At 40.6% G+C, this 112,917-nt stretch overlaps 6 protein-coding genes and 1 long non-coding RNA gene across 13 annotated transcripts in view; 3 read left to right on the top strand and 4 right to left on the bottom strand.

The window, feature by feature from the left end:
- Positions 1-11,687: 11,687 nt before the first annotated feature.
- LOC148981352 (uncharacterized) lies at positions 11,688-13,874 on the bottom strand. Its single transcript, XM_089130894.1, has 2 exons — positions 12,733-13,874; positions 11,688-12,637 (listed from the first exon to the last, which is right to left on the bottom strand). Exons 1-2 carry the CDS (start codon positions 13,835-13,837, stop codon positions 12,390-12,392), a joined length of 1,353 nt encoding a protein of 450 aa, XP_088987020.1. The 5' UTR covers positions 13,838-13,874; the 3' UTR covers positions 11,688-12,389.
- A 156-nt stretch (positions 13,875-14,030) lies between these two features.
- Positions 14,031-16,878, bottom strand: LOC148981351 (uncharacterized). The gene is made up of 3 exons (XM_089130898.1): positions 16,513-16,878; positions 15,686-15,820; positions 14,031-14,985 (listed from the first exon to the last, which is right to left on the bottom strand). Exons 1-3 carry the CDS (start codon positions 16,690-16,692, stop codon positions 14,815-14,817), a joined length of 486 nt encoding a protein of 161 aa, XP_088987024.1. The 5' UTR covers positions 16,693-16,878; the 3' UTR covers positions 14,031-14,814.
- Positions 16,879-18,190: 1,312 nt separating this feature from the next.
- Positions 18,191-19,920, top strand: LOC120459870 (uncharacterized). Its single transcript, XR_016168466.1, has 3 exons — positions 18,191-18,279; positions 19,187-19,254; positions 19,571-19,920. It is a non-coding gene; the product is annotated as an uncharacterized LOC120459870 (long non-coding RNA).
- Positions 19,921-29,137: 9,217 nt separating this feature from the next.
- On the top strand, positions 29,138-52,043 carry LOC120463448 (uncharacterized). 3 transcript variants are annotated; one of them, XM_039652574.2, is made up of 6 exons: positions 29,138-29,239; positions 31,601-31,636; positions 36,626-36,726; positions 44,423-46,113; positions 46,226-46,253; positions 46,576-52,043. In XM_039652574.2, exons 3-6 carry the CDS (start codon positions 36,627-36,629, stop codon positions 48,075-48,077), a joined length of 3,321 nt encoding a protein of 1,106 aa, XP_039508508.2. In that variant the 5' UTR covers positions 29,138-29,239; positions 31,601-31,636; position 36,626; the 3' UTR covers positions 48,078-52,043. The 3 variants fall into 3 exon arrangements, with proteins under 3 accessions (XP_039508508.2, XP_039508498.2, XP_088987014.1); XM_039652564.2 differs by having other exon boundaries at positions 46,573-52,043; XM_089130888.1 differs by lacking the exon at positions 31,601-31,636 and having other exon boundaries at positions 29,168-29,239; positions 46,573-52,043.
- Positions 52,044-56,427: 4,384 nt separating this feature from the next.
- On the bottom strand, positions 56,428-69,123 carry LOC148981350 (uncharacterized). Its single transcript, XM_089130897.1, has 6 exons — positions 68,744-69,123; positions 63,181-63,354; positions 60,855-61,028; positions 60,276-60,449; positions 59,934-60,095; positions 56,428-59,132 (listed from the first exon to the last, which is right to left on the bottom strand). The coding sequence occupies exons 1-6, from the start codon at positions 68,782-68,784 to the stop codon at positions 59,117-59,119; spliced, it is 741 nt and encodes a 246-aa protein (XP_088987023.1). The 5' UTR covers positions 68,785-69,123; the 3' UTR covers positions 56,428-59,116.
- A 534-nt stretch (positions 69,124-69,657) lies between these two features.
- LOC120461545 (NLR family CARD domain-containing protein 3) lies at positions 69,658-94,496 on the bottom strand. Of its 5 annotated transcripts, none has more exons than XM_089130889.1 (9): positions 94,207-94,495; positions 93,309-93,392; positions 92,625-92,729; positions 92,237-92,344; positions 91,858-91,965; positions 91,600-91,684; positions 91,141-91,333; positions 89,216-91,046; positions 70,522-70,696 (listed from the first exon to the last, which is right to left on the bottom strand). In XM_089130889.1, the coding sequence occupies exons 1-9, from the start codon at positions 94,362-94,364 to the stop codon at positions 70,522-70,524; spliced, it is 2,847 nt and encodes a 948-aa protein (XP_088987015.1). In that variant the 5' UTR covers positions 94,365-94,495. The 5 variants fall into 5 exon arrangements, with proteins under 5 accessions (XP_088987019.1, XP_088987015.1, XP_088987016.1 ...); XM_089130890.1 differs by lacking the exon at positions 70,522-70,696 and adding an exon at positions 88,483-88,651 and having other exon boundaries at positions 94,207-94,496; XM_089130891.1 differs by lacking the exon at positions 70,522-70,696 and having other exon boundaries at positions 89,212-91,046.
- An 18,371-nt stretch (positions 94,497-112,867) lies between these two features.
- The window catches only part of rpe65a (retinoid isomerohydrolase RPE65 a), an 8,800-nt gene continuing 8,750 nt past the window's right edge, over positions 112,868-112,917 (top strand). The window contains exon 1 of the mRNA XM_039649779.2: positions 112,868-112,917. This exon is cut by the window's right edge and continues 126 nt beyond it. The gene's annotated coding sequence lies outside the window, so the exon portion shown is untranslated.

Genomic DNA, 112,917 nt, shown 5'->3' with positions numbered 1-112,917 from the left:
TCTGCACACTTGTGTATTTACACATTTATTTACAGTGGCGCCTCCAGAAATTTTTCATGGGGGTGGCCAGATGGGGCCACTTAAAATCTTGGGGTGGCACACCAAAACTATAAACCATAATTTCAGAATTTGATTCTACTGTTGTAGTAAATCGGCTTGTAGAAAACTATCAGAAAGACTTAAGGAAACTCCTACCAATATACTTTGGTTTACAGTGTTATATTTAATGTTACTAATGATATATATATATGTATATGTGTGCATATAATAATTAAAGTACACAGTTAAAGGGCACCTATTATGGAAAATTCACTTTTACATGGTGTTTGAACATAAATGTGTGTTGGCAGTGTGTGAGCAAAACCACCCTGGAATGATAAAAATCCACCCAGTGATTTTTTTACAATCTCAATAAATCGAGCTGTTCTAAGATTCAGCGCTTTGTGACGTAGAATTGAGCAAGGGGTTTGATTGACAGTGTGGTTGTGGCATAGACCCCGCCCTCGATGATCTGTACACCATCCTCCATTGTTTCAACGACAGCCAGTAATGTCTCATGGAAACATAAGTCAGTGTTGCCAGATGTACGATAATTATCGTATTTGTACAATAATTTTGACCTCTGTACGATGTACGATCAATAATGAAAAAAATCCCATAATGTACGATAATTTCAGATTTTTGTGATCGGAGGTCATTATAATATAGCACCTCTATACTCATTGATCTAGCTGTTGATCTACATCATGATTGTGAGGAGAAAATGAAGGTAGAGGGAGACCTTGCATGTGTGCATCTCCCCCACCTCCGTCAACAATCCAGTCAACTAACCCCCCAATAACCCCCCCCCCCCAAATTCTCAACTGTGGATCGTCATCTACTGTTTGTGTCACGGGATATAAACGAATGACAGGAAGCAAGAGCAAGTTGACTGTTTATTAAAGTCTCACAGAGTCGGCAGTGCAAACAGGTGGAGACAGTGACGCAGGGACAAGATGGTCAGTATCCGTGGTGAGGTGAAGTGAAGACACGGTGAAGAGACGAACGATGAACTGGAATCCAGACGACAACACGGGAACACAAGGCAGGAACTCGACACCGGTACACCAACACGAACCACATGAAACAACGATCTGACAAGGATGAAAGAACAGCGGTGAGTATAAATAGAGTGGTGATGATCAACTGCAGCTGGTGATGTGATGATGAACAGCTGGAGCGGATCAGGTGATGTCATACAGACACACCTCTCACACACGTGCATTCATACAACAACAAAAACACAAGACTAGGAGGAAACAGAGAAAACGTCTACCGTGACAGTTTGAGATCCAACGTCACCTCAAATAGTCTTTTCAGTCGTTGTCAGCCAATTCAACGACAAATGCATCTAAAGTTGTTGTTGTCGTCGTCGTAGGATGCCTAATATGTATATAATTTAAACCTAGTTTGTATAAGAAAAGCGGCTGGGTGAGGATGGCATGAAGAAGACCACATTCGTGAGATGGACATATGTGCAGCTATTCGTTCTGTGTTTTCTTTCTAAACAGTTAGGCTATGTCTAGGTGGTATTTTTCATGTTTTCCTCACGCAATCATGTTTTTGATGCGGTGGTGACGCGTTCATGTAGTAAGGGTGGCGGTGGCACTGCCGATAATAAAGACACCTAAAAGCTGTCACAAAGAACCGGCAAAAGCAATGATTATGAATGTCAAATACGCCTATAGCAAGGAGACATTTGAATTGTTTATTAATAAAGATTAAAAAAGTTGACGATGCTGACTCTTCGCAGTAGGCTAGTGAATGCGCCAGAGAGAAATGCACATTTCATTTCATTAGCAGAGAGCAGTCTGTTTTCTTTCGTTTTGAATTGCTCTGTTTACAAGTAGACATTTCAGTATAGATATATTTTTCAGGTCTGTGGAGTAGGCTATACTTATACGCTGAGTTTCCATATAGCCTATAGGCTATTTATGAGAGGCGCTCCAGCACGCCCCGGCGCCTTATCTATTGTCTGCTTTTACTTCTTAAAGGCAATTGGTTGATGAAAAATTGATTAAAATTAAGATACAATTAATACTAAATGAAATTCACTTTAAAGAAAGGCTTGTGTCTTCTGTTTGAGGTCTATGTGAAAGTTTTAAAGCAGTCTTTTAGTGCAGAACGCACTAAAAATAAAATAAAATGAATATTTTATGGAGACTGGAGAGCCAACCCTTCCTCATCCGATTTGCGCAGTGTAATTCACAGAATTACAAAAAATATATTTTGCCTCCTATTTTTTTGTCACACATGAATGCGTGTCTATTTCCCTAATATTAAAAATAAAACGTAGACTGATACTTGTCTAATGTCTGGATTCCTTTAAGGGAGTGGCCTATATGGAATCGCGATTTCGGTTTCATATCGCATATCGTTACAGCCCCAATGTTAAGTTCTACTTCTGTATAGTTATTTTGGTGAAAGTAACTCAAAAGTAATACATGTGTAATGTAACATATTACAATTCTGAGACAGTAATATTGTAAGGTAATGAATTACTTTTAAATAACAGTAACAAGTAATACCTAATGTATTACAGTTTGTAAGTAACTTGCACAACACTGATAAAGAGTGACGTCACTTGCTAGGTGATTTGATATGATTTGATCGTCACTTGCTTGTTTCTCCATTTTTTTATTATTTGATCTGCATGTGCTATCAGTCTTAAGTGCAAAAATTAGAACAATATTTTTCTAAAATAAATTATTTTTAATAAAACCAGTCACCTCCGCCTGACCAACAGTTTGACAGGTAAATGTTGTACTTTTATTTGTCTTACCTGTGTTATTTTTTCACTTTCCAGCAATTTTTCATTCTTCACGTTTTCCTTGGCTGCATTTATCATTTGAAGTCGATGTATTCTTTTAGAGCTCCTGGGATTCAACCTCTTTGTGCATGTGGAATAGCCTTTTATAAATTGTAGCTCATATTCAATTGAATCACTTATCATGTTTTTGATGTTGATGAAAACAGACTCGTGGTTTTATTATATATCTTTAATTAGTGACAGAATTTATGAAGTAACATGAAAGTTGTTAACTTACCATTAAAACACTAATTTTATACTCAATGCAAATATTTGCATTTTTATTTTACTTTAATTATTTTTATTTTAGTTTAATTTTTTATTTTAGTTTAATTATTAATTATTTTTATTTTAATTGTATTATTTAATTATTATTTAGTTGCAAAGTGTCAGTTGATGATAGCAAACACATGGGCGACTGGATTTTGCAAGTGTTGTCATGGAAATGCCAGGTGAGGGATGAAATAGGGACGTTTGCAAACTGGCCCAGACAAATGGCCTCAGAACGTCCGTCAGTGAACATTACAAAGCGGAACAAATGCGAACGTCTTCGGAAGGTCCATCAGTGACCGTTATCTGGATCATTACAATCAAACACTCTAACTGTAAAAACAATGCACATGATCAAATACCTTAATTGTAAAAAAAAAAAAAAACATACTAAAAAACAGTCAATGGCTATCAGCATATACAATTTTATATGGCTGCCATATAAAAAAACATAAAATTAATGTAAAATTGTCATGGTGCAATAATCACAGGGAGCAGATGCGAGTGAACAGGGATTATTTGAAACTCAGTCCAATGCAGTAAGCCAGAAACAAGGTGACGCAGGGACTTCGACGGTCAACCAGATGATGTGAAGACAGACGGTGAAATCCACAGGACACGGTGAACAATACTCAATACACGATCGACACTTCACGGAGGACGAGACGATCAGGAATACAGGGACCAGGAACAGAGACACACCAAACACCAAACAACGATCTGACAAAGATGAGAGAACAGTGGTGAGTATATATGCAAGGTGGTGATCGACTGCAGCTGGTGATGATTGATGATGAGCAGCTGGAGTGGATCAGGTAATGCCACACAGACACGCCCCTCACACACGTGCATTCATACAACAACATAAACACGAGACTAGAAGGAAACAGAGGAACTGTCCACCGTGACAGTACCCCTCTCCCTAAGAACGCCTCCTGGCGTTCTCAGACTCCCTTACCTGTCGATTGTAATCATCGATAAGAGAGTGATCCAGAATGTCTCTAGCAGGAACCCAACTTCTCTCCTCCGGACCGTAACCTTCCCAGTCCACCAAGTACTGGAATCCGCGTCCCCTCCGTCTAGAATCCAGAATGCGATTGACCGAATAGGATGGTTCCCCATCTACGAGTCGCGGCGGTGGAGGAACCGGGACTGGCGGATTAATGCGAGCATAAAACACGGGCTTGACTTTGGATACATGGAACACGGGATGAATTCTCTTGTACGCAAGAGGAAGTTGAAGGCGGACTGCCACCGGACTAACGATCTTGGTGACAGCAAATGGGCCAATAAATTTGGGAGCAAGTTTATTCGAGGCGGATCGGAGAGGAATGTTCTTGGTAGAAAGCCACACTTTGGAACCGACGACGTATACGGGAGGCTTCCGCCGGTGGCGATCGGCTTTGGCCTTGGTGCGCGCTCCCACTTGGAGTAGAGTCTCACGGGCTCTAGTCCAAGTGCGATGACACCTCTGGATGAAGGCGTGGGCGGAGGGGACCGCGACTTCGGATTCCAGACTGGGAAAGATTGGTGGCTGGTAACCTACACTACACTCAAACGGAGATAGGCCCGTAGATGACACTGGTAACGTATTGTGGGCGTACTCCACCATTGACAGTTGCTGACTCCAAGAGGAAGGGTTCTTGGAAACCATGCACCGCAACGTTCTTTCCACATCTTGGTTGGCTCTCTCAGTTTGACCATTGCTCTGGGGGTGAAACCCAGAGGACAGACTAACAGTCGCCCCCAGTAATTTACAAAATTCTCGCCAAAATTTGGACTAAAATTGGGGACCCCTGTCGGAAACCACGTCCATCGGGAGGCCATGTAACCGAAAGACGTGATCTACGATCGTAACCGCTGTTTCCTTAGCTGAAGGTAATTTGGGTAAGGGGATGAAATGTGCTGCCTTCGAGAATCGGTCCACCACAGTTAAAATCACTGTGTTACCCTGAGAGGGTGGGAGGGCGGTAATGAAATCTAGAGCGATATGGGACCAGGGTCTCGAAGGCACCGGCAGCGGTTGAAGTAACCCATCTGGAGGTTGATTGGAAGACTTACCAATAGCACAAACTGAACAAGCCAAAACAAAATCGTGAACGTCGCGAGCCATACGTGGCCACCAAAACCGTTGCTTGACTGAAAAACCAGTGCGAGTAACTCCTGGATGACAGGCTACGTTGGAACTGTGACCCCACTGAATAACGTCAGACCGTAATCCCTCCGGCACAAACAGACGATTCGGTGGGCAACCGGGCGGAGGCGTTACCCCTTCTAAGGCTCTCTTGACCTTCGCTTCGATCTCCCATGTGAGTGTTGAAACGAATATGGTTTCGGGTAAAATACACTCGGGAGTAGACGGGCGATCGGAAAAATCAAATATGCGAGATAAAGCGTCCGGTTTGATGTTCTTGGAACCCGGACGGTAGGAGAGAGTGAAATCAAAACGACCGAAAAAAAGTGCCCACCGAGCCTGCCTGGAGTTCAATCTTTTGGCAGTTCTAATGTATTCAAGGTTCTTGTGATCGGTCCAGACGATAAAAGGTACCCCCGACCCTTCTAACCAGTGGCGCCACTCTTCCAACGCCAACTTGACTGCCAACAACTCTCTGTTACCAATGTCATAATTGCGTTCGGCTGGAGATAAACGATGTGAAAAAAACGCGCAAGGATGCATCTTGTCGTCCACAGGTGAACGCTGGGATAACACCGCTCCTACTCCCACCTCTGATGCGTCGACCTCCACCACGAACTGACGTGATGAATCAGGGGTTATTAAGATTGGAGCTGAAACAAAGCGGCTTTTCAGTTTAGCGAACACAGCCTCGGCTGAGTCGGACCACCTGAACGCAGTTCGGGGGGAGGTCAAGGCAGTCAGAGGCGCGACTAGCTGGCTGAAATTGCGAATGAAACGCCGGTAAAAATTGGCGAACCCCAGAAACCTCAACAGGGCCTTGCGTGAATCTGGGCTTGGCCAATCCACCACAGCCTTGATCTTCTCAGGGTCCATCCGCATCCCCTCGGACGACACGATGTATCCTAGAAAGGGAACAGACTGTGCATGAAAATCGCATTTCTCCGCCTTGACAAAAAGCCCATTCTCTAGCAGCCTCAGAAGCACTCGACGGACGTGCTGCACATGTTCCTGGAGAGACGAAGAAAAAATCAATATGTCGTCCAGGTAGACATAAATGAATTGGTCGATCATGTCTCGCAGCACGTCATTGACCAATGCCTGGAAAACTGCTGGGGAGTTGGACAATCCGAACGGCATGACCAAATATTCAAAGTGCCCCCTAGGGGTGTTAAAAGCAGTTTTCCATTCATCACCCTCCCTGATGCGAACCAAATGATATGCATTACGTAAGTCCAATTTCGTGAAAATGGATGCTCCCTGCAACCTCTCGAAGGCTGAAGACATCAACGGCAAAGGATAAGTATTCTTTACCGTGATGTTATTCAACCCTCGGTAATCAATGCAAGGTCGCAGCGATCCATCCTTCTTCCCCACAAAAAAGAACCCCGCCCCCGCTGGAGAAGAGGAAGGGCGAATGAACTTGGCTGCTAGAGAATCAGAAATATATTTCTCCATAGCCTCTCTTTCAGGAATCGAAAGTGAAAATAACTTGCCTTTAGGCGGAGACTTACCTGGCAGTAAATCTATCGCACAGTCATAGGGACGATGCGGAGGGAGAGAAGCAGCACGAGACTTACTGAACACTTCCTTCAGGTCTAGATACTCCGCGGGCACGTTAGACAAATCCCCCGCCTCCTCCTGTAACACAGAAACAGGTACAGACGAACAAGCAGACACAAGACAAGACTTATGACATTCCTTATTCCACTCCAGCACAGCTTTATGAATCCAGTCCACACGGGGGTTGTGTTTGATGAGCCAAGGATGTCCAAGAACAACGGGTGCCAGGGGTGAGTCCAAAATCAGAAAAGAAATAGTCTCGGTGTGGTTGCCAGAGGTGATGAGAGTGATATCTTCGGTTCTGTGTGAGATGGTGGGGAGTTCTTGGCCATTTAATGCGTGCACAGAAATCCGGTGATCGAGGGAACGGAGGGGAATTTGAAAAGTGCGTGCAAAATTAAAATCCATAAAGTTACCTTCCGCCCCGGAGTCCAGTAGTGCAAGACAGTCGTGTTGATTAGTTGACCATCTCAGTCTTACCGAGAGGAGAGTGGAAGTAGATGTTGCTGATGAGGTCTTCCTGGCGGAGATCCCACCCGACAGTAGCCTCACGTTTACTGTCGGGCTTGGCCTTTTACCGGGCAGCTGTAAGCATAATGACCAGTCCCTCCGCAATACAGGCAAAGGCCCTGGGACCTCCGCCTCTCCCTCTCCTCCCGGGAAAGCCGAGCTCGACCCACCTGCATAGGCTCGTGATCGTTGACGGGACTGACTACGTCCCTGCCGCTGGATCGCTGGACGTCCATCTCTCCGAACGTACGGGTGGAAGTTGTTCTGCGCTCGACTCTGGACAGTCGAGCGTCCACCCGTAAGGCGAGGTCAATCAGGCCGTTGAGAGTCGTGGGGAGATCCAGGGCGTAGATCTCCTTCTGGACGTGGTCAGCCAGCCCATGCAGGAACATGTCCCACTGCGCCTCCTCGTTCCAGCCACACTCCGCCGCCAGGGTCCTGAACTCGATTGAGAACTCCGATACTGAACGTCTTCCTTGGCGAAGTTCCGCCAACGTTCTGGCCGCCTCTCTTCCTGATACTGACCTGTCGAACACCTTCTTCATCTCGTTCGACAGGTCCTGGAACGAGGCACAGCATGGGTTCTGGTTCTCCCACACCGCCGTTCCCCAGAGTGCCGCTCTCCCAGTCAATAAAGTCAGTACAAATGCAACCTTGGTCTGTTCGTTGGAAAAAGTGCGTGGCTGCAAGGCAAAATGCATAGAACACCGGTTTAGAAATGCTCTGCAAAATGAAGGCTCACCCGAATATGCTTCTGGTACCGGCAAACGGGGTTCCGACTGGGAGGGGCTTCCCGATGGTGCGAGAGGAACGGCAGGTGTGGGGGGCGCAGCGGGAACGCGTAGGCGCTGGATCTGCTGGGTGAGCTCGGACACCTGCGTCACCAAAGCTTGAACTGCGCGACCCGTGTCGCCGATCTCCTTCTCCTGAGAGTTCATTCTCTGAATGCTGTGATGTACGAACTCCTCGATGGATGTGGCTGCCGCACTCGCTGCTCCCATTTGACGGTCAGATCGTTCTGTCATGGTGCAATAATCACAGGGAGCAGATGCGAGTGAACAGGGATTATTTGAAACTCAGTCCAATGCAGTAAGCCAGAAACAAGGTGACGCAGGGACTTCGACGGTCAACCAGATGATGTGAAGACAGACGGTGAAATCCACAGGACACGGTGAACAATACTCAATACACGATCGACACTTCACGGAGGACGAGACGATCAGGAATACAGGGACCAGGAACAGAGACACACCAAACAACGATCTGACAAAGATGAGAGAACAGTGGTGAGTATATATGCAAGGTGGTGATCGACTGCAGCTGGTGATGATTGATGATGAGCAGCTGGAGTGGATCAGGTAATGCCACACAGACACGCCCCTCACACACGTGCATTCATACAACAACATAAACACGAGACTAGAAGGAAACAGAGGAACTGTCCACCGTGACAAAAATAGCCTAATTTAAATAAGTGCAAATGTAGAAAGCTTCATTAAGCTTTTTAACAGAAACACAGTTATTTCACACATTTCCAAAAATTTTTATTAAGAAACGTGTTGGTGATGCATGATTTACTGTGAAATACAAACTAAAAGAAGAATGTAATATTATTATAATGTATTTTCTGCTTGTTGCTTGTTCTGCTTGTTGAAACCAAAAGTAGCATTTGAAACTTTTGAAAAACCCAAAACAAAGAGTGTGGGAAAACGTTGCACGAAGACGGACAACATATAGGTGTTATTGTGCTGAAGTGTTACATCCTGTTATTTCTCTGCATCATTTACTGGAAACCATGTCCTTTCTGGCTTAGCTAGTTAACCTCCTGTTGATTTCTGTGATTTTGATTTCGACATGTTCAGAGTTCAGTCTTGGCATCATACAGAAACAAACCGCAAACAAATATACAAAATATTTGTTATATTCAGGCTTTGTTTTATAACCATTAAAACCAACTGCAATTAAATGTCACAGATGCTTAATGAAGTCCATGTCCAACTCTAAATTGTAAGGAATTTATATATTTGATTTCATAGTACACTTCACAAGTTTAGGAAGAGCAAGTCAACCTCTGATATGTTGTGTCAACATTTGTCCACAGCCCTCTCATACAACGACACAACGTTTCGTCGGGCCATCCCACATAGCAACATTGTTCCCACCGAGCAAAACGATGTCCAAAAGACAAAAGTTGGATGTTGAAAAGACGTCCACTGAAGGGCCAGAATGAAAGTTTTGATGACGTCTTTTTTTGACGTGTTCTGGACATCTGAAAAAGACGTTAATTTATCCTTCGTACAAGGTTAAAAACTAGTTAAAATGTGGCCATTTTCAGCATTATTTGAGGGCTTGAGACGAAGAACCATATAAGTCCATTTTTTCACATTTTGAATAATAACGTTTTTTTTTAATTTGGACTCTGAATATTATATTATTATTATTTTTTAACTTGAAGATAGACAACAAAAGCTTCACAATTCTAATGAGATAAGATTTTTTAGTATCAATCATAAAAATAAAAAGTTAGAGTAGTTTACATTTCTGAAATGTGGAAGAACAGTATATGTCCAGTTAATGTGGAAGAACAGTATAAGTCCAATTTATCATATCACTTTAAACCACTGGAGATTTGATTCCTTTAACTTAGATTTAACCCATTTGTGCCCAAATTTTTCTGAATGGTTTCATGCATATAGTCGTGTTAATAATGTCCTATGTGAACATGTTCTGCATTTATTTCCTCAGGTTTTTTTTTTTCTTCTTGAAAATCGTATTTTAATGTGCGGCAACTATAGTTGCCGGTGGGCAAATATGTTGTATGAACCCCATCAATGTTAAATATGAATAGGAGGAGAACATTTGGCATCTATCTCAAAATAACTGCTTTCAACAGATCAATCTTTATTCATAAACAAATTTATTGTGTATAAAAGTCGAAGAATGTTTGATGCGAACCCAAAAAGCGGAATCTATAGCTTATAATGTCTTGAATATAAAAACACAACAAACAACAAATCCGTTTGTCTTAAACCTTGTGTGCTGTTTGGGGTCTTTTTGACCCACATTTCTAACTTTCATTTATGGGGATAACATGGACAATTTGACATGGTTTAGTGTAAGATTTTTGCCAATCTTTTGGAAAATGCCGTTTTAAAAGTAACAAATTATCACTTTAACCAGTAGATGGCTGCAGAGCTCCACTATTTGCGATTTGCTATATTTGACTAAATGAAAGACATATTTTCACAAGTTTTTCCAGTTGTTTTCATATCTAGATATTATGAAATCACAATTATAACAATAAAAGTAACTTTTTGTCGAAGTTTAGGCATTTTTTGTACTGGAAAAAATCTGTTTTTCAATAATGTTATCGAATCAAATGATTTTTGTCAATGGACAAAATTCATCCTCAAAATCAGAAAGAACACAGAAATTTGGTGGCACACTTCACACAATTTTTTGAATTATATGAAAAAAAGATGTTTGAAATAAATTATAAACTCTAAAGACTGCAACTTTTCTCTTTGTAACATCCTGATCAGGTTTGGTTCTAATCATAATGTAACATTATTGAAAAACTGATATTTTTTTTTCAGTACAAAAACTGCTAAACTTTGACAAAAAGTAACTTATATTGTTATAATTATGATTTCATAATATGTAGATATGCATATATCAAAAATGTAATTTGTTGCAAAGTGTATATATATGTATATGCATATTGCATAATGTGTATATATGTATAATGTATGTATATATATATATATATATATATAAACAAATGGCAAAATGGCAAAAAACTAAAATAACAGTGCATAAAAGGGTAAACTTATTAAACAAGTCCAATAACCTTGAATTATTAACCTATTAACACAGTATACCCCATTTCCCCATGATATATGTACTTACAAGGCATTTGCCCACCGGCAACTATAGTTGCCGCTTGCACTTTTGACTAAGTATACAAAAAACTATAGATCTATTGTAAGATTTGTTTTGTTTAGAGGATTCTAGAGACCTTCATGATTATATTGATATATATATGTCAACAAAAAATACTTATTAGTAATATGAAAATTTGCTTTCTTTGGGAGGGTTTGTCTTCGCCATGCTTCCTGGAAGTAGGGGTAGGAAGTTGACAGCCTCATGTGACAGGAAGGAAGTGAATACCTTTTTTTTTTCTTGAAATCCTTTATTTGGTTGTTTCCTTGCATGACATTGCGACATTCAACATGGATAACATCTAGAAAAATACTTACACAAGGAAAATGACAACTATACAAAGCGGCAACTATAGTTGCCGGTGGGCTTAAATGGGTTAATACAGTAACAGAACCTTAAAGAAAATATTAAGCATTTCTTTCTTTCAATTTCTTTTATTTTTTGTCAACGTAAATCACAGAACAAAAATACGGACAATACAGTACAAACAATGAACCAATACATAGGCCTACTCATAGCACATAAAATAAACGTCAGTACAAACAATAAACCATACATACAATCAACAATACATACAAACAATAAACAACAGTAATAATGGTAAACAATACATATTTACAATACATTATCAATATTCCATGCTATGTTACAGTATATGCAAGTTTACTATATACATCTTGCTTTTTTGTTCCTTTTAACTTTTATAATACATTTCAGAAATAATCAGCCCATTAATTCATTTAATAAATAAATAAATACCTATATATTCCTATTATACAACATAAGATAAGACATACAAGATAAGCTACTATTATGATTACTTTTACACAATATACACAATATACCCCACTGTGGCGAATAGAATGAGGCAGAGGGCCGTGAGAGAACGGTGCAAGGCCGGTGGTGCGAATGTTAATGAGTGACATCTGTGAGATGCACTGGTCTCGCATCTCTCACGGAGGAGCGGAAGCATAAAGGAGGAGTGACAACGTTGAGAGATGCGAGACCGGTGCGTCTCACAGGTGACGTTCATTAACACTCACACCACTGGCCTTGCATCGTTCTCTCACATCTCTCGTCCTGTTCGCCACACCCACCTTACCCTGCACAACACATCCCAGACTACTCTTCACATTCTAATGCCTCATAAAATGCTTGGGCCCCCACTGGCATGTAGGCAAGCATTTTCATTAGGTCACGGTGCTTCTCCTTCTTGATGGGCAGAGGGTCCTCGTAAGCACGAGCATACGTGGTGGAGAACAAGGGAGCTGGAGGTGGATGATTCTTCCTCTGTTTGGTGATCAGCCAGGTCTTCCATCCCTCGTAGATGCTGTGGCTCTCTTTTGTCTGGACACACCATGGATCAGCAGCTGAAATCATGATTCAACAAGAAATTCACTAAAGATTCTTCTTTCATGCACATATCCCCAACACTGTTAATCTCAGAAAAACTTTAGTTTTTTACCTGTCACTTTCAACCACATCATGGATGTAATTAGGAAGCCAGGTGGACGCTTTAATGTTGCATCAGGGAGCTGCCTGAAGTCTGCACATTTCATTTCAATGACTTTAAATGGATGCTGCTGCCTGGCTCCACGGATCATCTCGGCTACATCGCTGGGGGTGTGGAGTGTGGATACCTTGCGCCTCTTGTCCAACGTGGCAAAGGAACGGTCACAGGGAAGGAAGGAGTGACCAGACACCATGAACTTCTGCTCTATCTGACTGAAGTAGCCTCTAGATACGAGCAGGGCCATCAGGTTTAGCACTCGCCAGTTATTGTTTTGCCCACAGCATCGGTCACTATAGACGATGAGCTTCCGTTCCTTTGCCTGGACTAGGGGGGTGAAAGAGGTTTCTGCCCACTTTAAAAGGCAGCTTGCCACCTCGATGGAACCTCTGTGAGCGATGCCCTCATGCCAAAGGCACATTGTAGGAGGATCGTCAGTGCCCATCTCCTGGATACAGAGGTTGTAGTTGGCCAGCTGTCGTTGATAGTACACGTTGGAGTGTGTCAGGTTTGGTGTGAACACTACCCCCTGCATGTCGATACAAATGACATGGCAGTCATCATTGGCTTTGGCCCACTCTGTTTCAGCCTGCAACTGAGTGTACGCTTTTTCAGCTTTCCGGTGGTGAAGCTCACTCTCGGCTGCGATCTTCAACCTTTCTCCATCTGATGTAGCAGCTGTTAATTTTGAGAACAGGGCATCACATTTAGCACAAGTGTCACTTCTTGGCTGCCCAAAACTGAGGTTCTGCTGCTTGAAGATGTCCCTATAGAGCCAGAACTTTGCAGTGGATGTTGGATTCTTTTCCTTGTACAGGCGGAACATGCGGAGCAGGTTTAAATCAGGGCTCAGGTATTCCCTCTCCACATCTCCCTTCATTCGTGAGTAGTGGTTCGGTTGACGTGGGAAGCTCAAAATATGCTCTCTTATCCCCTCTCTCACTGCAGGATGAATGCTATGAGGCCTAAAAAATAAACACAACTCATGAACAAGGGAAATATAATAAACTATGCTGGTCTGTTTTGCACAATTACATTGTTTCTGTGACAATAAATGCATAATTCTTAACTTTCCTCTAAACTACAGGATATTGTTTTTCACATACAGTCATTAAAGCGATATTTCAGGATTTAGCATTAAGCTTTGGATCATTAAATAACCGAATTATTTTTAGTATTTTGAATTACCATGCTTTCCTCCCTCATATACCCCTGAGATGAGAGATTTATGTATTTTTTTGTCTGGAAAAAATCCTCTGATGAAGCAAAAATCGTCATTGTTTACATGCACACCTTTTGTTTCAATCAAACTGAATTTATTACGATTTGTGAATCTGAATGTAGAGTTTGTGTGATTGCTAAATATGTGATCGATTGATGTATGTTTTAGCATTACAATTTGGGAGTTGTTGTCTTTCATCCCCATAAATCAAAAATAGAAAGCTCCAAATTCAAACATAATTTCACATTTCTACTACATAAATGACCCATTTTAAATACACATTAATCTTTCCAGATCTAAAGTATCCCTAAAAAATCCACATGCTGTAAAGATACAAAAATTAATCATACATTACATTTGCATAGCACTTTGCCTCTGATATCAATCTCAAAGTGCAAAAATTTGTTTCCTGACTGGGCAACAACAGTGAGCTGAATCCTAACCACTACGGTACGTGCACGCTGGCGTTATAAGGTGGCAAGGCACCCGACACCCTATAATGCCAGTGTACCATTAGACCAGGGAATGTTGTAAGGCAACAGATGCTGACAATGGTGCAGCTTTAAAAAAAATATGAGGACGAGAGCATGAGGTCCTTCATGATTTTTTTTTTACTCACCTGTTCTTATGTTTTCCTCTGAAGTCCTCTAATGGAGACCTGACTTTAGCTACCTGCTCTGTTCCCTCTGACTCTGACTGACTGCCTAACTTTTCTTGAATAACCTTTTCAAAGATAAGTAACTTTAAATAAATATGTTATGGACAATGTATCTAATTAATGCATAATAAAAAATTAACAAAAGTAAAACACTAAGCTATATAAAACTTGCCTGTAGGCGACTGTTGGTCAGTTGAAAGACTGACATAAATGTGAGCTTACAAACAGCAAGTCTTTGGCCTCCTTGTTGCACATGGTACTTGAAGGTGTACTTCCTCTTAGTAATCTCAGTGTCAGGCCCACGTGGTCGTCTGCGACTCACCTTGTGCTAGAAGTAAAAAGACATGAAGTAAAAATACATTTACCATAGCGTAGCAGGCTAGCCGTCATGTAGAGCTGTCAAATTAAGGTCATTAAAGGGATACTCCACCGGTTTTTCATATTAAACTGTTATTCCCTTAACTATATTAACGTGGTCCAAACACCTCCACCAGCACTTTGACTCGGCGTAGTAATATCATCACTCATGAAAAGTCCTCTCCAGAGTGATGATATTATCCCTGGGGGATATATATGCGTCGAGTCGAATTTCTCCCAAGCACTGGTATTCCGCCATACAATATAGTTATGCACTTTACACACTTAGAAAAGCGCAATATTTTATTGTGTGTCACCGTCCTAGGTCGTGTTACACTACTCATGTAAGTGTATTTAAATAGGGAAAACGTGGAGGTATCCCTTTAAGTATGTGAGTAGGCTTTGGTAAGGATAATGAATAAGCCATGTGTATGCCTTTTAGGGCACCAAAGTGCTGTGGTCTGCAATGCACTTGGTGGCCTACTTGATGCCGATCATCATTCATCCATCCTCACAAAATGTAACATTTACAGTGATCAGGCACATGTGCAGTCTTAGTGAATTTAAGGTATACAGTAATATTTAATTCACTGGTTATTTCATGGGCCAACATTATAATGCATTGCATACAGTTGACATGATATGGTTATGAATTGCTTAAGTTAGCCTACCTGCTCCAAACCAGAGAGAATGATAGCCTGCTGCCTCTCATAAGAGACAGCATAAAACTCTGTGAAGAGCTGCATTTTTCTTTGTTCTGTTAGGCTTGAACACTGCCTGGGACACGTCTCCTTGCACATCTTGCCCTTAACAGAAACAAAATCATATTACTGTTTTTTAGCTTTAGAACACTAGAGCTCTTAGCAGCTGTTAAGGTTTACTAACTAGAACAGCTTACATGTGTAATGTGTAAATGCATTATTTTATTATTACATTTTTTATTATTTAATAACAAGTAACAAACAAAGCATAGCATACAATATTACAAAACAGAGTGTTACATTAATGGTAACAGGGGATTCAAAAATGATATCAAAATATTTTAAACATGTCAGTTACTATTTTTTTTTTACCGATTTCAGTGAAAACATAAAGCAATCAAATTCTAATTTTCTCAGCTTTCATTTCGATTTCATTTCATTTTAAGTCACCCATTCATGACTTGATTCGCTAAACAGTCTGAGATGTATGAACATTAGTAACGTTAGACGCCCAGTTACACCTTGCTGTGACCAGCTAAAGTTACGTTACAAAGTAACTGGCTAGCCAGCTAACAATATCTGGCTATCTAACATTAGGGACATCAAACGCAGCTAAAACGTTGCGATTAATTTATCCCTGGTTATGAGTAGCCTACAGCATTCATTTCGACCCATTCATGACTTGATCAGTTAAACAGAGTGAGCTAAATGAACTGTAGATGACGCCCAGTAGCCTACACGCCCCTCTGTCACCGCTAAAGTTAGGTAGATACTTTGTATACGGTTCTTTCACTCACCTCTTTCGGTGGATCTTTTCCTCGTTTTTGCTCTCCTCTCCGGTTCACGTATGGTTTCCCAGCGTCCCTCAAAGACTTCCTCGCTCTGTCCTTCCATTCATTCATGTTCGTTCTCCTTTTTTTGCCGAGGTTTTGCCTTTTAATGTCCGCAGCGGACATGAAAACAACCGGCGTCTCCATTTTTCGTTAGTGGACATAAACGGTTCTTCCGCGTGAGACTATTTTAAAATTTAAAATACAGAGTTTTGGTCGCGCGAACACCCCCCCAAAGTGATTCTGTATACAAAGTGACGCACACACATTCAAATCACATGGTTATCTCAATTTTTGTTTTTTTGGACTTATACGGTTGTTCGTCGCATGAACACATTTATGGTCTCATTTAGACAATTTATACTGTTTCTGGATCAAATAAACACTCTCAGGATGCATTCAATTAAAACTCTTGTTTATTTCAATGTAATTTCTTGTTTATTTCAATTGTAATATTTGTTTCATTTTAAGTCATCATTGTGGTGATCAGTGTTTGCTCTAGTTGGGTTCTTGGTCCCATTTTTTCGTTCTTTAGCTTTTCTTTGGCTGTTGTAACTGTGTGTTTGAATAACACCATTGTTGTGACAGAGAAAGCCAAGAAAATGTAAAATTGTCTCTCATCAGCTCGTTGTTGTTGTTGATGATGATGATGTTGATGATGATGATGATGAAATCAACATAAAGTGAGCATTTAATGTTGTGTTCAGACTTTTGTGATTATATCTGGAATTCATAACCACCAACCTTGTGGAACTGCATTATTTGGGTTAGTAGCATGGAAGGTGGACAAAAAGCAAGTTTACACAATGTTTTGAGAAAATGTACCATATAGTCACACACAGACATCAAGATTTTGCATATGATTCACAACAATGGTGACAATAAATAAAAAATGCTTCACGCTGCAATCCATGATAAAGAAGAAGAAGAAGAAGAAGAAGAAGTTTTATTTATATAGCGCCTTTCCAAAGCTCAAGGTCGCTTTACATGGTACATGAACAATACATTTAAACACTGACACACAGCTAACAGTCACAGAGGATACAAAATAGTCACATTTAAACGAAGTACATGTTGAATAGATATGTTTTTAGCTGTGTCTTGAAAGCAGTCATTGATGAAATATTTCGAAGTGAAAGGGGCAGTGAATTCCATAATGTTGGCACATTTACACTAAATGACCTTCCACCTACTGTAGATAATCGATAGCGGGGGATGGACAATAAACCAAGTACAGTTGATCTGAGAGAGCGTGCAGGACGGTAGGTGAACAGTAGATCAGACAAATATGGGGGTGCAAGACCGTTTAATGCCTTATATGTTAAAAGCAATACCTTAAAGTGGATACGAGATGCAACGGGTAACCAGTGAAGGTCATGAAGCACCGGAGTAATGTGAGCAGAACGCCTGGTGGAGGTGAGAACTCTTGCTGCTGAGTTTTGGACGTGCTATAGTCTACACTCTAAAAAATGCTGGGTTATTTAATCAACCCAACCGCTGGGTTATGAAATGTTTGACCCATTATGGGTTATTTATATGGATTTGGACTCAACACATGAGTTGGAAAAAATAACCCATCTACCCAACATACACCGTTGACCCAGCACGTGGGTTGTTTGTGCTTCGAACGTCATCACATCATCACAAGAATAGTCCACCATACCGGATCCACCACACACCGAGCGATCTTCAAAGAGAACTTCACTTTTCATCGAGCGAGGGAAATAAACTAAGGTAGAGTACTCTACATGTCATTTCTAATATATAAGACATATATTTTAACAACTAAGTTATAAGCTGGGTTGGTCGGAAGAGGGTGAGGCAAAGATGACACGTATTGATGCAATGGCCGTGAAGTGTTTATTTATAGAAATTGCGGTAAACGGTCTAACTTAGTGTCCGGAATACAGTGAGTCTACTTTAACGTTACCTTTCTAAAGTAATATCTTTATATTGTCGAGGCTAGTTGGTTGGTTTGTCTGGCTTGTTTGGCTAGCTTTAGCCATTATCATTGAAGCACTGGCTATTTTGAGCGCGCTAATTTTTCCCTGGAGCATTTAATGTGAACACAGTGTTAGACTGATTAAAGTATGTATAAACAGTGAGATAACCTGATATGCCAGACTAAATGCATGTATGTGCATTTATTTAAGTAATATGGTAACCCGCGATAGATAAGAAAACATTTCTTATATAAAATGGCGGCCTGGCTAGCAGGCTAACTTACATTATTTTAAGTTAACCGGATATAAATGAGCGCGCTTTTTGCCCTCAAATCTTTTAATGTGAAATGCGAAGGTATAACACAGTGTAGACTTATTAAAGTATGTAAAAACAGTGAGATAACCTGATATGCCAGACTAAATGCATGCATGTGCATTTATTTAAGTAATATGGTGACCCGCGATAGATAACACAGTGTTAGACTTATTAAAGTATGTAAAAACATTGAAGTAACATAAAATGTCTGAATGTAAAATACATGTAATTTGAATTGTAGGCTATAGGGAGAGAGGGTCTCTCTATTTTGGCTGTTATCTTCACATTGGATTACATTCTGCTGCTAGTCTGCATTGCATTTGCATGGTGACATTTGAATAGTTAATACAATAGTAATTATTAGTAATTGTGTTTGTTTCAGATCAATGGTCAGCTTTGTCATTGACACAACAGAGTGGCAGCTGACAGACCTTGTTGAAAGATTTCAAGGTAAGAAATATTTGTTTTCACATCCACAGCATATCAAGTCTGCATTGCTACTCAAGCCCTTTTCAGACATTAATTCTTATGAAATATAATTTTCTCTTTTTTTTTTCAATAGCTTCCATGTAATGTGTCAAAGTGACTCCAATAGATGAATAGGGCACATGTCTTTTGTAGACTTTCAGTGATTTATTCTATTTTGTAATAACAAATGATGGAATATGCATGTTTATCTTCCATTTAATTACCTATATATTTTAGTTTTGTACTCCTCAGTTGTAAAAACAGATTTCTTTGTGTTTTGTATTTTTTTGTCTTTTAGAGGAGGGGACTGATGAGGAGAGTTTTCTTCTTTTAGAAGAGGCAACCATCAACAGTTGATCCCAAGAGCTGGCCCTGGGCTGAAGTTCTTCAAAAAATTAGAGGACTTGTAAGATCAACATTAGAGGCACACACAGTTATTATTTCTAAATATTAAAAGGAATAGTTTACTTTGAAATTAATTTTCGATATGTTTTAGCTTACCTCAAGGGCATGTAGATGTAGGTGTCTTTGTTTCCACAGTATTTTCAATTTTGTTTTGTTTTTTCGGTTAAACCGTTGTTGTCTATCAGTCATACACTGGAGGTTTAGGGGGTCCTCCCTCGGTTCACCTCAAAGAGCATGCACAGAGAAGTCCAAATTAAACATGATTTAATGACTCGTAAATGTAAGTACACATCGATGGCCTAAGACAATAAACGAGCGGTTTGTGTGAAAAAACGAACAGTATTTATATAGTTTTTTACCTCGTGTAACTCAGCCATTGGCAACTGATCTGACGGCAGAGGCGTTTCAGTCTGTGTATGCGCCGGAAGTGATCACTTGCGTCTGTACGTCACTCATTGTTTACACAGAGTTTTGGAAGTTTTACCTTTCACTGTGAAGATCTAAACATATTTATATATACAGGAAATCGCAATGGAAGAAGATTTCGATATATCTAAATGTTTAGTGAAAGGTTAAACTCCCGAAATCTCTCTGTAAACAATGAGTGACGTATACGCGCAAGCGATCACTTCTGGCGCATGCACAGACTGAAGCGCCCCTGCCGTCAGATCAGTTGCCAATGGCTGAGTTACACGAGGTAAAAACGATATAAATACTGTTCGTTTTCTCACACAAACCGCTCGTTTCGTGCCTTAGGCCATCACTGTGTACTTACATTTACGAGTCATTCAATCATGTTTAATTTGGACTTCTCTGTGCATGCTCTTTGACATTAACCGGGGGAGGACCCCCTAAACCTCCATTATATGACTGATTGACAACAATGGTTTGACCGAAAGATATCAAAATTGAAAATACTGTGGAAACAAAGACACCTACATCTTGGATGCCCTTGAGGTAAGATAAAACATATCAAAAATTAAATTCAAAGTGAACTATCCCTTTAATAGTTTCTTTGGGAAGATACCAGAATACTTGCTTGCAAGTAGAGCTAAAGGCTCCCGTTGACTGTTGGCCTGTTAAATGTTCAGCCAGTTCATTCATAATTGAATGTTTTCCTACTTCAGTGATATTAACTGCAGTTCCACTAATATTGTTGATATTAAAGTAATAAAATAATTTTTCAAAGATTCCATTGTTGTTTTGTTTTTGTATTGTTTAAGTGTTTATTGCATAATCTATGCATACATCTAGCATGTATTCTGTTCTAGGTTTGTAGTGTAACAGTTTTATAGTTATGAGTAGTCTATTGCCTTTTTTTTTCTTTAATTGTACTGTAATGTGCTAGAATTAGTCTGGCATATGGGTTAATTTGACCCAGCATTTGGGTACACTATATAACAAATATGTAGTTGAATCAACCCAGAATTGTAATTAATTTGACCCAGCATTTGGGTACGCTATATAACAAATTTGTAGTAAATCAACCCAGAATTTTATTTAATTTGACCCAGCATTTGAGTAGAAATGAACAACTCATCTGTTGGGTTAAAAATGACCGACCCATCTTGCTGGGTCAAATTAACTACTGCTGGGCTGGTGCAATATTGATCCAGCAGTTGGGTTATACAACAAACCAAGTTGGGTTATTTTTAACCCATCATTTTTTAGAGTGTAGCAATAAGTTTTTTGGGAAGCCCAATAAATAAAGCATTGCAATAGTCCAGACGTGATGTGATTAGTGCATGAATTAAGAGTTCGGCGTCAGGCGAAGTGAGAGATGGTCTTAGACGAGCAATATTTCGAAGATGAAAGAAAGAGTTTTTCACAATGGAAGAAATATGAGAGCCAAAAGATAGAGTTGAGTCAAATAAGACACCAAGGTTACGAGTCAGTGATGAGGGCTTAATATGGACACCATCAATATAGAAGGACTGGTCCATCCGTTTGACTGAGGCTGGAGAGCCAATCACTAATATCTCAGTTTTATTATGATTTAATTTGAGGAAGTTAAGGGACATCCAATGCTTGATGTCCCTGATGCATGCAGTGAGTGAGTCAGGCAGGGATGGTCTATCGGAGCTGGTGGTGAGGTAAATTTGAATGTCATCAGCATAGCAATGGAATTGAAGTCCATGCCTGCGTATGATGTTACCAAGTGGGTGTATATAGATTATGAACAAAAGTGGACCAAGAACCGAACCTTGAGGAACGCCCCGTGTAAGTAAATTGGTTGCAGAATTATGACCTTGTATGGTGATATAATACTTTCTGTCAGTGATGTAGGAAATAAGCCAGGAAAGAGCGGAACCAGTGACACCAATATCAGAAAGCCGAGAAATAAGCAGTTCATGGCATACCGTGTCGATGGGTAGCTTTGTTTGGCTATTGTACTTCTGTTATAACAACCAAATGAACAAAGAGAAAAGGTGATTTGATGGTACTCGCTGTTTAACATTGTCTTTTTTTCACGATCATTTGACCTGAGTAGTAGCCTGGATGGCAGCCTGAACTCCGGCAACAAGGTTTTTTTGGGCGGGAAGTTCGGTCTGGACTCGATCCATTGAGGAGTAATTATGATCAAAAGTTCGGGCCAATCAGATTGCTAGGGCGGGCTTTAAACGATAATGGACAGGTGATCTGCAAGGACCTAATCATCACGTTATCAAAGAGCACTTAACTGGTTTCCCTCAGAGATGACTGCAGCTGGAGAATTGAGATGTATAGATTCCGCTGTCGCCTCAATTGTAAAATAAATCGACAGCGCATTCATTTTAATAAAGATATTTTTGCCATCTTCAAAAAGATTAACTCTGAACATAAGCTCATTAGTTATTCATACAGCAATGCATGATGGAAGCCATATGATTGGCGGTCATCAGCTCATCATTGTTGATGATGATAAAATCAATGTGTTTGACTTTTGTCATCATTCCTGCCATTTATAAAGCACCAATCTTGTGGAACTGCATTATTTGGGCCATTAGCAGTAAAATGATCACTTATTTGAAGGTGAATAAAAGCATGTTTACAGTAGGGCTGCATGATATATCATACGATATTGTTATGCGCATCTCGTCAGTAAAGCCGGTTCCTTGATCAGTATAAATCACCTTCAACTGCTTTCAGATGGAAGACATGATCAAGATATGAGTGTTAAATTAACACTGAAGAGTGTTAAAGTTAATGAGATAATTAAGTGATTAATTTAGTGATGATTGAGCATTATTGAAGACATCTGATGTTAACAAGCAGAATCACTGAAGGAGAAAATCACAAATTGTAAGCATTATGCCGATCTGTGTTTGCTTTAGTTGGGCTCTTGACCCTTATACTTTCACTTTAAATTTTGTTTGTCTGCTGTTATTGATTTATAACAGTCAAATGAGCAAAGACAAGCGTGATCTGATAGTGTTGGTTAAGTTTTGACATATTCATACTGTGATCTGAAAAATGAAACTTATTTAGATGATTTGGTTTAATTTGTTAGCAACAGCTTAGTGGTTCTACAGCATATGATTATCAATATTTTCTTATAGTCCAAAATATTTAATAAATATTGTTCTGATAAAATTACTTTCAAATGCATTTATTTAGAAACACAGACATCAATAATCTCCACCGTGGTGACAATAATAATCCTTGTTGCCACCAATCACAACTCATTAATGGCTCCCATCATGCATTGCGGTATAAATAAATTATGATCTGAATTGTCTATGTAATTTACTTTTTTAATATTCTGCTCTTCACCATTGTTGAGATGCATTGACTGAATCTTGATATCTGTGTGTGCCTAAAAGAAAGATTTTTTTTTTTACAACTTCTAAGAAATCCATTATATTACATCTCAAATTCTGGGTATTTATGCAGAATCACAGTTATGCTGTAACCAACAGCATAAATCACATAGAGTAAGTTAAAATGACTATTGTCATAATATAACCAAATCTATTAGTTTGTATTTTTTTTCTTTGTTCATCTGGCTGTTATAACTTATAAACAAAAGCCAAACAAAATCTTGAGAAATAAAATAAGGATCAAGAGCCCAACTAAAGCAAACACTCATCTCCATAATGGTGACCTGAAATTCCGGTTTTCTCCTTCAGTGATTCTGCTTTAGGTGTCTTCAATAATGCTTAATCATCACTCAATTAATCACTTAAATATCTCATTAACTTTGACACTCTTGAGTGTGGACTCATATACACTCCACGGAGTGTAAATTTATCACTGGAGTTGAGCCATAAATTTAACACTGACAAGCTGAGCCATATCCAGGGCCGGAGTGGGACTCATTTTCAGCCCTGGAGTTTCATGCCTTAAGGCCTGTTCACACCGGGACGAATTTCGCACGCGTTTAACGCCTCGTGACTAAAAAATGGTCGCCAATGTGAGTGTTCACACCGACCCGAAAAACACCACGCGTAAAAGCGCTATTTAAAAAAAAAACTCCTCTGGTTCGTTTTTTTGGTTTGACGCTCTGCGTCAAAACCTATCCGACCAACGAGATTGGCGGGTTTGCTCACGTGTCTGGTACTTCTGAAGTTACAGTAAAACACAACTTGGGGGCGCTCAAACACAAAACGGTCTTGCCGAGCAGAGCACACATATGGCGAAGAAGAGATAAGATACCTATGGGCAAGATTAATGTTGAGCTGCTGGTCTCGGAGCATAAAGAGCTATATGATAATATTTATTTTAGTATTTCTGTAATAATAGTATAGTATAGGGTGACCAACAGTCCTGTTTTCCCGGGACATGTGTAAAACGGTCAGAACTGCGCATAGTGTGCGTAATGTCAGTTAGATTTTGACAAGTGAGGAGAGGAGATAAATAACCGTTCTGCCGACTCTTTGTATCCTTTCTTTTATTTTATTTTTCTATTGTGACCAGATGTTTGTTTGTGTTTTTTTTTTCCTCGCTCGATCCCCATGTGTGAGGACGAGTGTAACGTTTGAGTGGTTTTATTAAACGCTGGGAAATACGACAACTCTCGTCTCTCGTGTATCTGTTCATCCGACAACTGCTATGTTTTTATATCTGGGCAACATTTCAACTTTGCGTTACACATGTCCTGCTTCCACGTCCTGTCCTGGCTGTTTTTAAGTGATGAAAATGTCCTGGTTTTCAAAAAAAAAACTGCTGGGAAAGATCAGTTCTACAGCAAAATATAGATGGGCAAACAAGGTGGATGAGGAAGAAAAACAAGATAAAGAGGATGAAAACTAAAGATTTTGTTAGTTCGCTTTTGTAAGTTTGTGAGAGCTATTTTTTGTTACACTTGGAGGCATTTCTTTTAGTTATTTATTATTTATATATTTTTCTAATACAGAAGACAATATTTCTATCATTATTTCATTCGTTTTTTTTTTTTTATCTGTCATAATAAAATATTGAGACATGAATATGATCACCCTAGTATAGTATTCTATTATTATTTCTGTTTTACATTAAGCGCCATCTAATGTCAGGGAATGAATTTGCATGTTCACTCGGCTCATCGTCAGCCAAAAAACACTTGGGTTTGAACACAAAAAACGCATTTAAAAATGCTGACGAATAACGTGCGCTGATATTCGTCTCGGTGTGTACGGGCCTTTAGACCGGCCCACTTTAGTTCCCGACTGACTATATTAAAATAATGTAATTAAAACCTCAGTATATAAGCAATAGTGCACTGTTCTGTACAGCATTGTAATTCATTGTGTTTTTCAAAAATATTATTTTCTTTTCAGTGCAATAGCCGGGTAGCCTGGTTCAACCAGACTCTAGTTCATTTCATTTCCACATAGAGTCTGGAACCGCTCCATTGACAAACGTTTCCTTCCTTGTAGGTGGGTTTACTATTAAAGTTCAAATCTATTGGATCTGCCCAAAGTCACTCACGATCTGCCATAGCCAATCGCTAACGGGGTGTCAAGAGTGACGTATGTCACGCGCCGAAATGGCTGGAAACAACAAGTCCGAATGATCAGAGGATTATGTTTACAATAGGATTTCAGTCAACGAGCGCCGCAGGTTTTGTTAATCTAGGAACAATTATTAATTCGAAATGTATATTTGACACGAAGGACAGTGATATATTCATTCAATGGTGGAAGCTGTGTCTAATCATTACAAATATGTGGTCCGCTGTGGTCGTTTCTGATCTGCCGCAAATGCTGTAGCAGCTACAGTGAATGATCAGTCTGTCTCTATCTGCAGATGTGATAATAAACAAAACATTTTCATATTACGTCTTATTGTTTCTTAATTACCTTAATTATGGTCTTCAAAGTATGTGTTTGTACATTTTTATGTGGCATTTAGTTTTTTTTTTAGTAAAACAAATCAACCATTGCCGTCTAAAACTGAAAATCAAATATCTTCAAAGTATGGTTTTTCACATTTTTATTTATGACAATTATTTTTAAAAAATCACAACCAATTTGTATGATTTAGGCCTACAACATGTAAAACTGACACACCAACCTCCTGCACGAGTGCACAAAGGGGCTCAAAATGTTCTATTCATCACAAGAATCAGTAAATTTACAGTTGGGAATACGAGCGACTGACATGACTCCTGAGCGGATCTTCAACAATAGTTTAGCAGCCAGGACTCGGGGCTTCCGAACACCGCGAACACCAGGCTAAACCGTCCGTCCAAAACGTCACGGTCATTGTGCACGAGCTGCCCAGCACAAACTTCCAAACTTTCTGCCTCCTTCACTTGGTCCTCAGTTGTGCAACAAGAGGTGAGACGATAACAATCCGGCTTTAAATTCTGTATATTCGGCAGTTTCTTTTCCAACAACGGACCGAATAGCTTTTCTCACGTCTTTCTCCGCTGCCATTACTGAACTCAAACTGACGCGCTTACATCAACGTCAACGTTCTCAGCCACTCCCTCTATTCGCTGATTGGTCCTACAAAAAATTGATTTCTGGAAACCTAAGGATATGGAGCGATCCCAGACGCAGTACTGAAGTAAAATGAAATTGAGCGGAAGTGCGTAGGAGGGCGCAGCCAGGCTAATAGCCGGGTATGCTACCCCGGGATTTTTTTTTTTTTTTTTTTGAAAAATAAACCATTAAATGCACTTTCTGGAGAGTTTTGTGCAAAGAAATATAGAATAAAAGTAGGTCTAGCAAAGTCTTATATTTCTGTAAGTCACACAGAATAAACACAAATATGGCTGAATAGATTGCTGAGAAACACTGCTTTAATTATTGTATTTATGATTACTTTGTGAAATGTTAACTAAACAGCATGAGCCTCTTCAGCTGGCCAGTAAGGTTATTTGGCAAATTTCATTCTGTAACATACAGATCTGTATAATGCTATTGTTTTTGATAGTGTTATAGCCTACATTTCTTACAGAAAATCAAGATGATCATTGCGTTTGTCTTACCGAATGTGATAGCTTTATGCAATTACAGTTTGTCTATAAGCCTTTTTTTATTTTTTATTAACGCTGACAGTAAAGTGTTGCCAGATATTGCTGTGAAAAAGTGTGACGTTAAATCAGAAAAACAGGTCCAGGAGATTACTGCACCTTTCCATTACGTGGATCTGGCAACACGGATGCTGCACTCGCGCTCTCATTCACAACGCGCTGTTCACTGCGCTAGCTTCTCACAGCAACATGAATTGGAAACACTCATGTGAGGTGGTTTAAACATGCCTAATTAATCATTCAAAGAGCATGAAATTTTATTTTTGAATGTAAAAAAATGACAGAGGTCCAAACCTTGGTGACCTCACATCTGTGTTAAATAGGAATCCATTGTAATAAAGTTATTCTCATCCTGGGCACAGTAATAGGCAATTGCTCTTCCTGTTTCTCCTTCTCTCTTCTTCTCTCAGTCTCTTTATCTTTACCTGTAAATCCCCCCTTCCCGAAGCTGAGCTTTGATTGATAGTCTTTGCAATCTGATTCTTTATGTCGGTCGTTTAAAACTTCTATCGTAAAACAGCTGTTTAGTTTAGCCAATTGCATCTTATTATCTTGGGAAGCGTCGCGTTGGGATTCGTGGTGCGTGGCTCGTGCTTCTGTGAAAATAAATCCTGCTTTGATCGGTTATCTCAAACATTTTGCCATTGCCGACGAGCGGCGTTTGAGTGCTGATAATGAGGTTGGTTCTCGTTGCGTTATGGTGGTGGGTACGGCCCTGACTCGTAAGCGCTACTATTGTCCATGTTTCGTATCTCTTATTTTTTTTGTACGCACATCTCTAGCAACTGACTTTTTTTGTGGGGCTGTGAGAAAATAATAATAAAATAGTGGGGCTTCGCTGTGACTAGAGCCTATTTAACACATTCACCCAGTGCAGTGACAACGCCGGCCCTCCTAGCCAATAAAACAGACCGGCCCACCAGGAATTCTCACGGTGCTCCCGATTAGCCATTCCGGGCCTGGCCATATCGCATTAATTATCGCTGGCGATACGTCCTCGATATTAATGCGATACAGCTCAGCTTGTTCTTTGCTCTTTGTAAATGCCGCCGTTTAATACTCACAGATTTTGTGGTTCAGATAAGATGCAGTTCTGGTTTATTTCTTTGCTCTTGGCTGACATGTGGCATTGCTATGGCCTGCTTGTGGCCCAGATCTGGCAAACAGGAGCGGTCCGGCCACGTGCGGTCATTCCACATGTGCCAGATTTGGGCTGGATCTGGGCCGAAACAATGTTGCTATCTGGGAAGTTCGAGTTTTAAATCCTTAAAATTCAATGAATCTAAACTTCTAAATTTAATCAATTTAATTGCAGTTGGTTTTAATGGTTATAAAATAAAGCCTAAATATAACAATTTTTTTTTTTTTATATTTGTTTGCGGTTTGTTTCTGTATGATGCCAAGACTGAACTGTGAACATGATGAAATCAAAACTAAAGAAATCAACAAGAGGGTAACTGGCTAAGCCAGAAAGGACATGGTTTCCAGTAAATGATGCAGAGAAATAACAGGATGTAACACTTCAGCACAATAACACCTTCGATGATGGGTACAGCTGTTGGTTATCAGTAACATTTTCCCACACTCTAGTTTCAAATGCTACTTTTGGTTTAAAAAATGAAGCTAGCAAATCTGCTTCACGTCGGGCTCGTAGTCAGCCTGTCGGGGTGGTATTCGCTATAACAACCGCCTCGCTATACATTATCCCTTAATGCATTAGTTAACATGAAATAACTAATAATAATGAAGTATGACATTTTTTTGTTGCATTTACCTAAAGGAAAAAAAAGAAGAAGAAAAATAAATCTTAATTTTTCAAAGATGAAAAGTTCTTCGTTGTTCAACAAGTGTATTAACTAATGTGACCAGATTCTAGTAAAAACTGCAGCAATGATGTTTAAATCAAAATACAAAAAGGAATAAAGGAAGTTATTAAGTCAATTAAACTCATTATTTATGATGGGAGCCATGAATGAGTTTTGATTGGTGGTACCCAGAATGCACTGCAACAAGCTTTATAACATTGTCACCACTGTTGAGATTCACAGTCTGATTCTTGATGTCTGTGTGTCTAGCAGAGTTAAACCAACACTGATCGAGGACCTTGAGAAAAATTAATCAGTGAGTACTTTTAAAAAAAAATTTCATCCAATAGAAATTTTCAATGTAATATATATAATTTTAAAGTAAAAATATTTATTTTTTACCTAGAGATATAATATACTAAATATAAGTAGTCAAAACACTTCTAAAAGAACGTAAGTTATTATAAAATTATTTAATTAAATAAATGTGAATCTGCATCTTTATAACAGAATACAATCCAACTATATTCAAGATACAGTATCTTCATATGATGCAACCTTGTGCATGTTTAACGGATTGTCACCATAAAAAAGAGAAAAAATCGTAGAACGAGCAATGCTATATATAAATATATGGATAGCATCATAATTGAAAACTTTAATTTATTATTTTATTAATTCATTAAATAATTATGCTAACTCAACTAATTTACTGTAAGAGCTGGATACTAATTAAATAATGTAAACTATAGTACATTTATTGATTAGAGTTGCATAGACTAAATATTTAGACTAATTGTGCATTTTTATTAATCTCTGCTTAAATATGGGTGCATGGAGGAATATAGCCTATTCCGCGCTCAAGCGCATGCATAAATCTTACCGCAAAGCACCAGTAAATGTAGGCTATTGATAATAAATGTGTCTGAAAAAATTAACGAGGCATTTTAATTGTTTATTAATAAGCTAGTGTTTTGTAAATCAGTATCGGCTGCAAACATATCTCCACTGTAAAGTGGATGCACCTTTAGAGGTAAATACACCTTTCATACAGATTAAGGTTGTGCGATATATCGCATGACCTTGTTATGCGCATCTCATCAGTAAAGCCGGTTCCTTGATTAGTAGTAAATCACCTTCACCTGCTTTCAGATGGAGCGGCATTTACTACAAAGAGCCGTAGTTCACTGACAAGCTCAGCCATATCGCATCAATATTGCGGACGTATCGCCAGCGATAATTAATGCGATATGGCTCAGCTTGTCAGTTAACTACTGCTCTTCGTACACAGCAAAAACTCCAGTGTTATATTAACAAACCTCAAGAGTGTTAAAGTTAATGAGATAATTAAGTCATTATTTGAGTGATGATTGACCATTATTGAAAACACCTAAAGCAGAATCACTGAAGGAGAAAATCTAAAATTGTAAGTCACCGTTATGGCAATCAGTGTTTGCTTTAGTTGGGCTCTTGATCCTTATATTTTTAACTTTAGAGTTTGTTTGGCTGTTGTATCTGAGTTATAACTGCTAGATGAACAAAGAAAATAAATTATCTAATGATGTTGGTTATATTATGACAATTATCATTTGAACTTTATGTTTGTGATTTATGCTGTTAGTTACAGTAAAACTGTGATTCTGCACAAATATCCAGAATTTTATGCATAATAAAAAAATATTTCTTTAAAGTTGTTCAAAAAAAATTATTCAGTTAGGCACACACAAACGTCAAGATTCAGTCAATGCATCTTAACAATGGTGTCGAGCAGAATATTCAATTAGGAAAAGTAAATTACATAGACAATTCAGATAATAATTTATTCATACCGCAATGCATGATGGGAGCCATTAATGAGTTGTGATTGGTGGCAGCCACTTTTTTTTCAAGGGGGGGGGGTATTTTATTCACATACACATACATATACATATGTAAAATGTATATGTATGTGTATTTACCACTGCAAAATGCATTATTATTGTCACCATTGTTGAGATTCACAGACTGGTTATTGATGTCTGTTATACTGATACTGATAATCATATGCTTTAGAATCATAAAGATGTTGCTAACAAGTTAAACCTAATCATCTCAATAATTTGTATTGTTTCAGATCACAGCATGATTATGCCATAACATAACCCACACTATCAGATCACGCTTTTCTTTGTTCATTTGACTATTACAAATAAATAACAGCAGACAAACAAAATTTAAAGTGAAATAAGGGTCAAGAGCCCTACTAAAGCAAACACTGATCGCCATAACAGTGGCTTCCAATTTGTGATTTTCTCCTTCAGTGATTCTGCTTGTTAACATCAGGTGTCTTCAATAATGCTCAATCATCACTAAATTAATCACTTAATTATCGCATTAACTTTAACACTCTTGGGTGTTCATTTAACACTCATATCTGCATAAGATCTTCCATCTGAAAGCAGGTGAAGGTGATTTACTACCAATCAAGGAACCGGCTTTACTTACAAGATGCGCATAACAATATCGTGGGGTATATTGTGCAGCCATAATGTAAACCTATTAGGCTCTAACTGAGTTAAGCAATGCAGGTCTGATAATGATTGTCAAAAATAATAAATTTCAAAGTAAAGATAAATATCTAAACAATTTCTTACTTTTATTCATTGGTCTAAATGCATTTTTAACTCATCTTTAACAGGATAAACTAAAGGAAGAGCTTTGGAGAACAGAGAAGGTGAGTGAAGAATCATGTTAAAATACGTGCTGGACAAGCTGTGACTAGTTTCTCTTATCTTTTTAAATAACATTTTAATGTTTTTACCTGGTCTGCAAGTCTGAGGAAAGTCACAGAGATAAAACCTTTAAACATCCCAAGAATTTATGTAAAATTAAAACTAATAGAACTAATAGTAATTGTTAACATGATGCACAGCAAAATCCTGAGTGTTAAATTAACACTGTGTGTGAAGTGAGAATTTTATAAACTCAGAGTGCAGAGTGTTACATGAACACTGAAGCAGTGTTAAAGTTAATGAAATAATTAAGTGAATAATTGAGTGATGATTGAGAATTACTGAAGACACCTGATGTTAACAAGCAGAATCTCTGAAGGAGAAAACAGTAATTTTTAAGTCACCATTATGGTGATCAGTGTTTGGTTTAGTTTGGCACTTGACCCTTAATTAATTAACTTTAGATTTAGTTTGGCTGCTGTATGTGTGTTATAACAACCATAATAACAAATAGAAAGGTGATCTGATGGTGTTGGTTGTGTTTTAACATAATCATTAATTGACCTGAATCGCTGAACTCATCAAGTGCATAAATTCTAGGTTAAATTTACCTTATGGCTTTTAGCAGAGATGGGAGTAGGTCACAGGTGTTCAAGTGTCAAGTCCCTACCATTAAGCAGAGGTGGAAAATCCAGGATTCAGAAAGTAAAGGTCCTGCCATATTTTTATTCCACCCATGAACTCACACAGCAAAAACTCCAGTGTTAAATTAACTTTCCTAGGAGTTAATTTGGCTCCAGACTCAAGAGTGTTAAAGTGTTACAAACACTCAATAGTGTTAAAGTTAATGAGCTAATTAAGTGATTGATTGAGTTATGATTGACCATTATTGAAGACACCTGATGTTAAAAAGCAGAATTAACATAGGAGAAAAATCACATTTTAGTCACCATTATGGTGAATGGTATTTGCTTTAGTTGGGCTCTTGATCCTTTAACTATTAATGTTAGATTCAGTTTGGCTGCTATATTTGAATTATAATTGCCAGATGAACAAAGGGACATGTTTATCAGGTATTGTTGGTTATGTTTTGACATAATCATCATTTGACCTGAATCAATGAACTCATTTAGAGCCTTTAATCTCTGACCTAATTGTATATTGGTCATTACAGAATCAAAGAGATTTTACAGCATAAGATCCATATTATTCAATACAATCCATATTATATATATAATTTCTTAAAAGTTGTTCTAATAAAAAAAAAAAAATCTTTGTTTAAGGCACACACAGACATCAATATTCAGTGTATGTAATATATTCATACTGCAATGCATGATGAGAGCATGAATGAGTTTTGAATTGGTGGTACCCAGAATGCAACATGGTTCATTATTGTCACCATTGTTGAGAACCACAGGCTGATTCTTGATGTCTGTGTGTCCAAATAAAATATGAAAATACTGAAAATTAGGGGTGTAACGATTCACTCGTTTTCTCGATGCATCGATTATAAATCCTGACGATGCATATGCATCGATCCTGAAACATGTATTTTGAATCGTGAATCGTTTATTTACGTGAATAATCGATTTAAAAGGCTAAGAATCGAATTAATCACGATTTTATAGCGATTCAGTGGTTTAAAATATATAAACACAACCTTAAAGTGTTCCTGGTACAAGCTGCCTCACGCATTGGCCGTCGTAAGACATCCGCATTTGATTGGTTTCACGCGCTCACTCACACACCCCTGATTTCTCACGCTGAAGCCTGGTCGGTCAAATGCCTAAAAGATGAGTTTATCTTTCTACCTGTTGAGCTACTTGTGTCGTGATCAGCTTGTATTACCGCAAATTAGTTCAATCTCCCGGAATCTAGAGCGAGCATGCATACGAGACAGGTTGTGCTCCAAACCGCGTATCGCGCGTGCACACACGGCTGCACGCACTCGGCAGAGAGAGAAATCGAGCGAGAGACCACCTTGCGTGTACGGAGAGTCTTTCCATGTAATAAATGAATGAAAGCGTTTTATTTCATAGTGCCCACGCAATGGCATGGCAGCTTTATCAATGGCTTGAGCGGTTTGCCTCAAAACTATTGCTTTCTCGACAGAGAGCTGGAGAGCTCAAACATGGACTGCTCAAAAATCTGTAGTTACATAAGAGCTATGGGACTGAGCGCGAGCAAAATCTAGTGAAAAGATGTTAACGAGTGCACTGAGAGGACGCAAAATGAAACTAATGAAAACGTCTCCATTAATTTGTGCATGTAGTCATTTAATGCAATACTTTAAAAGCCTTTTTTTTTAAATATTGGCTACTTAGGTAGGTTTCTTAAAATGCTAATTTGTAGGCCATTGAATTTTTTTTTTTATAAATGTGCCACTGTTTTATAAATGTGCCACTGTTCTTCCGACTATGACTGTACTTCATTTTATTTTTATTCTAAATTGTTTAATTATTTACTGTATTTTATTTTTATTATTATGATTTTTTATTCTAAACTGTTTTAATTATTCTGATTTCTTTTGATTATTTAAATTTCTTCCATGTAAAGCACTTTGAATTGCCACTGTGTATGAAATGTGCTATATAAATAAACTTGCCTTGCCTTGCCTTATAATAATATATTAATTAAAATTAAAAACAAACATGAACTAACATTAACAATGGACAAAATCCCCACTATCTGATCCCTGAACGCCACTGTGTAGGCTAATTCAAACCCAGACAAAGACCCATTGGGTGAAGCATTGAAATAATACTATAATGCATATAAAAAATCAAGAATCGAATCGAATTAATCGAATCGCATCGAATTTGGATGTGAATCGCATCGAATTGAATCGTTCTAAATTTGCACAAATCGTTCTTGAATCGAATCGAAAACCTATGAATCGTGAATCGAATCGATTCGCTGTCTACCCAAAGATTCACAGCCCTACTGAAAATATTATACTGTAGAATCACAGGCTGCTGTAATTATCAAGGTAAACCTGGCTCTCTAAACAGGTTCATTGATTCAGGTCAAATGATGATTGTCAAAACATAACCAAAACCACCCGATCAGCTTTTCCTGTTGTTTATCTGGCAATTATAACTCAATTATAGCAGTCAAATTAAATCTAACGTTAATAGTTTAAGGGTCAAGAGCTCAACTAAAGCAAATACTGCTAAAATTAGATTTTTCTCCTTTGTTGATTGATTCTGCTTGTTAACATCAGGTGTCTTCAATAATGGTCAAACATTACTCAATCAATCACTTAATTAGCCCATTAACTTTAACACTATCGAGTGTTAATTTTAACACTAACACTCTTGAGGCTGGAGCTAAATTAACTCTTAGGAAAGTTATTTTAAAACTGGAGTTTTTGCTGTGTGAGTTCATGGGGTGAGTTCATTTGGCTTTTGTTTATGAGTTATAGCTACCAGATGAACAAAGAAAAAAAATAAGATCTAATGGTTTTTGTTATATCATGACAATCATCATTTCAATCTAGTGTTTGTGATTTATGCTGTTGGTTACAGCATAACTGTGATTCTGCATAATTTTAACAATCTGAAACGCAAATGTCAAAGCGCAAAGCGCCAGTAACTTTTTTGGTGGATCCCGGTGCTGTTGCTATTTTCCCGGCGGGATAAATGCCTCTTGCACCTGGCGCAAATCTACAAGGGATTGGTCTGAAGTAGCTTCATTATTCATAGGTGTGGTTTGGGCGTAACGTGAAATAAACCAATCAGAGCGTCATCTCACATTCCCTTTAAGATCGTGATGAATGAGGTGCGCTTTTTCCATGGCGCAATATTATTATAACGGCGCATTTACCAGACACGCTTCACAATCGGTTCACAGCCGAGGAGATCGATGTTCTCGTCAGGGCCGTAAAAGAAAGAGAAGTGAGATTGGGGACGGGACAAACACACCCAAATTAGCTTCGGTTAAACATGCATATAATAATTTGGGTAAACGTGTAAGCTTCTATTTTTCCCATCGTCATGAACACAACAATAATTTCTCACATATTTTAATAGTTTTCCTTATAATAATGTATCATTTGCAAAAAGAATGCATCTGTAGATGATCGAATCATCCCACCCAGGGAGCGCAAGTTCATTCCCTACTTTACCAAAGGAAAAAAACGCTTTGCACTGGTGCAAAATAGGAATGATAAATGCGTTTGTGTATAAAGTCATTTGTGCCGGGTGCAAGATAGGGCCCATAATATAAAGGATTTCTTAAAAGTTGTAAAAAAAAAAAAAGAAAGAAAATCTGTATTTTATCCACACATAGATATCAAGATTCAGTCAATGCATCTCAACAATGGTGAAGAGCAAAATATTCAATTAGGAAAAGTAAATTACATAGACAATTCAGATCATAATTTATTCATACCGCAATGCATGATGCGAGCCATTAATGAGTTGTGATTGGTGGCAACAAGGATTATTATTGTCACCATGGTTGAGATTCACAGGCTGATTATTGATGTCTATGTTTCTGAATACAGATGAAATTGATTTGATCAGAACAATTTTATTAAATGTTTTGGATTATAAGAAAAATACAGATTTTCTTATGCTGTAGAACCATTAAACTGTTGCTAACAAGTTAAACCAAATCATCTGAATAAGTTCTCTTGAGTGTTAATTTAACACTCATATCTGCATCATGTCTTCCATCTGAAAGCAGGTAAAGGTGATTTACTACTAATCAAGGAACCGGATTTACTGATTAGATGTGCATAAAAATATTGTGAGATATATCGTGCAGCCCTACTTGAGACTTGAACATCTGTCACTTACTCCCATCTCTGGCATTCAGCAGCTTTATTTCTTAAAATGTGTACCTAAGACACTTAATTATAAACAAATCTATCTTTTTCTTTTTATTGTTATTCCTTACACATGACAACAGCTTGAAATGTGTTGTAGCCTAGTTCACATAACTGCAACCTCACTAAACTGTTTATCTCATCTGATTGTCTTTAGTATGGATTCCGTGGGAGTGTCTGTGATAAAAAAAGCAGCATTGGGGAGATCCTTCCAGTTGGGCATGCTGTATGACTGCAGAAGAGATGCATTAATACCAGGTACTAACACACACACACACACACACACACACACACATATATGTATGTATATATATATATATATATATATATATATATGCATATGCCATTTAATGAAAACAAGCTCATTTGTATGGCGAAATACCATGGCAAAATGGAGCCATTAATATGACAAAATGATTTGAGTTTGAATTTGTAAATTTGAATTATTTGCAAGTGTAATCTAACAAAGTTGAATTTTAGGTGGTAGTTTAAATAGTTCTGAATTTGATTTTTTTGTAACGAATATTGAACATTTGAAATTCATCAAACTGAAAGGTTTTTATGGCTGACTTTTAGACATGTATTTTCAAACAGCTATTTTTTTTGTTCTGAATTCAAATACTGCAAATATTCCGTTTAAAAAGTTTTCAAGATGAAGAAATTCGGAACTTCAAATTCAGTTTTCTAAAATTTAATCTCAAAAATTCAATCTCATAAATTCAGATCTTACAGAAAGTAGGTCACAAGTCATCCTCAGGGAAGAGTAGATTATCTCAGAAAAGTCGAACAGAGCATTTTGGCCAATCAGGGACTGCAGAAGTTTTCCAGTTGAACATGGTGGTGGTTCAAGAGGCTGCCACTCTCTGACTCTGATCATGAATCGCCCGGAGTGATTAAACATGCATAATTTTGAGTTTATATGTTAGGTAGCGTTCTCAGCATATGAGACATTTGTCTAAGAGGTTTCTGGTGTCAGTTTATTTTGAGTAAAATTGAAATTGAGAATGCCACCGTGTCTACTACACAGACAGGACGCGAGTGACACGACGCAACACAGTGCTTGAAGCGACTGTTGCAAAGAGCTGGGACTAGGTCAGAAATAGGATGGGGAATCCGTGTGCTGTTGGGGATTTCACGGGTCGCGTCACTCTCGCTGGCGATACGTCCGCGATATTAATGCGATATGGCTCAGCTTGTCAATGAATTACGGCTCTTTGTAGTAAATGCCGCTCCATCTGAAAGCAGGTGAAGGTGATTTACTACTAATCAAGGAACCGGCTTTACTGACTAGATGCACATAACAATGTCATGCGATATATATCGCCCAGCCATAGAGCCCTGCACAGGCCTCAAATCTAGACCCTAGCCCGGCCCTGGCCCGAGACGCTCAGGCTCTAGCCCGGCCCGTGTCAGACAGCTCAGAATGATCAGCCCGAGTCCGAGCCGAGCCGAACCACTCAGGGGTGTTCAAGTAATCAGATAATTAAGTGATTAATTTAGTAATGATTGAGCATTAATGAAGACACCTGATGATAACAAGCAGAATCACTGAAGGAGAAAATCACAAATTGCAGTTTGTGTTTGCTTTAGTTGGGCTCTTGACCCTTATACTTTCACTTTTATTTGTCTATTGTTATAGATTTATAACAGTCAAATGAGCAAAGAAAAGTGTGATCTGATAGTGTTGGCTATGTTTTGGCATAATCATGCTTTGATCTGAAAAATGAAAAAAAAAAAACTGAAACTTATTAAAATACTTTGGATTAACTTGTTAGCAACAGCTTTCTCATTCTACAGCATATGATTATCAGTATTGTTCCTACAATTCAAAATATTTAATTTACATTGTTCTGATCAAAACACTTTCAAATTAGTTAATTTAGAAACACAGACATCAATAATCAGCCTGTGAATCTCAACAATGGTGACAATAATAATGCATGTTGCAGTGGCTGACACCAATCACAACTCATTAATGGCTCCCATCATGCATTGCAGTATGAATAAATTATCTGATTATCTGAATTGTCTATGTAATTTACTTTTCCTAATTGAATATTCTGATCGTCACCATTGTTGAGATGTATTGACTGAATCTTGAGGTCTGTGTGTGCCTAAAATAAAGATTTTCCTTTTAAACAACTTTAAAGAAATCCTTTATATTGTATATAAAATTCTGAATATTTATGCAGAATTACAGTTATGCTGTAACCAAAAGCATAAATCACAAACATAAAGTTTAAATGATGAGTTTCATAATATAACCAACACCATTACATCACTTTTTATTTTTATTCATCTGGCAGTTAAAACTCAGTTACAACAGCCAAACAAAATCTAAAGTTAATAATATAACGGTCAAGATCCCAACTAAAGCAAACACTGATCGCCATATTGGTGGCTTACAATTTTAGATTCCCATTTCATTGGCTAGGCACCAACCAATAAAACGGCTCCTTTGAAGTTCCAAAAGTTAGTTTTGCATCTCATATATCACGAAAAGAGTAGCAAAAGTCAAGGCACGAAATTTGAACTTGCAGTGATAGATTTGAGAAGTTGCAAGTGCCAATTTGAGGTTGTACTGCGAATTTGTATTGCAAGTTTGTGTCTATCGTTGTATCTTAGTGACTGGCATTTTACACATTTGTGACAACTTGTCTGCAGCTTCAAATTCAGAATACAGGTTTGTGACTATTGTCTGTGAATGCAAATCTCAGCGTTCAAGTTCAGATTTTTATTTTCCAGGTTTTCACATCGGAGCTGTGAGTGTAAATGTTTGCGTACACATACAAATATTTATTGTACAAGTTCTCAAATTCACATCTACATGCTCTCGAGTATTGCTACTCTTTTACCTTCATACAAACAGGCCCGAGGCCTGGCCCGCGTGTGAACGTGATAATTGTCCTGAAGCCTGGCCCTAGGAGTGTAAATAAGTCGAGGGTTGTAGGCAGGGCTTAAAGTACTCCGGCGTGCGGCCGTGAGGGGGGAAAAAATTTGTGAACTTGCATGCGGTTTAATATTTTCGAGTCAATTGATATCACCTACCAATCTTATGAGAGGATCGCAGCTCTAACACGTTACAAGCCTATCAGAAGCAGAGCAGGGCGGGTCCACAGTGCATTAGCGTCGTTGGTGAAAGCATGGAGCGCTTCATAGTTCATAAAGTCCGGGGATGATGTTTTACCCACGGGTGTAATTTCCTATGCGGACATGTCCCCCCACTTTCAAATTCGTTTGTTTGTGACTTTTAACCGCACGCAGTCATCGCCACGGCACGGACGATCAGGACTGAGCCTGTGTGAAATAGCTCACTGAAAGCTCTACTTGCGACCATCGACTATAAAAATAGATTGCGAGTGCGACCCAGTCAGTGATGAAACGCCAGAAACAGCTTGACTAATGTCATCATGGATGAAAAGAAAGAAAGGAGATGTGAGTTGATTGATTCAGGAAATTAGCTAAATATTAAATGAAGAACATTCTGTGTAGCTTACTAAAAAACATTCTGTGTAGGCCTAACGAGTCAAACCGCAATTCAAACCGCAATATTTTCTGTCAGCAATGTATGACAAGTGCTGTCAAGGCATACGACTCATTTTTGTCCAGCTTTAACGTTTTAAAGTATTTAAAGGCAATCCATCAGTTCTTTCTTTCTGTCATCATTTAGCTAGGATTATGATCACGCTCTTATTCACGCAAATGCTTTAAAGTTTTTCCATTCCTTCGCGACAAGACAAAAGAGAAAGCGCTTTCAGTTAATGGCCTCCTGACACACACACACACACATAACGTACAGAAAGACGCGAACCAGTGTCGAGTTCTCTCGCACGCATGAACGAACAATAACACATATGTATGCCAGAATGTCCATTTTTTCGAGTATTCTCACAAGAACAGTCTTAAATGAGTAAAGTAAAATCTTAAATGAAAGTAAATAGTAGTGAGAGAATGAGATGCGTGAGATCCTGTCAGCAGCGGCAGATTTTAAAGTGACAGGACATGCAGGAGCCATTCTGTCTGATTAAAGTAAAGAACAGAGAAAATTACTAACTGCACTTGACTAAAGAACGCTTGTAGCTTTGAGAAGGATTAATCTATATTTCTTTTATAATTTATGCAGTGTGGACTGTTAAATAACCTTATTAACCAAAATTATGTTTGGTACAGATAAATATGACATTTATTATGGGTTTAATGAGGATTGTCTTAAGTTGATTGTCTCTATTTTTTTAAGCCTAACGTTAAACATTTTTGGGAATCCACTGAGTGTGGACTCATATAAACACTGAAGCAGTGTTGAAGTTATTGAGATAATTAAGTGAATAATTGAGTGATGATTGATAGGGGTGCATGATATATCGAATCAATATCGTTATCGCGATATCACGTAGCTCGATATACGTATCACAAGTCTCGTGATATTTATGTGATATTTTGTTTATGATACGTCCGGTCCGACATGCACCGTTGCATTTCCCCCGACTCATTTCCTGATTCTCCTTCTCCATAAAAAACATGAAATCAAGGTGAGGTTTAACTTCTCATGCAACAGATTTCCCACAGTGGGAACACTTTGATTTTCTCAATATAGAGTCGCTAGCTACTCGCTCCAAAGCTAATCGCCATCACTCTCTCACTTCTCCCTTGCTCCACACACACTTGCCGGCTCGATGCGCACACCAGCGCACAAGTATAAACATCAGGCCACCTGGCAACTTCATGCGTTTTCACTGATTGGATTGCTATCTGATTTATCAAAATCCGATCTTCAATTCCCGCGCTATATGCAGATTTAAAGGAGTGCATGTCACCGAAAAGCAACAGTTATGAGTTGCATTTTACAATCATCATTAGCTTAAATAAGAACAGTTTGTTTAATTTTAATGAAGACAGATAACTGTGTGAAAAGCGTCTGTGCCTTACTTTCACTTTGATTTCCAATAGTTTGCATGTTGGCTTGATGAAGAAATAACTTACTCAGCTGCTCATCTGCGGTGATGCATGTTGCAGTTGTGTGCGTCGACATATCTGGCCATAACGTGACATGCCTGTAATATGTTCTCATATTTAGCATTTTTGGGAGGAGTACATTTTACATATGTGGTTTCAACAATGAGATGCATTTACACTTGTCCAGTTTCGCCTGGAATGTGGCCCAGACCTCCCCCTGAAGTGGTTTGAGCGATCGGATTCAAATCCATCTCGAATGCGTTCATTTACACCTGGTCTTTTCACGATCAGATAGCTATCCGGTCAAAGAAAACACATGAAGTGGCTAGGTGTGTTCTGTAGACTTGCTCTTTATTTATTGTTTTTTACACTGTAGTGTACATACAACCAGTAAAACATGTCCTGTTCTGCAGACATTGTTATTATTTATTTATTCATGTTGTACCAGTCCAACTGTCAGTTGAAATAAACCTTATATTGTAAGAAAACTTGTTTTATTTATTAATCTTTTTTGATGCGTTTTCCCATAACTTTTGTAGTTTTACATCCGTTTAAAAATATCGAAATTAAAATCGCTATCGCAATATTCATTATCGATATCACAATATCACCTTCTTGTCAATATCGTGCACCCCTAATGATTGAGCATTATTAAAGACACCTGATGTTAGCAAGCGCAATCACTGAAGGAGAAAACCGTAATTTAAAGTCACCATTATGGAGATCAGTGTTTGCTTTAGTTGGGATCTTGACCCTTAAATTGTTAACTTTAGAAGTTGTTTGGCTGCTGTATGAGACTCATAACAGCTAGATGAATATATAGAAAAGGTGATCTGATGGTGTTGGTTGTGTTTTAACATTATCATTATTTCACAAATATTTGGCCTGAATTACTGAGCTAATGTATAGGCCAGTTTCTGAGTTAGATTTGCTTTATTAGTATTTGCAGCACTGATCTTCTATGGCATTATATTTTTAGCCTTTTCAATGAAATCAAATGATCACTTCTGAACATAAGCTCATTATTTATTTTTATTCATGCAGCAATGCATGTTTGGAGCCATGAATTAGTTTGTATTGGTGGCACCCAGAATGCCCTTCAACATGCTTTATAATTGTCACCATTGTTGAGATTCACAGACTGATTCTTGACGTCTTTGTGTCTAAAAACTGTATCAAATAAATCAATCAATCAATAAATAAATGTTTTTTATATGAGATGTGTATAAAAACTTCTTTGGATTACTTTGTAAAAGTTTAAAACACTATGCGGTGTAAGAATAGTGCTGCTATAATTAATGAAGTAAACCTAATTTGAGCTCTATATGAGTTCACTAATTCAGGTCAAATGATTTTTAAAAAATGATCATTTAAACACAACACCATAAGATCACCTTTTCTATTTGTTCATCTGGCTGTTATAACTCATGTACAGCAGCCAAACAAAATATAAAGATAGCAAATTAAAGAGCAAGTGCCCAACTAAAGTAAACACTGATCACCATAATGGTGACTTAAAATTACGGTTTTCTCCTTCAGTGATTCTGCTTGTTATCAGGTGTCTTCAATAATGCTCAATCATCACTCAATTATTCACTTAATTATCTCATTAACTTTAGCACTGCTCCAGTGTTTATATGAGTCCACACTAAGGTCATGTCCACATGGACACAGGTATTTTTATAACCGTGACTTTTTTTACGCGGTTCGGCCGTTCGTCCACACGGAAACGCAGTATCAGGACACTGAAACTGAACATTTTTGAAAACCCCTGCCAGGGTGCCCTTGACAGTGCTTGATAACGTGCTTTTGTGTTTTCATGTGGACAGAGTTTTTTTTTTTTAAATGCAGGAGGAAAACTCTGGTTATAAAAATACCTGTGTGCGTGTGGACAAGGCGTCAGAGTTTTCATTTAACACTGGGGATTTTGCTGTGAGGTGTAAATTCCAGATTCAGAAAGTAAAAGTCCTCCTCAGTATTTTGTTCCAATCACCTGGATTTGCTAATTCAGACCGGAGAGAGAACTAAATAGTGAAATCAGCTGACTGAGTTTATAGGTGGAATAAACATATGGCAGGACTTTTACTCTCTGACCCCTGGATTACCCACCTCTGAGGAGGATTAAACAACTCCACAAACAGCATTACCAGCATCACTTATTACTAACCAGACTGACTTTATTTTTCTATTTCAGACTTTAAACTCAAGTAAACTTGAGTTTTAATTTTGTGCATTGAATTTTTACAGTAACATGCTGTAAATTACAGTAAAGAACTGTACAGTTAATTAGTAAATTGCCAGTATTTTACTGTAAAAAAAACTGGGAAGGTCTAACAATGTAGTGGATCCTACCTCTCGCGACTTCCTTTTTTGCATTCTCTCATAAAGTAACCTTTTTATCATAGTAAAATATACATAGCCTATCATTCCCAACAAAAGTATTGTTTAGAGCAAAATATGTTGAAGATTAGTGGACAGGCAGTCGATTCATTAAATAAACTAATTAAATAGGGAGACTCTGGTCTCCTTTACTTTTTTTGGCTGAAGGTTGCAGGCTTGTCTTCTACTGGCTTTTATGCATCCAACTTTATCCATACACTCTCATCTAATCACTTTTCCCACAATTGTAGTATTTGGAGCGCACGATAGTTTTCTCGTGAACACACAGAGTTTCTCATGAGCATACGAAAGTCAGTATTTTTTTTTCAAAGCTCCCCTCAGGGGCTCCCGTAGATATCAGCTGAAAACAAGAGAAAAAATGAAGTTCTAAACAGAGTTTCTAGACTTAGTTCAGAAGGAGCCTAAACATTCAGTCCTGTCAGTCATTATTACTGGTTCGACCCCTATGAGGACAGCAAGTTTGTTTATCATTAACTATTAAGACTGAATGGGCAGGAGACCATGTGAAACAAGACATAACATAGTTTTTTTTTTTTAGACATAAAATGTGATTCTAATAAACATTAATTTTTGAAAGCTAATACACATTTTCCTTCTTCAGGGATCAGGCCTTGGAAAAAAGAGGAGATAGAGAAGAATAAGTCCTCTCGTCCCCAAATTAATACACAATTCAATGTCACTGCTTCAGACTCCATTCAAGACAAATCGAAATTACTGGATATTGACGGTGGGATGAGCCTGAGTATTTTAGGTGGACTCATCGAGGTTAGTGGAGCAGCAAAGTATCTCAATGACAACAAGAAATCTTTCATACAGCAGAGACTGACGCTACATTATAAGTCAACCTGTGAATTTAAAGAACTGATCATTAACCATTTGCCTAGCATTCAAAATATGCCAGACAATTATAATGATACAGCTACACATGTAGTGACAGGTCTGCTGTACGGAGCAAATGCCTACTTCATTTTTGACAGAAAAGTTTCAATAGATGAGGACACGACCACTGTGAATGGAGAATTAAAAGTGGCCATTGAGAAACTGAAGGGTCTTTCAGTGAGTGGAGAGGTTGGTGTGAAGATGAATGACAATCAGAAAAACGAGGTCAAAAATTTCACATGTACATTTTATGGCGACTTCCAGCTACCGTCTAACCCGACCTGTTTTGAAGATGCATGGAATGTTTTTGCTGATCTTCCAAAACTTCTGAAAGGAAACCAAGAGCTGGCAGTTCCTCTGAAGGTTTGGCTTTATCCTCTGGACAAACTTCACTCAAGAGCTTCAAATATTCATAAAGAAATCAACATGAATCTAATCACACAGATCGAATCAGTGATTGAGAGTTTAAATACAACTGAGATGAAATGCAGTGACCTAATGGAAGACTCTCCCGCTCAGACATTTGCTGCATTTCATGATCAAATTCAGCAAATGAAAAACAACTGCTACACGTACAAGTTGAGACTCATGAAGACACTCGGCTCTCTGCTGCCAAACATCCGTGGAGACGTGATGAAGGAAACTGCACTGAATGATCTTCTACAAGACCATGATAAATCTCCATTTAGAGAAAGTAATCTTGCAGAATGGCTGAAAGAGAGAGAAAGAGAGTCTGAAGTCATTAAATCAATCCTCCGACGGCTGAAGGATGCTGGTGCAAAGGTAGAGCTCAATGCAGATGCTATCTGGATGGGCCTGGAAGACGGAAATCTGGTGAGTTACACATTCACATCATTGGACTGCTCAGACGTGCTTCTTTCTGAACAAACTGCCTATCTGAGTTCTTCAAAACAAGGAGAAACTGCTAAGAAGAGCCCTGGTTCAAAGCAAAAGTCTTGGCTCACTTCAGTAAATAAAAAGATCATGAAGAGAAACTTGAAGATATTTGAGAATTTGATCAATTCAAAGGAAAGGTGTAAAGAAGACAGATTCATTGTGTCCTCAAAGGAAATGGAGAATCATCCTGGATCCTGCATTATTCTGTACAAAAGTGAGTGCGATGAAGCTGTTTGCTTTACTCCTCCATCCACACCAGCCTGTCCAATCACTGAAGAGGTCAAAGGTCAGAGTGTGGTTCTGAAGGTTCCTCCACCATGTCCTGCTACAGAGGAGCTCAGATTACTGTATAAACCGAAGCAGGACACAGTCTGGGCATCTGAACCTGTGCTGAGGGATCAAGACACAGTTACTCTGACTGATCTGAGACCAGGAACTGAGTATGACATCAAGTGTGCAGCGGTGGGGAAACTCAACTATACCGTAGACAGTGACGTAATCAACGTTACCACAGAGGTATGAAGAACTAGATTTAAATCATTGATTAGAAATATGTGCAGCAATGCTACTGTGTTTTTATAATTAACTTATGGCGGTTTTACAAATCAGTATCAAATGTGTTTTTCAGAAAAGTTCAAGGAACAGAGCAGTTACAGGTGAGACATTTACTTTTTTTTTATATTCTACCTGGCAGTTTTACACATATGTTGTGAAAATAAATGCTGTAGTCATGTACATTATTTAGGCAATGGCTTTCAAAAAAAAAAAGATTTGATTGTCTCAGCAGTCTATGAAAGGCAAAAATTCAGGTGGTCATTCATACTTTATTGTTTTAATTATTATGATGTAAGGCCGAATGCAGTTTCTCCCACAGATTTGGATACAATCGGCACTGTGTTACATTTTAAGCAGATGAAATGATGTTTGATCTGTGTATTTTTAGAGAATTTCACTGTAGTACCTGTCTTCTGTTAGCAGGTGTAGCAAACAGTGATGTGAGGATTGTTTTGCTGGGAAAGACAGGTGTTGGGAAAAGTGCAACGGGAAACACCATCTTGAGACGAGAAGCTTTTAAATCAATCCTGACTTCACGCTCTGTGAAAGAAACAACCGATTTTAACGGGAGACATATCTCTGTGATCGACACTCCAGGCCTGTATGATACTGGAGCTGATAATGTTGAGATCAGGAAGGAGATTGTGATGTGCGTCTCAATGGCGGCACCCGGTCCACATGTGTTTCTGCTGGTGATTCAACTGGGACGATTCACTCAAGAGGAGAAAGACACAGTTAAGATGATCCAGGAGTCTTTTGGTGATGAATCCAGAATGTACACCATGGTGCTGTTCACCAGAGGAGATGACCTTAGAGGAAGAAGAATGGAAGATTTCATTGAAGATGATGATAGTTTAAAGAGCCTCATCCAGCAGTGTGGTCACAGATACCATGTGTTCAATAACAACAAGACTAAAGATCAGACACAGGTTTCTGAGCTGCTGGATAAGATTGATTGTATGGTGGCAGGAAATGGAGGGAGTTTCTACACCAATGAGATGTTCCAGCTGGTGGAGAAGAACATCAGAGAGAGACAAAAGATAATAATAAAGAAAAAAGAAGAAGTGATCAAGAGAATAGAAGAAGTGCTGAGAGCCAAATATGAAACAGAAATAGAAGGGAAGAAGAAAGATGAAGAGAGAGAAAGACAAGAGATTCAGAATGAACTGAGAAAAAGAAAAGAGGAGTTTAAAAACAAAGAAGAAAAGATCAAGAAACAAACAGATGAGGCGATACAAAAAGAGATGAAGAGAAAACTGGAGATGAAACAGAGACAACTTGAAGAGGAGATTAAACAAAAAGAAAAATCTCTAGGAGAACAACAACAGGCCTTTATGAAATGCATGGAAGAGAAACATGAGGAAGAAAATCAAAACCTGCAGGAACGAATTCAAAGAGAAACAAGAGAACAAGCAGAGCATGAATATAATGAAAATCTTGATAGACGAGTGGCTAAAGCTTTAAAAGAAGCTGAGGAAAAACATGAAACCGAAAAGGCTCACGCTTTAAAAGAAGCCGAAGAAAAACATGAATCCGAAAAGGCTCATGCTTTAAAAAGAGCTGAAGAAAGACACAAGAAAAAAGTGGATGAAGTTTTACAAGATGCAGAAAAAAAACACAAGAAATTACTTTGTGAAGTCTATAAAGTTGCTGAAGAAAAATCCAGGGCTAAAGCTTTAAAAGAAGCTGAAGAAAAATTCATGACAGAAAAGGCTAAAGCTTTAAAACAAGCTGAAGAATATTTCAAGATGGAAAAATCTAATGCTTTAAAAGAAGCTGATAGAAAATACAAGAAAGAAAAGGCTGAGGCTGAAGCAAACGAATCATACAGATCAAAACGAGCTGGTTCCTGGGGTCACTATGTTCCTTTTTTTGGAGCAGCTGCTGGAAGTTTAGTTGGTACTTTTGAAGATATAGTGTATTAATAACAAATAAGCTCTCAATGTCAAGCTCAAAATCTGAGGAGTGAATTCAGGCATATTGGGACTAAATTTTATTCAATGCAATATTATAACTAATATAATACTATGAGTTATGATGTTTTGGTTTTAGTTGGACAAAATTTCTGGAAAAACGACAATATACAAGAAGGAATTTAGCTAATTCAGGCATAGAAATTGTTAGAGAAGACTAGATGGACACATATTAGCTAATGTTTTGAATCAGACCAGAGAAATGCTGTAGTAACCTTGTAACTTTGTCTTTTAGTGACTTGGGAGCCAACCTCTTGATGAAGATATGGGTATGATGATTAGCTTAGTTGACAGCCAAATGGTCTCTATTGTATTTGTTTAGGCTCTGATTATAATCGAGTTAAAATAATTCCAACAAAGTTTAAACAGATTGTTTTTCAAAAAGACCAGACTCTGTTTTCCGTTCTGTTGTTTTTGTGTTTTCGCAAATCGATGTCTGTGATCTTTAAGAAATTTGCTGAGAGGTTGCATTATTAAACCTACTCTGTTTCGGCAAACAGGCCAAGAAACGGAACTGCTATCTTCAACTTCAAGATGGTTGTTATGCAAGAACGTTTTAGACATTTTAAGAACAGTATATTCTGAACTACAAAAGATATATTAGAAACAATCTATATTATTGAATTTTACTTTTTTAAGAGACTGAAAAGAAACTAAGTTAGACAGACACCAACTATTTTCCATTTTTGTTTTTGTTTTTAATAATCATGCAGTGGTGTTTTTAATTTGCATAATTGTTCTACACAATTTAAATCAGGCCCAACAGTAGAAGATTTTTAATCATCATGCATGCACCTTAAAGTCAATTTGAAATCAAGACATAGTCAAGATTTTGACCACCATGTATGACATGCATGAATATGCATATTTCCATTTTGTAATTTTGTAATTATTTGTGGTTGTAAAGAGGCCCAGCAAAGGGTTTTTTCTGTCCCCTACATCTTAGGTCAATATCATTGACATCAAATTGACATTGATATTTTGACATCAATATGACTTTCATTTTTGACCTATTTTGTGACATCATTTTGACATCATTTGACATTTTGTTTGATGTCATATTAATGTTAAATTCACAAATTCACACATCAAATCCCCACTGGGAGACCAATTTGTCTAAGACTATTGTGACGCCAATCTTTGACTTTACCCGTATTTTAGAAGTTGCAGTTTCAGGACTGTTTATCATCTTTTGTACATTAGTTTACAGCTTTGTCAGATCTTAACAGCTGTAAAACAACAGTTTGAGACACATTCCCCTGAACAAACGCCGGTATGCGGTATGACAGAAGATACCTGTTCTTTCCTTTAAAAGGACATGTAGAAAGTATGTTTCCATACTTTCAAAGTTTGATAAGGATTATGAAAGTTTGCTTGCGTCCAGTAAATTTCTGTTTGCATATATGATTAAAAGGGGGTAATGAAGGAGCTAATAATTATTTCTGGCAACCTGTGTGTGTGTAGCTTCAAGAGAGTGACCATTTATGTTGTGGTACATCTTTTTATTCATTTATAATCATTTATCATTTAATTATACCATTCAATCATATAATCATTTTCAATAACCATTTAACCATTTATGTACTCATTTATCTGATTCATTTATCGTTCACTGTTAAAAAAAAGTTAAATTTAAGGTAAAATACCTGTGGTTGTCAGGATTTTACTGTAAAAAAAATATGGTGGGACCTTTTATGTTTTACGGGACATAAATTTACGGGCAAAAAAAAATATATAAAAAAACACAATGAAAAGAAAGCTTCTAGAGAGCGACCATTTATGTTGTGGTACATCTTTGTATTCATTTATAATCATTTATCATTTAATTATACCATTCAATCATATAATCTTTTTCAATAACCATTTAACCATTTATGTACTCATTTAACTGATTCATTTATCGTTCACTGTTAAAAAAAAGTTACATTTAAGGTAAAATACCTGTGGTCGCCAGTATTTTACTGTAAAAAAATATGGTGGGAACCTTTTATGTTTTACGGGACATAATTTACGGGCAAAAAAAAAAAAACACAATGAAAAGAATGCTTCTAGAGCGACCATTTATGTTGTGGTACATCTTTTTATTCATTTATAATCATTTATCATTTAATTATACCATTCAATCATATAATCATTTTCAATAACCGTTTAACCATTTGTGTACTCATTTATCTGATTCATTTATCGTTCACTGTTAAAAAAAAGTAAAATTTAAGGTAAAATACCTGTGGTTGCCAGTATTTTACTGTAAAAAAATATGGTGGGAACCTTTTATGTTTTACAGGACATAAATTTACGGGCAAAAAAAAAAAACACAATGAAAAGAAAGCTTCTAGAGAGCGACCATTTATGTTGTGGTACATCTTTTTATTAATTTATAATAATTTATCATTTAATTATACCATTTAATCATATAATCTTTTTCAATAACCATTTAACCATTTATGTACTCATTTAACTGATTCATTTATCGTTCACTGTTAAAAAATGTTAAATTTAAGGTAAAATACCTGTGGTTGCCAGTATTTTACTGTAAAAAAAAAAATATGGTGGGAACCTTTTATGTTTTACGGGGCATAAATTTACGTGCAAAAAAAAAAAAAAAAACACAAAGTAAAGAAAGCTTCTAGAGAGCGACCATTTATGTTGTGGTACATCTTTTTATTCATTTATAATCATTTATCATTTAATTATACGATTCAATCATATAATCATTTTCAATAACCATTTATGTACTCATTTAACTGATTCATTTATCGTTCACTGTTAAAAAAAAGTTAAATTTAAGGTAAAATACCTGCCAGTATACTGGTTGCCAGTTTTTTACTGTAAAAAATATGGTGGGAACCTTTTATGTTTTACTGGACATAAATTCACGGGTGAAAAAAAAACACAATGTAAAGAAAACCTGTGAAATTTACGGTAACAAAACATCAGTTTGACTGCCGGTGTTCTGTTGATTTTTGCTGCCTTGTCGAAAAATGCTACCGTAGCGCGAATTGATCCCAGAATATCAATTAAAGTCATATGAAATACAATTATAATACAATTCTAAGTGATGAGTTGCTACTGTATACTGTAGACTACTGTTTTTATTTTTAAAACGGTGTGAAAAGTAAAAATTATCATAAAATATTGATCTTTGACTTGTCAAAGTACACCTTTCCTCAAACTTTCATTTATTCTTTTTCAGCTGGCTGACCGTACAAATATTCATATGGTAGTAAGCATTTTTTTAAAGGGAAATTATACAATATAACAGGAAAATGTACCTTTTGTTAAAAAAAAAAAAAAAACTGTGAGTCTGCACATGCGCATAACCGGTAAGTAGCAAATCTCGATGGGTAGCACGAATCGCCAGAACACCGGTAAAAGACTGTCAACCACAGCTAGCCGTTTTTTTACCGTAAATTTAAGTTCAATGATCAAAAACATAAAAATTTCTACCGTATGTTTTACAGTAAGTTATGATAAATGCAAGGGTAAGGGTTTTTTACAATGTACTTTCAAAATCCATACATTTAACAGTATTTTACTGTAAAACTACCTGAAATGTCTTATGAGAGCAATTACAGTTTTTCACGGTATATAAGGGTACAGACTGTTAAGCAATTCAGTCTTTTCCATTGCTTTTTTACAGTATTTTACTGTTCAAATTATGATTTTTTTACAGGGTTCATTTCACTGATACAGTTATTGTTCAGTCATTTTATATTATTTGTCCATAACTGTTTAATCTTATGTTAGGTTCTGTTGTCTTCAAAAGCAAGTAAGAGATCAGAGAGTGTCTCCATTTAAAGGTTTTTAACGTAAAACGCTTGTGATATAATAACACAAGAATTTGTGAGGATCAGATTCAGTTTTACTGTAATAGACAAAACTAAGATTACTCAATAAACTGTTCTTATTTTACCTTCAGTTTGTCTCCTGCGTTCTTCTTCTGTTACTGGACAAAATGCATACAAAATAAATAAATAAAAAACACTTTTGGGGGAACAAGACTTGCTGTGAAAGCATTGTGGGTGCACAGCAAAGACCCCAGTGTTGAATTACAGTGAGGTGAGGATTGACTAAATGAATGGGGAAGACCTATGAGGGAATCTTCTCCCAAGGGGTGACCCCCGAAGCATAACTTCTGTCTGATAACTTCTCTGATGGTGCAGAGGCACAAATTTGTAATGGTTCGGTTCTTTGAATAGAGTGAAAACTCCCCGAATCGTTGCTTACAAGTATGAAAAGATTCAGTCTGGAACTCAGTCAGAAAAGTTATTTTTGTTGAGATCTTGTTCAGTCCGCTTTGAGATCTTGTTCTGCTTGAAGTTTTCAAGATTCAGTTGAGATTCTCTGTTGAAATCTTTTTTTAGCTTGAAGTTTCAATTCTGGATTCAGGTAAGATTCTCTATCCGGGTGTTGTGGTGGCAATTTCAGTAGATTTACTCACTAGCATTGTTGTGGAAACGCAATAAGAATGGAAACTATATAAAGTCTTATAAACAGTTTCCACTTAAAAGCTGTATATAAAAGACTATCTATAAAGTCTTATAAGCAGTTTACATGTAACAAAAAAGTATAATAATAAAAGACTACCTATAAAGTAATTGGAAATAACTGAACAAATTGCCTGTTTCATACAACAACATGGACAAACCGAGCCATTGGGTTACATTTTTAATTACATTTTTTTTTTTACAAAACCCAAATTTGGGTTAAAACAACCCTGCATGTTTTAGAGTGCATATTAGGCACCTCCAGTCCAGACCAAGCTCACCTAGTCTAGTTGTGACCTGACAGGACTTGTGAAGTTTGGTTGGCCCTTTGTCTTTGTTTAGTTTTTTGGTAATCTGGGGCTTAGACCCTGGTGTGCACTGGTTAGCTACTTAGCCAGAGACACCACATCCAGCCCAGATATCCGTCCACCATATTTATTTTGCATGACAGAAGGGATTGTGGGGATGGGCTGTAAAAAAGGAGGGGCCAGTCGACAGCACCTAGAACAGTTGCCTGACCCAGGTCATTTGTAGGCCAGTGGCCAATACCTTGAACTTTAACTCTTTAAATTCTGTGCATCATTAGCCGCATTTCCACTGCCGGGCTAGGGCTGGGCCAGAGCTAACAGCGAGCCGAGCCGAGCTAGTGGCCTCGGGCCTCAAGCACCGGGCTTGCATTTCCACTGCCGGGCCAGTAGCCCCGCAGCGCTGCCCTAACCCTCGCCCCTAACACGCCTTTCTGGTTCAAACGTCATACAACCCAACGCATTTCAGCGGGTATTGAAATAATTTGAAATAGTTATGCATGCTTTCATAATATCTCGACTGGACTACTGTAATTCTGTGTATGTCGGCGCCCCTCAGGCTTGTGTTTCACATCTACAATTAGTTCAGAATGCAGCGGCTCGGCTTCTCTACGGGAAACGTAAATATGGTTCTGTCACACCAGTATTGATCTCGCTACATTGGCTGCCGCTCAAATATAGAATTGATTTCAAAATTCTATTGTTTGTTTTTAAATCCATTCGTAATGAGACACCACAGTATTTAACAGATTTGCTACACCCCAACGTTCTGTCAAGGTCACTTAGATCCGCAAACTCCGGAATATTGCAAGTCCCCAGGATAAGATTAAAAAAAAGAGGTGATCATGCCTTCTCTGTCATCAGCCCTAAATTATGAAACACTCTCCCGGTTCATATTAGAACTGCCACAACTTTATCTACTTTAAAGTCCTCCCTCAAGACGCAATTATTTTCTTTGGCGTTTTAATTATACCTTGATTTTGTTTCAGGATTTTATTTTTATGTGCTACATCTATTTTACAGCGTGTGTTTGTTTTATCTTCTTTTGTACAGCACTTTGGTCAACCTCGGTTGTTTTTAAATGTGCTTTATAAATAAACTATTTTCTATTCTATTCTATTCTATCAATTTATTTTTTAAGTTAGGAAGATAGCATGTATATTAACTCACCGGTCGTGGATGCAATAGTGTACCGATTGTCTTGCGAGTCGCCACTAACAGAGGGACGGTGACCCAGCACACCGTCCATCAAGTCGAACCATGGAAAAATCTGAACTCCGCTTTGTCCATTGTGCACTTTAATTGTACAATACTGTGCCCGCAACTTTTTTTTATTTTTGTCCAGAATTTGAAGCGTTGCTCGCTAGGGATGGGTATCGTTAAGGTTTTATCGGTATTACTACTCTTACCGATACCGCTTATCGATCCGGTACTTTAACGGTATTCTTATCGGTTCTTTTTGGTGTTTTTTATTATTTATTTATTTATTTATTTTAAGAATTAAGAACATAATTAAACTTTATATTTTGAAATGTAAAATAGAAAAAGCAAAACAAAGAAAAATATCTTTTTGTTATGCAGCAGTGTGCAGGCTTTTTTTGTTTATACAAAAAGGACACATAAGAAAAAAACAAGTACAAACACAAGAATACAATTAATCAAAGATACAAATTATATACAAAGTGCTTTAATTTCAGGAAGGTCTACTAACATATCTTTTCAGGTAATTGTTTCTGTCTGAAAAGAAACCTAATCAAATATAAAATAGCACTGTATAGTTTATCATAGATAGAATAATGCTTATTAAATCTAAAGTTACTCATTCAAAAGCTGTGAGTGATTTTCTCTGCCTTTTGTTGTTTGATTTGCATTAATGGCTGAATCGTCTGCAGGTTTAGGCTATTAGACCGCTGCCCCTTTAAGACCGAGTGCAGATAATGGGTACTGATGCACCATCATTTTCTCCCTATTATTTACGTCCATTTAAGACATAATTGTGTTTAAGTGAATAAACTGTGTTTAAGTGAATCTCAGAGCTGGTCATTTTGACATTTTTATGTATATTTGATAGTTAAGGACGCACGAAGCCCAAGTATAGGCTAATTTTCTGTTGCAGTCCGTTTCGGAGCGCGCACCGCGTCTCTTGCGCAGGTTTTTGTGTTTTTAATAGCCATCTTTTGATCTTGCACGAGTAGAAGACAGCATTTTGCAACAATCGCCGATCGTGCTGATTCTGACGGTTACGTTTGGGTTTAGGAAGAACTGACAGCGCTCCGCAGTGCTGTGAAGTGAAGGAAGTTAAGCTGGACAGATCGTCTCATTTTTTAACGGTTTTATCTCAAATATCTTCTTTTTATAATCTTTGGAAGCCGAAATACAAAATGTATTAGAATAATATCCCAGATCTAAAGTGTAACCACGTTGAATGTTTAGTTCTGTCCATTGTCAGTCACTCATTAAGCAGGGCTGTCGTGTTGCGCGTGCTGTGGATTTGCGTGAGAGATCGCTCTCTCTGTTCTCTCTCTCTTCTGAACTGCGAATTGCAAATTTGCATCACAGACAAATGGTTTAATTAAAATATAGTTTATATATAGAAATGGCTGGCGATATATACATGTTCAAGATAACGTCTTTATTGGAATAATAAATAGTAGCCCAACTTTCGTGTATTTAACGTTACTTAATTTCTCCAGTACCGACAGCAGAACCGATAACGTCCGAGCTTATCGATACAGCGGTCTTTCAAAATTCAGTACCGGGGCCCGTTTAATACCGGGTTTCGGTACCCATCCCTATTGCTCGCTGAATGTTTAGCTTAGAAAGTTCGGCATTGATGTATTTTGTAACGTCCTCGTTTCTTCACACGCCGTCAAATTGACGTTGTGCCCTTTCTTCTGCCCAAATGCTCAGAAGAGCTTTGGTATCTTCGACAGACCAGTACAGGCGATTCACCATTTCGAGCAGCGATTTTTTTGCATGGTATAAAAAAGTGAAATGTGCGTCTTGCTTCAGATCATAACGTTCCATAACACAGATAAACTCCGCCTTTTACCTTGAGCACGCCTCTAACCTGAGCTGGCCCCCTCTGGCCCAAGGTATTTGTAAGGAAGGACTTTCCTAAGACTGAATTTAGGAATTCGAAACTGCAGTAAAACAATAAAAACTCACTAATCTGAAAAAAAGAGATCAAAGGGACAGAGGGCACCACAAAACTGGCCCAACCTGATATCACCCCCCATTTTGTGGTTCTTGACTCACAAACCTCACAAATCTCACAAACCTCCTGCCTCCAGCTGTGTTATGCAAGGGCAAAATAAATACTTCTGGCGCGAGTGGTAAAATTGTTTAATTCCTACAGCAGCAGAACAGGCAGAACAAGAAAACAACGCCTGTTCTTCTGTTGTGGGAGATGCCCCAATAAAGATTGTGGATAACCATTGGCTTAATCCCCCAAGCTCAGGCACAACCACTTTGGTCACGAGAAAGGGTAAAACAAAGGCTGAATAAAGATTTGGGTGATAGGTGTTTATTGTTCTTTTGTTTGTGAATCTAAGGTTCACAAACTAATCTAAGGTTCTAATTTTATTACAATCATTGGAAATAGGAGAAAGATTGAGAACTTAGGAGAATCCTGTTCTTCTCCATGGGTGATGTCTTTTCAAAATATCTCCCCTCTCCCCCGAGACCAGGTGTTACCCCTTGGGGTATAGGAATTGACCCAAAACAAACTCTGAAAGCTATTGGTACAACCCTTTTGTTCTGGTCTGGGTATTTAAGGCTAGGTAACAGAGCAGTCTTGGGGGAACCTCTAACCAGGAAAACCCCCATACAGTACTGTGTCAGTGTTTTCCCGGTGGAAAGCACTCACACACTACTGTGTGTCTCTGTCAGGAATGCATTGCTTACTTTTAGAATCATCTTTGAGTAATTAATGTCATGTATTTACTATTTCTGAATTGGCTGTCAATTGCTTGGGTAATTGGCATGATACATTTTATCCTGACAAATAAATGTTACATCTTGATTTACTCTGGAGTATTCTGACATCATTATTTTAGTAAATTTTAGGCTGGTGCTACCGCAAATCTTGCAGGATAGGTCAAACTAAAGGCACAGATGTGAATGGAGCAGTAGGCACGTCCTCTGAAGACCTTTTGATTTCTGTCTATCACTGATTTAGCAAGTTGTATGGAAGTGGCTAAAATAAACTACATTCTTTGTACGTGTGAGCAGTAGGCAACCGACTTAAGAAGTATTAGTTAACCCTGCACCCTCTGACTAAATACAGAACTGACAAGGTTTGTGTCCATCGGGTCCATAATGAACGAATAATTGAAAGTGTAAGAAACACATCAAATCAAAGACAAATCAAAGATCTAAATTAAATTATAATCAATAGTTATGGTTATTTTCTAATAAGAAACACAATCTAAACTTGATCATCAGTAAAAATTGGAGTCAGATTAAGCGTGGAGCTAAAGCAATATTGAAACTAAATTCTAATAAATTAAATTAACTTCACTGGAGCGCTGAAAAGACATACACGCATTATCCCTTCGCCCAGCCATTGGATTCCGTCTTTGGGCCAATGGGTGGACCTTACATATTCGACGGGCTAGAAATCCTGGGCGTTGGCCCCGACTAAGCACCGATCAAGCCCCGGAAGTGACAGTGAAAACGCGACTGGCCCTGGCAAGCACTAGCACAGCTCGGCTCTGGCCCGGCAGTGGAAACGCGACTATTGACTGTTTGACTCTGCAGATGACGCATGGAAATCATTTAAAATGTTGTGTGCCCCGGTCCTGCTCCTTGGTCCTAGCTAGATCTTGGGTTTCGTTCCCAGATTTTTGTGTCCTGTTCTGTGAGCACCAACTAGGCTGAAGCGCAAGTGATCCCTTTTTATTTATAAAAAGTAGTTTCATTAATCGCTAAAGAACAATTCTCTTTACGAGAGAAAAACAACCTAAGCAATAACAACTTCTGCCTCTTGAAAGTGAATTCTGAACATTTTAAAGTAATTACAAAGTGTTTGTGTTATTCATGGATGAATGACTGAGTTAATAATATACAATTATTAATTATTATGAATATATAATAAAACCGTGATGAGGATGGCGTTCTTCACCAATGAGCAGATATAGCCAACATAGGTATTCGCACCGTCACCTGAACAGATCTTCTTCCCCTCTAAAGCAGTAACAGAAAGAGAAGCACAAGATCAGAGTTTACATCAAAGTAGGAAAGTGAGGAAAGTGTGGTTTTGTGCATTTTTTTTCCAGACGTCATCCCTCGCTGTGCAATCACGGAGCGAGGATCTGTGTTTCCGGCTTGTCTCATTATTTATCATATGGGCCACTTTAGGCTCACATTCAGATTACACATGAGTGCCACATCTTTGCATTAAAAGACCCACATGTGATTTAAAATATTTGGGCCATATTTGCCATTTTACATGTGGGCCACTTCAGGATCACACACATTTTGTCGGGGCCATAAGAAGGGCTGCAGTGCCGCATCATCGCCTGAAGTGGCCCACATCCGTCTGCTATCTGAGGAGCGAGTGAAACACACACAAATGCTGTTAACTGGGCAAAATGTTTAGTTGGTCTGTAGAGGAGAAGAGACTTCATCCACAGAACAAACACAATATACTGTACATCTGTGCATCAGCAACACACACACACACACACACACACACACACAAACTTAACTAACTTCATATACAATAAAACAATAAATATATTCTGTTTATAAAATGTTAGAGATTATGCAAATGTTTAAAAGTTTCATGTAAACTTTACTTGACAATCACATTGATGATTAGAAATATTTGAATAATTATGAGTTTAGTGTAAACATTATTATATTTGCAGGCCTGATAGTGAAGATTTCTGCTGACACTCATCTGAGCTTCTTCCTCTGTTCCACCTTTAATTACAACTAAACCATCATTTGGCTGAATAATAAACCAACATTAATCATTCAATATCACATGTTTCTAATACGCATGCTAACACACACGCTGCTTTATTTAATAGTGAAGTCTGAGTCTCTTCCACCTGTATGAAACACATTTACACATGTATTTCTCCTCATAGACAGCAGTGAGACTCTTCTGTGGATCGCCTGATGGTTTCTGCTCCTCTCATCTCCGTTTCACAGATTTGAACCTGGATGTAAATCCACTGACGTTTTATGATCAATCTTCATCTACACTGTAAAGTGGAAAAGAAGAGAAAACAATCAGTGTTCAGAGGAACAAAGTGCAAATTATTATATTTCAATTATTGTTTTTTGAGTAAAAAAGGTTAAATTGAATTCCTGTAATCAGATTAATTACTGACTTCACAAGATATTGGATAGAGATATTTGTGTTTTTAAATATAATAGATGTAAAGCCTGAATCATGTTCATGTGTGTCTGTGTGTGTCGGTGTGACTCCTATTGAGTCTCTGTAAAGGAGAAACTAATGAGTGTACGGCGTATGGAATAAACCACAGCGAGCAAATCCTAATGCTATATTGAGTTAAACACAAACCTTTAGTTAAAGCCGTTTGTCCTCTAGTTTAAACATGTTTGTAGGCTCTTAGTAAATAACTGAGAGTAAAGTAAGTGTAGAGTAGTGTGATGTGTTGCTTGTCACAGTAAAAACACACTAGAGACAGAGACATTGCTCATGTGAGCTGGACGCTGTGAGCTGAAGCTGAAACTGCACTGATTTTAGCAGGAGTGCAGCGTTTCCTACAATCTGACCAAGTCTGTTTCACACTCAAATGATTCACTTCTACTGACACAGTTCATAAAGCAGGTGTTGATGTATAAAGCTGTGACAGTGAGCTTTTCTTCTCTTTCCTCCTTTTTGTTCAACATTTCAATAACTTCACATTATGTTCTCACACAAACCCTTTGTTGCAACAAATCTTAATGATAATTTCCTTTCACGAATGTTTTAAAGTATTGTTCACATATCAGAGGTAAATGAAGATGTCTTTAATATCTCAGTGATGTTTCCTCACCTCAGGACACAGTTTGAGTCTCGTAGCTCGTCTCTGAGCCGCTGCTTTGAGTCTCCGATCTTACTGCCTCTCAGATCAAGCTCTTTTAAAAACTGCAGTGCTTTTGAGTTTGTCAAAGACTGAGTTAAAGAAGAAACATCTGTAATGCCACAGTACCGTAGACTAGAGAGACACAAACAGAGGAAGAGAGATTATCTTACAAACAAATCTTGAATGTGAAGAATTTTACACAGATATAATGTAAACTCAGACTCACTGTCAGATATTGAGTATAATGTGTTTTAGTTTAAACAGTTGAAGTGATTTTAAGCGTTTTGATTCTTGTATGTGAATGTGACTGACCTCAATCTCTCCAGTTTACAGTGTGAATCCTTCAGTACGGCACATAAGTGCTTCACTCCTGAGTTTCCTAGTTTATTCACGCTCAGGTCCAGCTCTCTCAGGTGTGACGGGTTTGATTTCAGAGCTGAAGTCAGGATGAGACTCTGTTTCTCTGTAATACTGCATCTATACAGACTGAAGACAGAGAAATAACAATAGTTCATATCTATGATGATCATCTTATTGAAGAGCTACAGCAGCATTTAGTTTCCAATAGTCTGTTTTAAAACCCAGTCACACTAGTTCTGTGCGTTGGAAGACACTGTTTCTTCTCTTTCATTTTTAAAAAGACGTCTCTCTTCTTTATTCTCTGTTGAAAAGGCAGATTTCTGTGTGTACACAATCAGTACATTGTATCATATGTTGGGAATTAAACAATTACTATCTACACTCTACAAACTAGATAAAAAACATAAAAATGTGAGCAACAGGGAAACCCAGAAAGTGCACTGCTATAACCAATGAAACATAAGCCCTGCTGTCTTCAAATAAATAAACTTCAGTCACACTGTAATTGATGTACAGTATAATGACACTAACTGTAGTTTCTCCAGCTTGAATTGTGGGTTCATCAGTAGATCACTGAGGTTTTTCACTCCAGAGTCTCCTAGTTTATTCACACTCAGGTTCAGCTCTCTCAGGTGTGACGGGTTTGATTTCAGAGCTGAAGTCACATCAGAACAACCTTCATCTGTCATATCACACCAGCTTAACCTACATTAACAGAGAGAGAGAGAGAGAGAGAGAGAATGAAGAAAATAAGAGACTCTTTATTCTGTAGTCACATCATCTTCATCAGCAAATAAAACAGACAGAGGAAGAGAGATCTTCATCTTTATTTCACCAGATCACAAAACACTAAGGTGAAAATGTTTGTACAAATATAATTGTGGCGAGCAGGACGAGGCAGAGGGACGTGAGAGATACGAGACCGGTGAGTCACGCAGGTGTCACTCATTATCAATCACGCCACCGGCCTTGTGCCGCTCTCTCACGACCCTCAGTCTCGTCCTGCTCGCCCAAATAACGTGAATGTGTTCTAGTTTAACCCTCATATGGTCTTAGTTTCCTGTTTACACTTAGTGCATTTGGGGTCTATAAGACCCCAAAGATGCATAGAGCTATTGTACAAAAAATATTAATTTTAATAATACAAATTATATATCATTTTCTTCAGTTACTTCTCATCTATATTTTTATGCTGTGTTTTGGGGGATATGAAGTACTTTTGTACCTATTTACTGCAGAATTCCTCAACTACAGCATTAGCATAAATATGAAATATTACATTTTTATGAAAAAAACACATTAATGATGATCAAATTTAAATATGAGTTGTTTCTGGATATTGATCTAGGTGTCTGATGCATATTTCTACCATCTGCTGGTTAGATGTTTTTTTGTAGATAATATAGTTTTAGCCAGAAAATGTAATTACCATATACTTCCAGCAGAGGCCCCATTAAGATCCATTCATTTCTCTAAATGTGACTTACTGCTCTTATAACAGCTTTTGTTATGAAAATATATATTTAAAAATTTAAATACATTAAATCAGTATTTTGTCAAAGTTTAGAATTATTTTTGTTGTTGTTCGAGGTATTTTTAAGTATCTTGTTATTGCAATAATGTTTTATAAATTTGCAGTAATCCCAAATAAATTTGCAATAATGCCACATAAGTTGCCAATAAAAGAAAATACTTAATTGCAATTACATATTATTTCAATAATAAAAATGCATCAAATGATTAACTTTAGAATAAGAAATTAATTTTTAAAAGGTAAATAAAAACAAAAAAACAAACAGCTATAGGTGGATAGGAATAGTAAAGAGTAAACACACCTGTGTGTCTGTGTGTGTTTGTGTGCGCACACATGCATGTGTGTGTGTAATCATGCTCATTCCACATTGTTTTTTTGCTCCAATGCCAGGCCTTCATTTTTATGTGAACATTTCTAGATTCATGCTGAAATTATTATTATTTCTTTTTTTGCCAATTTCAATAAAAAAGGGTCTCTTTTGCAGTCACACCTGTTTGTTTGTGTGTGTCTCTCTGTGTGTGTGATATGTGTGTAGTCATGTTCTTTTCACTTCATTTTCATTGCATTTGTGCTCTCATACCATACCTTCATTTGTGTGTGAAATTTTTTTAGATTTATGCAGAAATTATTGATTTTATTTCCCAATTTCTATAAAAATGCTCCCTATTGCAGTCAAACCTCTATCTCTGTGTGTATTTGTGTCTGTGCACATGAGTGTGTGATAATGTTCATTCCACATTGTATTAGTGGTCTAGTACCAGACCTTCATTTATGTGTGAGAATTTTCAGATTTATGCAGGAATTATTGATTTTATTTGCCAATTTCTATAAAACTGCTTTCTATTGTAGTCGCACTGGTGTGTGTGTGTTTATGTGCGTGTACACGTGTGTGTGTGTGCATGTTATCATATTTGTTCCACATTGAATTTGTGCTCTAGTACCAGGACTTCATTGCGGTATAGAAATTTTCTGATTCATTCTGGATTAAGTGATTTTTTTTTACAAATGAAAAATAAAAAACACATTTTTTTCGATTTTCTCATTCATTTCAATGTGGGGTCATATTGACCCCAAAGGTACTAAGTGTGATTTTTTTTTTTTTTACATACCTTTAGAATAACCGAATCAAGCCCAGTTTTTTTGTGTGTATAGATAGATAATGTAGAAAAAGTCACAAAATTTTATGCATCTGAGATTAAGGGAACCATGTTTATTTACTTCGGAAAAGTCGATTGGGGTCACATTGACCCCAAGGATAAAATGAGGTTTAAACAGTTAAAGTGATTTTAAGTATTTTGATTCTTGTATGTGAATGTGACTGACCTCAATCTCTCCAGTTTACAGTGTGAATCATTCAGTACGAAACATAAGTGCTTCACTCCTGTGTTTCCTAGATTATTCCCGCTCAGGTCCAGCTCTCTCAGGTGTGACGGGTTTGATTTCAGAGCTGAAGTCACATCAGAACAACCTTCATCTGTCATATCACAGCCGCTTAACCTACATTAGCAGAGAGAGAGAGAATTGAATTTGAATTTTAACCACCTTTTATTACAAATAACCTAATACTAATACATTCAATTCCTACCTACAAGAGTACAAAGAAACATCCACATTCAATATATCAAATATAAAACTCATTCCAAAATATGTGCAAACTGTAAACTCTCATTAATTATTTCACACAGAGCCCCCTTGTAACACCAAATCAATTCAAAAGACATAAGATCCCCCATAGCCTTATAAAACCGAAAATCAATTAAAATTCTGGATTTTACTTGGTTAAGAAACACACTCTGCAAATTAACACTTGAATTGCGTTCAATTCTTATTTTTCTAGTGTCATATTTTGCCTTCTTTGCTTGACCCAGTAAAAAATCCAATAATTGACAACGAAATCGACATCTCCGAATATATTTAAACCCACAAATGACCGTTTCCAAAGAAAAAGTTTCATCAAAACAACCAAATAAACTCTTTAAAACCTGAAACAATGGTAAAAGCCTGTTACAATGCATAAAAGCATGAAATATGTTCTCCTTCTGAAAACAAAAAGGACATTCATCGCTAGTTTCATGGTTTATGACTGAAACAAGTGCATTCACTGCAATCGCTCCATGAAGAATCCTCCACTGTAAGTCACCCACTTTCTTTTGCAAAGGTGACTTGTATAACGCTCGCCATTGCGGCTTGACATCCTCCCCTAGATGAAGGACAGAACGCCAAGGCGTATCAACTCTTTTATGCAAACATTTCTTATTCAGAGTTTTGACAGAGTTTTTGTACAAAAATTTTCCAGACACTGGATTAGGACCCATTAACATCAACAAGTTAGGTTGTAAAAAACACCTTCACAATCTTCAAAATCAGTCAACAGACACAAATCAGGAAAAGGGTCATTGCAATCTGGAGTAATTAACCCTTCAGTAAAATCTCCCAGCAATTTCACTTCTTCCGTTGTAAGTGCTGACTTCCATTCTCCAAGTAATTTGGCTGTAATGCGTTTCGATTTCAACCCCAACTATCTGACGACCACATCGACATTCTCAAAGTCCAGTCCAGACAGTTTAAATAACTGTCCAAGTGTCAAAACTCCGGCATTAAGAAGAATATCACAAATTGCAGGGAGTGTCTTTCCATTTGACAAGTCCAAGCGCGATCCATGAACCAGCGGTTCTTGTAGCAGCCAATGCAGAGAGGTCATAGAACTGGGTCTCTGCACCTTGAACAATTACCAAACTTTGAATAGATTCCGATAAAAAATGGGCAACTTAGACAAGTCCATCTTTTGTAGATTCAACCAAAACAAAGATCTCTCAAAGTCCAGACCTCTGAAATTTCGCAAAATGACACAAGCAGCATGTTTCCAGTTTGAGTCCACCGGCCCAGTCAACAGCCTTTGGGCAAACTGAAGCCTAAAGGCTGCTATTCTGCTCTGTATATGCATTAAACCATGTCCTCCTTCCTCTTTGGGTAAATACAGAACGGCTTTTAGCACCCAATGCATCTTGTCCCCAAAAAAAATCAACTAAAATAGATTGTAATCTTAGCAATAAATCTCGTGGAGGATCTACACAATAAAATCGATGCCATAGAGCAGATGCAATTAAATTATTTATAATCAACATTCGACCTTTATATGACATTTTACGGAGCAAAAATTTCCATTTGTTGAGACGACCTTTAAACTTCTCCACAATCCCTTCAAAGTTCTTTTTCATAAACATTTCATACCCTAAAAACACTCCCAAATATTGTAAGCCTTCTTTGGTCCAGGATAATCCTTCTGGAAGTGTTGGTTCCATATTGTCCCAACTTCCAACCAAAAATGCTTCGCTCTTGGACCAATTTACTTTTGTGGCAGAAATTTTTTGAAAATCTTTCAAGATCTCCAACAACACATTTACATCTCTCTGACCATTAATTAGAATGACAATGTCATCAGCATATGCCGATAACTTGAAAACATTTGTACAGCATGGAACACGTACTCCAGACACTTGTGCTCTTAATTTATTTAAAAGAGGCTCTATAGCCAAGGTATACAGCATTCCAGACAATGCACAGCCTTGCCTGATACCTCTAAACACTTTGAAAGGGGCACACAAATTTCCATTAATTTTTAAAATGCTTTCGACATCATTGTACAACACTTTAATCAAGGAAATAAAACCATTGCTAAAACCAAAGGCTGTTAAAACATTCCATAAATACAAGTGCTCTATTCTGTCAAAGGCCTTTTCTTGGTCAATTGACACAAGGCCAAAGTCCAGTTTTAAGTTTTTACCTATCTCTAAAATATCTCTAATAAAAGAAATATTGTGAAAAATTTGTCTCCCTGGAACATAATATGTCTGATCGGGATGAATAATTTGACTTAAAACTTCGCTTAATCTACTAGCCAGAACTTTAGAAAGTAATTTGTAATCTGTACACAGCAAGCTCACGGGTCTTTTATCTCATTTAAATCACCTTTCTTTGGCAATAATGTAAGAACACTTCTTCTACAACTCAAAGGTAGTTGTCCATTAATCAAACTTTCATTTATTACCTGCAATAAATCTGGGATCACCTCTGTCCAAAACGTCCTATAAAATTCAACTGGTAGCCCATCTATTCCAGGTACTTTACCTTCTTCCATACTTTGAAGTGCCTTTTCTAATTCCTCTAAAGTGACAGCTTTACTAAGATCAGCATTAACTTCTTCAGATACTTGAGGCAGATTTTCAAAAAAACTCTCATCCTGCATTTCATCAGGTGTTAATTCACTCTCATATAATTTTCCATAAAAACTAACTGCCCTGTTTCTGATTTCAAACGCATCTGACAAACTTCTCCAGTCTCAGAACGCAAAGTGTGTATAAACCTTTTTTGCCCATTTTTCTTCTCTAAATTAAAGAATAATTTAGAAGGTACTCTATATTCTGAAATCTTGACCTGACGAGAGCTCCTTGTGCAGTTACATCTAACAGGTCATTTAAAAAATTCTTTTTCTCCTTAAAACTCTTAATAATAGTTGACTCTCCAGTGACTTCAGCAAGTTCTTGCAATTCTTTTTCTAACATTTCAATTGCACCTTTTCTTTCTCTTGTGGCATTAAGGGTATAATATTGACATAACTGTCTCACTTGTGTTTTCGCAAAATCCCACCACTGCTGTACAGATTGAAAGGAAGACTTTTTTGATCTAAAATCAATCCAAAAATCTTTAAAAATACCTCTAAAAAAAGATCACATAACAGATTATTATTCAAGTGCCAATAAGCACTTTTTGGCTTAATAGACCCCACTGTCACATCACATTTTACTAGACTATGGTCAGAAAAACCAACTGGGATGATAGAACACCCCCTAAAAAAATTAAGTTGGTGTTTATATCCATAGAATCTATCCAACCTCGCTAGAGATATCAAATTATCTTGAACATGCGTCCAAGTATACTGCCTTTGCCCAAAATGAAAATTTTTCCACACATCAGCAATCTCATTGGACTTCATCAATTCAATAAGTCTCTTTCGTGATGGCATATGGGGCTCTACATGATTCCTGTCTGTTAGGTCCTCCGTACAATTAAAATCCCCCACTAAAATTAAAACATCCTCTGTGTTACAATTTGCTAATACATGACTCAACGTATCTAAAAAGCACATTCTTTCGATTGCTCTGGTAGGAACATACACAGAAATAAATACAAAAAAAACTATTCTCAAACTGGGCCCTGACTTTTAGCAGTCTACCCTTTAAAATCTCTTCAACTTGATATGAACAAGGAACAAAACTCTTGGAAAATAAAATAGCAACACCTCCACTGGTGGAACTCAAATGACTTAAAATAGACAATCCATCAAACTCTCTTGCCCAGTCACTCTCATTTATCTCATCACTATGAGTCTCTTGAGCAAATAAGACATTCACTTTTTTCTGTCTAATTGTTTCAAAAAGACCAAACCGCTTTTTACCTTCTCTTGCCCCATTCACATTCAGAGAAGCAATACATATCTCTGCCATAAATGAGGAAAGAAAAAGTGTTTTTCATTTTTCATTACAACTATTGGACTCAGGTTGGGCATTAAGCTTAGCAAGTATTTTCTTCAGACGATATATTTCTTGATTATTAAAACACCCTTCACTCCTATATATTCTTACTTTATCAATGAACTGCAGTACATCAGGAAAAAAAACTCTTCGATACGAACTTTTCTCACATTCTTAGTTGCCTTCAAAAAAGATTTAATGTCATCCGATTCCGAACTATAACTCCTATTCGAAAAACCACTTAGCGGCAAACTACACTCCACACTGCACTCCGAGAAATCACTTTCACTTTCTGTGTCCGTTTGGCTTAAATCGCAAGCCAATCCTTTTTTTGCTTTCTGATCTGAAGGATGTGTTCTAGCCTTCGCTTCAGTGGCGTTTTAAAAGCACACTTGTCCGACTCGGGCTCCATCTCACTTTCAAGATTAACAGAAGGTTTGCTTACCGTGTCTACCACACAGTCTCTATTCTCCACCTCCTTATCTTCACCCACAGTAACCACCATTTCTTCATCCTCCTCAGAACGATCCGCCCGCTGTGCATCCACTGTCGCTGTGACAGTTGCCGGCGCCGCTATTATCACTGAACTCGGTCCAGGCACCTCATCATCTGCGACTATCGCAGCGACATTCTGATCCACATTTACTATGTTTCCATCTTCCAAAACCTGTGAAGGTCTCTCATTACTCTTATCCTGTCTACCTGGACAAATCATATGCCCCATTTCACCACAATTAAAACACTTCATGATGTTTGTGGTGGCAAAAAATACGTAATAAAAATCCTTGTGATGAAAATTAAAGGACAAATCCAGTTCCTCAATGTTATCTTGTAGGATCATTTAAACATAACGCCTAAAAGACACTACATGTTTTAAGAGAGGAGACTTAGTGCCAATCGGAATCATCTTTATAGGTAAGACTGTTTTTCCACAACGGGCAAGCAATCCGATCAACACTTCATTTGGGATAAATGGTGGCACATTCGATAAAGTAACCTTTTTTACTTTACCGCTTTGTACTAGCTTATTTGCTAAATCTACTATTTTCACAAATACAACAACAGCGCTGACGCTGATACAATATTCTCATGTCCGACCGCTTCTCCCACCGCTAAACTGCATCCCTCCACACCAGCACCTGAATCTATTTTTACACCATGTTGCCTTGTCAAAGAAATGAAACTTTCACCGCTGCCTGGGGTAGCCATGCTCCCAACACGTGGGAGCCGACACCCCTTCTGACACAACACTCACTTCCCTACTTCACAACTTAAATCTACAAAAAACAAAACCCAACAACTAACCAAAAAAAAAGAATAAATAAATAAGATAGAGAAGTATAGACCACTCGTACCTCACAGCAGCCAAACGCTCGCTCACACTCGCTCTGCCCATTCACTCGCACATGCTCACAGAGAGAGAGAGAGAGAATGAATGAAGAAAATAAGAGACTCTTTATTCTGTAAAGTCACATCATCTTCATCAGCAAATAAAACAGACAGAGGAAGAGAGATCATCTTTATTTCACCACATCACACGTTTGTACAAATATAATTGTGGCGAGCAGGACGAGGCAGAGGGATGTGAGAGATCCGAGACCGGTGAGTTGTGCAGGTGTCTCTCTTTATCAATCACGACCCCTCGCCCTCGTCCTGCTCGCCACAATAATGTGAATGTGTTCTAGTTTAAACAGTTGAAGTGATTTTAAGTATTTTGATTCTTGTATGTGAACGTGACTGACCTCAATCTCTCCAGTTTACAGTGTGAATCCTTCAGTACGGCACATAAGTGCTTCACTCCTGTGTTTCCTAGTTTATTCTCGCTCAGGTCCAGCTCTCTCAGGTGTGACGGGTTTGATTTCAGAGCTGAAGTCAGGATGAGACTCTGTTCCTCTGTAATACTGCAATCACTCAGACTGAAGACAGAGAAATAACAATAGTTCACATCTATGATGATCATCTTATTGAAGAGCTACAGCAGAATTTAGTTTCCAATAGTCTGTTTTAAAACCCAGTCACACTAGTTCTGTGCGCTGGAAGACACGTTTCTTCCCTTTCATTTTTAAAAAGACGTCTCTCTTCTTTATTCTCTGTTGAAAAGGCAGATTTCTGTGTGTACACAATCAGTACATTGTATCATATGTTGGGAATTAAACAAATACTATCTACACTCTACTAACTAGATAAAAACACATAAAAATGTGAGCAACAGGGAAACCCAGAAAGTGCACTGCTATAACCAATGAAACATAAGCCCTGCTGTCTTCAAATAAATAAACTTCAGTCACACTGTAATTGCTGTACAGTATAATGACACTAACTGTAGTTTCTCCAGCTTGAATTGTGGGTTCATCAGTAGATCACTGAGGTTTTTCACTCCAGAGTCTCCTAGTTTATTCCCGCTCAGGTCCAGCTCTCTCAGGTGTGACGGGTTTGATTTCAGAGCTGAAGTCACATCGGAACAACCTTCATCTGTCATATAACACCAGCTTAACCTACATTAGCAGAGAGAGAGAGAGAGAGAGAGAGAGAGAGAGAGAGAGAGAGAGAGAGAGAATGAAGAAAATAAGAGACTCTTTATTCTGTAAAGTCACATCATCTTCATCAGCAAATAAAACAGAGGAAGAGAGATCTTCATCTTTATTTCACCAGATCACAAAATACTAAGGTGAAAATGTTTGTACAAATATAATTGTGGCGAGCAGGACGAGGCAGAGGGACGTGAGAGATACGAGACCGGTGAGTCGTGCAGGTGTCGCTCATAATCTTATATCATATAAGACATATCTTATCTTATATCTTTTTAATGATGTATAGTTTGTCAAGAAAATAACATCAAATATGACAGTAACTTTTAACTATTTGGAAAAAAAACGCTTCAGTGCGCCGGCACTCTGGCAATGGTTAAGAGGTTAATATGCTGGACATGTTGCTTGCAAATAAATACACAGGTATTGTTGTTAAATAAAGTTTAATAAGTAATGCTACATGATAAATAGAAGTCTTCAAATAAACCCTGTAATCGGTGATCGGTATCCGGTGATCCAGCTTCAAGGAATCGGTGATCGGCCCCAAAATCCTGATCGGAGCACCCCTACACCTCACTCTAGTCATGTGACTCCTGTGGCTCAACTTACCTCAGTATCTCCAATTTACACTTTATATTCTTCAGTCCAGTGCAGAGCAGCTTCACTCCTGAATCCTGCAGATTATTATTGTTCATGTTCAGCTCTTTCAGATTGGTGTCTGATCCAAGAACTGCAGCCAGAGCTGAACAGCTTTTGTCTGTTAAGTTACAATCATTTAACCTAGAATAAAGTCACAACACAGAATTAGATGGAACACATACAATACATTTTCTATATACAAATATTACTTACATTTTCCGTTTTTTTATTTTTTACATCAACAGCATGTACAGCAAAGAGGCCGAGTTAAACTAACATTTATCTTCAAAAACTACTATTTCCTCTACAATAGTGTTTTTATTCAGTGACAAATTTCTTCATTTTGTGTCACCTGACAGAGTTTAGGTACTTGCCAGTGTTGTCTTTCTTAACCCTCTGGGGTCCAATGTGTTTTTGGGGTCCTTGAGATGTTTTGAGATGCCCTAACATTTGTGTTTTTTTTTCAGTTGCTTATTAACATATTAATGGCACAGGTGAAAATACACTATATTTAGCACAAACAGGGCAACAATAATATGTGAGCAACATGTATGTACATGTTTGTAATTTTGAGAGAATAATGTTTATGCGTGGTTATTGAAAAAAATTAAAAATGAAAGTTTCTGAAATAAGGCCACAAAACACATACGAAATATGCGCCCACGTTACTTTTGACTAATGGATGTTGTTGCCCAGAATTTTTTTCTTCACAATGATCTGAAAATCCTCCTCCTCATCGTTCACATAAAACTGTGAATTGGGTTATATTGTAAAAAACATTTTTTGTTTGCCAAGGCAATATGCGAATGGGCGTGAACAGACCAGCCCTGAGTATTATCATGTATAATTAGGTGATTCTCACCTGAGAGAGACAAATACACGCATAATAATGAGCCTTTCATTCAGGTGAGTCAGACAAGAAATAAATGTATCCTTGAGAAATCACTCTAATATTATTATTATCAATGTTGAAAACAGTTTTTTAGATTTTTATTTTAGGATTCTTTAGGATTCTGAATAGAACGTTCAAAAGAACAGCATTTTTATGAAATTGAAAGCTTTTGTTACATTAAATACTACCCTTTAAAAAGTTTGGGGTCAGTAAGAATTTTTATTTTATTTTTTGGGGGAAAAATAAGAAATCAATACTTCTATTCATCAAGGATGAGTTACATTGATCAAAAAGTTAAAGTAAAGACATTTATAATGTTAGAAAATATTATATTTTAAATAAATGCTGATCTTTGAACTTTATATTCATCAAAGAATTTTGAAAAAAAATGTGCACAACTGTTTTCAACATTGAAGGTAATAATGAACGTTTTTGAATGATTTCAGCAGGATCATGTGACAAAGAAGACTGGAGTAATGATGATGAAAATTCAGCTTTGATCACCGGAATAAATTACATTTTAAATATATTCAAATAGAAAAGAGTCATTTTAAATTGTCATAATATTTCACAATATTTGACCGGTAGTGTATATATACATAAAAAAAATGTATGTATAAAATCAAAATATAAACGAAATTCAAAAACCCATTTTTAGTCATACCTGGAAACAAATCCTGGTCATATACAGTCGTGCTCAGAATTAATGGGACCCCTGGTAAATATGATGAAAACTGGCTGTAAAAAACAATTCTGCATTGTTTATCCTTTTGATCTTCCATTCAAAAAATTGGCAAAATTCTAACCTTTCATTGAAGCAAAAGAATTGAAAGTGGGGGTAAATCACACTATGAAATAAATGTTTTTCTCCAAAACACTCTGGCAATAACTGTTGGCACCCTGTTATTAAAAACTTTTTGCAACCTCAGATCTGTAAACTTTTGCCAAGATAACGGATGGCAGAAGCTTCATTTTGTGCTCCGTAACTAATTTTTTTGTTGATTTTTGTTTTGGATCGTTGTCCTGATGGAAGATCCAACCGCGGCCCATTATAAGATTTCTAGCAGAAGGCGTCAGGTTTTTATTTTTTATCTCTTTGTATTTGATAGAATCCATAATACCATGTATCTGAACAAGATGTCCAGGACCTCCAGCAAATAAATAGGCCCACAACATACAAGATCCAGCAGTATATTTAACCGTAGGCATGGGTACTCTTCATCCCTGTTTGCACCAAACACATCTGCTGGGTTTGCTGCCAAAAAGCCCCTTTTTTAGTTTCATCGGACCACAGAACCCTGTGCCGTTTGAAGATCCAGTCGTGTCTGACACCTGAATATGCTGGAGTTTGTTTTTGGAGGAGCATTTTTCTTGAAACCCTCTAAAACAACATGTGGGGATGTAGGGGTTGTCTGATTTTTTTTTTTTAGGTTTTCTGACCCCAAGACTCAACTAATCTCTGCAATTCTCCATCTGTGATCCTTGAAGAGTCTTTGGACACTCAAACTTTCATCCTCACCGTCCATTAAGGCACAATAGACACACGTCCTCTTCCTGGCAGAATCATAACATCTTTAGTTGATAATAACTTCTTAATTATTGTCCTGATGGTCAAAATGGGGATTTTCAATTCTTTAGCTATTTTCTTACATCCACTTTCTATTTTGTGAAGCTCAACAATCTTTTGATGCACATCAGAACCATGTTCTTTGGTTTTATTCATTGTGATGGATGATTCAGGGAATTTGACCTTTGTGCTTCCTCATATTTAAACTCCTTGAAACAAGAAGTCATAGCTGGACAATTTCATGTTCCTAGTCACCCTGATGTGCTTAAAAAATTAAATATTAATGGGAATGTACTTCAGATATATTTTTCTCATGAAAAATTCTAGGGGTGCCAACAATTATGGCCAGAGTGTTTTGGAGAAAAACATTTATTTCATAGTGTGATTTACCCCCACTTTCAATTATTTTGCTTCAATGAAAGGTTAGAATTTTGCCAATTTTTTGAATGGAAGATCAAAAGGATAAACAATGCAGAATTGTTTTTTACAGCCAGTTTTCATCATATTTACCAGGGTTCCCATTCATTCTGAGCACGACTGTAGGTTATATGGGTCATTGTATAGAATTGGTTTAAAGTTAGAGTTGGAAACATCTTGAAAAGAAAATTCTTTTTCCATATAAATATTTTCCATATTATTTTTAAAGTAGGCCAATACATTATTATACATATTTAAAAGTTAAGGATTCATTATTTTGAATTATTATTATTTATTATTATATGTGCATTGCATTAGCTTGCATTGGATAACAGTTGATTAGTTTATTTTTGACAAAACACACTATATATTTAACATATGAGCAGAAACTGTCTAACTAAAGGCCATTGCACACTGAGTCCGAAATTCGCATCCGAAATTTTCGCACGTAAAAAAAAAAGAAAAAAAAAATCGACCTCATGTTATGTCAATCACGCTTGCACACCGCGTCCGAAACTTTCGTCCGTCAAAAAAAAAAATTCGGGGCGGGTTCGATTTTCTGCGTTTTTCGCATTCACAGCCAGCATTTTGAGAAATTTTTTGACAATTCAGGGCCGGGGGGAGCTCGTTTACTGTCTATGGAGTTTGTTCCGCACATCATTGCACATATGCACAGTGCTTTCAGTTTCGGTTTTCAATTCGATCAAGTATGTTCTCTTCTCTCGATTGGATTATGAAAGGAATAAACCTCCCCTTTCAATCAGATTGAAATTTCGGATCGATTAAGGTGTGATTGAGCAGCCAATGCGATAATGTATTATTTGGGCACAATATATAATAGCCTATACAGCTGTTCTGTCTGCCCAGCGCTTCCACCGGGCTGCGCGTGTGTGTGTCGTGTCCATACTTTAGACACACTGCCAGTCTCTGTTCAGGATCGGTTGGTTCACAGAAATTGGTGGTCTTGTTTTTAAAATGTGGCTCCAGAATCGCAAGCAAAGCATCAAACTGCTCCACTGACATTCTGAGGTAAATTTTAAATCACTCGGGATAAATTCGCAACTCATTGATAAGGAGGTGCTTCCTCTCGCCGCAATTTCAGGATTGGATGGACGTAATATTTTCTCTTCTCTTTTCAATAAGAGAGAGGACAACAAAATCATCCTCACTGCTTGACAAATCCATTTTGTATTTATGCGTTTTTTCCCACAAAGGTTTAATAAATACGCATCGGACTCAGTGTGCAAGGTTTCTGTGTGTGACAAATTTTTAGGCTGACGGACACGAAAAAACGCGTACGAAAATTTCGTACTCAGTGTTCAATGGCCTTAAAGCTTATTTGATGTCTATTTTATAGTAAAAACTTTATAATTTATTTCGCCTGTAACAGTAGGCTATGCATCTGTGCGTTTGTTCGTTCACACACCCACATTCCCGATTCATATTTAAAGAGTCTTTTTGGTTTTACAGATCTGTATAGAACAAATCTCAGTAGTCTATAGGCCTATAGGTCTTACTAATGTAGGAGCGAAAGTGAATGAACACAGTGCGCGAGCGTCTGTCTGTGCATGCATTTAATATTTAAATAGTCTTTGTGCAGTTTACAGACACTATTCATAACGCGATTAGAACAAAGCACTTAAGAATAAATGACTTACATCAGCTGAATCCGTGCTCCTCGAAATGAAACAGGTAAAGGTAACTTTTCCAGGATTATTATGACAGTTTTATTCCTCACAGCGCAGCAAGACGAGGTAAGGTTAGATTTGTGATAAACTGGATGTTTTATCTCCAGCTGATGTGGGCGTTTTCATGGCTTGCCTCAACATTAGAGTTTGAATAGTGCGCTCTCTCAGTGGGCGGGGTCACATTAACACTAGAAGTGCCAGAATTCCAAAACTACTAGAACGGCCACAAACGGTCATTTTGACCGTTAGATTCAAAACAGTGTTGATGAATAATTTTCGTAATTATTTTTGTCAACCACATTTTTTCAAAGACGAAAACGAGACGATAACTAAATAAAAACTAGGTTTGAATGACAAAGACTATGACGAAAATGTTAGATAGTGACGATTTGCGACGCGGTCAATAGGCTAAATAATAATAATAGGACCGATGTTTTATTAGACCAAAGGTTCATTGTTCGCCAGACAGTTCATTGTACCACACAGACCTCCAAAAACCCGCGACACTCCAGTAGCCTAGCAAGTGCGCACGACCCATCATACATATAAATACATTGCATACACACATGCAACGAGCGCCAGAACATCATAACCGGTTTTATAGTAACAGACTTTGTTGGATTGTCATGTACTATCTAACAAAGTCTGTTTACGATAATAATAATACAGATTTTGAGGTCAGTTACTCTGTATTGAGACAGTTGAGAAATCGTCTCGGTTACGTATGTAACCCTCGTTCCCTGAGTAGGGAACGGAGACGTTACGTCAGAAGTGACGGAGATTGGGGGATTTCGCATAGAAAGCCAATCCTCTTCGAGTATTAAAACACGAGCCAATGGCATGCAATGCCTTGGGGCTGCGGAAATTTGCATAGCGTACTCCGCCCTACTCCGTGAGTATAAAAGGAGGAAGTAAACGCAACCGCAGTATGTCTTCGCTGAGGAGCCAAGACTGAACTCGGCCTCTACCCAGCGATACAGCAGAAGTGGCAGGGAGACGTAACGTCTCCGTTCCCTACTCAGGGAACGAGGGTTACATACGTAACCGAGACATTCCCTTTCGTAGTCACTTCGAGTTACGTCAGAAGTGACGGAGATTGTGGGTCTGTGCCATCACGCCATCTTCAAGCTGTCTTCCAGTGCCCTGCGAAAGACTGAACCCCCGAGCTTTATCTCTTTTTTTTTTTTTTTTTGGGGATCCGACTTTGACACAGGATTACCAAGGTACACTGGGAAACATATCCCGAAGGGGACATGCTACCAGTTGCCTACCGAAGGGAGGACTTAAGAACACATATGGCCACATAGGAACGCATATGGAACACTGGAGTACCAACCGCAGGTGGCTATTACTTTAAACTCCAGGGGTGGCAGATGGCTTGCCAAGGGAAGACACATGCTCAGAGAGGCTTACAGTGGATAATACACATGAGACGGTTACCAAGGGGAACCGTGCGCATGGAGGCACCTAGCTAGCATCCAGAGCAACAGCAGTGGTGCCCGCATCGTCGGTGCTGGAGGACTCAAGACTTCAATGGAAGAACTGAGGAAATATCGCACTTATCCAGTCCGGGGAGTGGAGTGGCGAGCAAGCGAAGACACCTGAGCGGGTCCAGTACCGGCCGGAACGAGTACGAGAGAGGACACTGGCTCAATTCGCAGATTATAGAATCTGGCGAAGGTGTTGGGTGTCGCCCAGCCTGCAGCTCTGCAGATGTCTGTTAGCGAGGCGCCGTGCGCTAAAGCCCAAGAGGAGGCTACACTCCGAGTGGAATGGGCCGTCACACCAAGGGGGCACGGAAGGCCTTGCTGCTGGTAAGACAAAGCAATGGCATCCACTATCCAGTGGGACAGCCGTTGCTTTGAGAGAGCCCTTCCCTTCTGGCTCCCTCCATAACAGACAAAGAGCTGGTCTGAGGTCCTGAAACACTGCGTCCTGTCGACATAGGTGCGGAGAGCACGTACCGGACAGAGCAGTGCCAAGGCTGGGTCTGCCTCCTCCGGGGGCAGCGCTTGCAGGTTCACCACCTGGTCCCGGAAGGGAGTGGTGGGAACCTTGGGCACATATCCAGGCCGGGGTCTCAGGATCACGTGAGAGTAAGCCGGCCCGAACTCCAGGCACGCTTCGTCAACGGAGAATGCGTGCAGGTCCCCCACCCTCTTGATGGAGGCCAATGCAACCAGGAGTGCTGTCTTCATGGACAGAAACTTTAACTCTACTGATTGCAAAGGCTCAAAGGGATGCCTCTGCAGAGCACTTAAAACTACTGAGAGGTCCCAAGAGGGTACGAGGGGAGGACGAGGCGGATGCAGCCTCCTCGCTCCCCTCAGGAACCTGATGACCAGGTCGTGCTTCCCTAAGGACTTACCTTCCACTGCTTCATGAGAAGCGGCAATGGCCGCGACATAGACCTTAAGGGTGGAGGGCGACAGCCTGCGCTCCAACCCTTCTTGCAGGAAGGAAAGCACGACACTGATCGGACATCTCCGGGGGTCTTCTCCGCGAGAAGAGCACCAATTGACGAAGAGGTTCCACTTCAACGCATAAAGGTGTCTCGTGGACGACGCTCTTGCGGAAGTGATGGTTGCCGCCACCGCAGGTGGCAGCGAACTCAAACCTGCCTCGTCCCGTCCAGGAGCCACACGTGCAGCCTCCAAAGATCGGGACGAGGGTGCCACAGAGTGCCCCGTCTCTGAGAGAGTAGGTCTTGTCTCAGAGGAATAGGCCAAGGAGGTGCTGTCGCGAGGAGCATGAGATCGGAGAACCACGTCTTGGTGGGCCAATAGGGGGCTACCAGCAAGACCTGCTCCTCGTCCTCCTTGATCTTGCACAACACCCGTGCAAGGAGGCTCACTGGGGGAAACGCATACTTGCGTGGGCCCCGTGGCCAGCTGTGCGCCAGCGCATCCGAACCGAGGGAGCCCCAGGTCAGAGAATAAAACTGGGCGCAGTGGGCTGAGTCCCGAGAGGCGAACAGATCTATCTGTGCCTCCCCGAACTCTTTCCAGATCAGCTGGACCGACTGGGGATGGAGTCGCCACTCGCCGGAGATAGGACGGACCCGAGACAGCTCGTCGGCTGCCCAGTTCCGGTCTCCAGGAATGTGAACTGCACGAAGGGACCTCAGGTGCTTCTGGCGACCGAGTCTATCTCCACGCCGAGAAAAGAGATCCTCTGCACGGGGCAAAGTTTGCTCTTTTCTCGGTTGACCCGAAGGCCCAGACGGGCTAGGTGCCGGAGCACCAAGTCTCTGTGTTCGCAAAGCTGAGCTCGAGAGTGTGCTAGTATCAGCCAGTCGTAGAGATAATTCAGGATGCGAACCCCGTGTTCGCGAAGGGGAACAAGGGCTGCCTCGACGATCTTCGTGAAGACGCGAGGGGACAGAGCTAACCCGAATGGGAGAACGGCGTACTGATATGCCTGGCCCTCGAAGGCAAACCGAAGAAACGGTCTGTGTCGAGGTAAGATGGACACATGGAAGTACGCGTCCTTCAGGTCGATCGCTGCAAACCAATCCTGATACCGAACACATTCGAAAATGCGTTTGGCCGTGAGCATTTTGAACGGTAGTCGATGGAGAGAACGGTTCAAAATGCGCAGGTCCAGGATCGGTCGTAACCCACCGGTCTTCTTGGGGACAATGAAGTAGGGGCTGTAAAACCCGGACCTCACCTCGGCTGGAGGGACCGTCTCGATTGCACCCTTCGCCAGCCCCCCAAGAGCGCGATAACTCCGCATGCAGCTCGGGGAAAAAAGGTATTGGAGTCGGCCGTGGCTTTGCAGCGGCAGCCTTGTCCAAAAACCAATTATCCATCCGTGAGAGGTCGGGGCAGGATGGAGGTTTCCATTCTAGCCCGATACTCCCAGCGGCTCGAGACAGCATGGCCGTCATCTCGGGATCTGACACGGACAACGCTGGAACTCCCGAAGGAGGCAACGCAGCCGGATCTTCCTCTCCCGAGGAATCAAGCCCGCCTAGTGATGCTGTGATAGACATCGCATCATCATCTGGGGCGCTGCTCGAAGCAGCCGGTGCCGCCGAAGAGACAACCGACCGAGTCGAACTAGCGCCCGCTGGCTCACGCACTGAGGCGGGAGGTGTGGCCCGAGGAATCGTCGGGGCTTTATCCCACACCGTCACCGTTAGATCGCCCGGTCCCCGGGTCGACGGGCCCCCTTTCGAAAAGGAAGCCGATCGAGTAGGGGGGACCGGGGCTCTCACTCTAGTGAGATCATTGAGCCGCGACCTCAGTGTGGAGATGGTCATGCTCCCACAGAAGGAACATGAGTCATCCACGAACGCTGCTGCTGCATGCTGAATGCCCAAGCAAACAAAGCAGCGTTCGTGACCATCAGATGACGATAGAAATCTACCACATCCAGAAGGGCACGGGCGAACCATCTTTAAAAAGACGTGCCGCGTGCAGCTCTTTTACAGAGAGGAGAGAAATTCACTCTTTCAGCGCTGAGGCTACCAGGGAGAAGCGCAAAGTCTGGCAAACCACTGCACAGATCGCAGGCAATGCAGAATCTCGCTGGGTACCGCCGTCACACCAACACTGAAGAGGACGCTCGTCTCGAAGAGTCTTGAATCAGCTTTGAGGAGTGAAGAGGTTCTCTTGGCTCCGAAGCGAAAACATACTGCGGTTGCGTTTACTTCCTCCTTTTATACTCACGGAGTAGGGCGGAGTACGCTATGCAAATTTCCGCAGCCCCAAGGCATTGCATGCCATTGGCTCGTGTTTTAATACTCGAAGAGGATTGGCTTTCTATGCGAAATCCCCCAATCTCCGTCACTTCTGACGTAACTCGAAGTGACTACGAAAGGGAAAGTAATATTTTTAGTTTTCAACAATAGGCCTAAGTATCATTGTTGAAGCCTTGCTGTTATGTTTCTAATTTCTCAGTTTTGTCATAATTTTAGCAAAAAATTTCTTTTAAATCTTCAGGAACCAGTTTCACTGGCTGCTTTTAAATTACTTTTAAATGATATAGAGGCAACACATACTGGCTATAGTTGTTGTGATTAATTATTTGGATGATCCTTGCTTCTATGTTTTATTTTTATGTTATATGTTTTTATGTCTGCAACTTTGTTATTTGTGCTGCTGCCTGTCTTGCCCAGGACACTCTTGGAAAAGAGATTTTTAATCTCAACGAGTTCCCTATCGAGGGAACTCAACACTGCGTCGATAAAATCGACTCTTTGGGGACGCTCCCTAAGCGTGCGCCTCTGAAGTATGAATGAAACTAATCCAATCCTGATTGGTGTTGCGTCGTGACGTAACATGTGACGGCATACCCGGAAGTATAAAAGTGACGCTGTCACAACACACACTAGCTTTCGCTCTTCAGCAAGCGCTTTATGTTGAAACTGTTTGTCTTATTTGGTGTTGTTTGTCTTATTATTGAAAAGAATGGCCAGTGAGCAGTTCAAGAAGTGTGTGCATCCCTGCCCTCGTTACATCACGGGTGGGGACGCACACTCTCTTTGTGTGAATTGTTTGGGAGTGCAGCACGCACGGGCAGCTCTCGAGGGGGCTGCTTGTGAAATGTGTGAGGCTATGCCTATTAGAGTGCTGCGCTCCCGGCTGGCGTGCTTTGACGAGCACGGTCAGGCTCGCGTTCCCCAGGGTTCCGGTCCCGCATTTGTCGAGGCGATGCGGCGACTGAGATCCTGGGGTTCGCAGCGGGATCTGGCGGAGGAGAGTGAGAATGCTGAGGCATTTTCTCGCTCTCCATCGGCTGATCCCGCGGCCTCTGAGAGTGGTGTGGGAGCCCGCGCTGCGGTTTCTCCTGCCCGCGATCAGGTCCCGATGCTTGAGCTGTCTGCTTCTGAGGAAGTGGACGTGCTCAGCATTGATGCGGACGACCGTGATCTCAGCGCGCCATCACGCGGCCTGAATTATGAGGAGCTGGTGGAGGTTGTGACGCGCGCTGTGGCCAGATTAAACATCAGCTGGCCACAACATGAGCAGGAAACGCAAGTCACAAGTAAAATGGACGAGCGTTACCTGCAGCGCAGGTCACAGCCTCACCGCCGGGGTCTGCCGTTTTTCCCCGATCTCCATAAAGAGATCGCGAGATCGTGGGAAAGACCGCATTCGTCCCGTATTTCGAGTCCCAGTATAATAGATTACAGCAATGTTGTGGGGGCTCGAGATATGGGATATGGGAAGATGCCGAAGGTGGAGGAGGCTTTAGCGAGCTATCTCTCTCCCGAATCGGCGTCTTCCCTAAAGACCCCGGTGTTGCCTAGTAAGCCCTGCAGGGAAACATCTGCATTAGTGGGCAGGGCTTACATGGCGGCGGGTCGGGCTGGTTCATGTCTGCACTCGATGGCGATTTTGCAGGCATACCAGGCCGACCTCCTGAAAGATTTGGATGAGGGGGAGGGGCCTACTCCTGAGGACATCGCGGAGTTGAGGAAGGCCGCAGATTTGTCTCTCCGGGCCACTAGGGAAGCAGCCAGCGCTATTGGCCGCTCTATGGCGGCCATGGTGGCCACGGAGAGGCATCTGTGGCTGAACTTATCTGGAATTAAAGAAAAGGATAGGTCCTTCCTGCTGGATGCGCCGCTTTCGGCTTCTGGCCTGTTCGGCGACGCCGTTAATTCGGTTGTCGACAGGTTTCAGGAGTCGAGGAAACAATCTGCGGCGTTCCAGCAGTACCTCCCCCGGAAAGCGAAGGCCAAATCTAGTAGGGTGGGGCAAAGCGATCAGCCCCAGCCATCAGCCAGCTCCTCCCATAGGGCAGAGCAGAAGGAGAGCGTTTCCTCTAGAGCCCCCCCTCCGGGGTCTTGGCAACAGAGGAAACGCTCCCAAAAACCGAAGTCCTCCGGCCAGAGGGGCGACCTGAGGGACGTCATTCAGGCTAGGAGGACTTCGGAAAAGAGGTCCTAGCCACGGCAGGACTTCAGAGGGCTGCCCCCTCCGCAGTGAGACAACCGAGGTTGTTCTCGCAGCGGGGCCCTCTAGGAAAAGATGCAGGTCCGCCGTTAACAGCGTTTCGGGCCGCATCAATTTCCAGCGAAAAGACGATTTTAAAACATCGGTTATGGTCGCAGGGACCGAATCGACTACAGCCTGCCAATATTCAGCTTCAGGTAGTCGAAGAGAATACCCTGAAGACACCAGAGGCCAGCCTCGAGAGGCTGGTACCCTTAGTAGATTTTGTAGAGGGATGGTATCATCTTCCCAACATATCTCCATGGGTCCTGCAGATAATACGAGTTGGGTACAGACTGCAGTTCGCGCACCGCCCCCCCAAGTTTTCTGGGGTGGTGCTCACTGCGGTGGTCCCAGAGCAGGCTCAGGTGCTGGAACAAGAAGTACAGACTCTGCTGTCGAAAGGAGCCATAGAACGTGTTCTTCCGGTAGACAGGGAGTCCGGGTTTTACAGCCGGTACTTTATAGTTCCAAAGAAGGATGGGGGGTTAAGGCCAATTTTGGATCTCAGGGTGTTGAACCGGTCTCTGAGAAGGTTCAAATTCAGAATGTTGACCATTCCAACAATCGTGAATCAAATCAGGTCCGAGGACTGGTTTGTCACGATAGATCTGAAAGACGCCTATTTTCACATCTCCATCCTTCCATGTCACAGGAGGTACCTGAGGTTCGCTTTCGGGGGCGAAGCATACCAATATCGGGTTCTTCCGTTCGGCCTAGCACTCTCTCCCCGCACATTTACCAAGTGTATGGACGTGGCCCTTGCTCCATTGAGACTTCAGGGGATTCGGGTATTGAATTATCTCGACGACTGGCTTATTCTGGCCCAGTCTCGGGAGATGGCAGTTCGGCATCGAGATGTCGTTCTTGGCCATATTCAAAAATTGGGGTTAAGACTCAATTTGAAGAAGAGTGTGCTAGTACCGTCCCAGGGCACGACCTTTTTGGGAGTCGTGTGGAACTCGGTTACAATGCAGGCACGTATGTCTCCCGCACGTATCGAGTCAATTCTGGCGATGGTATCCAGGGTGAAGCTAGGCCAGGCCGTCACTGTGAAACACTTTCAAAGGATGCTGGGCCTCATGGCAGCGGCATCCAACATTATTCCTCTGGGCCTCCTTCACATGAGGCCCCTCCAGTGGTGGTTGAAGACCAAGGGGTTCTCACCCAAAGGGAATCCGTTCCGTATGATCAGAGTAACGCGCAAGTGCCTTCAGTCTCTGCAAATATGGAAGAAGCCTTGGTTCCTATCCCAAGGGCCAGTGTTGGGGGTGTCATGTCGCCGGGAAACCGTTTCGACAGACGCCTCCCTTACTGGCTGGGGCGCGGTCATGGACGGCCGCTTTGCCAGGGGTCTGTGGCAGGACCATCATCGCACTTGGCACATAAATTGCCTGGAAATGATGGCTGTGTTCAGGGCTTTGAGGAGCTTCCTCCCAGACCTCAAGGGTCGCCACGTCCTAATACGGACGGACAATACGTCAGTGGTGGCCTATCTGAACCGACAAGGGGGACTCAGATCGCGCCCTCTGTGCAGACTGGCGCATCAGATTATCCTTTGGTCCCAGGGGAAGATATTGTCAATAAGGGCAATGTATATCCCAGGGGTTCAGAATCGGGGAGCAGACATCCTGTCGAGGCAGGGGCTGAGGCCCGGGGAATGGAGACTTCATCCGGAGGTGGTGAAGTCGATATGGGAGAGGTTCGGACCGATGGAAGTGGATCTGTTTGCGTCTCGAGAGACGTCCCACTGTCCACTTTGGTTCTCCCTCTCACATCCAGCCCCGCTGGGGTTGGATGCCATGGTACAGGCTTGGCCGAAGCTTCGCCTGTATGCTTTTCCCCCGATCGCTCTGCTCCCAGGGGTCCTGGAGAGGGTCCGTCAAGAGGGCATCAGTCTACTTCTGGTTGCCCCGAGATGGCCGACACGAGTATGGTTCTCGGATATAATATCACTCCTCATAGCTCCGCCGTGGCCGATTCCTCTGAGGAGGGATCTATTGTCTCAGGCGGAGGGCACAATCTTCCACCCTCGCCCAGAGTTGTGGAAGCTGTGGGTCTGGCCTCTGAGGGGGTTCAGTACCTGAATGCTGGCTTATCAGCTGAGGTGGTTGAAACCATACTTAGCTCTAGGGCCCCATCTACCAGGAGATTATATGGCCTCAAGTGGAAGGTGTTTCACACTTGGTGTGGAGAACGAAGGTTGGATCCAGTAAACTGCCCAGTGGCTTCAGTTCTGGAATTCCTTCAGGATCGTTTCTCTGCGGGTCTCTCCCCGTCCACTCTTAAGGTGTACGTGGCTGCCGTTTCGGCTTTCCACGCGCCAGTAGATGGTGGACCTCTGGGGAGGCACCAATTGGTCATTAGGTTTCTCCGTGGTGCTTGGAGGATGAGGCCGGCGACCAGGTCCAGGGTTCCTGCCTGGGACCTGGCGATAGTTCTGGAAGGGTTGTCCCTCGCTCCCTTCGAACCTTTAGAGTCGGCTTCGCCTAAGGACTTAACGCTAAAAATGGTCTTTCTCTTAGCGATTACCTCTCTTAAGAGGGTGGGAGATCTCCAGGCCCTGGCGGTAACGCCAGCTTGCTTGGAGTTTGCCCCTGGCAAAGTAAAGGCCTTTTTGCACCCGAGTCCGGGCTACGTGCCTAAAGTTCCTTCGAGTACGGCTCGCTCTGTAGTCCTTCAGGCATTCCATCCTCCACCTCATGTGTCGGCGGAAGAAGAGAGGCTTCACTTGCTCTGCCCCGTCAGAGCTTTGAGTGTATACCTGGAAAAGTCTGCTTCTTGGAGAAGATCTGACCAGTTGTTAGTATGCTTTGGGTCACCTAAGAGGGGGCTCCCGGCGACCAAACAAACTATAAGTAACTGGATTGTCCAGGCTATTACTGAGGCTTACAAGGTGCGCGGGGTTCCTTCACCTTTGGCTTTGAGGGCTCACTCGACTAGAGGCATGGCTTCCTCTAGGGCCCTTCTGTCGGGAGTACCTCTGCAGGAGATTTGTGAGGCAGCCGGCTGGGCTACCCCGCATACTTTCATCAGGTTTTATAGTCTCAACCTTCCCAGTACGCCCGGTGCACACGTACTCGGCCCTTGCTGAGGGCCTAATCAGTTTCACTCTGGGGCGGGTCTGTTCGGTGCGTGGCCTAGTGGGTACTCATTCCCCAAAGAGTCGATTTTATCGAAGCAGTGTTGAGTTCCCTCGATAGGGAACGTCTCGGGTTATGACTATAACCCTTGTTCCCTGAGAAGGGAACGAGACACTGCGTCGTGTTGCCACGCCCCTTTTTTAGACCCTTGAGCGTCTTGCTTCATCGCGAGGCTAGTGTGTGTTGTGACAGCGTCACTTTTATACTTCCGGGTATGCCGTCACATGTTACGTCACGACGCAACACCAATCAGGATTGGATTAGTTTCATTCATACTTCAGAGGCGCACGCTTAGGGAGCGTCCCCAAAGAGTCGATTTTATCGACGCAGTGTCTCGTTCCCTTCTCAGGGAACAAGGGTTATAGTCATAACCCGAGACGTTTTCTTCTGGTTAAATAGGTATATAAATTGTATATGTTTTGAGACAGTTTTAAGACTGTTAAAACTTTTTTTTATTTAAGTAGGCATCTATTTTTTTTTAAGTATTACGTATTATTTTAAGTATTTAAGTATTAATTTTGTAGTTGCCTAATACATAACCTCAGTGTATTCATAATGTATCATTATTGCGTGAAATTTTGTCAATAATCGTCAAACACAGGTGACTCCGTGTCGTGGGAGGGGCCCCCAAATCAAATTCTGCTTAGGGCCCCCAAAAGGCTCGGGCCGGGTCTGCATGCACCCCTATTTAATATTCAACAATATTATTGACTTGACTGCACTGATACCATTATATGAGACAGTTCAAAATTTTATGGCAAGTTAAAGGCCTTTCACTATAATACTAAAACTACCTCCATTCACATGTACATGTCTTTTTGACACAACATTTTTAATGATTTAGATAAAGCTACGATTACTTAAACTTAAGAAATTGTATTTGTACAATGATGAAACTGTACATCACCAATGGCTGATGCCAATATATTAGAGAGCAGGGTGGCCAATGGAGATGGTCCTCACTGCAGAACACGACATCCTTACATATACAGTACCTAAACCTACCCATCTCCACCCCCTGATCCCGAATGTGGTAATATATTATGTACTTTATTTAAGTTTATAAAAATCTATAACTTTTTATACTATAACTTTTCAGAATTTCATTTTACTTTTTGGAAATATAAATAACACCTGTACCAAATTACATTCTACCCCCCAGTTTGGGAATATGAATAAAATATGTTTGTTTGTTTTTTCTTCCTCAAGTATGATTATGTGATAATTAGAGGTGGGCATAGATTCATTTTTTTAATCTAGATTAATCTAGATTAATTTTGAAATTAATCTAGATTAAAATGGCTCATTTGAATTATCCCAAAGGCGCTCTTATGTGTGCTATACCCAAATAAATAACCTTGCAGGTAGTTTGTAATTAGGCCTAAATATGTTTTATACAAGATTTAACACTGGAATGTTCATATTATTATGAGTAATCATACGTATTTTATTCTATTGTCAATCCTAGTTTCAAACAGCACGAAATAATAACTAAATCAGTTTTTGTTGTTGTTGATGTTTTCATAAGGTTTTCTTGTGTAATTCTAAACCCATTGGATCTACTTTTCTCTTTTTCTTCTGTGTACCACGACATTAATCATTTTGTAGTGTCCGTGAAGCTCTTTTCCTTACAATACAAATGAAAAGAGAGGGATGAAATATCTGAGGAATGCATAGGCCTATGTAATGCATAATACAGAAATCAGCTGCTTGAATAACAATTTCTGATGTTATTGGATTTTCAGGTTGGATTGTCAATTCATTCAATTAACGCATGCTCTGAAATCACTTCATACGTTTTCTTTATCCGATCTTGAAAAGACCAGGTGTAAATCCCCTCCGAAACGCATTCGAGACGGATTTGAATCCGATCACTCAAACCACATCAGAAGGTACTGTAGACTGGGCTGCATTCCAGACGAAACTGGACATGTATAAATGCATCTTTTTGTTGAAACCACATATGTAAATGTTACTCCCAAAAATGCTAAAAAATATAAACGTGTGAGAGCGTGTTATAGGCCATATGTCATTGTCATGTTATTTTAATCCGGTATGACGGCGCTGCGACACGCATCACCTCAGATGAGCAGTTGAGCGCCTATCAAGCCAACGCGCCCCAATCTATCGCAAATCAAAGTGAAAGTAATTAAGTCGCAGACACTCAACACTACAATCCTCATTAAAAGTAAAGAAACGAAATGATCTTACCAGGGTTCTTGCCGCTCTCTCTTATTGCTGTCTTTGCTGATTTTGAAAATAGCCGATGATCATTAAAATGCAGCTCATCTGTTGTTTTCGGTGACGTGCACTTCATTTAATCCGCATATAGGAATTGAAGATCGGATTTATATCCGTTTTGCAACAACACATGTATGTGACCAGGTGTAAAGTGGATCGTTTTGATAAATTAGATAGCTCCGATCTGAGAAAACGCATGAAGTGGCAACGGTGCTGCTTCTCGTTCGGTGTGCGACCCCCTTTACGGATGTGTATTTCCCTCATGTTAAATATAAAATGCATAGACTGATATTTTCTTAATGTCTGGATAAACAGACTTTTCAATATATTGGTTTTAAATGGCCCTTACAGTGCAATTCGACTTCATCTGCGGTAAAATATCAAAGTGAAAGTCAGCTTGCGTGGTGCAGTCAGCTTCCAACTCAACTGTGAGAATTAACGGCGATAATTTTTTTATCGCCAGACAAGAGTCTCACGTTAACGCTTAAAGGTTCGTAAGAGCACAGTGTCCTCCATAATCCTCAAATGGAAAACGTTTGGGACGACTAGAACCCCTAGAAGCTGGCCGTCCGGCCAAACTGAGCTATCGGGGGAGAAGAGCCTTGGTGAGAGAGGTAAAGAAGAACCCAAAGATCATTGTGGCTGAGCTCTAGAGATGCATCACTGCAACAATCCATCAGTCGGGGCTTTATGGCAGAGTGGCCCGACGTAAGCCTCACTCAGTCAAAGTTTGCTAAAAAAAACACCTGAAAGACTCCAAGATGGTGATAAATAAGATCCTCTGGTCTGATGAGACTAAGATAGAAATTTTTGGCCTTAATTCTAAGCAGTATGTGTGGAGAAAACCAGGCACTGCTCATCACCTGTCCAATACAGTCTCAACAGTGAAGCATGGTGGTGTTTTTGGACGACTGGTTGCAATCGAGGGAAAGATGAATGCGGCCAAGTACAGGGATATCCTGGACGAAAACCTTTTCCAGAGTGCTCTGGACCTCAGACTGGGCTGAAGGTTCACCTTCCAACAAGACAATGACCCTAAGCACACCGCTAAAATAACGAAGGAGTGACACAACAACTCCGTGGCTGTTCTTGAATGGCCCAGCCAGAGCCCTGACTTAAACCCAATTGAGCATCTCTGGAGAGACCTGAAAATGGCTGTCCACCAACGTTTACCATCCAACCTGACAGAACTGGAGAGGATCTGCAAGGAGGAATGGCAGAGGATACCCAAATCCAGTTGTGAAAAAACTTGTTGTATCTTTCCCAAAAAGTTTCATGGCTGTATTAGATCAAAGGGGTGCTTCGACTAAATACTGAGCAAAGGGTCTGAATACTTAGGACCATGTGATATTTCAGTTTTTCTTTTTTAATAACTGTGCAAAAATGTCAACATTTCTGTGTTTTTCTGTCAATACTTAAATGATTTTAGCAAATGGCTGCAATATAACAAAGAGTGAACAATGTAAGGGGGTCTGAATACTTTCTGTACCCACTGTATATATATAATTCTATATAAGTCATTCAGGTCTGGTGTATCATATGATACAAAACAAACGTGCAAACATTTTTATATGGTATTTTATATTTTGTCTTAAGTTGTGATAAACTTTCTCCACACACACACACACACACACACACACACACACACACACAAAGCTTTACAGGTATAGCTTCATGTTTATGATGGGAAATCACTATAGAATAAAGTAGATAAATGCATTTTTCAGTTGAGAGCTAAACATGACAAAATATATAAAAGACTTACAGGGCTCTTCTGGAGGTTTTGATGACTGCCGATAATCTAATGAGGCACTCGTCTGATTTCTTGAATTTCTGAAGCTCAAACTCCTCCAGCTCTTCCTCTGATGTCAACAACACAAAGGCTAAAGCAGACCACTGGGCAGGTGAAAGGTCACCAGATGAGAGACTTCCTTTGCTAAGGTGGTTCTGAATCTCGTTCACCAGAGTTTGGTCGTTCAGTTCATTCAGACAGTAGAACAGATTGATGGATCTCTCTGCAGGAAGATTAGCTTCTAATTTCTGCTTGATGTACTGAACTATCCCCTTTTTGGTCCAATCAGTGCCGTCTCGCTGTGTCAACAGACCTTGTAAGAGTCGTCGATTGGACTGGAGTGACAGACCGAGGAGGAAGCGAAGGAAAAGGTCCAGGTGTCCATTGTCACTCTCCAGCGCCTTGTCCACTGCAGTCTTGAGAAAATCAATCATGGTATTATTTCTGTTTTCCTGTTCTGTAGACTCATGATCAAACACACTTGTCTTGTTGATGTCTAGAAACAGATGTGCATAAAGGGCTGCAATAAACTCTTGAATGCTCAAGTGAATAAAGCAGTACATGGTACCAAGAACGATCCCTGTTTCCTCCTTAAAGATCTGGGTACACATGCCTGAGTACACTGATGCCTTATAGACGTCAAGACCACAGGCTTCCAGGTCTGTGTCATAGAAGATCAGGTTGTTTCTTTCCAGCTGATGAAATGCCAGTTTCCCCAGTGAAAGGATGGCGTCTTTATCCCAGGAAACATCTGGTGTGTATTCTCCATCATATTTCCGGCGGCTCTGCTGGATCTGAAAGCGGAGAAAGTGTGTGTACATTTGTGTCAGAGTCTTGGGAGTGTCTTCAGTGTTTGATTCCTGCAGTGTTTTAGCGATCTCATCAGCCTGAGTGTTTCTCACATCATTATTTCTCTTCTCCTCCAGAATGTTCTGGAGAACAGTGGCTGAAATCCAGCAGAAGACTGGGATGTGGCACATGATAAAGAGACTCTTTGATTGTTTAACATGATCTATGATTGTGTTGGCTTGAATATCATCCTTGAATCTTTTTCTGAAGTACTCTTGCTTTTGTGCGTCGCTGAATCCTCGTATCTCTGTCAGCCGGTCGATACAGTCAGGAGGAATCTTACTGGCAGCTGCTGGTCTGCTGGTGATCCAGACGAGAGCAGAAGGAAGCAGATTTCCCTTCATGAGGTTCGTTAGGAGAACATCCAGAGAGGCTGGTGACGATACATCACGCCACGTCTCATTACAATCAAACTTCAGAGGAAGGCGACATTCGTCCAGTCCATCAAGGATGAACAGCACTTTGAACTGATTCCTTCTTGTAAGGTTCAGTCCTTTTGTCTCTGGGAAAAACTGAGTTATAAGGTCCATCAAACTTAGTTTTTCTTTCTCCTTTAAGTTCATCTCTCTAAATGGAAGAGGAAATATGAAGCTGATATCTTGATTTTCTTTTCCTTCAGCCCAGTCCAGAACAAACTTTTGCACAGAGACCGATTTCCCGATGCCAGCGACTCCTTTTGTCAGTACAGTTCGGATCTCCTCGTCTTGTTCAGGCGCTTCAAACAAATGTGTGCATTCAACCTGTATCTCTTGTGCTTCATGACGTCTGGAAGCAACTTCAATCTGTCTCACCTCATGTTCAGTATTGACCTGTTCACTGCCACCCTGAGTGATGTAGAGATCTGTGTAGATGTTATTCAGGAGTGTGGAGTCACCTTGCTTCGCCATTCCTTCAAACACACATTGATACTTCTTCTTTAGGCCAGATTTCAGCTGAGGAATGAAGAACAGCTCACCTAAACACAGGAACAGAAAATAGATAGTTTTAGTCTTCATTTCCTCTCCTACATTTATAAGAGACAATCAGACAGATGATCACGAGTCTCTTGCCTAGAGCATCAGCAGCTTCATCTTGCTTCATCTCTCTCAGGTAATGTAGTGTGAGATCAAGAGCTGCTGATTTGATCCTGGATCTGTTCTCATTAAAGTCCTTCACAAAGTGTTGTGTGTTCTCATGTTGTAATATTTTCTTTAACTTCTCCAGCTCATTCTTCAGAAATGTGATTATTTTGCTCTCAAGATCCTATAAACAAAAGCAATAAAAAAGACAGAAAAACACAATTTAAGCGAAATCGTCCATCTAATTTTGGTAACCACAATTTATTCAATAATTATTAAACATGTACATTACAAAATCCAGTTAAAAGAATAACATGCTGACCAAGTTGAGCTAAAATGTGTTTAAAAAGGAAAAATAAGTGATCAAGAAAAATGTAAATAAATTTCTTTGATCAATAACATATTTGTTTATTAGAAATATTAAACATTCATAAAAATGTGTTTTCCTACCTGGAAGATCCCAAGAAGATTGTCTTTGAAATTCTCGTGGTTCCTGTGAGTCTGACGGTCTGAGTCTAATGTCTCATATTGAAGCCTGTAATCACATTAGTAAAATAAAATACTAACTGATATTTTACAGAAAGAGAAATACGCATTAGCTGTGAAAACTACTAATAATATTTTATCTAAATATGTTTTATGATTGGTTTTCACTGATAGAACTTTTTTACGCAGTCAACGCATGACAAAATTAGTAACACAAAATACCTTTTATTAGATAATGGTGATTTCTCACTGAAGTCTGGTGGAAGTCCTCCTTTAGAGTGATCACTCTTCAGAGACACAGAGCTGGACACATGTGAGCCTGATCTTACACTGATGACACAAAGAACATTTGAAAAGGTTTAATGTTGCAAAAAGTAATTAAATGCAGTATAGCTGTGCATTTGTTAATTTATAACTACGGTTGGATGGATGGACATGTTTAGTTGCATGATCTATTTTCCATAGTGAATTTATGCCTCCTTGTGTCTGCCTGTGTAACTGTGTTACTGGAGTGAGTTTCATAAATCCCCTTACACAGTCAAGTTCAATCACTGTGGACAAATAACACAACCCTATAATGTAATTTAAACACACAAAATACCTTTCATTAGATGATGGTGATTTCTCACTGAAGTCTGGTGGAAGTCCTCCTTTAGAGTGATCACTCTTCAGAGACACAGAGCTGGACACATGTGAGCCTGATCTTACACTGATGACACAAAGAACAGTTGAAAAGGTTTAAAGTTGCAAATAGTAATTAAATGCAGTATAGCTGTGCATTTGTTCATTTATAACTACGGTTGGATGGATGGACATATTTAATTGCATGATTTATTTTCCATAGTGAATTTATGCCTCCTTGTGTCTGCCTGTGTAACTGTGTTACTGGAGTGAGTTTCATAAATCCCCTTACACAGTCAAGTTCAATCACATACACCACTGTGGACAAATAATACAACCCTATAAAGTAATTTAAACACACAAAATACCTTTTATAAGATGATGGTGTTTTCTCACTGAACTTTGGTGGACATTCATTAGAGTGATCACTCTTCAGAGACACAGAGCTGGACACATGTGAGCCTGATCTTACACTGATGACACAAAGAACAGAGAGAGAGAGAAAACACTTTAGTAAAGCAGGATCAACTGTGTCTGAAACACACCTGTGTCTTTATCTAATCCTCCACAGAAACACACACTCACACAATTTACAGTTTTATAGTTAACCATCATTTTATTTACTGGCTCACATTAGTTTATCAATTTCTTTAATATACACGAGTGAGATTAAACATGTTAAAAATACTTCAATTTAAGAGAACATGTCAAGTGTTTGTTTATTGACAGAAACAGAGAACAAAAATGTCTGTGCAATAGTTTTGTTAGCATACTTGAATTAAATAGTAATTTTATAATGTCTATCAATAATTTTATAATCTAAATACTAAAGTCATTTATTTGGATTAATTCAGCATAACAAATTATTCTGTGAAAATGTCTATACACCAAACGGGGCTTTATAGACAATGTCAGTGTTCATTTAAGAAGTTAAATTGAAGTTGTGCAAGTATTTGCAAATATAGAGCAATGTTTAAAGTTGTCTTATTGACAGGGAAACACAAAGTCCAGTGGAGTTTAAAGTGAGAGTGTGAAAACAGACGCAGTCTCACCTGTGTTTCTCTGAGAGACTCATCTGAGAGAGAGAGTCCTTTCCTCTTTCCTCTGACATACTGCAGCTAAACTGACCCTGAAAACTGATCAGAAAACACTCAATCCTTCAGCATCACCTGCAAATCACAACATTTACACACATCAACAACATCTTACTGAAGAATAAAGAGTTATCATCAACAACAGCAAAAACTATGTATCAAATAAAGCGAGTTACAAACAAATATTTTGCTGTGTAAAATAACCGAACAGTCTTAATCATTTCTGATTGTTTTTTATGAGTTTAATGAGTTTAACTGACACTAAATAAGAATTCATTGGGGAACAGAAATGTACACTGTGCTGGGAAAACTGAACCCAATTTGTTATATTCTCTATTACAGTATAATATCATATTACAAACATATTTACCCAATCTTTATTGATTGTTGAATCGTTTGCCATTCAGTCATCACTTCAAGTTCACAATGACTGATTACTGTAAGTAAAAGTATGCAGAATTTTAATAGACATACTGTAATATTACTAATCATAATTGGTATATATGAACCGAAATATTTAATAACAGCAGATTGTTGTTGGACACGTTAGGCTTCATCTGTCTGTCTACTGTAAATGTCTGCTTCAAAAATACTTTCGATTTCACATCACACAAACAACAGCCTAACACGGAAGCGGAAATGGGAGAAAACTTTCAAAAACATATTCGTGTTGAATAAACGTTTCTCAATAAAACATCTTGTGTTTTTACTTCAAAAGATTGTAATTTCTGTCAGATTCTTCTTCTGTTCGGAGTAGTAGAAGAACAGCCTTCTGTAACTTCACATTTAAATCTCGCTTAATAAACAAGTTCCTAATAATACAAAATGACTGTAATGGAGAATATAATAAACTTACTTGCGGTCTTGTCCACTAAGAAGAGAGTTCATCAGTATTTTAAACTCAGTAACGCTTGTTGTCAGTCCGCGCGCGTCGTTCTCAGAATCTCTTGCTGGTCTCGATTGAGGATTAAACACATTTAAATGTCCGCGAGTGTTATTAGATTTGGTAGGCATTGTGCTAAATTGACATCAGTAGAAATGTTTTCTGAATCATAAATTAAATCAAATCCAGTGAGCGAAAGGTTTAGGTGCGGACACGTGTTCCTTTCGTTTTGCTTTCGTTTTGCTGTGCTGGGTTCTGGACTGGCTGCAGTAACACGTCTCTGTCCATGCGGGGGCGCTCGCGGTCGAGTGCAGAATGAATGGGAGTCAATGGGGTTTCACCCCCAGAAATCCATTTTTCTCAGGATGTAATTTTTTGTCAAGTAATTTGAAAGTTGCATTTAAAAGGGAGGGCTAAGAAAATACACTAAGCAGAAAATAGCATTTTTAAGTTCACTTATCTGTTCTAAAAATCCGTTCAAAACTGTGATGACGTCACACAATAGCAGAATGCTAGCGTGTTCGGGCCAACAACGGCCTGACCTGTATGAAACGAAGACCTTGATAGCTAGGACTGTAATTATAGCTTGTTGGGATAAGTGACCACTGTGGTGCATCGGTAAGAATGCAACTGGATGCTCTGACTCTCTTGAAGGGGTTTATTGACAGCCAACAGATGATTGTCTGTCTTCTTAGAATGTACAGTATGTGTGGTTCTACAACAACTACAATAAAGAAAAGAAAAATATCAGCATATAAGTAACAAAAATGCTGTCAGGATACAATTATTAAAGCTAATACTTGTCATTTAGTATAATCTTCCCTTCAGGTAACTTTAGCTATTTAAATCAAATAAACAAAATAATATACCAGCACACATTAGCTTATTATTAAACTAAACAGCCTTCTCTCAGTAACAACAACAACCAAAAACACATAGTTCTCGACTACATAATCATTATAAACACTCCATGAATAACTATGCAGTATCAGATTAATACTCATAAGCACAATAGTAGTGTATTACTAATAATACTAGGCATTAATGTGCTGTTAGCGAACTTTAAGCTAACAATACTACATTTCAACTGAGTACCTCAGATTAAGCAACACTCATAAATACCCTAATACACCAAAATACACATATGTAAAACATTCACCAGGGTACTCACATGTCTCTGAACGCACACATGCACGGATCACAGCACAGATGACTGATTTATTAACTATCCTCCTCAGAAATATCTACGATGGGCTTCCCGGCCACTCTCACCGTTAACTCAAAAACGAAACCTATCAGTTCGCGCAAAACGGGTGTCCTCTCCGTGACTCCAAAAACAAAGGCGCTGATTGGCTGATCCCCGTTACCACGACATTAATAACGAGTCCTTCTTTACAGCCGCCCCCAAATTTGCACAGTCAAATTTGCTGTCCTAGAGAAGGACTATTGGTCTCAGGTGCTGTCTCAGGTATGGCAGGAAGTGGAACAAGACGGGCAACTGGCCGGGTGTAAGTTCTGTTGTTCACCTGGATCTCTGCTGTCCTAATCCTCCCATCTGCACCTGGGATAACCTTAGTGATGCGGCCAATAGGCCAAAGTGCCCTCGGGAGTTGTGGGTCAACGATCATGGCAACAGCCCCAGATTGTAGTGGGGCCACCTCTTTCTGCCACTTGGTGCGCGTCTGCAAGGCAGGAAGATAGTGCCTAATAAATGTCCTCCAGAATTGGTCAGCGAGGACCTGCGTATGTCTCCAGCGGCGGCGGCTCAACAGCTCGGACTCTGGATACAACACTTGAGGCAACGATGGGTCGGGCCGCCCCATCACAAGCAGATTGGGGGTTACTGGGTCAGGGTCTGCAACGTCACTGGATACATACCCCAAGGGCTTAGAGTTTAGGATGCCCTCTATCTCGATCAGAACCGTGCGCAGGACTTCTTCTGTCACTGTCTGCATCTGGATCGTAGCATACAGGGCAGCTTTGATAGATTTGATTTCCCTCTCCCATGCACCACCAAAGTGAGGCGCACTTGGAGGGTTGAATCTGAACTCAATCTGATGTTTGGCCAGTTCTGCTTGTAAAGTGGGGTGCAGTGCCTTGAAAGACTCGTGGATTTCCCTCTCTCCCCCTCTGAAATTTGTGCCCTGGTCCGACAGAAGCTCCGCTGGTTTTCCTCTGCGTGAGATGAATCTGCGGAGGGCCATCAGAAAGGAATCCTGGTCTAGACTAGTCAGGACGTCTATGTAGACAGCTCGGGTAGTAAGGCACTTAAATAATATACCCCAACGCTTCTCATTACGCCGTCCGATTTTGACTATGAAGGGCCCAAAACAATCCGTTCCTGTAGAGAAGAAAGGTGGTTTCATTAACCGCAGGCGGGCAAGAGGTAAGTCTGCCATTTGTGGCACTGCAGGCTTCGCTCTCCATCTCCGACAATCAGGGCAGGAGTGCTGGTGCCGCTTCACAGCTTCTCTTCCCCGAAGGATCCAGTACCGTCGGCGAAGTTCTGCAAAGAGTCGCTCTGAGCCTGGATGACGAAGATCACGGTCAGCATCTTGTATGATGAGTTTAGTCACCTGGTGAGCTGGGTCCAGAACTATCGGATGAATGGTTTCTGTGTCCAGCAAGTCACTGCGACGCAATCTGCCTCCAACCCGGATCAGCTGCAGTCGATCATCATATTCAGGGGCTAATGTAATCAACCGGCTGGTGGAAGGGACAGGTTTTCCTTCTGAGAGGTGTTGAAAGTCCTCCCCGAAGCAGTCTAACTGGACTTGCCTCAGTAAATCTCTCTCAGAATCCCGATAGTCTTGTGCAGTTGGCGTTGACTGGCTACCTGCCGCCCCATGGCGGGACCTCACAACCTCCTCTAACATGTCCCTGAAACCATTGAATTGGCTGGCATCAAGTAAGGGCGGAAAAGGGGTGGTGGTGATAGAGCCGCAGAATGTGGCCTTGCGAAGCTCTGTGGCTGGAGATATTGTCTGAGGATCTTGGTTGGGCCCTGAATAGTCCAGCCCAACTTGGTCTTTACAGCGGCTGGTCCTCCAGGCGGACCCATACGAACCGGTTCCACTGGCGTGATCAGATGCGTGTAGTCTGACCCAATCAGGACCATGGGATGAACACATTCCAATGTTTGCAAAGGGAGTCCCTTCAGGTGTTTATATTTGCGCTGGAGTGTCTTCACCGGTTGTGAGTGCTCTGCCAGCCCCAGCTGATCGGCAGTAAAGGCTCTCCGGATCTTGTAGGATCTTTGAGGGTGACTGGCAGGAGAAATAGAGAAGGAGACAGACATACCCTGTAGAATTCTAAGATCCTGGCGCACAGTCCTTAAAGCGAGGCTCTCTGGTTCCCCTTTAAGTTTAAGCTCTTTAGCAGCGGCTGGAAGTAACATAGTCCGCTCTGACCCGTCATCCAGTATCGCGTAGGTCTCCAGGGCCTGCTCTCCATTATGTAGCACAACCTTTGTTACCTTCAGGAGCACCTGACTACAGCCAGACTGCCTATCCAAGTAGAGAACTTCATTGGCGGTATTCACTAAACAGGAGGTGTTCTCTGTGGCTGGTGTCACTATGGCTGGCCTAACGTTAAGGTCGTGGAGAGCTTCCAGATGTCTGCCATTACAATTCTTGCACCTGGCCTTTAGTTTGCACTGTGCGGCCTGATGACAGCGACCACAACGCCAGCACCGCCTGTTTCTCTTGATCCAATCTCTCCGCTGCTCAGTTGTTAGCTGGCTAAATTTACTGCACTGGTTCAAGTAATGCAGGGCATCGGTACAGTATGGGCAGGGCAGAGTGACTTTGCCTTGTGGATTGGCACTGGTGGATGGGAATACTGGGACAGTCGGGCCACTTGAAGACTGTTCCGCTCCATGGAGGACTGTGGTTGGCCTGCCATACTTTGAGTCCTTCCGTCTCTCCCTTTTACCTTCCGGGTTCTCTGTGGGTCGGGATTCACATCCATACTCCTGAATCTGCAGCTCAAACTCCAGCCAGCTAGCGAAGTCTAACAGCGTAGGGACACGAATGCTGAGGGGTTGTAGGTGTCTCAGAAATCCAGACCGCATGTCTTGCGGGAGCTTGGACATAAGCCTAGTGACATGGGACCCACACTGAAGCTCAATATGGCCTTTCTCTCCAAGCTGATCGAGCATGCCAACCAGGGCTCTCACTCTGAGGGCAAATCCTTTAAAGGCAGCAATGTCCTGACTACGGATGTTAGGCGCCTCCATCAGATCGGCAATCCGCCTTAATGCTAGCTGGTGAGATTGCCCATAGTGCTCTGTTAAGGAGGCCATAGTGTCGGTGTAGGGTTGGGTAGAGTTGGTGTATGAGTCAGCAATGAGGAGTGCTTCCTCAAATTTTAGATGGTCAACTAGAATCTGATATTTAAACCTCTCCGTAACATCCTTGGGAAGGAGATTTTCCAGGGAGGTCTTCAGCCTAGCAAACTCACGTGGGTCTCCTCTACTAAAATCTGGGATGGTGGGTTGAGGGCCCCGATATATGTACTCTGTTGCTTGGCGGGAGTGAACGTTTTCAGGTCTCTGTCCATCAGCTGCGCCTGGCTCAGGAGGAATCACATGAGGTAAAATATGTGGACGGTCTTGCGGCTCTGTCGGCTGGTGTGACCTCACCATCCGACCAGATGCAACCAGCTTACTGTTCTCTGATGCTGACATTTCAGGAATCTGCTCCTGAGTAATCCCCATCTTCTTAAGGCATGTCATCAACTCTACCACTAACTCTGTGGGCAGTGTGGTAGTGGATAGCTGTGGTTTCTCCTCATCATCTGCCACTGGAGGGGGGGGAAGGGGCCAGTCTTCATCGTCCACTTCTATTTTACTGGATACCTGCACAGGTGCTAATGTAGTATGGGCCGTAACCTGTGGTGTGGGTCTTAGTGAGCTAGTGGCGGCAGTGTGCACTGAGGGTTGAGCGTGCGGGCTGTACTCCGGGGGGAAGAATGCAGTGTGTTGTGATGGATCTGGACCTTTACTTAGATTAAGCTGTGTTTGCATCTCCATTACGATGAGTTGTAGCCTTTGGTTCTCCTCTCTTATCCTTTGCAGCTCATCTAATATTTCAGGTGAAGCCCTTGGGGTTACTCTGTGAGACAGTGGTCTAGCTGGGGTACTCTCATAATGGGGTCCCGAGAACACTGACTCTCTGGAATACTTAGAGCGAGCACCAGTCCGGTTCCACTGATCAAGTAGCTGTGAAGTGCTTGACATCTGGTCAATCCTCTCACTACTGTAATAGGGCTCCTGCATCTGATAGGAGGGCTGTGAGGAGAGTGATGCAGCCTGGGGGGGTCCCTCCACAACAGGCAGGGAGACTTCATAATCAGCAAACCAGGTTGGATGCTCTGACTCTCTTGAAGGGGTTTATTGACAGCCAACAGATGATTGTCTGTCTTCTTAGAATGTACAGTATGTGTGGTTCTACAACAACAACAATAAAGAAAATAAAAATATCAGCATATAAGTAACAAAAATGCTGTCAGGATACAATTATTAAAGCTAATACTTGTCATTTAGTATAATCTTCCCTTCAGGTAACTTTAGCTATTTAAATCAAATAAACAAAATAATATACCAGCACACATTAGCTTATTATTAAACTAAACAGCCTTCTCTCAGTAACAACAACAACCAAAAACACATAGTTCTCGACTACATAATCATTATAAACACTCCATGAATAACTATGCAGTATCAGATTAATACTCATAAGCACAATAGTAGTGTATTACTAATAATACTAGGCATTAATGTGCTGTTAGCGAACTTTAAGCTAACAATACTACATTTCAACTGAGTACCTCAGATTAAGCAACACTCATAAATACCCTAATACACCAAAATACACATATGTAAAACATTCACCAGGGTACTCACATGTCTCTGAACGCACACATGCAAGGATCACAGCACAGATGACTGATTTATTAACTATCCTCCTCAGAAATATCGTCTCTGGTTACGTATGTAACCTTAGTTCCCTGAAGGGAACGAGACGCTGCGTGTAAACGCCGTGGGAACGCCTCTGCGTGACGAGTCATGAAGCACGTATGAAATCTGTCCAATGGCGAGACGGAACGTCATAGGCGGGGTGACGTATCGACCAGGAAACTATAAAGCATCCCCGAAACACAAGCGCAACAGCTTCTGATAGGACTGAAGCAAGCGCTCACGGGCATGCTGGGAGTATGGCATAGACACGCAGCGTCTCGTTCCCTTCAGGCAACTAAGGTTACATACGTAACCAGAGACGTTCCCATTCAGGGAACTTCGAGCTGCGTGTAAACGCCGTGGGAACGCTAATACCAACGCCGCCATGCGAGCAGGTGTCCGTTGTATGAATATCAGAGTGCACATTCTGACGAAAGCATCTGAGCCCCTGGGGTGGAGCTGAAGTCCAGATGGTAAAACTTCACAAATGTGTGAGGTGAAGACCATCCTGCCGCCTCACAGATGTCACACAAGGGAACTCCTGATAATAATGCCTTAGAGGCAGCCATACTCCGGGTTGAATGAGCCCGGACAGCCAAGGGAGAAGGCTGACCAGAGGACTCATAAGCAAGTGAAATGGCCTCGACCACCCACTTACTCATTCTCTGCTTAGACGCCGCAGAACCTCTATTAGGAGGCCCAAAGCAGACAAATAATTGTTCTGATTCCCTCCACAGGGCAGCTCTGTGGACATATGCGTCTAAGGCCCTCACCGGGCAGAGCAGATTTAGTTTCTCCTGGTCTGGTGTCCGAAACGGAGGAGGACAGAAGGCCTGTAGCACTATAGGTTTGACAACCGTAGTTGGAACCTTCGGAACATACCCCGGTCTAGGGAGGATGAAAGCCTTCGCCATACCGGGAGCAAATTCCAAGCACGAGGGGGAAACCGACAGCGCCTGAATATCTCCAATCCTCTTTAGGGAAGAGATGGCTAGGAGAAAGATGGTTTTGAGAGTAAGAAACTTCTCAGGCACCTCATCAATGGGCTCGAAAGGGGCTAAACAGAGCCCCTCCAACACAACCGCTAGATCCCAGGTCGGTACCCTCGTACGCACTACCGGCCTCAGCCTCAGGATACCACGAAGGAAACGGGTTACCAGGGGATGTCTCCCAAGAGAAGCTCCACTCAAAGGGACATGGTAAGCGGATAGGGCCGCCACGTACACCTTTAGTGTGGAGTACGATAACCCTGTGGAGAAGCGTTCCTGAAGGAATTCCAGCACTGCCGGCAACGGGCAGTTAACTGGATCCAACTGTCGCTCTCCACACCAAGAGGTGAACAGTTTCCACCTCGAGGCATACAACTTCCTCGTGGATGGGGCTCTGGACTGGAGGATGGTCTCCACGACCTCAGTCGAGAGACCTGAATCTATGAGCTGGGCCCCCTCAGAGGCCAAGCCCACAACCTCCACAGTTCCGGACGGGGGTGGAGTATCCCCCTGTCCGCTTGAGACAGAAGGTCCCTCCTGACCGGAATCTCCAGAGGAGGACCCTCGAGAAGGGAAATCAGGTCCGCAAACCATACCCTGGTTGGCCAACGGGGGGCCACCAGAAGTACACTGGCCCCCTCCTGGCGAATCCTTTCCAGAACCCCTGGGAGCAGAGCAATCGGGGGAAAAGCGTACAGGGGTGCCCTCGGCCACTCCTGTACCAACGCATCCAGCCCCAATGGAGCTGGAGGACTCAGGGAAAACCACAGCGGGCAGTGTGAGTTCTCCCTGGACGCAAAGAGGTCCACTTCGGCCCGACCGAAGTGTCTCCAAAGGAGCTCCACCACCTCGGGGTGAAGTCTCCACTCCCCGGGCCTCGGCCCCTGCCTCGACAGGATGTCCGCTCCCCGATTTAAGTATCCTGGGATATAAATCGCTCTCAGCGACCGAAGTTTCCCCTGGGACCACAACAGGATCTGGCGCGCCAGCTTGTACAATGGACGTGAGCGCAGACCCCCCTGGTGGTTTATGTAAGAGACCACAGACATGTTGTCTGACCGGACAAGAACATGATGATCTCTGAGGTCTGGGAGAAAGTGTTTCAAAGCCTGAAACACCGCCATCATCTCTAGACAATTTATATGCCATCGGAGATGATGGTCTTGCCACAGCCCGCGGGCCGAGCGACAACTCATGATCGCTCCCCAGCCCGTGAGAGAGGCATCCGTCGTCACCGTTACCCGGCGACACGGGGCTCCCAGCGCAGGTCCCAGGGACAGGAACCAAGGTTCTTTCCACATAGCCAGGGCACGGAGACCACGTCGCGTGACCTTGATCTTGCGGAGCGGGTTTCCCCTCGGGGAGAACCCCTTGGTCCTGAGCCACCACTGTAGTGGTCTCATGTACAGCAGGCCGCACGGTAACACGTTGGATGCTGCTGCCATCAGACCCAGAATTCTCTGGAATTCCTTTACAGTGAGTGACTGGCCTAGCTTCACTTGCGTGACAGTCGAGATAATCGAGGCTATACGAGCCGGCGACAGACGTGCCTGCATCGTCGTCGAATCCCATACCACGCCTAGAAAAGTGGTCCGCTGAACTGGCGAAAGCACACTCTTCTTGGCGTTGAGTCTCAACCCCAACCTTCTGATGTGGGCGAGGACGGCATCTCGATGCCGAATCGCCTGATGCTCTGATTGAGCCAGAATCAACCAATCGTCGATGTAATTTAAAATGCGAATGCCCTGGAGACGCAGCGGAGCCAAGGCCGCGTCCATGCATTTCGTGAAGGTTCGAGGAGATAACGCTAGGCCGAATGGAAGGACCCGATATTGGTACGCTTCGCCCCCAAAAGCGAACCTCAGGAACTTCCGATGTTGCGGAAGGATGGAGATATGGAAGTACGCGTCTTTTAGGTCTATCGTGACAAACCAGTCCTCGGACCTGATCTGTGACACGATCTGCTTGAGAGTCAGCATTTTGAACTTGAGCTTCCCTACTGACCGATTTAAGAGGCGCAGGTCTAAAATCGGACGCAGCCCCCCATCCTTCTTCGGAACAATGAAGTACCGGCTGTAATACCCCAGCTCTCTGTCGGGAGGAAGAACTCGTTCTATCGCCCCCTTCATTAGCAGAGCTTTCACTTCTTGTTCCATAACCAGAGCCTGCTCGGGGGTCACCACTGTGGGCAAAACCCCCCGAAAACGAGGTGGACGCGACCTGAACTGGATCGCGTACCCGCGTTCGATAGTCTGCAGGACCCAACGAGATATATTTGGAAGACTTCCCCATTCTACCAGAAATTCTACTAAGGGTACCAGCCTCTCGAGACTGGCCTCTGGAGTAGTTTTTAAAACAGAAACAGCGCCCTGTGACCGCGCACAGGCAGGGTTCAACGACCGTTCTGTATCGCTCCTCGGAGCAAACGAGCGTCCTTCGGGAAATCGCTCGCTGGGACCGTCTGCACCCCCCATTACAGGCAGGGTTGGCAGAACGAACCCCTGAGGGCACCGAGAGAGAGCGGGCGCCGGATTCAGCGGCGAACACCTCTGTCTCTCACCTCTGAGGGGACCACCCTCAGTAGCCTGACACCAGTGGCGTCAGGACTTCTTCGACGAAGCCTTCCTGGCGACAATAACCGTCCTCAGATCGGTTCTATCCCGGGAAGACCTCGCCTGAGAACGCCGCGTCTCAGCCCAGTTTTGCTGGGGAGGAGCCCGAGACGCGACGCTCTTCTTCTGCTGCGCCCTATGCGAGGAACCCGACGGGCGGGGCTGCTCTCGCCCAGCAGCCCCCGAAGGATGAGTACGGACGGGGAGACATTTCTGGAGCGCCGCTGCCTGCTTTTTTCCCTCTTGGAATCTCTCAATCACTGCGTTCACAGAACCACCAAAAAGACCTTCGGTCGACAGCGGCGCATCCAGGAGAAAAGCTTTATCTTTCTCCTTCATATTAGCCAGATTTAGCCATAAATGCCTCTCCGTGGCCACCAGGGCTGCCATAGAGCGGCCGACTGATCTGGCCGTCTCCTTGGTGGCACGGAGAGAAATATCTGCCGCCTGACGCAGCTCATTAATCACGTCAGTGCTGACGACCTCCCCCTCGCTCATATCCTTCAGCAGATCTGCTTGATACGCCTGGAGGATGGCCATCGTATGCAAGCAAGATGCTGCCTGTCCCGCCGCTGAATAAGCTTTGCCCACCAAAACCGAAGTATTTCTGAGTGGCTTGGTGGGCAACGCCGGTGTTTTAAAAGACGATGCCGTCTCAGGAGAAAGATGGCTCGCCAAAACTTCCTCCATCCTCGGCATCGCCCCATAACCGTGTCCCCTAGACCCAGCAATATTAGCGTACATAGAGGTCTGTTGTGTCAAAATTCTAGCTGACACTGGTTTGTTCCACGATCTACACACCTCGGTGTGTAGATCGGGAAAAAAGGGCAAACACCGGCGTGGAGGTAGTGAGTGTGATTTTAAAAATCTCTCATCCATTTTACTTTTTACTCTCGACTCTTGTTTTTCAACTGGCCATTCAATGGTTAATTTTTCCACAGCCCGAGTCAAAACCTCCATCAGCTCTACATTCGCGGGAGACTGGGATGGCGAGTCCCCGATCTCCACTGAGTCCATAGACTCTGCATCCACACTTTCAACATCCAGCTCCTCAGAACTGGATAATTGAAGTGATGGCGCCTCAGCCCGGGCAGGAGAAACCGCAACGCGGACCCCCGCAGCGAGAACTGAGGCACTGGATCTACCAGGTAAGGGCAGAGAAAGGGCGGGGCCCGTCTCAATCCCCGCTGATAGATCCATCTGCGAACCCCACGACGCAAGCCTTCGCTGTGCCTCGGCAGCAGCGGGACCCGAGCCGCGGGGAGCGCGCACCGAACCACTCTCCTCGAAGAGTGCCCGGCGGGAGCGAAGTGTCTTCATGGACAGACACTCGCAGTGCTCACAGCCGGCCCCCTCGAGAGCCGACTGAGCATGCTGCACTCCCAAACAAACAACACACAGATCGTGTGTATCCCCACCCGTGATGAAGCGAGGGCAGGGATGAACACACTTTCTGAAATTCTGCTGTTGTTTGCTCGCCATATTTTCCAATATATATATATATACAATATCAGACAGACAGACAATATTCATACATAGAGCGCTTGTGAAGACTCAGAAGCTGTTGCGCTTGTGTTTCGGGGATGCTTTATAGTTTCCTGGTCGATACGTCACCCCGCCTATGACGTTCCGTCTCGCCATTGGACAGATTTCATACGTGCTTCATGACTCGTCACGCAGAGGCGTTCCCACGGCGTTTACACGCAGCTCGAAGTTCCCTGAATGGGAACTACGATGGGCTTCCCGGCCACTCTCACCGTTAACTCAAAAACGAAACCTATCAGTTCGCGCAAAACGGGTGTCCTCTCCGTGACTCCAAAAACAAAGGCGCTGATTGGCTGATCCCCGTTACCACGACATTAATAACGAGTCCTTCTTTACACTGTAAGAAATCAAAAGGACATAAGTACTCGTTCATTCGACTTTTGGCCTGTAATCTATATTGAACTTGCGGAATCAACAATAAAATCTATTTGGATTTAACGACAAGCAGGTGAAAGAGACACATTTAGCCGTTTAGCCCCATAGACTCCCATTCATTCTGCACTCGCCCAGCTATCACCTCCAGTGGAATTCCAGCTGGATTACTATCCTCTGGCTAAATACTCAATGTGTGGCTTGTCAGTAATTGTTCTCCATAATTCCTTCCCAATTCTAGATCCATGTCTGGAATGAAAGGAGTCCTGAAATATGTTGTATTGTCAGGTTTTGCCAAACCTATCTCCAGATGTAACCAACCAGCTGGTTGAGAAGCACATGGACCAAGGTGTCGAGGGCCTGGATGATTTGGTTTATGTAAAAGAAGATGACATTTTGGAGTTTATACGACCGATCCAATGCAGAAAACTTCTTAGTTCCTGGAAAAATCAAGGTAAAGGTGATGTAGATTAAAAAACAAATAATTATATATATATATGTTAATTTAAAGGGTTAATTCACCCAAAAATCAAAACACTGTCATTAATTACTCACCCTCATGTCGTTCCACACAAGCAAGACAATCCTTCATTTTCAAAACTCAAATTAAGATATTTTTGATGAAATTGAAAAACTTCTGTCACTCCATAGACATTAAAGTAATGGATGTTACACCACTGGTGTAACCTCAATTTTATGAAGCAACATGAGTGTGTTGTGGTGACATGAGAGGAGACATTGTTGTGTGAATTCACATTGGAGATTATTATTTTGTAAATAAAGTGGTAAATTATATAGCTTTTGGGGGTAAACAAAGCATTTGCATCGCCTCTTAAAATTAAACCACTAGAGTCATATGGGTAACTATACTAAAAGTTTAAGTTACATCTACTGTCAATAGAGGGACAGAAGTCTCTAGGATCTACCAAAGTGAACAAAAGTCTTTCTGTTTAGAAAGATGAGGGTGAGGCTGATTATTTAATGGGTGAACTATCCCTTTAACTGTGTTACAATGCATTTTAGTATTGTTTATGATGTAATTTAAGAGACATAACTGATATATATATACTCACAGAACATCAAAACTGCACAGTGGTACTGCAACCTGCTGAGGTTCTCCCCTTGGTTCGCCCTGGAACAAACCCTACTCTTGGTTCACCTCCATCAAGCTCCTCAAGGCCAACATCAAGCAGTCTAGCATCAACCAGTGCTTCACATTCATGGCCTGAAAATTTCAAAGCTCCCTGGAACTTAATGCCAGCTGGTATAAGAGTGCTGTTGAGAATGGACAGAGACCTTCTCCTTCTGACAGAAGACAAATGATTAGAATCCTTGCTGACGAAATGAGAAAACATGACACAAACCCCACCAGATCACAGTGTCTTACTGTTACTCGCAAAGTAGTGAGCCACTATCCAAAGTCTTTTGCTGACATGTTGGGTGACAAGCAGGTTGGGGGTGGATATGAATCTGTTTTTTCACAGCTAAAAGTAAGCACAGAGCATCTGAATTGAACAAGTACACTAATTCATCACAGCATCCAGAAGTGAAGCTGGAATTACTAGAAAACGAAGTTCCACTGACTCGTATGGCAGCCTTCTCTTCCACCTAGTGAAAGTTATGACCTGTGTTGGGAGTAACAGTGTTTAAGTACAGTATAACGGCGTTATTTTTTCAGTAATGGAGAAATTCAAAGGTAGCATTCTCAAACTGGAAGTACCGGCACTACGTGTCGCTCATTGAAATTAAAGGCAAGAATGTTTATGTGACATACACACTATGCCCAGGGAAAAAAAGACTTTATCCACATCTGCCTCAAGCAACTTGAATCTTATAAAGTACCTCACATCAATACATGCTAACATGACACTTGTTGCAACTGCTACTGCTAACCCAACCCAAGCCCAAATGCACCTAACGTGAACTCCAACGAAGGTCAACCAACGCTTGGCCAAGGCGGGTCAGCGACTGGTGACCAAGGCCGAGCTGAACACATTGATTGCAAGGTATGTTGTTGAAAACATGCTTCCCCTGTCCACTGTGGATGAGTCATTCAGAACTATCCTTGATAAAATACCAATACAAGGAGGAGGAAAGGGGGGTGCCCCATGTCGTAACACTTTTGCTAAATTCATAGACAGTGAATATGAAAAAATTAATATTGAGCTCAAAAAGTCATTTGAGGAATTAGAGTGCATTTCATATCACACAGATTCAAGAGAACAATTTATTTTCCTTTGGACACCTCCACTTCAGCAGAAAACCAGGAGGCAGACTATATTAGATCTTCAGCACTAAACTTTAACTCTCTGTGTTGATTTTCTCTCATCAAGAAAATGTCACCACGTTACAATGCTGCTGCTGTCACGAAATGCAGAAATGAACCCAAGCGCAGACAGTCATAAATAAACATATAACTTTAATTAACAGATAGAAAACAAAAACCCACGAGGGGGCAAATGAACATAGACAATACTAGACCAATAAACTTGAAAAAGACAACAAGGTACAAACTTAGATCAAGACAGCTCACAGAACAGAATGACCTTATACAACACGACAAATCCTGACATTACCCCCCCTTTAAGAAGCGGCTACCAGACGCTTCACAAGAGACATAACAGACTGTAACTCAGACACAAACCAACAAAACATAACCACTAGCAACAATGGCAAACAAGAAAACATAATAACAGGATTAGGATGACTTAACAAAAATAACACACAAGGGAGGGGGGGAGGGGGAACAAAAGAGTTCATAGGTGGGGGTCCAGAGTGGATAGGTGAAAAAACAGTCCTAGATTCACTGGACATAGGAGAGGGCAAGGAAACCGAACAGGTCTAGGTGGAGATACAAGGGGTACAGTCTTGGAGGCAATAGACTGGGGCAATACAGTCACAGGGGTAACCAGGGGACCCACAGGAAACAAACCAGACGACTGTGACCCTGAGACAAACAGTGAAGCAGATGGTTCTGAAGACGGGACCGGACTGGCCGCAGCGGGCTGGAGAGTGGATGCAGATCCCGAAAGAAGCTGAGATGGAGGACGTGAAGCTTTCCTCCTTCTCCTTGGCGGTGGAACAACCCCCTCAGACGACCATGATGGCGATGTACTCTCAGGACCGGACAATGGCTCGGGAACAGATACCGGCTCAGGAACAGACACCGGCTCGGGAACAGGCACAGGTGCTGGCGCTGCCTCCGGCTCTGGAACAGGCTCAGGCTCCGCCTCGGGCTCTGGAACAGGCACTGGGTTCAGCTCCGAAACACCGGACACCGGCCTCTCCAATATCCGTGTCAGACGCTCCAGATAGTTCCAGCTCAGGAAGGCAGACGGAATGTGAACAATCTCTGACTGGGCAGAAGGGACGAGAACAGTCTCTGACTGGGCGGACGGGACGCGGACAGTCTCTGACTGGGCCGACGGGACGTGAACAGTCTCTCGCTGAGCAAGGGTGACGTGAACAGTCTCTCGCTGGGCGGGCGTGACGTGAACAGTCTCTCGCTGGGCGGATGGGACGTGCACCATCTCTCGCTGGACAACCGGGACGTGAACAGGCTCTCGCTGGGCAGACTCAGTAGATGAGGTTTCTACTGCAGATTCCCCTGACACCCGTCTGCCTCGCTTTCTGCGACGGCGACCAGCTACTGCAGGTGCCTTGGGAATTGAGGCGAAGAGAGCCTGGTCCCCAAGTGTTGCAACAGCTAGAACAAGACCCTCCGAAACCCCTGGCAATGATGGAGCATTCATAGTCCTTGTAGGATCCTGCCACTCTCTCCGACACACATAGTTCACCACTTCATTGAACGGGCGTCGAATCAACTCTTCCCGTTCACACATCGGAGGTGGTGCATTGAGACCCGCAATGAAACAAGAGTTTACAAGGATTTCGGGCATAAATCTCCTCCTCCCCTCAACATCCTGGGCATATTTCTCCAGGGACTCCTCTCCCTGGGAAGGAAACGGAGTCCTACCCTCCTTCAGATCAGAGGTTAACGTCCGCCACCATTCCTCATGGTCCTCTGATTGCTCTCTAGCCAGAAAAGACATATTGTCTGCTGGGTTCAAAGTGGTTGGTTCGTTCTGTCACGAAATGCAGAAATGAACCCAAGCGCAGACAGTCATAAATAAACATATAACTTTAATTAACAGATAGAAAACAAAAAACCCACAAGGGGGCAAATGAACATAGACAATACTAGACCAATAAACTTGAAAAAGACAACAAGGTACAAACTTAGATCAAGACAGCTCACAGAACAGAATGACCTTATACAACATGACAAATCCTGACAGCTGCTCCATCTAGTGCTCCTGTCGAGAGACTGTTCAGCATGGGCAAGCTTGTCTTGTCTCCGAAGAGGAACAGACTGGCAGACAAAAGATTTGAAAAGCTTCTTGAGGAGTATTTTAGTATAGATGAATGTATTGTTCATTTTCACTGAGAACAAAAACATGTTCATAGTGCTCTGTTTATTGTGCAATAATATACAGGTACAGAGATTTGCACTACTTAAGGGCCAAATCTTCCTTTGTTTCTTGTTACCCACGTTTTCATTTTTTCCGTCTTAGTTTTGCGCTTGCAAAGTGTGTGAATAACTGAATATTATTTATTTTATATTTGTATTACTTTACTGAATATTTATGACTTGGATAGTGCTCTGTTTATTGTGCAGTATTATTAATTAAAGGCCAGATTTTCCCTTGTTTCTTATTACCCAAGTTTACAGGTGTGTGTGTGTGTGTGTGTTTTGCACTTGAATGCACAACACATTCTCATCATAAGGTGGCATATACTGACACTTTTAACAACGAGTATACATACAACGCACATGGCACTCTTTAGCGTCAATATAACACACTTCGGTTATGGGTAGGTTTAGGTCAGGAGTAGGGTTAGGGGTTAGACCACTAGGAGACGCCTTCTGGCATATATCTGCGCCTCATATGACGCCAGATGAGAACGGGCTCGAATGCAAAGTGTGTGAACATTATTAATTTTCAATATTTAATTTTGATACTTTACTGAATATTTAAGTGTTGGATAGTGTTCTGTTTATTATGAAATAGGACTAATATACATTTACAGAGATTTGCACCTCTTAATGGCCAGATTTGCCTTTTGTTTCTTTTTACCCAAGTTTACATATTATGTGTCTTAATTTTGTATTTAAATTTTATTTTCAATATTTATTTATTTTTTATATGTTTTTATTTATGCATATCATATGGCAGGCAGTGATCTATTGAGTTCAAATAAATATTCTAAAATACTGTATATAGCATTTTTATAGGTTAAAACAAGTGTTTTATTTTTAGGGCCGGCACCAAGGACATTCGCGGGCCATGCTCCCCTAAACGAGTTACTGTGCCGACAGTAATTAATGTATAAGTTTCGAGCATGGATTTAATGATGTCATTTTGCCATACATAAAACTGCCTGGGCTGGATATCTACCAACTCCCCATGTAAGACATCTCTTTAGCCATTTTAACAGCCATCTTAATGAGTTGCAGAAAAGGGATAGATCTGTGAATTGTGGAAAAATGCATTTCAACACAAAAGGGATTTGTTTGTAACAGATTTGACCAGTGTGAAAAAACGCTTGTTGGAAAGTTCTCAGCAAAAGTGACTGGAGGTGAAAGTATGACGGACCTGTTTAGTGTTGATGCGGGAGGAGTTCTCACGTCACCCGATGAAGGATTGTTGCAATTAAAGTCATTTGATTTGAAGCTTGGTTTTCAATCTAGGGGATTTGTGCAGTTTGGCCCAGTTTTCATTCTGACAATGCTTGCTACTATTTACACATGTGAGGTCAAGCTTTTTGTATATGTATTTTTGTAACATATGTTAAAAATAAAAAAGAGTTCCTCTGTTTTAAGTCAACACCTGAATTAGTGCTTGCAAATCACGTCTTATGCTCTTTCAAGATCAAATATGTGTAAGTATAGTCATTAAAAAAAGCTGGTTACTGGATGTGAATGCCTTTGCTTCGTGGAAGTGAGATTAAGTAAGTTAAGGTTAAAGTTTATTAGCATGTTCTCTCTCTCTCACACACACATATACATTGTGTATATATATATATTACATTTTTTAACTGTACATCACTGGTTTGCTTCAAAAATATGACATTACTGTTACTCAAACATGACATCATCTTGTAAATGTATAGGTAGAGGGACATCATTTCATAATTTGATCATTTTTATATTGTGTTGTAATGTTTTATATAAGGCACTAGTGCAGAATAAGACATTTTATTTAAATTCAGTACTCTCCTTTGCAAACACGTGCTTGTTTCATTTGGCCTGTGATGCGAAAGCAAGCATTCTTCAGAGTTAATGCAAATCTGTTCAGGAATGTGATAAACGCTGAAAGCCCTTTGTTTGTGTGCTGAAAAAAGCCTTGGTGATCTCGGAGGTTGCAAAACTTGGGAAATAAAATAAGCGGCACTAGCTTTTATGAGACATGCATGAGGCAAGGAAAAGAAAATCAAGATATAAAAGACTTTACATCAATATTTTTATTGCAATAAGTTGTCAAATCACACCACATTAAGACTGACAGTTTGTGCTACAGTTCACTATTAGATGTATCTTGTTTAAAACATCAGCTTTTGCTGATAGACTCATTTATTGTGTCTGGTTTTCCCAACGGACTGGGCAAACAATGTGTTGGTTGTTCTGCCATAATGTGGCTTACACACTCTCTCCTAAAGAATGGCTGTTTGAGGACAGAAACACGCATTAGGGTTTTGTTTGAAGGATATTTATTAGGGTTATTTTGTAAGGCTATCTAAACATGTATCTAAACACTGTTTTTTTTTTCATGCAATGCATTTTGGTGTCCTTCAAAAAAAAAAAAAAAGTTTGAAAAAAGAACTAAAACTCAGTGAGGAAATACTCCATACCTCAGATAGACTTGTTATAAACCACCTTTATGTAGAATGTCCTTTTTATGTTTTACAATGGGCTGATGTTTTTTATTATTAGCCGAATCAAGTCTTTGTTGGAGGGCTTTGTCAGCTTATTTATGATTCTGACGTTTTACAATCACGTTTTGTCTACCTAATTGCATCACAGCTTTTAGCTGCAAATCAAATCCTATTTGAAGAATGGCTTTTGTAGCTTGCATCTCAGGATCTTTGTACAATGGGATTGTTGTTTAGCAAATAACTGCCATTGGCTGTGACGGGGGTCAAAGTT

The sequence above is a fragment of the Pimephales promelas genome, chromosome 5 (assembly GCF_988280905.1).
Source record: "Pimephales promelas chromosome 5, fPimPro1.hap1.1, whole genome shotgun sequence".
In the NCBI taxonomy this organism is placed as follows: domain Eukaryota; kingdom Metazoa; phylum Chordata; class Actinopteri; order Cypriniformes; family Leuciscidae; genus Pimephales; species Pimephales promelas.
Note: the sequence above shows the minus strand (reverse complement) of the source record. Positions and strands in the feature narration are given on the sequence as shown.

Bases quoted from the DNA above. Each gene is read 5' to 3' on its own strand.
- LOC148981352 (XM_089130894.1), bottom strand. From the start codon at position 13,837: ATGCATTTATTGTCACAGAAACAATGTAATTGTGCAAAACAGACCAGC. The intron at 12,638-12,732 runs GTAAAAAACTAA...TCATGATTTCAG, and splicing joins GATGTGGTTGAAAGTGACAG to CTGCTGATCCATGGTGTGTC.
- LOC148981351 (XM_089130898.1), bottom strand. From the start codon at position 16,692: ATGGAGACGCCGGTTGTTTTCATGTCCGCTGCGGACATTAAAAGGCAA. The intron at 15,821-16,512 runs GTGAGTGAAAGA...GTTTCTGTTAAG, and splicing joins GAAAAGATCCACCGAAAGAG to GGCAAGATGTGCAAGGAGAC. The intron at 14,986-15,685 runs GTAGGCTAACTT...TTTTACTTCTAG, and splicing joins TTCTCTCTGGTTTGGAGCAG to CACAAGGTGAGTCGCAGACG.
- LOC120463448 (XM_039652564.2), top strand. From the start codon at position 36,627: ATGGATTCCGTGGGAGTGTCTGTGATAAAAAAAGCAGCATTGGGGAGA. The intron at 36,727-44,422 runs GTACTAACACAC...TTCCTTCTTCAG, and splicing joins AAGAGATGCATTAATACCAG to GGATCAGGCCTTGGAAAAAA. The intron at 46,254-46,572 runs GTGAGACATTTA...GTCTTCTGTTAG, and splicing joins AAGGAACAGAGCAGTTACAG to CAGGTGTAGCAAACAGTGAT.
- LOC148981350 (XM_089130897.1), bottom strand. From the start codon at position 68,784: ATGGGCAGAGCGAGTGTGAGCGAGCGTTTGGCTGCTGTGAG. The intron at 60,450-60,854 runs GTTAGTGTCATT...CTCTGTCTTCAG, and splicing joins TTCAAGCTGGAGAAACTACA to TCTGTATAGATGCAGTATTA. The intron at 60,096-60,275 runs GTCAGTCACATT...GTGTCTCTCTAG, and splicing joins TGTAAACTGGAGAGATTGAG to TCTACGGTACTGTGGCATTA.
- LOC120461545 (XM_089130889.1), bottom strand. From the start codon at position 94,364: ATGCCTACCAAATCTAATAACACTCGCGGACATTTAAATGTGTTTAAT. The intron at 93,393-94,206 runs GTAAGTTTATTA...TTTTCTGATCAG, and splicing joins CTTAGTGGACAAGACCGCAA to TTTTCAGGGTCAGTTTAGCT. The intron at 70,697-89,215 runs GTAAGTCTTTTA...ACTTTATTCTAG, and splicing joins AAAACCTCCAGAAGAGCCCT to GTTAAATGATTGTAACTTAA.